Raw genomic sequence first — 144179 nt, forward strand, 5'->3', positions numbered from 1 at the left:
GATTTATAAAAATTTGGTGAGCCGAATCTGAGTAACATGGTGAATTCGGTTAGTTCCCAATAGGCCGCAGTAGTTATAAGTGGACTGTTCGCGATATAGAAAAATTTTCACGAATGGAATCAAAATTTCTAGGCGAATTCAGTGAGTTCCCAATGGGACATGCTTGTATGAGTTTGATTTTCAATATCGAGCAACATTTTAAGGAACGGAATCCAAGTATCATGGTGAATTGAGTAGGTTCAAAATAGGATTCGCATGTAATAAGCTTGTTATTCAAGATAGAGCAACGTTTTAACGAACTGAAACACTGTTTCTTTGTGAATTCAGTTTGTTGCTAGTAGCCTGCTCTTGTAATATGTGTACTTCTAAAGATTTATAAAAATTTGGTGAGCCGAATCTGAGTAACATGGTGAATTCGGTTAGTTCCCAATAGGCCGCAGTAGTAATAAGTGGACTGTTCGGGATATAGAAAAATTTTCACGAATGGAATCAAAATTTCTAGTCGAATTCAGTGAGTTCCCAATGGGACATGCTTGTATGAGTTTGCTCTTCACTATCGAGCAACATTTTAAGGAACGGAATCCAAGTAACATGGTGAATTGAGTAGGTTTCCAGTAGGATTCGCATGTAGTAAGCTTGTTATTCAAGATAGAGCAACGTTTTAACGAACTGAAACACTGTTTCTTTGTGAATTCAGTTAGTTCCTAGTAGCCTGCTCTTGTAATATGTGTACTTTTAAAGATTTATAAAAATTTGGTGAGCCGAATCTGAGTAACAGGGTGAATTCGGTTAGTTCCCAATAGGCCGCAGTAGTAATAAGTGGACTGTTCGGGATATAGAAAAATTTTCAAGAATGGAATCAAAATTTCTAGGCGAATTCAGTGAGTTCCCAATGGGACATGCTTGTATGAGTTTGCTCTTCACTATCGAGCAACATTTTAAGGAACGGAATCCAAGTAACATGGTGAATTGAGTAGTTTCCCAGTAGGATTCGCATGTAATAAGCTTGTTATTCAAGATAGAGCAACGATTTAACGAACTGAAACACTGTTTCATTGTGAATTCAGTTAGTTCCTAGTAGCCTGCTCTTGTAATATGTGTACTTTTAAAGATTTATAAAAATTTGGTGAGCCGAATCTCAGTAACATGGTGAATTCGGTTAGTTCCCAATAGGCCGCAGTAGTAATAAGTGGACTGTTCGGGATATAGAAAAATTTTCACGAATGGAATCAAAATTTCTAGGCGAATTCAGTGAGTTCCCAATGGGACATGCTTGTATGAGTTTGCTTTTCAATATCGAGCAACATTTTCAGGAACAGAATCCAAGTATCATGGTGAATTGAGTAGGTGCAAAATAGGATTCGCATGTAATAAGCTTGTTATTCAAGATAGAGCAACGTTTTAACGAACTGAAACACTGTTTCTTTGTGAATTCAGTTAGTTCCTAGTAGCCTGCTCTTGTAATATGTGTACTATTAAAGATTTATAAAAATTTGGTGAGCCGAATCTGAGTAACATGGTGAATTCGGTTAGTTCCCAATAGGCCGCAGTAGTAATAAGTGGACTGTTCGGGATATAGAAAAATTTTCACGAATGGAATCAAAATTTCTAGGCGAATTCAGTGAGTTCCCAATGGGACATGCTTGTATGAGTTTGCTCTTGACTATCGAGCAACATTTTAAGGAACGGAATCCAAGTAACATGGTGAATTGAGTAGGTTCCCAGTAGGATTCGTATGTAATAAGCTTGTTATTCAAGATAGAGCAACGTTTTAACGAACTGAAACACTGTTTCTTTGTGAATTCAGTTAGTTCCTAGTAGCCTGCTCTTGTAATATGTGTACTTTTAAAGATTTATAAAAATTTGGTGAGCCGAATCTGAGTAACATGGTGAATTCGGTTAGTTCCCAATAGGCCGCAGTAGTAATAAGTGGACTGTTCGGGATATAGAAAAATTTTCACGAATGGAATCAAAATTTCTAGGCGAATTCAGTGAGTTCCCAATGGGACATGCTTGTATGAGTTTGCTTTTCAATACCGACCAACATTTTAAGGAACGGAATCCAAATAACATGGTGAATTGAGTAGGTTCCCAATAGGATTCGCATGTAATAAGCTTGTTATTCAAGATAGAGCAACGTTTTAACGAACTGAAACACTGTTTCTTTGTGAATTCAGTTTGTTCCTAGTAGCCTGCTCTTCTAATATGTGTACTTCTAAAGATTTATAAAAATTTGGTGAGCCGAATCTGAGTAACATGGTGAATTCGGTTAGTTCCCAATAGGCCGCATGAGTAATAAGTGGACTGTTCGGGATATAGAAAAATTTTCAAGAATGGAATCAAAATTTCTAGGCGAATTCAGTGAGTTCCCAATGGGACATGCTTGTATGAGTTTGCTCTTCACTATCGAGCAACATTTTAAGGAACGGAATCCAAGTAACATGGTGAATTGAGTAGTTTCCCAGTAGGATTCGCATGTAATAAGCTTGTTATTCAAGATAGAGCAACGATTTAACGAACTGAAACACTGTTTCTTTGTGAATTCAGTTAGTTCCTAGTAGCCTGCTCTTGTAATATGTGTACTTTTAAAGATTTATAAAAATTTGGTGAGCCGAATCTTAGTAACATGGTGAATTCGGTTAGTTCCCAATAGGCCGCAGTAGTAATAAGTGGACTGTTCGGGATATAGAAAAATTTTCACGAATGGAATCAAAATTTCTAGGCGAATTCAGTGAGTTCCCAATGGGACATGCTTGTATGAGTTTGCTCTTGACTATCGAGCAACATTTTAAGGAACGGAATCCAAGTAACATGGTGAATTGAGTAGGTTCCCAGTAGGATTCGTATGTAATAAGCTTGTTATTCAAGATAGAGCAACGTTTTAACGAACTGAAACACTGTTTCTTTGTGAATTCAGTTAGTTCCTAGTAGCCTGCTCTTGTAATATGTGTACTTTTAAAGATTTATAAAAATTTGGGGAGCCGAATCTGAGTAACATGGTGAATTCGGTTAGTTCCCAATAGGCCGCAGTAGTAATGAGTGGACTGTTCGGGATATAGAAAAATTTTCACGAATGGAATCAAAATTTCTAGGCGAATTCAGTGAGTTCCCAATGGGACATGCTTGTATGAGTTTGCTTTTCAATACCGAGCAACATTTTAAGGAACGGAATCCAAATAACATGGTGAATTGAGTAGGTTCCCAATAGGATTCGCATGTAATAAGCTTGTTATTCAAGATAGAGCAACGTTTTAACGAACTGAAACACTGTTTCTTTGTGAATTCAGTTTGTTCCTAGTAGCCTGCTCTTGTAATATGTGTACTTCTAAAGATTTATAAAAATTTGGTGAGCCGAATCTGAGTAACATGGTGAATTCGGTTAGTTCCCAATAGGCCGCAGTAGTAATAAGTGGACTGTTCGGGATATAGAAAAATTTTCACGAATGGAATCAAAATTTCTAGGCGAATTCAGTAGGTTCCCAATGGGACATGCTTGTATGAGTTTGCTCTTGACTATCGAGCAACATTTTAAGGAACGGAATCCAAGTAACATGGTGAATTGAGTAGGTTCCCAGTAGGATTCGTATGTAATAAGCTTGTTATTCAAGATAGAGCAACGTTTTAACGAACTGAAACACTGTTTCTTTGTGAATTCAGTTAGTTCCTAGTAGCCTGCTCTTGTAATATGTGTACTTTTAAAGATTTATAAAAATTTGGTGAGCCGAATCTGAGTAACATGGTGAATTCGGTTAGTTCCCAATAGGCCGCAGTAGTAATAAGTGGACTGTTCGGGATATAGAAAAATTTTCACGAATGGAATCAAAATTTCTAGGCGAATTCAGTGAGTTCCCAATGGGACATGCTTGTATGAGTTTGCTTTTCAATACCGAGCAACATTTTAAGGAACGGAATCCAAATAACATGGTGAATTGAGTAGGTTCCCAATAGGATTCGCATGTAATAAGCTTGTTATTCAAGATAGAGCAACGTTTTAACGAACTGAAACACTGTTTCTTTGTGAATTCAGTTTGTTCCTAGTAGCCTGCTCTTCTAATTTGTGTACTTCTAAAGATTTATAAAAATTTGGTGAGCCGAATCCTAGTAACAGGGTGAATTCGGTTAGTTCCCAATAGGCCGCAGTAGTAATAAGTGGACTGTTCGGGATATAGAAAAATTTTCAAGAATGGAATCAAAATTTCTAGGCGAATTCAGTGAGTTCCCAATGGGACATGCTTGTATGAGTTTGCTCTTCACTATCGAGCAACATTTTAAGGAACGGAATCCAAGTAACATGGTGAATTGAGTAGTTTCCCAGTAGGATTCGCATGTAATAAGCTTGTTATTCAAGATAGAGCAACGATTTAACGAACTGAAACACTGTTTCTTTGTGAATTCAGTTTGTTCCTAGTAGCCTGCTCTTGTAATATGTGTACTTTTAAAGATTTATAAAAATTTGGTGAGCCGAATCTGAGTAACATGGTGAATTCGGTTAGTTCCCAATAGGCCGCAGTAGTAATAAGTGGACTGTTCGGGATATAGAAAAATTTTCACGAATGGAATCAAAATTTCTAGGCGAATTCAGTGAGTTCCCAATGGGACATGCTTGTATGAGTTTGCTCTTGACTATCGAGCAACATTTTAAGGAACGGAATCCAAGTAACATGGTGAATTGAGTAGGTTCCCAGTAGGATTCGTATGTAATAAGCTTGTTATTCAAGATAGAGCAACGTTTTAACGAACTGAAACACTGTTTCTTTGTGAATTCAGTTAGTTCCTAGTAGCCTGCTCTTGTAATATGTGTACTTTTAAAGATTTATAAAAATTTGGTGAGCCGAATCTGAGTAACATGGTGAATTCGGTTAGTTCCCAATAGGCCGCAGTAGTAATAAGTGGACTGTTCGGGATATAGAAAAATTTTCACGAATGGAATCAAAATTTCTAGGCGAATTCAGTGAGTTCCCAATGGGACATGCTTGTATGAGTTTGCTTTTCAATATCGAGCAACATTTTAAGGAACGGAATCCAAATAACATGGTGAATTGAGTAGGTTCCCAATAGGATTCGCATGTAATAAGCTTGTTATTCAAGATAGAGCAACGTTTTAACGAACTGAAACACTGTTTCTTTGTGAATTCAGTTTGTTCCTAGTAGCCTGCTCTTGTAATATGTGTACTTCTAAAGATTTATAAAAATTTGGTGAGCCGGATCTGAGTAACATGGTGAATTCGGTTAGTTCCCAATAGGCCGCAGTAGTAATAAGTGGACTGTTCGGGATATAGAAAAATTTTCACGAATGGAATCAAAATTTCTAGGCGAATTCAGTGAGTTCCCAATGGGACATGCTTGTATGAGTTTGCTTTTCAATACCGACCAACATTTTAAGGAACGGAATCCAAGTAACATGGTGAATTGAGTAGGTTCCCAGTAGGATTCGTATGTAATAAGCTTGTTATTCAAGATAGAGCAACGTTTTAACGAACTGAAACACTGTTTCTTTGTGAATTCAGTTAGTTCCTAGTAGCCTGCTCTTGTAATATGTGTAGTTTTAAAGATTTATAAAAATTTGGTGAGCCGAATCTGAGTAACATGGTGAATTCGGTTAGTTCCCAATAGGCCGCAGTAGTAATAAGTGGACTGTTCGGGATATAGAAAAATTTTCACGAATGGAATCAAAATTTCTAGGCGAACTCAGTGAGTTCCCAATGGGACATGCTTGTATGAGTTTGCTTTTCAATATCGAGCAACATTTTAAGGAACGGATCCAAATAACATGGTGAATTGAGTAGGTTCCCAATAGGATTCGCATGTAATAAGCTTGTTATTCAAGATAGAGCAACGTTTTAACGAACTGAAACACTGTTTCTTTGTGAATTCAGTTTATTCCTAGTAGCCTGCTCTTGTAATATGTGTACTTCTAAAGATTTATAAAAATTTGGTGAGCCGAATCTGAGTAACATGGTGAACTCGTTAAGTTCCCAATAGGCCGCAGTAGTAATAAGTGGACTGTTCGGGATATAGAAAAATTTTCACGAATGGAATCAAAATTTCTAGGCGAATTCAGTGAGTTCCCAATGAGACATGCTTGTATGAGTTTGCTCTTCACTATCGAGCAACATTTTAAGGAACGGAATCCAAGTAACATGGTGAATTGAGTAGTTTCCCAGTAGGATTCGCATGTAATAAGCTTGTTATTCAAGATAGAGCAACGATTTAACGAACTGAAACACTGTTTCTTTGTGAATTCAGTTAGTTCCTAGTAGCCTGCTCTTGTAATATGTGTACTTTTAAAGATTTATAAAAATTTGGTGAGCCGAATCTTAGTAACATGGTGAATTCGGTTAGTTCCCAATAGGCCGCAGTAGTAATAAGTGGACTGATCGGGATATAGAAAAATTTTCACGAATGGAATCAAAATTTCTAGGCGAATTCAGTGAGTTCCCAATGGGACATGCTTGTATGAGTTTGCTCTTGACTATCGAGCAACATTTTAAGGAACGGAATCCAAGTAACATGGTGAATTGAGTAGGTTCCCAGTAGGATTCGTATGTAATAAGCTTGTTATTCAAGATAGAGCAACGTTTTAACGAACTGAAACACTGTTTCTTTGTGAATTCAGTTAGTTCCTAGTAGCCTGCTTTTGTAATATGTGTACTTTTAAAGATTTATAAAAATTTGGTGAGCCGAATCTGAGTAACATGGTGAATTCGGTTAGTTCCCAATAGGCCGCAGTAGTAATAAGTGGACTGTTCGGGATATAGAAAAATTTTCACGAATGGAATCAAAATTTCTAGGCGAATTCAGTGAGTTCCCAATGGGACATGCTTGTATGAGTTTGCTTTTCAATATCGAGCAACATTTTAAGGAACGGAATCCAAATAACATGGTGAATTGAGTAGGTACCCAATAGGATTCGCATGTAATAAGCTTGTTATTCAAGATAGAGCAACGTTTTAACGAACTGAAACACTGTTTCTTTGTGAATTCAGTTTGTTCCTAGTAGCCTGCTCTTGTAATATGTGTACTTTTAAAGATTTATAAAAATTTGGTGAGCCGAATCTGAGTAACAGGGTGAAGTCGGTTTGTTCCCAATAGGCCGCAGTAGTAATAAGTGGACTGTTCGGTATATAGAAAAATTTTCACGAATGGAATCAAAATTTCTAGGCGAATTCAGTGAGTTCCCAATGGGACATGCTTGTATGAGTTTGCTCTTCACTATCGAGCAACATTTTAAGGAACGGAATCCAAGTAACATGGTGAATTGAGTAGTTTCCCAGTAGGATTCACATGTAATAAGCTTGTTATTCAAGATAGAGCAACGATTTAACGAACTGAAACACTGTTTCTTTGTGAATTCAGTTAGTTCCTAGTAGCCTGCTCTTGTAATATGTGTACTTTTAAAGATTAATAAAAATTTGGTGAGCCGAATCTTAGTAACATGGTGAATTCGGTTAGTTCCCAATAGGCCGCAGTAGTAATAAGTGGACTGATCGGGATATAGAAAAATTTTCACGAATGGAATCAAAATTTCTAGGCGAATTCAGTGAGTTCCCAATGGGACATGCTTGTATGAGTTTGCTCTTGACTATCGAGCAACATTTTAAGGAACGGAATCCAAGTAACATGGTGAATTGAGTAGGTTCCCAGTAGGATTCGTATGTAATAAGCTTGTTATTCAAGATAGAGCAACGTTTTAACGAACTGAAACACTGTTTCTTTGTGAATTCAGTTAGTTCCTAGTAGCCTGCTCTTGTAATATGTGTACTTTTAAAGATTTATAAAAATTTGGTGAGCCGAATCTGAGTAACATGGTGAATTCGGTTAGTTCCCAATAGGCCGCAGTAGTAATAAGTGGACTGTTCGGGATATAGAAAAATTTTGACGAATGGAATCAAAATTTCTAGGCGAATTCAGTGAGTTCCCAATGGGACATGCTTGTATGAGTTTGCTTTTCAATATCGAGCAACATTTTAAGGAAGGGAATCCAAGTATCCTGGTGAATTGAGTAGGTTCCCAATAGGATTCGCATGTAATAACCTGGTTATTCAAGATAGAGCAACGTTTTAACGAACTGAAACACTGTTTCTTTGTGAATTCAGTTAGTTCCTAGTAGCCTGCTCTTGTAATATGTGTACTTTTAAAGATTTATAAAAATTTGGTGAGCCGAATCTGAGTAACATGGTGAATTCGGTTTGTTCCCAATAGGCCGCAGTAGTAATAAGTGGACTGTTCGGGATATAGAAAAATTTTCACGAATGGAATCAAAATTTCTAGGCTAATTCAGTGAGTTCCCAATGGGACATGCTTGTATGAGTTTGCTCTTCACTATCGAGCAACATTTTAAGGAACGGAATCCAAGTAACATGGTGAATTGAGTAGTTTCCCAGTACGATTCGCATGTAATAAGCTTGTTATTCAAGATAGAGCAACGATTTAACGAACTGAAACACTGTTTCTTTGTGAATTCAGTTAGTTCCTAGTAGCCTGCTCTTGTAATATGTGTACTTTTAAAGATTCATAAAAATTTGGTGAGCCGAATCTAAGTAACATGGTGAATTCGGTTAGTTCCCAATAGGCCGCAGTAGTAATAAGTGGACTGTTCGGGATATAGAAAAATTTTCACGAATGGAATCAAAATTTCTAGGCGAATTCAGTGAGTTCCCAATGGGACATGCTTGTATGAGTTTGCTTTTCAATATCGAGCAACATTTTAAGGAAGGGAATCCAAGTATCATGGTGAATTGAGTAGGTTCCCAATAGGATTCGCATGTAATAAGCTGGTTATTCAAGATAGAGCAACATTTTAACGAACTGAAACACTGTTTCTTTGTGAATTCAGTTAGTTCCTAGTAGCCTGCTCTTGTAATATGTGTACTTTTAAAGATTTATAAAAATTTGGTGAGCCGAATCTGAGTAACATGGTGAATTCGGTTTGTTCCCAATAGGCCGCAGTAGTAATAAGTGGACTGTTCGGGATATAGAAAAATTTTCACGAATGGAATCAAAATTTCTAGGCGAATTCAGTGAGTTCCCAATGGGACATGCTTGTATGAGTATGCTTTTCAATATCGAGCAACATTTTAAGGAACGGAATCCAAATAACATGGTGAATTGAGTAGGTTCCCAATAGGATTCGCATGTAATAAGCTTGTTATTCAAGATAGAGCAACGTTTTAACGAACTGAAACACTGTTTCTTTGTGAATTCAGTTAGTTCCTAGTAGCCTGCTCTTGTAATATGTGTACTTTTAAAGATTTATAAAAATTTGGTGAGCCGAATCTGAGTAACATGGTGAATTCGGTTAGTTCCCAATAGGCCGCAGTAGTTATAAGTGGACTGTTCGCGATATAGAAAAATTTTCACGAATGGAATCAAAATTTCTAGGCGAATTCAGTGAGTTCCCAATGGGACATGCTTGTATGAGTTTGCTTTTCAATATCGAGCAACATTTTAAGGAACGGAATCCAAGTATCATGGTGAATTGAGTAGGTTCAAAATAGGATTCGCATGTAATAAGCTTGTTATTCAAGATAGAGCAACGTTTTAACGAACTGAAACACTGTTTCTTTGTGAATTCAGTTTGTTCCTAGTAGCCTGCTCTTGTAATATGTGTACTTCTAAAGATTTATAAAAATTTGGTGAGCCGAATCTGAGTAACATGGTGAATTCGGTTAGTTCCCAATAGGCCGCAGTAGTAATAAGTGGACTGTTCGGGATATAGAAAAATTTTCACGAATGGAATCAAAATTTCTAGGCGAATTCAGTGAGTTCCCAATGGGACATGCTTGTATGAGTTTGCTTTTCAATATCGAGCAACATTTTAATGAAGGGAATCCAAGTATCATGGTGAATTGAGTAGGTTCCCAATAGGATTCGCATGTAATAAGCTTGTTATTCAAGATAGAGCAACGTTTTAACGAACCGAAACACTGTTTCTTTGTGAATTCAGTTAGTTCCTAGTAGTCTGCTCTTGTAATATGTGTACTTTTAAAGATTTATAAAAATTTGGTGAGCCGAATCTGAGTAACATGGCGAATTCGGTTTGTTCCCAATAGGCCGCAGTAGTAATAAGTGGACTGTTCGGGATATAGAAAAATTTTCACGAATGGAATCAAAATTTCTAGGCGAATTCAGTTAGTTCCCAATGGGACATGCTTGTATGAGTTTGCTTTTCAATATCGAGCAACATTTTAAGGAACGGAATCCAAATAACATGGTGAATTGAGTAGGTTCCCAATAGGATTCGCATGTAATAAGCTTGTTATTCAAGATAGAGCAACGTTTTAACGAACTGAAACACTGTTTCTTTGTGAATTCAGTTAGTTCCTAGTAGCCTGCTCTTGTAATATGTGTACTTTTAAAGATTTATAAAAATTTGGTGAGCCGAATCTGAGTAACATGGTGAATTCGGTTAGCTCCCAATAGGCCGCAGTAGTTATAAGTGGACTGTTCGCGATATAGAAAAATTTTCACGAATGGAATCAAAATTTCTAGGCGAATTCAGTGAGTTCCCAATGGGACATGCTTGTATGAGTTTGCTCTTCACTATCGAGTAACATTTAAGGAACGGAATCCAAGTATCATGGTGAATTGAGTAGTTTCCCAGTAGGATTCGCATGTAATAAGCTTGTTATTCAAGATAGAGCAACGATTTAACGAACTGAAACACTGTTTCTTTGTGAATTCAGTTAGTTCCTAGTAGCCTGCTCTTGTAATATGTGTACTTTTAATGATTTATAAAAATTTGGTGAGCCGAATCTTAGTAACATGGTGAATTCGGTTAGTTCCCAATAGGCCGCAGTAGTAATAAGTGGACTGTTTGGGATATAGAAAAATTTTCACGAATGGAATCAAAATTTCTAGGCGAATTCAGTGAGTTCCCAATAGGACATGCTTGTATGAGTTTGCTTTTCAATATCGAGCAACATTTTAAGGAAGGGAATCCAAGTATCATGGTGAATTGAGTAGGTTCCCAATAGGATTCGTATGTAATAAGCTGGTTATTCAAGATAGAGCAACGTTTTAACGAACTGAAACACTGTTTCTTTGTGAATTCAGTTAGTTCCTAGTAGCCTGCTCTTGTAATATGTGTACTTTTAAAGATTTATAAAAATTTGGTGAGCCGAATCTGAGTAACATGGTGAATTCGGTTTGTTCCCGATAGGCCGCAGTAGTAATAAGTGGACTGTTCGGGATATAGAAAAATTTTCACGAATGGAATCAAAATTTCTAGGCGAATTCAGTGAGTTCCCAATGGGACATGCTTGTATGAGTTTGCTTTTCAATATCGAGCAACATTTTAAGGAACGGAATCCAAATAACATGGTGAATTGAGTAGGTTCCCAATAGGATTCGCATGTAATAAGCTTGTTATTCAAGATAGAGCAACGTTTTAACGAACTGAAACACTGTTTCTTTGTGAATTCAGTTAGTTCCTAGTAGCCTGCTCTTGTAATATGTGTACTTTTAAAGATTTATAAAAATTTGGTGAGCCGAATCTGAGTAACATGGTGAATTCGGTTAGTTCCCAATAGGCCGCAGTCGTTATAAGTGGACTGTTCGCGATATAGAAAAATTTTCACGAATGGAATCAAAATTTCTAGGCGAATTCAGTGAGTTCCCAATGGGACATGCTTGTATGAGTTTGCTTTTCAATATCGAGCAACATTTTAAGGAACGGAATCCAAGTATCATGGTGAATAGAGTAGGTTCAAAATAGGATTCGCATGTAATAAGCTTGTTATTCAAGATAGAGCAACGTTTTAACGAACTGAAACACTGTTTCTTTGTGAATTCAGTTTGTTCCTAGTAGCCTGTTCTTGTAATATGTGTACTTTTAAAGATTTATAAAAATTTGGTGAGCCGAATCTGAGTAACATGGTGAATTCGGTTAGTTCCCAATAGGCCGCAGTAGTAATAAGTGGACTGATCGGGATATAGAAAAATTTTCACGAATGGAATCAAAATTTCTAGGCGAATTCAGTGAGTTCCCAATGGGACATGCTTGTATGAGTTTGCTCTTGACTATCGAGCAACATTTTAAGGAACGGAATCCAAGTAACATGGTGAATTGAGTAGGTTCCCAGTAGGATTCGTATGTAATAAGCTTGTTATTCAAGATAGAGCAACGTTTTAACGAACTGAAACACTGTTTCTTTGTGAATTCAGTTAGTTCCTAGTAGCCTGCTCTTGTAATATGTGTACTTTTAAAGATTTATAAAAATTTGGTGAGCCGAATCTGAGTAACATGGTGAATTCGGTTAGTTCCCAATAGGCCGCAGTAGTAATAAGTGGACTGTTCGGGATATAGAAAAATTTTCACGAATGGAATCAAAATTTCTAGGCGAATTCAGTGAGTTCCCAATGGGACATGCTTGTTTGAGTTTGCTTTTCAATATCGAGCAACATTTTAAGGAACGGAATCCAAATAACATGGTGAATTGAGTAGGTTCAAAATAGGATTCGCATGTAATAAGCTTGTTATTCAAGATAGAGCAACGTTTTAACGAACTGAAACACTGTTTCTTTGTGAATTCAGTTTGTTCCTAGTAGCCTGCTCTTGTAATATGTGTACTTCTAAGGATTTATAAAAATTTGGTGAGCCGAATCTGAGTAACAGGGTGAATTCGGTTAGTTCCCAATAGGCCGCAGTAGTAATAAGTGGACTGTTCGGGATATAGAAAAATTTTCACGAATGGAATCAAAATTTCTAGGCGAATTCAGTGAGTTCCCAATGGGACATGCTTGTATGAGTTTGCTCTTCACTATCGAGCAACATTTTAAGGAACGGAATCCAAGTAACATGGTGAATTGAGTAGTTTCCCAGTACGATTCGCATGTAATAAGCTTGTTATTCAAGATAGAGCAACGATTTAACGAACTGAAACACTGTTTCTTTGTGAATTCAGTTAGTTCCTAGTAGCCTGCTCTTGTAATATGTGTACTTTTAAAGATTTATAAAAATTTGGTGAGCCGAATCTTAGTAACATGGTGAATTCGGTTAGTTCCCAATAGGCCGCAGTAGTAATAAGTGGACTGTTCGGGATATAGAAAAATTTTCACGAATGGAATCAAAATTTCTAGGCGAATTCAGTGAGTTCCCAATGGGACATGCTTGTATGAGTTTGCTTTTCAATATCGAGCAACATTTTAAGGAAGGGAATCCAAGTATCATGGTGAATTGAGTAGGTTCCCAATAGGATTCGCATGTAATAAGCTGGTTATTCAAGATAGAGCAACGTTTTAACGAACTGAAACACTGTTTCTTTGTGAATTCAGTTAGTTCCTAGTAGCCTGCTCTTGTAATATGTGTACTTTTAAAGATTTATAAAAATTTGGTGAGCCGATCTGAGTAACATGGTGAATTCGGTTTGTTCCCAATAGGCCGCAGTAGTAATAAGTGGACTGTTCGGGATATAGAAAAATTTTCACGAATGGAATCAAAATTTCTAGGCGAATTCAGTGAGTTCCCAATGGGACATGCTTGTATGAGTTTGCTTTTCAATATCGAGCAACATTTTAAGGAACGGAATCCAAATAACATGGTGAATTGAGTAGGTTCCCAATAGGATTCGCATGTAATAAGCTTGTTATTCAAGATAGAGCAACGTTTTAACGAACTGAAACTCTGTTTCTTTGTGAATTCAGTTAGTTCCTAGTAGCCTGCTCTTGTAATATGTGTACTTTTAAAGATTTATAAAAATTTGGTGAGCCGAATCTGAGTAACATGGTGAATTCGGTAGTTCCCAATAGGCCGCAGTAGTTATAAGTGGACTGTTCGCGATATAGAAAAATTTTCACGAATGGAATCAAAATTTCTAGGCGAATTCAGTGAGTTCCCAATGGGACATGCTTGTATGAGTTTGCTTTTCAATATCGAGCAACATTTTAAGGAACGGAATCCAAGTATCATGGTGAATTGAGTAGGTTCAAAATAGGATTCGCATGTAATAAGCATGTTATTCAAGATAGAGCAACGTTTTAACGAACTGAAACACTGTTTCTTTGTGAATTCAGTTTGTTCCTAGTAGCCTGCTCTTGTAATATGTGTACTTCTAAAGATTTATAAAAATTTGGTGAGCCGAATCTGAGTAACATGGTGAATTCGGTTAGTTCCCAATAGGCCGCAGTAGTAATAAGTGGACTGTTCGGGATATAGAAAAATTTTCACGAATGGAATCAAAATTTCTAGGCGAATTCAGTGAGTTCCCAATGGGACATGCTTGTATGAGTTTGCTTTTCAATATCGAGCAACATTTTAAGGAAGGGAATCCAAGTATCATGGTGAATTGAGTAGGTTCCCAATAGGATTCGCATGTAATAAGCTGGTTACTCAAGATAGAGCAACGTTTTAACGAACTGAAACACTGTTTCTTTGTGAATTCAGTTAGTTCCTAGTAGTCTGCTCTTGTAATATGTGTACTTTTAAAGATTTATAAAAATTTGGTGAGCCGAATCTGAGTAACATGGTGAATTCGGTTTGTTCCCAATAGGCCGCAGTAGTAATAAGTGGACTGTTCGGGATATAGAAAAATTTTCACGAATGGAATCAAAATTTCTAGGCGAATTCAGTTAGTTCCCAATGGGACATGCTTGTATGAGTTTGCTTTTCAATATCGAGCAACATTTTAAGGAACGGAATCCAAATAACATGGTGAATTGAGTAGGTTCCCAATAGGATTCGCATGTAATAAGCTTGTTATTCAAGATAGAGCAACGTTTTAACGAACTGAAACACTGTTTCTTTGTGAATTCAGTTAGTTCCTAGTAGCCTGCTCTTGTAATATGTGTACTTTTAAAGATTTATAAAAATTTGGTGAGCCGAATCTGAGTAACATGGTGAATTCGGTTTGTTCCCAATAGGCCGCAGTAGTTATAAGTGGACTGTTCGCGATATAGAAAAATTTTCACGAATGGAATCAAAATTTCTAGGCGAATTCAGTGAGTTCCCAATGGGACATGCTTGTATGAATTTGCTCTTCACTATCGAGTAACATTTTAAGGAACGGAATCCAAGTAACATGGTGAATTGAGTAGTTTCCCAGTAGGATTCGCATGTAATAAGCTTGTTATTCAAGATAGAGCAACGATTTAACGAACTGAAACACTGTTTCTTTGTGAATTCAGTTAGTTCCTAGTAGCCTGCTCTTGTAATATGTGTACTTTTAATGATTTATAAAAATTTGGTGAGCCGAATCTGAGTAACATGGTGAATTCGGTTAGTTCCCAATAGGCCGCAGTAGTAATAAGTGGACTGTTTGGGATATAGAAAAATTTTCACGAATGGAATCAAAATTTCTAGGCGAATTCAGTGAGTTCCCAATAGGACATGCTTGTATGAGTTTGCTTTTCAATATCGAGCAACATTTTAAGGAAGGGAATCCAAGTATCATGGTGAATTGAGTAGGTTCCCAATAGGATTCGCATGTAATAAGCTGGTTATTCAAGATAGAGCAACGTTTTAACGAACTGAAACACTGTTTCTTTGTGAATTCAGTTAGTTCCTAGTAGCCTGCTCTTGTAATATGTGTACTTTTAAAGATTTATAAAAATTTGGTGAGCCGAATCTGAGTAACATGGTGAATTCGGTTTGTTCCCGATAGGCCGCAGTAGTAATAAGTGGACTGTTCGGGATATAGAAAAATTTTCACGAATGGAATCAAAATTTCTAGGCGAATTCAGTGAGTTCCCAATGGGACATGCTTGTATGAGTTTGCTCTTGACTATCGAGCAACATTTTAAGGAACGGAATCCAAGTAACATGGTGAATTGAGTAGGTTCCCAGTAGGATTCGTATGTAATAAGCTTGTTATTCAAGATAGAGCAACGTTTTAACGAACTGAAACACTGTTTCTTTGTGAATTCAGTTAGTTCCTAGTAGCCTGCTCTTGTAATATGTGTACTTTTAAAGATTTATAAAAATTTGGTGAGCCGAATCTGAGTAACATGGTGAATTCGGTTAGTTCCCAATAGGCCGCAGTAGTAATAAGTGGACTGTTCGGGATATAGAAAAATTTTCACGAATGGAATCAAAATTTCTAGGCGAATTCAGTGAGTTCCCAATGGGACATGCTTGTATGAGTTTGCTTTTCAATATCGAGCAACATTTTAAGGAACGGAATCCAAATAACATGGTGAATTGAGTAGGTTCCCAATAGGATTCGCATGTAATAAGCTTGTTATTCAAGATAGAGCAACGTTTTAACGAACTGAAACACTGTTTCTTTGTGAATTCAGTTTGTTCCTAGTAGCCTGCTCTTGTAATATGTGTACTTCTAAAGATTTATAAAAATTTGGTGAGCCGAATCTGAGTAACATGGTGAATTCGGTTAGTTCCCAATAGGCCGCAGTAGTAATAAGTGGACTGTTCGGGATATAGAAAAATTTTCAAGAATGGAATCAAAATTTCTAGGCGAATTCAGTGAGTTCCCAATGGGACATGCTTGTATGAGTTTGCTCTTCACTATCGAGCAACATTTTAAGGAACGGAATCCAAGTAACATGGTGAATTGAGTAGTTTCCCAGTAGGATTCGCATGTAATAAGCTTGTTATTCAAGATAGAGCAACGATTTAACGAACTGAAACACTGTTTCTTTGTGAATTCAGTTTGTTCCTAGTAGCCTGCTCTTGTAATATGTGTACTTCTAAAGATTTATAAAAATTTGGTGAGCCGAATCTGAGTAACATGGTGAATTCGGTTAGTTCCCAATAGGCCGCAGTAGTAATAAGTGGACTGTTCGGGATATAGAAAAATTTTCACGAATGGAATCAAAATTTCTAGGCGAATTCAGTGAGTTCCCAATGGGACATGCTTGTATGAGTTTGCTTTTCAATATCGAGCAACATTTTAAGGAACGGAATCCAAATAACATGGTGAATTGAGTAGGTTCCCAATAGGATTCGCATGTAATAAGCTTGTTATTCAAGATAGAGCAACGTTTTAACGAACTGAAACACTGTTTCTTTGTGAATTCAGTTTGTTCCTAGTAGCCTGCTCTTGTAATATGTGTACTTCTAAAGATTTATAAAAATTTGGTGAGCCGAATCTGAGTAACATGGTGAATTCGGTTAGTTCCCAATAGGCCGCAGTAGTAATAAGTGGACTGTTCGGGATATAGAAAAATTTTCAAGAATGGAATCAAAATTTCTAGGCGAATTCAGTGAGTTCCCAATGGGACATGCTTGTATGAGTTTGCTCTTCACTATCGAGCAACATTTTAAGGAACGGAATCCAAGTAACATGGTGAATTGAGTAGTTTCCCAGTAGGATTCGCATGTAATAAGCTTGTTATTCAAGATAGAGCAACGATTTAACGAACTGAAACACTGTTTCTTTGTGAATTCAGTTTGTTCCTAGTAGCCTGCTCTTGTAATATGTGTACTTCTAAAGATTTATAAAAATTTGGTGAGCCGAATCTGAGTAACATGGTGAATTCGGTTAGTTCCCAATAGGCCGCAGTAGTAATAAGTGGACTGTTCGGGATATAGAAAAATTTTCACGAATGGAATCAAAATTTCTAGGCGAATTCAGTGAGTTCCCAATGGGAAATGCTTGTATGAGTTTGCTTTTCAATATCGAGCAACATTTTAATGAAGGGAATCCAAGTATCATGGTGAATTGAGTAGGTTCCCAATAGGATTCGCATGTAATAAGCTTGTTATTCAAGATAGAGCAACGTTTTAACGAACTGAAACACTGTTTCTTTGTGAATTCAGTTAGTTCCTAGTAGTCTGCTCTTGTAATATGTGTACTTTTAAAGATTTATAAAAATTTGTTGAGCCGAATCTGAGTAACATTGTGAATTCGGTTTGTTCCCATTAGGCCGCAGTAGTAATAAGTGGACTGTTCGGGATATAGAAAAATTTTCACGAATGGAATCAAAATTTCTAGGCGAATTCAGTTAGTTCCCAATGGGACATGCTTGTATGAGTTTGCTTTTCAATATCGAGCAACATTTTAAGGAACGGAATCCAAATAACATGGTGAATTGAGTAAGTTCCCAATAGGATTCGCATGTAATAAGCTTGTTATTCAAGATAGAGCAACGTTTTAACGAACTGAAACACTGTTTCTTTGTGAATTCAGTTAGTTCCTAGTAGCCTGCTCTTGTAATATGTGTACTTTTAAAGATTTATAAAAATTTGGTGAGCCGAATCTGAGTAACATGGTGAATTCGGTTAGTTCCCAATAGGCCGCAGTAGTTATAAGTGGACTGTTCGCGATATAGAAAAATTTTCACGAATGGAATCAAAATTTCTAGGCGAATTCAGTGAGTTCCCAATAGGACATGCTTGTATGAGTTTGCTTTTCAATATCGAGCAACATTTTCAGGAACGGAATCCAAGTATCATGGTGAATTGAGTAGGTTCAAAATAGGATTCGCATGTAATAAGCTTGTTATTCAAGATAGAGCAACGTTTTAACGAACTGAAACATTGTTTCTTTGTGAATTCAGTTTGTTCCTAGTAGCCTGCTCTTATAATATGTGTACTTGTAAAGATTTATAAAAATTTGGTGAGCCGAATCTTAGTAACATGGTGAATTCGGTTAGTTCCCAATAGGCCGCAGTAGTAATAAGTGGACTGTTCGGGATGTAGAAAAATTTTCACGAATGGAATCAAAATTTCTAGGCGAATTCAGTGAGTTCCCAATGGGACATGCTTGTATGAGTTTGCTTTTCAATATCGAGCAACATTTTAATGAAGGGAATCCAAGTATCATGGTGAATTGAGTAGGTTCCCAATAGGATTCGCATGTAATAAGCTTGTTATTCAAGATAGAGCAACGTTTTAACGAACTGAAACACTGTTTCTTTGTGAATTCAGTTAGTTCCTAGTAGTCTGCTCTTGTAATATGTGTACTTTTAAAGATTTATAAAAATTTGGTGAGCCGAATCTGAGTAACATGGTGAATTCGGTTAGTTCCCAATAGGCCCCAGTAGTAATATGTGGACTGTTCGGGATATAGAAAAATTTTCACGAATGGAGTCAAAATTTCTAGGCGAATTCAGTGAGTTCCCAATGGGACATGCTTGTATGAGTTTGCTTTTCAATATCGAGCAACATTTTAAGGAACGGAATCCAAATAACATGGTGAATTGAGTAGGTTCCCTATAGGATTTGCATGTAATAAGCTTGTTATTCAAGATAGAGCAACGTTTTAACGAACTGAAACACTGTTTCTTTGTGAATTCAGTTTGTTCCTAGTAGCCTGATCTTGTAATATGTGTACTTCTAAAGATTTATAAAAATTTGGTGAGCCGAATCTGAGTAACAGGGTGAATTCGGTTAGTTCCCAATAGGCCGCAGTAGTAATAAGTGGACTGTTCGGGATATAGAAAAATTTTCACGAATGGAATCAAAATTTCTAGGCGAATTCAGTGAGTTCCCAATGGGACATGCTTGTATGAGTTTTCTCTTCACTATCGAGCAACATTTTAAGGAACGGAATCCAAGTAACATGGTGAATTGAGTAGTTTCCCAGTAGGATTCGCATGTAATAAGCTTGTTATTCAAGATAGAGCAACGATTTAACGAACTGAAACACTGTTTCTTTGTGAATTCAGTTAGTTCCTAGTAGCCTGCTCTTGTAATATGTGTAGTTTTAAAGATTTATAAAAATTTGGTGAGCCGAATCTTAGTAACATGGAAAATTCGGTTAGTTCCCAATAGGCCGCAGTAGTAATAAGTGGACTGTTCGGGATATAGAAAAATTTTCACGAATGGAATCAAAATTTCTAGGCGAATTCAGTGAGTTCCCAATGGGACATGCTTGTATGAGTTTGCTTTTCAATATCTAGCAACATTTTAAGGAAAGAAATCCAAGTATCATGGTGAATTGAGTAGGTTCCCAATAGGATTCGCATGTAATAAGCAGGTTATTCAAGATAGAGCAACGTTTTAACGAACTGAAACACTGTTTCTTTGTGAATTCAGTTAGTTCCTAGTAGCCTGCTCTTGTAATATGTGTACTTTTAAAGATTTATAAAAATTTGGTGAGCCGAATCTGAGTAACATGGTGAATTCGGTTTGTTCCCAATAGGCCGCAGTAGTAATAAGTGGACTGTTCGGGATATAGAAAAATTTTCACGAATGGAATCAAAATTTCTAGGCGAATTCAGTGAGTTCCCAATGGGACATGCTTGTATGAGTTTGCTTTTCAATATCGAGCAACATATTAAGGAACGGAATCCAAATAACATGGTGAATTGAGTAGGTTCCCAATAGGATTCGCATGTAATAAGCTTGTTATTCAAGATAGAGCAACGTTTTAACGAACTGAAACACTGTTTCTTTGTGAATTCAGTTAGTTCCTAGTAGCCTGCTCTTGTAATATGTGTACTTTTAAAGATTTATAAAAATTTGGTGAGCCGAATCTGAGTAACATGGTGAATTCGGTTAGTTCCCAATAGGCCGCAGTCGTTATAAGTGGACTGTTCGCGATATAGAAAAATTTTCACGAATGGAATCAAAATTTCTAGGCGAATTCAGTGAGTTCCCAATGGGACATGCTTGTATGAGTTTGCTTTTCAATATCGAGCAACATTTTAAGGAACGGAATCCAAGTATCATGGTGAATTGAGTAGGTTCAAAATAGGATTCGCATGTAATAAGCTTGTTATTCAAGATAGAGCAACGTTTTAACGAACTGAAACACTGTTTCTTTGTGAATTCAGTTAGTTCCTAGTAGCCTGCTCTTGTAATATGTGTACTTCTAAAGATTTATAAAAATTTGGTGAGCCGAATCTGAGTAACATGGTGAATTCGGTTAGTTCCCAATAGGCCGCAGTAGTAATAAGTGGACTGTTCGGGATATAGAAAAATTTTCACGAATGGAATCAAAATTTCTAGGCGAATTCAGTGAGTTCCCAATGGGACATGCTTGTATGAGTTTGCTTTTCAATATCGAGCAACATTTTAATGAAGGGAATCCAAGTATCATGGTGAATTGAGTAGGTTCCCAATAGGATTCGCATGTAATAAGCTTGTTATTCAAGATAGAGCAACGTTTTAACGAACTGAAACACTGTTTCTTTGTGAATTCAGTTAGTTCCTAGTAGTCTGCTCTTGTAATATGTGTACTTTTAAAGATTTATAAAAATTTGGTGAGCCGAATCTGAGTAACATGGTGAATTCGGTTTGTTCCCAATAGGCCGCAGTAGTAATAAGTGGACTGTTCGGGATATAGAAAAATTTTCACGAATGGAATCAAAATTTCTAGGCGAATTCAGTTAGTTCCCAATGGGACATGCTTGTATGAGTTTGCTTTTCAATATCGAGCAACATTTTAAGGAACGGAATCCAAATAACATGGTGAATTGAGTAGGTTCCCAATAGGATTCGCATGTAATAAGCTTGTTATTCAAGATAGAGCAACGTTTTAACGAACTGAAACACTGTTTCTTTGTGAATTCAGTTAGTTCCTAGTAGCCTGCTCTTGTAATATGTGTACTTTTAAAGATTTATAAAAATTTGGTGAGCCGAATCTGAGTAACATGGTGAATTCGGTTAGTTCCCAATAGGCCGCAGTAGTTATAAGTGGACTGTTCGCGATATAGAAAAATTTTCACGAATGGAATCAAAATTTCTAGGCGAATTCAGTGAGTTCCCAATGGGACATGCTTGTATGAGTTTGCTTTTCAATATCGAGCAACATTTTAAGGAACGGAATCCAAGTATCATGGTGAATTGAGTAGGTTCAAAATAGGATTCGCATGTAATAAGCTTGTTATTCAAGATAGAGCAACGTTTTAACGAACTGAAACACTGTTTCTTTGTGAATTCAGTTTGTTGCTAGTAGCCTGCTCTTGTAATATGTGTACTTCTAAAGATTTATAAAAATTTGGTGAGCCGAATCTGAGTAACATGGTGAATTCGGTTAGTTCCCAATAGGCCGCAGTAGTAATAAGTGGACTGTTCGGGATATAGAAAAATTTTCACGAATGGAATCAAAATTTCTAGGCGAATTCAGTGAGTTCCCAATGGGACATGCTTCTATGAGTTTGCTCTTCACTATCGAGCAACATTTTAATGAAGGGAATCCAAGTAACATGGTGAATTGAGTAGGTTCCCAATAGGATTCGCATGTAATAAGCTTGTTATTCAAGATAGAGCAACGTTTTAACGAACTGAAACACTGTTTCTTTGTGAATTCAGTTAGTTCCTAGTAGTCTGCTCTTGTAATATGTGTACTTTTAAAGATTTATAAAAATTTGGTGAGCCGAATCTGAGTAACATGGTGAATTCGGTTAGTTCCCAATAGGCCGCAGTAGTAATATGTGGACTGTTCGGATATAGAAAAATTTTCACGAATGGAATCAAAATTTCTAGGCGAATTCAGTGAGTTCCCAATGGGACATGCTTGTATGAGTTTGCTTTTCAATATCGAGCAACATTTTAAGGAACGGAATCCAAATAACATGGTGAATTGAGTAGGTTCCCTATAGGATTCGCATGTAATAAGCTTGTTATTCAAGATAGAGCAACGTTTTAACGAACTGAAACACTGTTTCTTTGTGAATTCAGTTTGTTCCTAGTAGCCTGCTCTTGTAATATGTGTACTTCTAAAGATTTATAAAAATTTGGTGAGCCGAATCTGAGTAACAGGGTGAATTCGGTTAGTTCCCAATAGGCCGCAGTAGTAATAAGTGGACTGTTCGGGATATAGAAAAATTTTCACGAATGGAATCAAAATTTCTAGGCGAATTCAGTGAGTTCCCAATGGGACATGCTTGTATGAGTTTGCTCTTGACTATCGAGCAACATTTTAAGGAACGGAATCCAAGTAACATGGTGAATTGAGTAGGTTCCCAGTAGGATTCGTATGTAATAAGCTTGTTATTCAAGATAGAGCAACGTTTTAACGAACTGAAACACTGTTTCTTTGTGAATTCAGTTAGTTCCTAGTAGCCTGCTCTTGTAATATGTGTACTTTTAAAGATTTATAAAAATTTGGTGAGCCGAATCTGAGTAACATGGTGAATTCGGTTAGTTCCCAATAGGCCGCAGTAGTAATAAGTGGACTGTTCGGGATATAGAAAAATTTTCACGAATGGAATCAAAATTTCTAGGCGAATTCAGTGAGTTCCCAATGGGACATGCTTGTATGAGTTTGCTTTTCAATATCGAGCAACATTTTAAGGAACGGAATCCAAATAACATGGTGAATTGAGTAGGTTCCCAGTAGGATTCGCATGTAATAAGCTTGTTATTCAAGATAGAGCAACGTTTTAACGAACTGAAACACTGTTTCTTTGTGAATTCAGTTTGTTCCTAGTAGCCTGCTCTTGTAATATGTGTACTTCTAAAGATTTATAAAAATTTGGTGAGCCGAATCTGAGTAACATGGTGAATTCGGTTAGTTCCCAATAGGCCGCAGTAGTAATAAGTGGACTGTTCGGGATATAGAAAAATTTTCACGAATGGAATCAAAATTTCTAGGCGAATTCAGTGAGTTCCCAATGGGACATGCTTGTATGAGTTTGCTCTTGACTATCGAGCAACATTTTAAGGAACGGAATCCAAGTAACATGGTGAATTGAGTAGGTTCCCAGTAGGATTCGTATGTAATAAGCTTGTTATTCAAGATAGAGCAACGTTTTAACGAACTGAAACACTGTTTCTTTGTGAATTCAGTTAGTTCCTAGTAGCCTGCTCTTGTAATATGTGTACTTTTAAAGATTTATAAAAATTTGGTGAGCCGAATCTGAGTAACATGGTGAATTCGGTTAGTTCCCAATAGGCCGCAGTAGTAATAAGTGGACTGTTCGGGAATAGAAAAATTTTCACGAATGGAATCAAAATTTCTAGGCGAATTCAGTGAGTTCCCAATGGGACATGCTTGTATGAGTTTGCTTTTCAATATCGAGCAACATTTTAAGGAACGGAATCCAAATAACGTGGTGAATTGAGTAGGTACCCAATAGGATTCGCATGTAATAAGCTTGTTATTCAAGATAGAGCAACGTTTTAACGAACTGAAACACTGTTTCTTTGTGAATTCAGTTTGTTCCTAGTAGCCTGCTCTTGTAATATGTGTACTTCTAAAGATTTATAAAAATTTGGTGAGCCGAATCTGAGTAACATGGTGAATTCGGTTAGTTCCCAATAGGCCGCAGTAGTAATAAGTGGACTGTTCGGGATATAGAAAAATTTTCACGAATGGAATCAAAATTTCTAGGCGAATTCAGTGAGTTCCCAATGGGACATGCTTGTATGAGTTTGCTCTTCACTATCGAGCAACATTTTAAGGAACGGAATCCAAGTAACATGGTGAATTGAGTAGGTTCCCAGTAGGATTCGTATGTAATAAGCTTGTTATTCAAGATAGAGCAACGTTTTAACGAACTGAAACACTGTTTCTTTGTGAATTCAGTTAGTTCCTAGTAGCCTGCTCTTGTAATATGTGTACTTTTAAAGATTTATAAAAATTTGGTGAGCCGAATCTGAGTAACATGGTGAATTCGGTTAGTTCCCAATAGGCCGCAGTAGTAATAAGTGGACTGTTCGGGAATAGAAAAATTTTCACGAATGGAATCAAAATTTCTAGGCGAATTCAGTGAGTTCCCAATGGGACATGCTTGTATGAGTTTGCTTTTCAATATCGAGCAACATTTTAAGGAACGGAATCCAAATAACATGGTGAATTGAGTAGGTACCCAATAGGATTCGCATGTAATAAGCTTGTTATTCAAGATAGAGCAACGTTTTAACGAACTGAAACACTGTTTCTTTGTGAATTCAGTTTGTTCCTAGTAGCCTGCTCTTGTAATATGTGTACTTTTAAAGATTTATAAAAATTTGTTGAGCCGAATCTGAGTAACAGGGTGAATTCGGTTTGTTCCCAATAGGCCGCAGAAGTAATAAGTGGACTGTTCGGTATATAGAAAAATTTTCACGAATGGAATCAAAATTTCTAGGCGAATTCAGTGAGTTCCCAATGGGACATGCTTGTATGAGTTTGCTCTTCACTATCGAGCAACATTTTAAGGAACGGAATCCAAGTAACATGGTGAATTGAGTAGTTTCCCAGTAGGATTCGTATGTAATAAGCTTGTTATTCAAGATAGAGCAACGTTTTAACGAACTGAAACACTGTTTCTTTGTGAATTCAGTTAGTTCCTAGTAGCCTGCTCTTGTAATATGTGTACTTTTAAAGATTTATAAAAATTTCGTGAGCCGAATCTTAGTAACATGGTGAATTCGGTTAGTTCCCAATAGGCCGCAGTAGTAATAAGTGGACTGTTCGGGATATAGAAAAATTTTCACGAATGGAATCAAAATTTCTAGGCGAATTCAGTGAGTTCCCAATGGGACATGCTTGTATGAGTTTGCTCTTGACTATCGAGCAACATTTTAAGGAACGGAATCCAAGTAACATGGTGAATTGAGTAGGTTCCCAGTAGGATTCGTATGTAATAAGCTTGTTATTCAAGATAGAGCAACGTTTTAACGAACTGAAACACTGTTTCTTTGTGAATTCAGTTAGTTCCTAGTAGCCTGCTCTTGTAATATGTGTACTTTTAAAGATTTATAAAAATTTGGTGAGCCGAATCTGAGTAACATGGTGAATTCGGTTAGTTCCCAATAGGCCGCAGTAGTAATAAGTGGACTGTTCGGGATATAGAAAAATTTTCACGAATGGAATCAAAATTTCTAGGCGAATTCAGTGAGTTCCCAATGGGACATGCTTGTATGAGTTTGCTTTTCAATATCGAGCAACATTTTAAGGAACGGAATCCAAATAACATGGTGAATTGAGTAGGTTCCCAGTAGGATTCGCATGTAATAAGCTTGTTATTCAAGATAGAGCAACGTTTTAACGAACTGAAACACTGTTTCTTTGTGAATTCAGTTTGTTCCTAGTAGCCTGCTCTTGTAATATGTGTACTTCTAAAGATTTATAAAAATTTGGTGAGCCGAATCTGAGTAACATGGTGAATTCGGTTAGTTCCCAATAGGCCGCAGTAGTAATAAGTGGACTGTTCGGGATATAGAAAAATTTTCACGAATGGAATCAAAATTTCTAGGCGAATTCAGTGAGTTCCCAATGGGACATGCTTGTATGAGTTTGCTCTTGACTATCGAGCAACATTTTAAGGAACGGAATCCAAGTAACATGGTGAATTGAGTAGGTTCCCAGTAGGATTCGTATGTAATAAGCTTGTTATTCAAGATAGAGCAACGTTTTAACGAACTGAAACACTGTTTCTTTGTGAATTCAGTTAGTTCCTAGTAGCCTGCTCTTGTAATATGTGTACTTTTAAAGATTTATAAAAATTTGGTGAGCCGAATCTGAGTAACATGGTGAATTCGGTTAGTTCCCAATAGGCCGCAGTAGTAATAAGTGGACTGTTCGGGAATAGAAAAATTTTCACGAATGGAATCAAAATTTCTAGGCGAATTCAGTGAGTTCCCAATGGGACATGCTTGTATGAGTTTGCTTTTCAATATCGAGCAACATTTTAAGGAACGGAATCCAAATAACGTGGTGAATTGAGTAGGTACCCAATAGGATTCGCATGTAATAAGCTTGTTATTCAAGATAGAGCAACGTTTTAACGAACTGAAACACTGTTTCTTTGTGAATTCAGTTTGTTCCTAGTAGCCTGCTCTTGTAATATGTGTACTTCTAAAGATTTATAAAAATTTGTTGAGCCGAATCTGAGTAACATGGTGAATTCGGTTAGTTCCCAATAGGCCGCAGTAGTAATAAGTGGACTGTTCGGGATATAGAAAAATTTTCACGAATGGAATCAAAATTGCTAGGCGAATTCAGTGAGTTCCCAATGGGACATGCTTGTATGAGTTTGCTCTTGACTATCGAGCAACATTTTAAGGAACGGAATCCAAGTAACATGGTGAATTGAGTAGGTTCCCAGTAGGATTCGTATGTAATAAGCTTGTTATTCAAGATAGAGCAACGTTTTAACGAACTGAAACACTGTTTCTTTGTGAATTCAGTTAGTTCCTAGTAGCCTGCTCTTGTAATATGTGTACTTTTAAAGATTTATAAAAATTTGGTGAGCCGAATCTGAGTAACATGGTGAATTCGGTTAGTTCCCAATAGGCCGCAGTAGTAATAAGTGGACTGTTCGGGATATAGAAAAATTTTCACGAATGGAATCAAAATTTCTAGGCGAATTCAGTGAGTTCCCAATGGGACATGCTTGTATGAGTTTGCTTTTCAATACCGAGCAACATTTTAAGGCACGGAATCCAAATAACATGGTGAATTGAGTAGGTTCCCAATAGGATTCGCATGTAATAAGCTTGTTATTCAAGATAGAGCAACGTTTTAACGAACTGAAACACTGTTTCTTTGTGAATTCAGTTTGTTCCTAGTAGCCTGCTCTTCTAATATGTGTACTTCTAAAGATTTATAAAAATTTGGTGAGCCGAATCTGAGTAACAGGGTGAATTCGGTTAGTTCCCAATAGGCCGCAGTAGTAATAAGTGGACTGTTCGGGATATAGAAAAATTTTCAAGAATGGAATCAAAATTTCTAGGCGAATTCAGTGAGTTCCCAATGGGACATGCTTGTATGAGTTTGCTCTTCACTATCGAGCAACATTTTAAGGAACGGAATCCAAGTAACATGGTGAATTGAGTAGTTTCCCAGTAGGATTCGCATGTAATAAGCTTGTTATTCAAGATAGAGCAACGATTTAACGAAATGAAACACTGTTTCTTTGTGAATTCAGTTAGTTCCTAGTAGCCTGCTCTTGTAATATGTGTACTTTTAAAGATTTATAAAAATTTGGTGAGCCGAATCTTAGTAACATGGTGAATTCGGTTAGTTCCCAATAGGCCGCAGTAGTAATAAGTGGACTGTTCGGGATATAGAAAAATTTTCACGAATGGAATCAAAATTTCTAGGCGAATTCAGTGAGTTCCCAATGGGACATGCTTGTATGAGTTTGCTCTTGACTATCGAGCAACATTTTAAGGAACGGAATCCAAGTAACATGTTGAATTGGGTAGGTTCCCAGTAGGATTCGTATGTAATAAGCTTGTTATTCAAGATAGAGCAACGTTTTAACGAACTGAAACACTGTTTCTTTGTGAATTCAGTTAGTTCCTAGTAGCCTGCTCTTGTAATATGTGTACTTTTGAAGATTTATAAAAATTTGGGGAGCCGAATCTGAGTAACATGGTGAATTCGGTTAGTTCCCAATAGGCCGCAGTAGTAATAAGTGGACTGTTCGGGATATAGAAAAATTTTCACGAATGGAATCAAAATTTCTAGGCGAATTCAGTGAGTTCCCAATGGGACATGCTTGTATGAGTTTGCTTTTCAATATCGAGCAACATTTTAAGGAACGGAATCCAAATAACATGGTGAATTGAGTAGGTTCCCAATAGGATTCGCATGTAATAAGCTTGTTATTCAAGATAGAGCAACGTTTTAACGAACTGAAACACTGTTTCTTTGTGAATTCAGTTTGTTCCTAGTAGCCTGCTCTTGTAATATGTGTACTTCTAAAGATTTATAAAAATTTGGTGAGCCGAATCTGAGTAACATGGTGAATTCGGTTAGTTCCCAATAGGCCGCAGTAGTAATAAGTGGACTGTTCGGGATATAGAAAAATTTTCACGAATGGAATCAAAATTTCTAGGCGAATTCAGTGAGTTCCCAATGGGACATGCTTGTATGAGTTTGCTTTTCAATACCGAGCAACATTTTAAGGAACGGAATCCAAGTAACATGGTGAATTGAGTAGGTTCCCAGTAGGATTCGTATGTAATAAGCTTGTTATTCAAGATAGAGCAACGTTTTAACGAACTGAAACACTGTTTCTTTGTGAATTCAGTTAGTTCCTAGTAGCCTGCTCTTGTAATATGTGTACTTTTAAAGATTTATAAAAATTTGGTGAGCCGAATCTTAGTAACATGGTGAATTCGGTTAGTTCCCAATAGGCCGCAGTAGTAATAAGTGGACTGTTCGGGATATAGAAAAATTTTCACGAATGGAATCAAAATTTCTAGGCGAATTCAGTGAGTTCCCAATGGGACATGCTTGTATGAGTTTGCTCTTGACTATCGAGCAACATTTTAAGGAACGGAATCCAAGTAACATGGTGAATTGAGTAGGTTCCCAGTAGGATTCGTATGTAATAAGCTTGTTATTCAAGATAGAGCAACGTTTTAACGAACTGAAACACTGTTTCTTTGTGAATTCAGTTAGTTCCTAGTAGCCTGCTCTTGTAATATGTGTACTTTTAAAGATTTATAAAAATTTGGTGAGCCGAATCTGAGTAACATGGTGAATTCGGTTAGTTCCCAATAGGCCGCAGTAGTAATAAGTGGACTGTTCGGGATATAGAAAAATTTTCACGAATGGAATCAAAATTTCTAGGCGAATTCAGTGAGTTCCCAATGGGACATGCTTGTATGAGTTTGCTTTTCAATATCGAGCAACATTTTAAGGAACGGAATCCAAATAACATGGTGAATTGAGTAGGTTCCCAGTAGGATTCGCATGTAATAAGCTTGTTATTCAAGATAGAGCAACGTTTTAACGAACTGAAACACTGTTTCTTTGTGAATTCAGTTTGTTCCTAGTAGCCTGCTCTTGTAATATGTGTACTTCTAAAGATTTATAAAAATTTGGTGAGCCGAATCTGAGTAACATGGTGAATTCGGTTAGTTCCCAATAGGCCGCAGTAGTAATAAGTGGACTGTTCGGGATATAGAAAAATTTTCACGAATGGAATCAAAATTTCTAGGCGAATTCAGTGAGTTCCCAATGGGACATGCTTGTATGAGTCTGCTTTTCAATATAGAGCAACATTTTGTGGAACGGAATCTAAGTATCATGGTGAATTCAGTAGGTTCCCAATAGGATTCGCATGTAATAAGCTTGTTATTCAAGATAGAGCAACGTTTTAACGAACTGAAACACTGTTTCTCTGTGAATTCAGTTAGTTCCTAGTAGCCTGCTCTTGTAATATGTGTACTTTTAAAGATTTATAAAAATTTGGTGAGCCGAATCTGAGTAACATGGTGAATTCGTTTAGTTCCCAATAGGCCGCAGTAGTAATAAGTGGACTGTTCGGGATATAGAAAAATTTTCACGAATGGAATCAAAATTTCTAGGCGAACTCAGTGAGTTCCCAATGGGACATGCTTGTATGAGTTTGCTTTTCAATATCGAGCAACATTTTAAGGAACGGAATCCAAATAACGTGGTGAATTGAGTAGGTACCCAATAGGATTCGCATGTAATAAGCTTGTTATTCAAGATAGAGCAACGTTTTAACGAACTGAAACACTGTTTCTTTGTGAATTCAGTTTGTTCCTAGTAGCCTGCTCTTTTAATATGTGTACTTCTAAAGATTTATAAAAATTTGGTGAGCCGAATCTGAGTAACATGGTGAATTCGGTTAGTTCCCAATAGGCCGCAGTAGTAATAAGTGGACTGTTCGGGATATAGAAAAATTTTCACGAATGGAATCAATATTTCTAGGCGAATTCAGTGAGTTCCCAATGGGACATGCTTGTATGAGTTTGCTTTTCAATATCGAGCAACATTTTAAGGAACGGAATCCAAATAACATGGTGAATTGAGTAGGTTCCCAATAGGATTCGCATGTAATAAGCTTGTTATTCAAGATAGAGCAACGTTTTAACGAACTGAAACACTGTTTCTTTGTGAATTCAGTTAGTTCCTAGTAGCCTGCTCTTGTAATATGTGTACTTTTAAAGATTTATAAAAATTTGGTGAGCCGAATCTTAGTAACATGGTGAATTCGGTTAGTTCCCAATAGGCCGCAGTAGTAATAAGTGGACTGTTCGGGATATAGAAAAATTTTCACGAATGGAATCAAAATTTCTAGGCGAATTCAGTGAGTTCCCAATGGGACATGCTTGTATGAGTTTGCTCTTGACTATCGAGCAACATTTTAAGGAACGGAATCAAAGTAACATGGTGAATTGAGTAGGTTCCCAGTAGGATTCGTATGTAATAAGCTTGTTATTCAAGATAGAGCAACGTTTTAACGAACTGAAACACTGTTTCTTTGTGAATTCAGTTAGTTCCTAGTAGCCTGCTCTTGTAATATGTGTACTTTTAAAGATTTATAAAAATTTGGTGAGCCGAATCTGAGTAACATGGTGAATTCGGTTAGTTCCCAATAGGCCGCAGTAGTAATAAGTGGACTGTTCGGGATATAGAAAAATTTTCACGAATGGAATCAAAATTTCTAGGCGAATTCAGTGAGTTCCCAATGGGACAGGCTTGTATGAGTTTGCTTTTCAATATCGAGCAACATTTTAAGGAACGGAATCCAAATAACATGGTGAATTGAGTAGGTTCCCAGTAGGATTCGCATGTAATAAGCTTGTTATTCAAGATAGAGCAACGTTTTAACGAACTGAAACACTGTTTCTTTGTGAATTCAGTTTGTTCCTAGTAGCCTGCTCTTGTAATATGTGTACTTCTAAAGATTTATAAAAATTTGGTGAGCCGAATCTGAGTAACATGGTGAATTCGGTTAGTTCCCAATAGGCCGCAGTAGTAATAAGTGGACTGTTCGGGATATAGAAAAATTTTCACGAATGGAATCAAAATTTCTAGGCGAATTCAGTGAGTTCCCAATGGGACATGCTTGTATGAGTCTGCTTTTCAATATAGAGCAACATTTTGTGGAACGGAATCTAAGTATCATGGTGAATTCAGTAGGTTCCCAATAGGATTCGCATGTAATAAGCTTGTTATTCAAGATAGAGCAACGTTTTAACGAACTGAAACACTGTTTCTCTGTGAATTCAGTTAGTTCCTAGTAGCCTGCTCTTGTAATATGTGTACTTTTAAAGATTTATAAAAATTTGGTGAGCCGAATCTGAGTAACATGGTGAATTCGTTTAGTTCCCAATAGGCCGCAGTAGTAATAAGTGGACTGTTCGGGATATAGAAAAATTTTCACGAATGGAATCAAAATTTCTAGGCGAACTCAGTGAGTTCCCAATGGGACATGCTTGTATGAGTTTGCTTTTCAATATCGAGCAACATTTTAAGGAACGGAATCCAAATAACGTGGTGAATTGAGTAGGTACCCAATAGGATTCGCATGTAATAAGCTTGTTATTCAAGATAGAGCAACGTTTTAACGAACTGAAACACTGTTTCTTTGTGAATTCAGTTTGTTCCTAGTAGCCTGCTCTTTTAATATGTGTACTTCTAAAGATTTATAAAAATTTGGTGAGCCGAATCTGAGTAACATGGTGAATTCGGTTAGTTCCCAATAGGCCGCAGTAGTAATAAGTGGACTGTTCGGGATATAGAAAAATTTTCACGAATGGAATCAATATTTCTAGGCGAATTCAGTGAGTTCCCAATGGGACATGCTTGTATGAGTTTGCTCTTCACTATCGAGCAACATTTTAAGGAACGGAATCCAAGTAACATGGTGAATTGAGTAGGTTCCCAGTAGGATTCGTATGTAATAAGCTTGTTATTCAAGATGAGCAACGTTTTAACGAACTGAAACACTGTTTCTTTGTGAATTCAGTTAGTTCCTAGTAGCCTGCTCTTGTAATATGTGTACTTTTAAAGATTTATAAAAATTTGGTGAGCCGAATCTGAGTAACATGGTGAATTCGGTTAGTTCCCAATAGGCCGCAGTAGTAATAAGTGGACTGTTCGGGAATAGAAAAATTTTCACGAATGGAATCAAAATTTCTAGGCGAATTCAGTGAGTTCCCAATGGGACATGCTTGTATGAGTTTGCTTTTCAATATCGAGCAACATTTTAAGGAACGGAATCCAAATAACATGGTGAATTGAGTAGGTACCCAATAGGATTCGCATGTAATAAGCTTGTTATTCAAGATAGAGCAACGTTTTAACGAACTGAAACACTGTTTCTTTGTGAATTCAGTTTGTTCCTAGTAGCCTGCTCTTGTAATATGTGTACTTTTAAAGATTTATAAAAATTTGGTGAGCCGAATCTGAGTAACAGGGTGAATTCGGTTTGTTCCCAATAGGCCGCAGTAGTAATAAGTGGACTGTTCGGTATATAAAAAAATTTTCACGAATGGAATCAAAATTTCTAGGCGAATTCAGTGAGTTCCCAATGGGACATGCTTGTATGAGTTTGCTCTTCACTATCGAGCAACATTTCAAGGAACGGAATCCAAGTAACATGGTGAATTGATTAGTTTCCCAGTAGGATTCGCATGTAATAAGCTTGTTATTCAAGATAGAGCAACGATTTAACGAACTGAAACACTGTTTCTTTGTGAATTCAGTTAGTTCCTAGTAGCCTGCTCTTGTAATATGTGTACTTTTAAAGATTTATAAAAATTTGGTGAGCCGAATCTTAGTAACATGGTGAATTCGGTTAGTTCCCAATAGGCCGCAGTAGTAATAAGTGGACTGATCGGGATATAGAAAAATTTTCACGAATGGAATCAAAATTTCTAGGCGAATTCAGTGAGTTTCCAATGGGACATGCTTGTATGAGTTTGCTCTTGACTATCGAGCAACATTTTAAGGAACGGAATCCAAGTAACATGGTGAATTGAGTAGGTTCCCAGTAGGATTCGTATGTAATAAGCTTGTTATTCAAGATAGAGCAACGTTTTAACGAACTGAAACACTGTTTCTTTGTGAATTCAGTTAGTTCCTAGTAGCCTGCTCTTGTAATATGTGTACTTTTAAAGATTTATAAAAATTTGGTGAGCCGAATCTGAGTAACATGGTGAATTCGGTTAGTTCCCAATAGGCCGCAGTAGTAATAAGTGGACTGTTCGGGATATAGAAAAATTTTCACGAATGGAATCAAAATTTCTAGGCGAATTCAGTGAGTTCCCAATGGGACATGCTTGTATGAGTCTGCTTTTCAATATAGAGCAACATTTTGTGGAACGGAATCTAAGTATCATGGTGAATTCAGTAGGTTCCCAATAGGATTCGCATGTAATAAGCTTGTTATTCAAGATAGAGCAACGTTTTAACGAACTGAAACACTGTTTCTCTGTGAATTCAGTTAGTTCCTAGTAGCCTGCTCTTGTAATATGTGTACTTTTAAAGATTTATAAAAATTTGGTGAGCCGAATCTGAGTAACATGGTGAATTCGTTTAGTTCCCAATAGGCCGCAGTAGTAATAAGTGGACTGTTCGGGATATAGAAAAATTTTCACGAATGGAATCAAAATTTCTAGGCGAACTCAGTGAGTTCCCAATGGGACATGCTTGTATGAGTTTGCTTTTCAATATCGAGCAACATTTTAAGGAACGGAATCCAAATAACGTGGTGAATTGAGTAGGTACCCAATAGGATTCGCATGTAATAAGCTTGTTATTCAAGATAGAGCAACGTTTTAACGAACTGAAACACTGTTTCTTTGTGAATTCAGTTTGTTCCTAGTAGCCTGCTCTTTTAATATGTGTACTTCTAAAGATTTATAAAAATTTGGTGAGCCGAATCTGAGTAACATGGTGAATTCGGTTAGTTCCCAATAGGCCGCAGTAGTAATAAGTGGACTGTTCGGGATATAGAAAAATTTTCACGAATGGAATCAAAATTTCTAGGCGAATTCAGTGAGTTCCCAATGGGACATGCTTGTATGAGTTTGCTCTTCACTATCGAGCAACATTTTAAGGAACGGAATCCAAGTAACATGGTGAATTGAGTAGGTTCCCAGTAGGATTCGTATGTAATAAGCTTGTTATTCAAGATGAGCAACGTTTTAACGAACTGAAACACTGTTTCTTTGTGAATTCAGTTAGTTCCTAGTAGCCTGCTCTTGTAATATGTGTACTTTTAAAGATTTATAAAAATTTGGTGAGCCGAATCTGAGTAACATGGTGAATTCGGTTAGTTCCCAATAGGCCGCAGTAGTAATAAGTGGACTGTTCGGGAATAGTAAAATTTTCACGAATGGAATCAAAATTTCTAGGCGAATTCAGTGAGTTCCCAGTGGGACATGCTTGTATGAGTTTGCTTTTCAATATCGAGCAACATTTTAAGGAACGGAATCCAAATAACATGGTGAATTGAGTAGGTACCCAATAGGATTCGCATGTAATAAGCTTGTTATTCAAGATAGAGCAACGTTTTAACGAACTGAAACACTGTTTCTTTGTGAATTCAGTTTGTTCCTAGTAGCCTGCTCTTGTAATATGTGTACTTTTAAAGATTTATAAAAATTTGGTGAGCCGAATCTGAGTAACAGGGTGAATTCGGTTTGTTCCCAATAGGCCGCAGTAGTAATAAGTGGACTGTTCGGTATATAAAAAAATTTTCACGAATGGAATCAAAATTTCTAGGCGAATTCAGTGAGTTCCCAATGGGACATGCTTGTATGAGTTTGCTCTTCACTATCGAGCAACATTTTAAGGAACGGAATCCAAGTAACATGGTGAATTGAGTAGTTTCCCAGTAGGATTCGCATGTAATAAGCTTGTTATTCAAGATAGAGCAACGATTTAACGAACTGAAACACTGTTTCTTTGTGAATTCAGTTAGTTCCTAGTAGCCTGCTCTTGTAATATGTGTACTTTTAAAGATTTATAAAAATTTGGTGAGCCGAATCTTAGTAACATGGTGAATTCGGTTAGTTCCCAATAGGCCGCAGTAGTAATAAGTGGACTGATCGGGATATAGAAAAATTTTCACGAATGGAATCAAAATTTCTAGGCGAATTCAGTGAGTTCCCAATGGGACATGCTTGTATGAGTTTGCTTTTCAATATCGAGCAACATTTTAAGGAACGGAATCCAAGTAACATGGTGAATTGAGTAGGTTCCCAGTAGGATTCGTATGTTTTAAGCTTGTTATTCAAGATAGAGCAACGTTTTAACGAACTGAAACACTGTTTCTTTGTGAATTCAGTTTGTTCCTAGTAGCCTGCTCTTGTAATATGTGTACTTCTAAGGATTTATAAAAATTTGGTGAGCCGAATCTGAGTAACAGGGTGAATTCGGTTAGTTCCCAATAGGCCGCAGTAGTAATAAGTGGACTGTTCGGGATATAGAAAAATTTTCACGAATGGAATCAAAATTTCTAGGCGAATTCAGTGAGTTCCCAATGGGACATGCTTGTATGAGTTTGCTTTTCAATATCGAGCAACATTTTAAGGAACGGAATCCAAATAACATGGTGAATTGAGTAGGTTCCCAATAGGATTCGCATGTAATAAGCTTGTTATTCAAGATAGAGCAACGTTTTAACGAACTGAAACACTGTTTCTTTGTGAATTCAGTTAGTTCCTAGTAGCCTGCTCTTGTAATATGTGTACTTTTGAAGATTTATAAAAATTTGGGGAGCCGAATCTGAGTAACATGGTGAATTCGGTTAGTTCCCAATAGGCCGCAGTAGTAATAAGTGGACTGTTCGGGATATAGAAAAATTTTCACGAATGGAATCAAAATTTCTAGGCGAATTCAGTGAGTTCCCAATGGGACATGCTTGTATGAGTTTGCTTTTCAATATCGAGCAACATTTTAAGGAACGGAATCCAAATAACATGGTGAATTGAGTAGGTTCCCAATAGGATTCGCATGTAATAAGCTTGTTATTCAAGATAGAGCAACGTTTTAACGAACTGAAACACTGTTTCTTTGTGAATTCAGTTTGTTCCTAGTAGCCTGCTCTTGTAATATGTGTACTTCTAAAGATTTATAAAAATTTGGTGAGCCGAATCTGAGTAACATGGTGAATTCGGTTAGTTCCCAATAGGCCGCAGTAGTAATAAGTGGACTGTTCGGGATATAGAAAAATTTTCACGAATGGAATCAAAATTTCTAGGCGAATTCAGTGAGTTCCCAATGGGACATGCTTGTATGAGTTTGCTTTTCAATACCGAGCAACATTTTAAGGAACGGAATCCAAGTAACATGGTGAATTGAGTAGGTTCCCAGTAGGATTCGTATGTAATAAGCTTGTTATTCAAGATAGAGCAACGTTTTAACGAACTGAAACACTGTTTCTTTGTGAATTCAGTTAGTTCCTAGTAGCCTGCTCTTGTAATATGTGTACTTTTAAAGATTTATAAAAATTTGGTGAGCCGAATCTTAGTAACATGGTGAATTCGGTTAGTTCCCAATAGGCCGCAGTAGTAATAAGTGGACTGTTCGGGATATAGAAAAATTTTCACGAATGGAATCAAAATTTCTAGGCGAATTCAGTGAGTTCCCAATGGGACATGCTTGTATGAGTTTGCTCTTGACTATCGAGCAACATTTTAAGGAACGGAATCCAAGTAACATGGTGAATTGAGTAGGTTCCCAGTAGGATTCGTATGTAATAAGCTTGTTATTCAAGATAGAGCAACGTTTTAACGAACTGAAACACTGTTTCTTTGTGAATTCAGTTAGTTCCTAGTAGCCTGCTCTTGTAATATGTGTACTTTTAAAGATTTATAAAAATTTGGTGAGCCGAATCTGAGTAACATGGTGAATTCGGTTAGTTCCCAATAGGCCGCAGTAGTAATAAGTGGACTGTTCGGGATATAGAAAAATTTTCACGAATGGAATCAAAATTTCTAGGCGAATTCAGTGAGTTCCCAATGGGACATGCTTGTATGAGTTTGCTTTTCAATATCGAGCAACATTTTAAGGAACGGAATCCAAATAACATGGTGAATTGAGTAGGTTCCTAGTAGGATTCGCATGTAATAAGCTTGTTATTCAAGATAGAGCAACGTTTTAACGAACTGAAACACTGTTTCTTTGTGAATTCAGTTTGTTCCTAGTAGCCTGCTCTTGTAATATGTGTACTTCTAAAGATTTATAAAAATTTGGTGAGCCGAATCTGAGTAACATGGTGAATTCGGTTAGTTCCCAATAGGCCGCAGTAGTAATAAGTGGACTGTTCGGGATATAGAAAAATTTTCACGAATGGAATCAAAATTTCTAGGCGAATTCAGTGAGTTCCCAATGGGACATGCTTGTATGAGTCTGCTTTTCAATATAGAGCAACATTTTGTGGAACGGAATCTAAGTATCATGGTGAATTCAGTAGGTTCCCAATAGGATTCGCATGTAATAAGCTTGTTATTCAAGATAGAGCAACGTTTTAACGAACTGAAACACTGTTTCTCTGTGAATTCAGTTAGTTCCTAGTAGCCTGCTCTTGTAATATGTGTACTTTTAAAGATTTATAAAAATTTGGTGAGCCGAATCTGAGTAACATGGTGAATTCGTTTAGTTCCCAATAGGCCGCAGTAGTAATAAGTGGACTGTTCGGGATATAGAAAAATTTTCACGAATGGAATCAAAATTTCTAGGCGAACTCAGTGAGTTCCCAATGGGACATGCTTGTATGAGTTTGCTTTTCAATATCGAGCAACATTTTAAGGAACGGAATCCAAATAACGTGGTGAATTGAGTAGGTACCCAATAGGATTCGCATGTAATAAGCTTGTTATTCAAGATAGAGCAACGTTTTAACGAACTGAAACACTGTTTCTTTGTGAATTCAGTTTGTTCCTAGTAGCCTGCTCTTTTAATATGTGTACTTCTAAAGATTTATAAAAATTTGGTGAGCCGAATCTGAGTAACATGGTGAATTCGGTTAGTTCCCAATAGGCCGCAGTAGTAATAAGTGGACTGTTCGGGATATAGAAAAATTTTCACGAATGGAATCAATATTTCTAGGCGAATTCAGTGAGTTCCCAATGGGACATGCTTGTATGAGTTTGCTCTTCACTATCGAGCAACATTTTAAGGAACGGAATCCAAGTAACATGGTGAATTGAGTAGGTTCCCAGTAGGATTCGTATGTAATAAGCTTGTTATTCAAGATGAGCAACGTTTTAACGAACTGAAACACTGTTTCTTTGTGAATTCAGTTAGTTCCTAGTAGCCTGCTCTTGTAATATGTGTACTTTTAAAGATTTATAAAAATTTGGTGAGCCGAATCTGAGTAACATGGTGAATTCGGTTAGTTCCCAATAGGCCGCAGTAGTAATAAGTGGACTGTTCGGGAATAGAAAAATTTTCACGAATGGAATCAAAATTTCTAGGCGAATTCAGTGAGTTCCCAATGGGACATGCTTGTATGAGTTTGCTTTTCAATATCGAGCAACATTTTAAGGAACGGAATCCAAATAACATGGTGAATTGAGTAGGTACCCAATAGGATTCGCATGTAATAAGCTTGTTATTCAAGATAGAGCAACGTTTTAACGAACTGAAACACTGTTTCTTTGTGAATTCAGTTTGTTCCTAGTAGCCTGCTCTTGTAATATGTGTACTTTTAAAGATTTATAAAAATTTGGTGAGCCGAATCTGAGTAACAGGGTGAATTCGGTTTGTTCCCAATAGGCCGCAGTAGTAATAAGTGGACTGTTCGGTATATAAAAAAATTTTCACGAATGGAATCAAAATTTCTAGGCGAATTCAGTGAGTTCCCAATGGGACATGCTTGTATGAGTTTGCTCTTCACTATCGAGCAACATTTTAAGGAACGGAATCCAAGTAACATGGTGAATTGATTAGTTTCCCAGTAGGATTCGCATGTAATAAGCTTGTTATTCAAGATAGAGCAACGATTTAACGAACTGAAACACTGTTTCTTTGTGAATTCAGTTAGTTCCTAGTAGCCTGCTCTTGTAATATGTGTACTTTTAAAGATTTATAAAAATTTGGTGAGCCGAATCTTAGTAACATGGTGAATTCGGTTAGTTCCCAATAGGCCGCAGTAGTAATAAGTGGACTGATCGGGATATAGAAAAATTTTCACGAATGGAATCAAAATTTCTAGGCGAATTCAGTGAGTTCCCAATGGGACATGCTTGTATGAGTTTGCTCTTGACTATCGAGCAACATTTTAAGGAACGGAATCCAAGTAACATGGTGAATTGAGTAGGTTCCCAGTAGGATTCGTATGTAATAAGCTTGTTATTCAAGATAGAGCAACGTTTTAACGAACTGAAACACTGTTTCTTTGTGAATTCAGTTAGTTCCTAGTAGCCTGCTCTTGTAATATGTGTACTTTTAAAGATTTATAAAAATTTGGTGAGCCGAATCTGAGTAACATGGTGAATTCGGTTAGTTCCCAATAGGCCGCAGTAGTAATAAGTGGACTGTTCGGGATATAGAAAAATTTTCACGAATGGAATCAAAATTTCTAGGCGAATTCAGTGAGTTCCCAATGGGACATGCTTGTATGAGTCTGCTTTTCAATATAGAGCAACATTTTGTGGAACGGAATCTAAGTATCATGGTGAATTCAGTAGGTTCCCAATAGGATTCGCATGTAATAAGCTTGTTATTCAAGATAGAGCAACGTTTTAACGAACTGAAACACTGTTTCTCTGTGAATTCAGTTAGTTCCTAGTAGCCTGCTCTTGTAATATGTGTACTTTTAAAGATTTATAAAAATTTGGTGAGCCGAATCTGAGTAACATGGTGAATTCGTTTAGTTCCCAATAGGCCGCAGTAGTAATAAGTGGACTGTTCGGGATATAGAAAAATTTTCACGAATGGAATCAAAATTTCTAGGCGAACTCAGTGAGTTCCCAATGGGACATGCTTGTATGAGTTTGCTTTTCAATATCGAGCAACATTTTAAGGAACGGAATCCAAATAACGTGGTGAATTGAGTAGGTACCCAATAGGATTCGCATGTAATAAGCTTGTTATTCAAGATAGAGCAACGTTTTAACGAACTGAAACACTGTTTCTTTGTGAATTCAGTTTGTTCCTAGTAGCCTGCTCTTTTAATATGTGTACTTCTAAAGATTTATAAAAATTTGGTGAGCCGAATCTGAGTAACATGGTGAATTCGGTTAGTTCCCAATAGGCCGCAGTAGTAATAAGTGGACTGTTCGGGATATAGAAAAATTTTCACGAATGGAATCAATATTTCTAGGCGAATTCAGTGAGTTCCCAATGGGACATGCTTGTATGAGTTTGCTCTTCACTATCGAGCAACATTTTAAGGAACGGAATCCAAGTAACATGGTGAATTGAGTAGGTTCCCAGTAGGATTCGTATGTAATAAGCTTGTTATTCAAGATGAGCAACGTTTTAACGAACTGAAACACTGTTTCTTTGTGAATTCAGTTAGTTCCTAGTAGCCTGCTCTTGTAATATGTGTACTTTTAAAGATTTATAAAAATTTGGTGAGCCGAATCTGAGTAACATGGTGAATTCGGTTAGTTCCCAATAGGCCGCAGTAGTAATAAGTGGACTGTTCGGGAATAGAAAAATTTTCACGAATGGAATCAAAATTTCTAGGCGAATTCAGTGAGTTCCCAATGGGACATGCTTGTATGAGTTTGCTTTTCAATATCGAGCAACATTTTAAGGAACGGAATCCAAATAACATGGTGAATTGAGTAGGTACCCAATAGGATTCGCATGTAATAAGCTTGTTATTCAAGATAGAGCAACGTTTTAACGAACTGAAACACTGTTTCTTTGTGAATTCAGTTTGTTCCTAGTAGCCTGCTCTTGTAATATGTGTACTTTTAAAGATTTATAAAAATTTGGTGAGCCGAATCTGAGTAACAGGGTGAATTCGGTTTGTTCCCAATAGGCCGCAGTAGTAATAAGTGGACTGTTCGGTATATAAAAAAATTTTCACGAATGGAATCAAAATTTCTAGGCGAATTCAGTGAGTTCCCAATGGGACATGCTTGTATGAGTTTGCTCTTCACTATCGAGCAACATTTTAAGGAACGGAATCCAAGTAACATGGTGAATTGAGTAGTTTCCCAGTAGGATTCGCATGTAATAAGCTTGTTATTCAAGATAGAGCAACGATTTAACGAACTGAAACACTGTTTCTTTGTGAATTCAGTTAGTTCCTAGTAGCCTGCTCTTGTAATATGTGTACTTTTAAAGATTTATAAAAATTTGGTGAGCCGAATCTTAGTAACATGGTGAATTCGGTTAGTTCCCAATAGGCCGCAGTAGTAATAAGTGGACTGATCGGGATATAGAAAAATTTTCACGAATGGAATCAAAATTTCTAGGCGAATTCAGTGAGTTCCCAATGGGACATGCTTGTATGAGTTTGCTCTTGACTATCGAGCAACATTTTAAGGAACGGAATCCAAGTAACATGGTGAATTGAGTAGGTTCCCAGTAGGATTCGTATGTTTTAAGCTTGTTATTCAAGATAGAGCAACGTTTTAACGAACTGAAACACTGTTTCTTTGTGAATTCAGTTTGTTCCTAGTAGCCTGCTCTTGTAATATGTGTACTTCTAAGGATTTATAAAAATTTGGTGAGCCGAATCTGAGTAACAGGGTGAATTCGGTTAGTTCCCAATAGGCCGCAGTAGTAATAAGTGGACTGTTCGGGATATAGAAAAATTTTCACGAATGGAATCAAAATTTCTAGGCGAATTCAGTGAGTTCCCAATGGGACATGCTTGTATGAGTTTGCTTTTCAATATCGAGCAACATTTTAAGGAACGGAATCCAAATAACATGGTGAATTGAGTAGGTTCCCAATAGGATTCGCATGTAATAAGCTTGTTATTCAAGATAGAGCAACGTTTTAACGAACTGAAACACTGTTTCTTTGTAAATTCAGTTAGTTCCTAGTAGCCTGCTCTTGTAATATGTGTACTTTTAAAGATTTATAAAAATTTGGTGAGCCGAATCTGAGTAACATGGTGAATTCGGTTAGTTCCCAGTAGGCCGCAGTAGTTATAAGTGGACTGTTCGGGATATAGAAAAATTTTCACGAATGGAATCAAAATTTCTAGGCGAATTCAGTGAGTTCCCAATGGGACATGCTTGTATGAGTTTGCTTTTCAATATCGAGCAACATTTTAAGGAACGGAATCCAAATAACATGGTGAATTGAGTAGGTTCCCAATAGGATTCGCATGTAATAAGCTTGTTATTCAAGATAGAGCAACGTTTTAACGAACTGAAACACTGTTTCTTTGTGAATTCAGTTTGTTCCTAGTAGCCTGCTCTTGTAATATGTGTACTTCTAAAGATTTATAAAAATTTGGTGAGCCGAATCTGAGTAACATGGTGAATTCGGTTAGTTCCCAATAGGCCGCAGTAGTAATAAGTGGACTGTTCGGGATATAGAAAAATTTTCACGAATGGAATCAAAATTTCTAGGCGAATTCAGTGAGTTCCCAATGGGACATGCTTGTATGAGTTTGCTTTTCAATACCGAGCAACATTTTAAGGAACGGAATCCAAGTAACATGGTGAATTGAGTAGGTTCCCAGTAGGATTCGTATGTAATAAGCTTGTTATTCAAGATAGAGCAACGTTTTAACGAACTGAAACACTGTTTCTTTGTGAATTCAGTTAGTTCCTAGTAGCCTGCTCTTGTAATATGTGTACTTTTAAAGATTTATAAAAATTTGGTGAGCCGAATCTTAGTAACATGGTGAATTCGGTTAGTTCCCAATAGGCCGCAGTAGTAATAAGTGGACTGTTCGGGATATAGAAAAATTTTCACGAATGGAATCAAAATTTCTAGGCGAATTCAGTGAGTTCCCAATGGGACATGCTTGTATGAGTTTGCTCTTGACTATCGAGCAACATTTTAAGGAACGGAATCCAAGTAACATGGTGAATTGAGTAGGTTCCCAGTAGGATTCGTATGTAATAAGCTTGTTATTCAAGATAGAGCAACGTTTTAACGAACTGAAACACTGTTTCTTTGTGAATTCAGTTAGTTCCTAGTAGCCTGCTCTTGTAATATGTGTACTTTTAAAGATTTATAAAAATTTGGTGAGCCGAATCTGAGTAACATGGTGAATTCGGTTAGTTCCCAATAGGCCGCAGTAGTAATAAGTGGACTGTTCGGGATATAGAAAAATTTTCACGAATGGAATCAAAATTTCTAGGCGAATTCAGTGAGTTCCCAATGGGACATGCTTGTATGAGTTTGCTTTTCAATATCGAGCAACATTTTAAGGAACGGAATCCAAATAACATGGTGAATTGAGTAGGTTCCCAGTAGGATTCGCATGTAATAAGCTTGTTATTCAAGATAGAGCAACGTTTTAACGAACTGAAACACTGTTTCTTTGTGAATTCAGTTAGTTCCTAGTAGCCTGCTCTTGTAATATGTGTACTTTTAAAGATTTATAAAAATTTGGTGAGCCGAATCTTAGTAACATGGTGAATTCGGTTAGTTCCCAATAGGCCGCAGTAGTAATAAGTGGACTGTTCGGGATATAGAAAAATTTTCACGAATGGAATCAAAATTTCTAGGCGAATTCAGTGAGTTCCCAATGGGACATGCTTGTATGAGTCTGCTTTTCAATATAGAGCAACATTTTGTGGAACGGAATCTAAGTATCATGGTGAATTCAGTAGGTTCCCAATAGGATTCGCATGTAATAAGCTTGTTATTCAAGATAGAGCAACGTTTTAACGAACTGAAACACTGTTTCTCTGTGAATTCAGTTAGTTCCTAGTAGCCTGCTCTTGTAATATGTGTACTTTTAAAGATTTATAAAAATTTGGTGAGCCGAATCTGAGTAACATGGTGAATTCGTTTAGTTCCCAATAGGCCGCAGTAGTAATAAGTGGACTGTTCGGGATATAGAAAAATTTTCACGAATGGAATCAAAATTTCTAGGCGAACTCAGTGAGTTCCCAATGGGACATGCTTGTATGAGTTTGCTTTTCAATATCGAGCAACATTTTAAGGAACGGAATCCAAATAACGTGGTGAATTGAGTAGGTACCCAATAGGATTCGCATGTAATAAGCTTGTTATTCAAGATAGAGCAACGTTTTAACGAACTGAAACACTGTTTCTTTGTGAATTCAGTTTGTTCCTAGTAGCCTGCTCTTTTAATATGTGTACTTCTAAAGATTTATAAAAATTTGGTGAGCCGAATCTGAGTAACATGGTGAATTCGGTTAGTTCCCAATAGGCCGCAGTAGTAATAAGTGGACTGTTCGGGATATAGAAAAATTTTCACGAATGGAATCAATATTTCTAGGCGAATTCAGTGAGTTCCCAATGGGACATGCTTGTATGAGTTTGCTCTTCACTATCGAGCAACATTTTAAGGAACGGAATCCAAGTAACATGGTGAATTGAGTAGGTTCCCAGTAGGATTCGTATGTAATAAGCTTGTTATTCAAGATGAGCAACGTTTTAACGAACTGAAACACTGTTTCTTTGTGAATTCAGTTAGTTCCTAGTAGCCTGCTCTTGTAATATGTGTACTTTTAAAGATTTATAAAAATTTGGTGAGCCGAATCTGAGTAACATGGTGAATTCGGTTAGTTCCCAATAGGCCGCAGTAGTAATAAGTGGACTGTTCGGGAATAGAAAAATTTTCACGAATGGAATCAAAATTTCTAGGCGAATTCAGTGAGTTCCCAATGGGACATGCTTGTATGAGTTTGCTTTTCAATATCGAGCAACATTTTAAGGAACGGAATCCAAATAACATGGTGAATTGAGTAGGTACCCAATAGGATTCGCATGTAATAAGCTTGTTATTCAAGATAGAGCAACGTTTTAACGAACTGAAACACTGTTTCTTTGTGAATTCAGTTTGTTCCTAGTAGCCTGCTCTTGTAATATGTGTACTTTTAAAGATTTATAAAAATTTGGTGAGCCGAATCTGAGTAACAGGGTGAATTCGGTTTGTTCCCAATAGGCCGCAGTAGTAATAAGTGGACTGTTCGGTATATAAAAAAATTTTCACGAATGGAATCAAAATTTCTAGGCGAATTCAGTGAGTTCCCAATGGGACATGCTTGTATGAGTTTGCTCTTCACTATCGAGCAACATTTTAAGGAACGGAATCCAAGTAACATGGTGAATTGATTAGTTTCCCAGTAGGATTCGCATGTAATAAGCTTGTTATTCAAGATAGAGCAACGATTTAACGAACTGAAACACTGTTTCTTTGTGAATTCAGTTAGTTCCTAGTAGCCTGCTCTTGTAATATGTGTACTTTTAAAGATTTATAAAAATTTGGTGAGCCGAATCTTAGTAACATGGTGAATTCGGTTAGTTCCCAATAGGCCGCAGTAGTAATAAGTGGACTGATCGGGATATAGAAAAATTTTCACGAATGGAATCAAAATTTCTAGGCGAATTCAGTGAGTTCCCAATGGGACATGCTTGTATGAGTTTGCTCTTGACTATCGAGCAACATTTTAAGGAACGGAATCCAAGTAACATGGTGAATTGAGTAGGTTCCCAGTAGGATTCGTATGTAATAAGCTTGTTATTCAAGATAGAGCAACGTTTTAACGAACTGAAACACTGTTTCTTTGTGAATTCAGTTAGTTCCTAGTAGCCTGCTCTTGTAATATGTGTACTTTTAAAGATTTATAAAAATTTGGTGAGCCGAATCTGAGTAACATGGTGAATTCGGTTAGTTCCCAATAGGCCGCAGTAGTAATAAGTGGACTGTTCGGGATATAGAAAAATTTTCACGAATGGAATCAAAATTTCTAGGCGAATTCAGTGAGTTCCCAATGGGACATGCTTGTATGAGTCTGCTTTTCAATATAGAGCAACATTTTGTGGAACGGAATCTAAGTATCATGGTGAATTCAGTAGGTTCCCAATAGGATTCGCATGTAATAAGCTTGTTATTCAAGATAGAGCAACGTTTTAACGAACTGAAACACTGTTTCTCTGTGAATTCAGTTAGTTCCTAGTAGCCTGCTCTTGTAATATGTGTACTTTTAAAGATTTATAAAAATTTGGTGAGCCGAATCTGAGTAACATGGTGAATTCGTTTAGTTCCCAATAGGCCGCAGTAGTAATAAGTGGACTGTTCGGGATATAGAAAAATTTTCACGAATGGAATCAAAATTTCTAGGCGAACTCAGTGAGTTCCCAATGGGACATGCTTGTATGAGTTTGCTTTTCAATATCGAGCAACATTTTAAGGAACGGAATCCAAATAACGTGGTGAATTGAGTAGGTACCCAATAGGATTCGCATGTAATAAGCTTGTTATTCAAGATAGAGCAACGTTTTAACGAACTGAAACACTGTTTCTTTGTGAATTCAGTTTGTTCCTAGTAGCCTGCTCTTTTAATATGTGTACTTCTAAAGATTTATAAAAATTTGGTGAGCCGAATCTGAGTAACATGGTGAATTCGGTTAGTTCCCAATAGGCCGCAGTAGTAATAAGTGGACTGTTCGGGATATAGAAAAATTTTCACGAATGGAATCAATATTTCTAGGCGAATTCAGTGAGTTCCCAATGGGACATGCTTGTATGAGTTTGCTCTTCACTATCGAGCAACATTTTAAGGAACGGAATCCAAGTAACATGGTGAATTGAGTAGGTTCCCAGTAGGATTCGTATGTAATAAGCTTGTTATTCAAGATGAGCAACGTTTTAACGAACTGAAACACTGTTTCTTTGTGAATTCAGTTAGTTCCTAGTAGCCTGCTCTTGTAATATGTGTACTTTTAAAGATTTATAAAAATTTGGTGAGCCGAATCTGAGTAACATGGTGAATTCGGTTAGTTCCCAATAGGCCGCAGTAGTAATAAGTGGACTGTTCGGGAATAGAAAAATTTTCACGAATGGAATCAAAATTTCTAGGCGAATTCAGTGAGTTCCCAATGGGACATGCTTGTATGAGTTTGCTTTTCAATATCGAGCAACATTTTAAGGAACGGAATCCAAATAACATGGTGAATTGAGTAGGTACCCAATAGGATTCGCATGTAATAAGCTTGTTATTCAAGATAGAGCAACGTTTTAACGAACTGAAACACTGTTTCTTTGTGAATTCAGTTTGTTCCTAGTAGCCTGCTCTTGTAATATGTGTACTTTTAAAGATTTATAAAAATTTGGTGAGCCGAATCTGAGTAACAGGGTGAATTCGGTTTGTTCCCAATAGGCCGCAGTAGTAATAAGTGGACTGTTCGGTATATAAAAAAATTTTCACGAATGGAATCAAAATTTCTAGGCGAATTCAGTGAGTTCCCAATGGGACATGCTTGTATGAGTTTGCTCTTCACTATCGAGCAACATTTTAAGGAACGGAATCCAAGTAACATGGTGAATTGAGTAGTTTCCCAGTAGGATTCGCATGTAATAAGCTTGTTATTCAAGATAGAGCAACGATTTAACGAACTGAAACACTGTTTCTTTGTGAATTCAGTTAGTTCCTAGTAGCCTGCTCTTGTAATATGTGTACTTTTAAAGATTTATAAAAATTTGGTGAGCCGAATCTTAGTAACATGGTGAATTCGGTTAGTTCCCAATAGGCCGCAGTAGTAATAAGTGGACTGATCGGGATATAGAAAAATTTTCACGAATGGAATCAAAATTTCTAGGCGAATTCAGTGAGTTCCCAATGGGACATGCTTGTATGAGTTTGCTCTTGACTATCGAGCAACATTTTAAGGAACGGAATCCAAGTAACATGGTGAATTGAGTAGGTTCCCAGTAGGATTCGTATGTTTTAAGCTTGTTATTCAAGATAGAGATACGTTTTAACGAACTGAAACACTGTTTCTTTGTGAATTCAGTTTGTTCCTAGTAGCCTGCTCTTGTAATATGTGTACTTCTAAGGATTTATAAAAATTTGGTGAGCCGAATCTGAGTAACAGGGTGAATTCGGTTAGTTCCCAATAGGCCGCAGTAGTAATAAGTGGACTGTTCGGGATATAGAAAAATTTTCACGAATGGAATCAAAATTTCTAGGCGAATTCAGTGAGTTCCCATTGGGACATGCTTGTATGAGTTTGCTTTTCAATATCGAGCAACATTTTAAGGAACGGAATCCAAATAACATGGTGAATTGAGTAGGTTCCCAATAGGATTCGCATGTAATAAGCTTGTTATTCAAGATAGAGCAACGTTTTAACGAACTGAAACACTGTTTCTTTGTAAATTCAGTTAGTTCCTAGTAGCCTGCTCTTGTAATATGTGTACTTTTAAAGATTTATAAAAATTTGGTGAGCCGAATCTGAGTAACATGGTGAATTCGGTTAGTTCCCAGTAGGCCGCAGTAGTTATAAGTGGACTGTTCGGGATATAGAAAAATTTTCACGAATGGAATCAAAATTTCTAGGCGAATTCAGTGAGTTCCCAATGGGACATGCTTGTATGAGTTTGCTTTTCAATATCGAGCAACATTTTAAGGAACGGAATCCAAATAACATGGTGAATTGAGTAGGTTCCCAATAGGATTCGCATGTAATAAGCTTGTTATTCAAGATAGAGCAACGTTTTAACGAACTGAAACACTGTTTCTTTGTGAATTCAGTTTGTTCCTAGTAGCCTGCTCTTGTAATATGTGTACTTCTAAAGATTTATAAAAATTTGGTGAGCCGAATCTGAGTAACATGGTGAATTCGGTTAGTTCCCAATAGGCCGCAGTAGTAATAAGTGGACTGTTCGGGATATAGAAAAATTTTCACGAATGGAATCAAAATTTCTAGGCGAATTCAGTGAGTTCCCAATGGGACATGCTTGTATGAGTTTGCTTTTCAATACCGAGCAACATTTTAAGGAACGGAATCCAAGTAACATGGTGAATTGAGTAGGTTCCCAGTAGGATTCGTATGTAATAAGCTTGTTATTCAAGATAGAGCAACGTTTTAACGAACTGAAACACTGTTTCTTTGTGAATTCAGTTAGTTCCTAGTAGCCTGCTCTTGTAATATGTGTACTTTTAAAGATTTATAAAAATTTGGTGAGCCGAATCTTAGTAACATGGTGAATTCGGTTAGTTCCCAATAGGCCGCAGTAGTAATAAGTGGACTGTTCGGGATATAGAAAAATTTTCACGAATGGAATCAAAATTTCTAGGCGAATTCAGTGAGTTCCCAATGGGACATGCTTGTATGAGTTTGCTCTTGACTATCGAGCAACATTTTAAGGAACGGAATCCAAGTAACATGGTGAATTGAGTAGGTTCCCAGTAGGATTCGTATGTAATAAGCTTGTTATTCAAGATAGAGCAACGTTTTAACGAACTGAAACACTGTTTCTTTGTGAATTCAGTTAGTTCCTAGTAGCCTGCTCTTGTAATATGTGTACTTTTAAAGATTTATAAAAATTTGGTGAGCCGAATCTGAGTAACATGGTGAATTCGGTTAGTTCCCAATAGGCCGCAGTAGTAATAAGTGGACTGTTCGGGATATAGAAAAATTTTCACGAATGGAATCAAAATTTCTAGGCGAATTCAGTGAGTTCCCAATGGGACATGCTTGTATGAGTTTGCTTTTCAATATCGAGCAACATTTTAAGGAACGGAATCCAAATAACATGGTGAATTGAGTAGGTTCCCAGTAGGATTCGCATGTAATAAGCTTGTTATTCAAGATAGAGCAACGTTTTAACGAACTGAAACACTGTTTCTTTGTGAATTCAGTTTGTTCCTAGTAGCCTGCTCTTGTAATATGTGTACTTCTAAAGATTTATAAAAATTTGGTGAGCCGAATCTGAGTAACATGGTGAATTCGGTTAGTTCCCAATAGGCCGCAGTAGTAATAAGTGGACTGTTCGGGATATAGAAAAATTTTCACGAATGGAATCAAAATTTCTAGGCGAATTCAGTGAGTTCCCAATGGGACATGCTTGTATGAGTTTGCTCTTGACTATCGAGCAACATTTTAAGGAACGGAATCCAAGTAACATGGTGAATTGAGTAGGTTCCCAGTAGGATTCGTATGTAATAAGCTTGTTATTCAAGATAGAGCAACGTTTTAACGAACTGAAACACTGTTTCTTTGTGAATTCAGTTAGTTCCTAGTAGCCTGCTCTTGTAATATGTGTACTTTTAAAGATTTATAAAAATTTGGTGAGCCGAATCTGAGTAACATGGTGAATTCGTTTAGTTCCCAATAGGCCGCAGTAGTAATAAGTGGACTGTTCGGGATATAGAAAAATTTTCACGAATGGAATCAAAATTTCTAGGCGAATTCAGTGAGTTCCCAATGGGACATGCTTGTATGAGTCTGCTTTTCAATATAGAGCAACATTTTGTGGAACGGAATCTAAGTATCATGGTGAATTCAGTAGGTTCCCAATAGGATTCGCATGTAATAAGCTTGTTATTCAAGATAGAGCAACGTTTTAACGAACTGAAACACTGTTTCTCTGTGAATTCAGTTAGTTCCTAGTAGCCTGCTCTTGTAATATGTGTACTTTTAAAGATTTATAAAAATTTGGTGAGCCGAATCTGAGTAACATGGTGAATTCGTTTAGTTCCCAATAGGCCGCAGTAGTAATAAGTGGACTGTTCGGGATATAGAAAAATTTTCACGAATGGAATCAAAATTTCTAGGCGAACTCAGTGAGTTCCCAATGGGACATGCTTGTATGAGTTTGCTTTTCAATATCGAGCAACATTTTAAGGAACGGAATCCAAATAACGTGGTGAATTGAGTAGGTACCCAATAGGATTCGCATGTAATAAGCTTGTTATTCAAGATAGAGCAACGTTTTAACGAACTGAAACACTGTTTCTTTGTGAATTCAGTTTGTTCCTAGTAGCCTGCTCTTTTAATATGTGTACTTCTAAAGATTTATAAAAATTTGGTGAGCCGAATCTGAGTAACATGGTGAATTCGGTTAGTTCCCAATAGGCCGCAGTAGTAATAAGTGGACTGTTCGGGATATAGAAAAATTTTCACGAATGGAATCAATATTTCTAGGCGAATTCAGTGAGTTCCCAATGGGACATGCTTGTATGAGTTTGCTCTTCACTATCGAGCAACATTTTAAGGAACGGAATCCAAGTAACATGGTGAATTGAGTAGGTTCCCAGTAGGATTCGTATGTAATAAGCTTGTTATTCAAGATGAGCAACGTTTTAACGAACTGAAACACTGTTTCTTTGTGAATTCAGTTAGTTCCTAGTAGCCTGCTCTTGTAATATGTGTACTTTTAAAGATTTATAAAAATTTGGTGAGCCGAATCTGAGTAACATGGTGAATTCGGTTAGTTCCCAATAGGCCGCAGTAGTAATAAGTGGACTGTTCGGGAATAGAAAAATTTTCACGAATGGAATCAAAATTTCTAGGCGAATTCAGTGAGTTCCCAATGGGACATGCTTGTATGAGTTTGCTTTTCAATATCGAGCAACATTTTAAGGAACGGAATCCAAATAACATGGTGAATTGAGTAGGTACCCAATAGGATTCGCATGTAATAAGCTTGTTATTCAAGATAGAGCAACGTTTTAACGAACTGAAACACTGTTTCTTTGTGAATTCAGTTTGTTCCTAGTAGCCTGCTCTTGTAATATGTGTACTTTTAAAGATTTATAAAAATTTGGTGAGCCGAATCTGAGTAACAGGGTGAATTCGGTTTGTTCCCAATAGGCCGCAGTAGTAATAAGTGGACTGTTCGGTATATAAAAAAATTTTCACGAATGGAATCAAAATTTCTAGGCGAATTCAGTGAGTTCCCAATGGGACATGCTTGTATGAGTTTGCTCTTCACTATCGAGCAACATTTTAAGGAACGGAATCCAAGTAACATGGTGAATTGAGTAGTTTCCCAGTAGGATTCGCATGTAATAAGCTTGTTATTCAAGATAGAGCAACGATTTAACGAACTGAAACACTGTTTCTTTGTGAATTCAGTTAGTTCCTAGTAGCCTGCTCTTGTAATATGTGTACTTTTAAAGATTTATAAAAATTTGGTGAGCCGAATCTTAGTAACATGGTGAATTCGGTTAGTTCCCAATAGGCCGCAGTAGTAATAAGTGGACTGATCGGGATATAGAAAAATTTTCACGAATGGAATCAAAATTTCTAGGCGAATTCAGTGAGTTCCCAATGGGACATGCTTGTATGAGTTTGCTCTTGACTATCGAGCAACATTTTAAGGAACGGAATCCAAGTAACATGGTGAATTGAGTAGGTTCCCAGTAGGATTCGTATGTTTTAAGCTTGTTATTCAAGATAGAGCAACGTTTTAACGAACTGAAACACTGTTTCTTTGTGAATTCAGTTTGTTCCTAGTAGCCTGCTCTTGTAATATGTGTACTTCTAAGGATTTATAAAAATTTGGTGAGCCGAATCTGAGTAACAGGGTGAATTCGGTTAGTTCCCAATAGGCCGCAGTAGTAATAAGTGGACTGTTCGGGATATAGAAAAATTTTCACGAATGGAATCAAAATTTCTAGGCGAATTCAGTGAGTTCCCAATGGGACATGCTTGTATGAGTTTGCTTTTCAATATCGAGCAACATTTTAAGGAACGGAATCCAAATAACATGGTGAATTGAGTAGGTTCCCAATAGGATTCGCATGTAATAAGCTTGTTATTCAAGATAGAGCAACGTTTTAACGAACTGAAACACTGTTTCTTTGTAAATTCAGTTAGTTCCTAGTAGCCTGCTCTTGTAATATGTGTACTTTTAAAGATTTATAAAAATTTGGTGAGCCGAATCTGAGTAACATGGTGAATTCGGTTAGTTCCCAGTAGGCCGCAGTAGTTATAAGTGGACTGTTCGGGATATAGAAAAATTTTCACGAATGGAATCAAAATTTCTAGGCGAATTCAGTGAGTTCCCAATGGGACATGCTTGTATGAGTTTGCTTTTCAATATCGAGCAACATTTTAAGGAACGGAATCCAAATAACATGGTGAATTGAGTAGGTTCCCAATAGGATTCGCATGTAATAAGCTTGTTATTCAAGATAGAGCAACGTTTTAACGAACTGAAACACTGTTTCTTTGTGAATTCAGTTTGTTCCTAGTAGCCTGCTCTTGTAATATGTGTACTTCTAAAGATTTATAAAAATTTGGTGAGCCGAATCTGAGTAACATGGTGAATTCGGTTAGTTCCCAATAGGCCGCAGTAGTAATAAGTGGACTGTTCGGGATATAGAAAAATTTTCACGAATGGAATCAAAATTTCTAGGCGAATTCAGTGAGTTCCCAATGGGACATGCTTGTATGAGTTTGCTTTTCAATACCGAGCAACATTTTAAGGAACGGAATCCAAGTAACATGGTGAATTGAGTAGGTTCCCAGTAGGATTCGTATGTAATAAGCTTGTTATTCAAGATAGAGCAACGTTTTAACGAACTGAAACACTGTTTCTTTGTGAATTCAGTTAGTTCCTAGTAGCCTGCTCTTGTAATATGTGTACTTTTAAAGATTTATAAAAATTTGGTGAGCCGAATCTTAGTAACATGGTGAATTCGGTTAGTTCCCAATAGGCCGCAGTAGTAATAAGTGGACTGTTCGGGATATAGAAAAATTTTCACGAATGGAATCAAAATTTCTAGGCGAATTCAGTGAGTTCCCAATGGGACATGCTTGTATGAGTTTGCTCTTGACTATCGAGCAACATTTTAAGGAACGGAATCCAAGTAACATGGTGAATTGAGTAGGTTCCCAGTAGGATTCGTATGTAATAAGCTTGTTATTCAAGATAGAGCAACGTTTTAACGAACTGAAACACTGTTTCTTTGTGAATTCAGTTAGTTCCTAGTAGCCTGCTCTTGTAATATGTGTACTTTTAAAGATTTATAAAAATTTGGTGAGCCGAATCTGAGTAACATGGTGAATTCGGTTAGTTCCCAATAGGCCGCAGTAGTAATAAGTGGACTGTTCGGGATATAGAAAAATTTTCACGAATGGAATCAAAATTTCTAGGCGAATTCAGTGAGTTCCCAATGGGAGATGCTTGTATGAGTTTGCTTTTCAATATCGAGCAACATTTTATGGAACGGAATCCAAATAACATGGTGAATTGAGTAGGTTCCCAGTAGGATTCGCATGTAATAAGCTTGTTATTCAAGATAGAGCAACGTTTTAACGAACTGAAACACTGTTTCTTTGTGAATTCAGTTTGTTCCTAGTAGCCTGCTCTTGTAATATGTGTACTTCTAAAGATTTATAAAAATTTGGTGAGCCGAATCTGAGTAACATGGTGAATTCGGTTAGTTCCCAATAGGCCGCAGTAGTAATAAGTGGACTGTTCGGGATATAGAAAAATTTTCACGAATGGAATCAAAATTTCTAGGCGAATTCAGTGAGTTCCCAATGGGACATGCTTGTATGAGTTTGCTCTTGACTATCGAGCAACATTTTAAGGAACGGAATCCAAGTAACATGGTGAATTGAGTAGGTTCCCAGTAGGATTCGTATGTAATAAGCTTGTTATTCAAGATAGAGCAACGTTTTAACGAACTGAAACACTGTTTCTTTGTGAATTCAGTTAGTTCCTAGTAGCCTGCTCTTGTAATATGTGTACTTTTAAAGATTTATAAAAATTTGGTGAGCCGAATCTGAGTAACATGGTGAATTCGTTTAGTTCCCAATAGGCCGCAGTAGTAATAAGTGGACTGTTCGGGATATAGAAAAATTTTCACGAATGGAATCAAAATTTCTAGGCGAACTCAGTGAGTTCCCAATGGGACATGCTTGTATGAGTTTGCTTTTCAATATCGAGCAACATTTTAAGGAACGGAATCCAAATAACGTGGTGAATTGAGTAGGTACCCAATAGGATTCGCATGTAATAAGCTTGTTATTCAAGATAGAGCAACGTTTTAACGAACTGAAACACTGTTTCTTTGTGAATTCAGTTTGTTCCTAGTAGCCTGCTCTTTTAATATGTGTACTTCTAAAGATTTATAAAAATTTGGTGAGCCGAATCTGAGTAACATGGTGAATTCGGTTAGTTCCCAATAGGCCGCAGTAGTAATAAGTGGACTGTTCGGGATATAGAAAAATTTTCACGAATGGAATCAATATTTCTAGGCGAATTCAGTGAGTTCCCAATGGGACATGCTTGTATGAGTTTGCTCTTCACTATCGAGCAACATTTTAAGGAACGGAATCCAAGTAACATGGTGAATTGAGTAGGTTCCCAGTAGGATTCGTATGTAATAAGCTTGTTATTCAAGATAGAGCAACGTTTTAACGAACTGAAACACTGTTTCTTTGTGAATTCAGTTAGTTCCTAGTAGCCTGCTCTTGTAATATGTGTACTTTTAAAGATTTATAAAAATTTGGTGAGCCGAATCTGAGTAACATGGTGAATTCGGTTAGTTCCCAATAGGCCGCAGTAGTAATAAGTGGACTGTTCGGGAATAGAAAAATTTTCACGAATGGAATCAAAATTTCTAGGCGAATTCAGTGAGTTCCCAATGGGACATGCTTGTATGAGTTTGCTTTTCAATATCGAGCAACATTTTAAGGAACGGAATCCAAATAACATGGTGAATTGAGTAGGTACCCAATAGGATTCGCATGTAATAAGCTTGTTATTCAAGATAGAGCAACGTTTTAACGAACTGAAACACTGTTTCTTTGTGAATTCAGTTTGTTCCTAGTAGCCTGCTCTTGTAATATGTGTACTTTTAAAGATTTATAAAAATTTGGTGAGCCGAATCTGAGTAACAGGGTGAATTCGGTTTGTTCCCAATAGGCCGCAGTAGTAATAAGTGGACTGTTCGGTATATAAAAAAATTTTCACGAATGGAATCAAAATTTCTAGGCGAATTCAGTGAGTTCCCAATGGGACATGCTTGTATGAGTTTGCTCTTCACTATCGAGCAACATTTTAAGGAACGGAATCCAAGTAACATGGTGAATTGAGTAGTTTCCCAGTAGGATTCGCATGTAATAAGCTTGTTATTCAAGATAGAGCAACGATTTAACGAACTGAAACACTGTTTCTTTGTGAATTCAGTTAGTTCCTAGTAGCCTGCTCTTGTAATATGTGTACTTTTAAAGATTTATAAAAATTTGGTGAGCCGAATCTTAGTAACATGGTGAATTCGGTTAGTTCCCAATAGGCCGCAGTAGTAATAAGTGGACTGATCGGGATATAGAAAAATTTTCACGAATGGAATCAAAATTTCTAGGCGAATTCAGTGAGTTCCCAATGGGACATGCTTGTATGAGTTTGCTCTTGACTATCGAGCAACATTTTAAGGAACGGAATCCAAGTAACATGGTGAATTGAGTAGGTTCCCAGTAGGATTCGTATGTAATAAGCTTGTTATTCAAGATAGAGCAACGTTTTAACGAACTGAAACACTGTTTCTTTGTGAATTCAGTTAGTTCCTAGTAGCCTGCTCTTGTAATATGTGTACTTTTAAAGATTTATAAAAATTTGGTGAGCCGAATCTGAGTAACATGGTGAATTCGTTTAGTTCCCAATAGGCCGCAGTAGTAATAAGTGGACTGTTCGGGATATAGAAAAATTTTCACGAATGGAATCAAAATTTCTAGGCGAACTCAGTGAGTTCCCAATGGGACATGCTTGTATGAGTTTGCTTTTCAATATCGAGCAACATTTTAAGGAACGGAATCGAAATAACATGGTGAATTGAGTAGGTTCCCAATAGGATTCGCATGTAATAAGCTTGTTATTCAAGATAGAGCAACGTTTTAACGAACTGAAACACTGTTTCTTTGTGAATTCAGTTTATTCCTAGTAGCCTGCTCTTGTAATATGTGTACTTCTAAAGATTTATAAAAATTTGGTGAGCCGAATCTGAGTAACATGGTGAATTCGGTTAGTTCCCAATAGGCCGCAGTAGTAATAAGTGGACTGTTCGGGATATAGAAAAATTTTCACGAATGGAATCAAAATTTCTAGGCGAATTCAGTGAGTTCCCAATGGGACATGCTTGTATGAGTTTGCTCTTGACTATCGAGCAACATTTTAAGGAACGGAATCCAAGTAACATGGTGAATTGAGTAGGTTCCCAGTAGGATTCGTATGTAATAAGCTTGTTATTCAAGATAGAGCAACGTTTTAACGAACTGAAACACTGTTTCTTTGTGAATTCAGTTAGTTCCTAGTAGCCTGCTCTTGTAATATGTGTACTTTTAAAGATTTATAAAAATTTGGTGAGCCGAATCTGAGTAACATGGTGAATTCGGTTAGTTCCCAATAGGCCGCAGTAGTAATAAGTGGACTGTTCGGGAATAGAAAAATTTTCACGAATGGAATCAAAATTTCTAGGCGAATTCAGTGAGTTCCCAATGGGACATGCTTGTATGAGTTTGCTTTTCAATATCGAGCAACATTTTAAGGAACGGAATCCAAATAACATGGTGAAATGAGTAGGTACCCAATAGGATTCGCATGTAATAAGCTTGTTATTCAAGATAGAGCAACGTTTTAACGAACTGAAACACTGTTTCTTTGTGAATTCAGTTTGTTCCTAGTAGCCTGCTCTTGTAATATGTGTACTTTTAAAGATTTATAAAAATTTGGTGAGCCGAATCTGAGTAACAGGGTGAATTCGGTTTGTTCCCAATAGGCCGCAGTAGTAATAAGTGGACTGTTCGGTATATAGAAAAATTTTCACGAATGGAATCAAAATTTCTAGGCGAATTCAGTGAGTTCCCAATGAGACATGCTTGTATGAGTTTGCTCTTCACTATCGAGCAACATTTTAAGGAACGGAATCCAAGTAACATGGTGAATTGAGTAGTTTCCCAGTAGGATTCGCATGTAATAAGCTTGTTATTCAAGATAGAGCAACGATTTAACGAACTGAAACACTGTTTCTTTGTGAATTCAGTTAGTTCCTAGTAGCCTGCTCTTGTAATATGTGTACTTTTAAAGATTTATAAAAATTTGGTGAGCCGAATCTTAGTAACATGGTGAATTCGGTTAGTTCCCAATAGGCCGCAGTAGTAATAAGTGGACTGTTCGGGATATAGAAAAATTTTCACGAATGGAATCAAAATTTCTAGGCGAATTCAGTGAGTTCCCAATGGGACATGCTTGTATGAGTTTGCTCTTGACTATCGAGCAACATTTTAAGGAACGGAATCCAAGTAACATGGTGAATTGTGTAGGTTCCCAGTAGGATTCGTATGTAATAAGCTTGTTATTCAAGATAGAGCAACGTTTTAACGAACTGAAACACTGTTTCTTTGTGAATTCAGTTAGTTCCTAGTAGCCTGCTCTTGTAATATGTGTACTTTTAAAGATTTATAAAAATTTGGTGAGCCGAATCTGAGTAACATGGTGAATTCGGTTAGTTCCCAATAGGCCGCAGTAGTAATAAGTGGACTGTTCGGGATATAGAAAAATTTTCACGAATGGAATCAAAATTTCTAGGCGAATTCAGTGAGTTCCCAATGGGACATGCTTGTATGAGTTTGCTTTTCAATATCGAGCAACATTTTAAGGAACGGAATCCAAATAACATGGTGAATTGAGTAGGTTCAAAATAGGATTCGCATGTAATAAGCTTGTTATTCAAGATAGAGCAACGTTTTAACGAACTGAAACACTGTTTCTTTGTGAATTCAGTTTGTTCCTAGTAGCCTGCTCTTGTAATATGTGTACTTCTAAGGATTTATAAAAATTTTGTGAGCCGAATCTGAGTAACATGGTGAATTCGGTTAGTTCCCAATAGGCCGCAGTAGTAATAAGTGGACTGTTCGGGATATAGAAAAATTTTCACGAATGGAATCAAAATTTCTAGGCGAATTCAGTGAGTTCCCAATGGGACATGCTTGTATGAGTTTGCTCTTGACTATCGAGCAACATTTTAAGGAACGGAATCCAAGTAACATGGTGAATTGAGTAGGTTCCCAGTAGGATTCGTATGTAATAAGCTTGTTATTCAAGATAGAGCAACGTTTTAACGAACTGAAACACTGTTTCTTTGTGAATTCAGTTAGTTCCTAGTAGCCTGCTCTTGTAATATGTGTACTTTTAAAGATTTATAAAAATTTGGTGAGCCGAATCTGAGTAACATGGTGAATTCGGTTAGTTCCCAATAGGCCGCAGTAGTAATAAGTGGACTGTTCGGGAATAGAAAAATTTTCACGAATGGAATCAAAATTTCTAGGCGAATTCAGTGAGTTCCCAATGGGACATGCTTGTATGAGTTTGCTTTTCAATATCGAGCAACATTTTAAGGAACGGAATCCAAATAACATGGTGAATTGAGTAGGTACCCAATAGGATTCGCATGTAATAAGCTTGTTATTCAAGATAGAGCAACGTTTTAACGAACTGAAACACTGTTTCTTTGTGAATTCAGTTTGTTCCTAGTAGCCTGCTCTTGTAATATGTGTACTTTTAAAGATTTATAAAAATTTGGTGAGCCGAATCTGAGTAACAGGGTGAATTCGGTTTGTTCCCAATAGGCCGCAGTAGTAATAAGTGGACTGTTCGGTATATAGAAAAATTTTCACGAATGGAATCAAAATTTCTAGGCGAATTCAGTGAGTTCCCAATGAGACATGCTTGTATGAGTTTGCTCTTCACTATCGAGCAACATTTTAAGGAACGGAATCCAAGTAACATGGTGAATTGAGTAGTTTCCCAGTAGGATTCGCATGTAATAAGCTTGTTATTCAAGATAGAGCAACGATTTAACGAACTGAAACACTGTTTCTTTGTGAATTCAGTTAGTTCCTAGTAGCCTGCTCTTGTAATATGTGTACTTTTAAAGATTTATAAAAATTTGGTGAGCCGAATCTTAGTAACATGGTGAATTCGGTTAGTTCCCAATAGGCCGCAGTAGTAATAAGTAGACTGTTCGGGATATAGAAAAATTTTCACGAATGGAATCAAAATTTCTAGGCGAATTCAGTGAGTTCCCAATGGGACATGCTTGTATGAGTTTGCTCTTGACTATCGAGCAACATTTTAAGGAACGGAATCCAAGTAACATGGTGAATTGTGTAGGTTCCCAGTAGGATTCGTATGTAATAAGCTTGTTATTCAAGATAGAGCAACGTTTTAACGAACTGAAACACTGTTTCTTTGTGAATTCAGTTAGTTCCTAGTAGCCTGCTCTTGTAATATGTGTACTTTTAAAGATTTATAAAAATTTGGTGAGCCGAATCTGAGTAACATGGTGAATTCGGTTAGTTCCCAATAGGCCGCAGTAGTAATAAGTGGACTGTTCGGGATATAGAAAAATTTTCACGAATGGAATCAAAATTTCTAGGCGAATTCAGTGAGTTCCCAATGGGACATGCTTGTATGAGTTTGCTCTTGACTATCGAGCAACATTTTAAGGAACGGAATCCAAGTAACATGGTGAATTGAGTAGGTTCCCAGTAGGATTCGTATGTAATAAGCTTGTTATTCAAGATAGAGCAACGTTTTAACGAACTGAAACACTGTTTCTTTGTGAATTCAGTTAGTTCCTAGTAGCCTGCTCTTGTAATATGTGTACTTTTAAAGATTTATAAAAATTTGGTGAGCCGAATCTGAGTAACTTGGTGAATTCGGTTAGTTCCCAATAGGCCGCAGTAGTAATAAGTGGACTGTTCGGGAATAGAAAAATTTTCACGAATGGAATCAAAATTTCTAGGCGAATTCAGTGAGTTCCCAATGGGACATGCTTGTATGAGTTTGCTTTTCAATATCGAGCAACATTTTAAGGAACGGAATCCAAATAACATGGTGAAATGAGTAGGTACCCAATAGGATTCGCATGTAATAAGCTTGTTATTCAAGATAGAGCAACGTTTTAACGAACTGAAACACTGTTTCTTTGTGAATTCAGTTTGTTCCTAGTAGCCTGCTCTTGTAATATGTGTACTTTTAAAGATTTATAAAAATTTGGTGAGCCGAATCTGAGTAACAGGGTGAATTCGGTTTGTTCCCAATAGGCCGCAGTAGTAATAAGTGGACTGTTCGGTATATAGAAAAATTTTCACGAATGGAATCAAAATTTCTAGGCGAATTCAGTGAGTTCCCAATGAGACATGCTTGTATGAGTTTGCTCTTCACTATCGAGCAACATTTTAAGGAACGGAATCCAAGTAACATGGTGAATTGAGTAGTTTCCCAGTAGGATTCGCATGTAATAAGCTTGTTATTCAAGATAGAGCAACGATTTAACGAACTGAAACACTGTTTCTTTGTGAATTCAGTTAGTTCCTAGTAGCCTGCTCTTGTAATATGTGTACTTTTAAAGATTTATAAAAATTTGGTGAGCCGAATCTGAGTAACATGGTGAATTCGGTTAGTTCCCAATAGGCCGCAGTAGTAATAAGTGGACTGTTCGGGATATAGAAAAATTTTCACGAATGGAATCAAAATTTCTAGGCGAATTCAGTGAGTTCCCAATGGGACATGCTTGTATGAGTTTGCTTTTCAATATCGAGCAACATTTTAAGGAACGGAATCCAAATAACATGGTGAATTGAGTAGGTTCAAAATAGGATTCGCATGTAATAAGCTTGTTATTCAAGATAGAGCAACGTTTTAACGAACTGAAACACTGTTTCTTTGTGAATTCAGTTTGTTCCTAGTAGCCTGCTCTTGTAATATGTGTACTTCTAAGGATTTATAAAAATTTTGTGAGCCGAATCTGAGTAACATGGTGAATTCGGTTAGTTCCCAATAGGCCGCAGTAGTAATAAGTGGACTGTTCGGGATATAGAAAAATTTTCACGAATGGAATCAAAATTTCTAGGCGAATTCAGTGAGTTCCCAATGGGACATGCTTGTATGAGTTTGCTCTTGACTATCGAGCAACATTTTAAGGAACGGAATCCAAGTAACATGGTGAATTGAGTAGGTTCCCAGTAGGATTCGTATGTAATAAGCTTGTTATTCAAGATAGAGCAACGTTTTAACGAACTGAAACACTGTTTCTTTGTGAATTCAGTTAGTTCCTAGTAGCCTGCTCTTGTAATATGTGTACTTTTAAAGATTTATAAAAATTTGGTGAGCCGAATCTGAGTAACATGGTGAATTCGGTTAGTTCCCAATAGGCCGCAGTAGTAATAAGTGGACTGTTCGGGAATAGAAAAATTTTCACGAATGGAATCAAAATTTCTAGGCGAATTCAGTGAGTTCCCAATGGGACATGCTTGTATGAGTTTGCTTTTCAATATCGAGCAACATTTTAAGGAACGGAATCCAAATAACATGGTGAATTGAGTAGGTACCCAATAGGATTCGCATGTAATAAGCTTGTTATTCAAGATAGAGCAACGTTTTAACGAACTGAAACACTGTTTCTTTGTGAATTCAGTTTGTTCCTAGTAGCCTGCTCTTGTAATATGTGTACTTTTAAAGATTTATAAAAATTTGGTGAGCCGAATCTGAGTAACAGGGTGAATTCGGTTTGTTCCCAATAGGCCGCAGTAGTAATAAGTGGACTGTTCGGTATATAGAAAAATTTTCACGAATGGAATCAAAATTTCTAGGCGAATTCAGTGAGTTCCCAATGAGACATGCTTGTATGAGTTTGCTCTTCACTATCGAGCAACATTTTAAGGAACGGAATCCAAGTAACATGGTGAATTGAGTAGTTTCCCAGTAGGATTCGCATGTAATAAGCTTGTTATTCAAGATAGAGCAACGATTTAACGAACTGAAACACTGTTTCTTTGTGAATTCAGTTAGTTCCTAGTAGCCTGCTCTTGTAATATGTGTACTTTTAAAGATTTATAAAAATTTGGTGAGCCGAATCTTAGTAACATGGTGAATTCGGTTAGTTCCCAATAGGCCGCAGTAGTAATAAGTAGACTGTTCGGGATATAGAAAAATTTTCACGAATGGAATCAAAATTTCTAGGCGAATTCAGTGAGTTCCCAATGGGACATGCTTGTATGAGTTTGCTCTTGACTATCGAGCAACATTTTAAGGAACGGAATCCAAGTAACATGGTGAATTGTGTAGGTTCCCAGTAGGATTCGTATGTAATAAGCTTGTTATTCAAGATAGAGCAACGTTTTAGCGAACTGAAACACTGTTTCTTTGTGAATTCAGTTAGTTCCTAGTAGCCTGCTCTTGTAATATGTGTACTTTTAAAGATTTATAAAAATTTGGTGAGCCGAATCTGAGTAACATGGTGAATTCGGTTAGTTCCCAATAGGCCGCAGTAGTAATAAGTGGACTGTTCGGGATATAGAAAAATTTTCACGAATGGAATCAAAATTTCTAGGCGAATTCAGTGAGTTCCCAATGGGACATGCTTGTATGAGTTTGCTCTTGACTATCGAGCAACATTTTAAGGAACGGAATCCAAGTAACATGGTGAATTGAGTAGGTTCCCAGTAGGATTCGTATGTAATAAGCTTGTTATTCAAGATAGAGCAACGTTTTAACGAACTGAAACACTGTTTCTTTGTGAATTCAGTTAGTTCCTAGTAGCCTGCTCTTGTAATATGTGTACTTTTAAAGATTTATAAAAATTTGGTGAGCCGAATCTGAGTAACTTGGTGAATTCGGTTAGTTCCCAATAGGCCGCAGTAGTAATAAGTGGACTGTTCGGGAATAGAAAAATTTTCACGAATGGAATCAAAATTTCTAGGCGAATTCAGTGAGTTCCCAATGGGACATGCTTGTATGAGTTTGCTTTTCAATATCGAGCAACATTTTAAGGAACGGAATCCAAATAACATGGTGAAATGAGTAGGTACCCAATAGGATTCGCATGTAATAAGCTTGTTATTCAAGATAGAGCAACGTTTTAACGAACTGAAACACTGTTTCTTTGTGAATTCAGTTTGTTCCTAGTAGCCTGCTCTTGTAATATGTGTACTTTTAAAGATTTATAAAAATTTGGTGAGCCGAATCTGAGTAACAGGGTGAATTCGGTTTGTTCCCAATAGGCCGCAGTAGTAATAAGTGGACTGTTCGGTATATAGAAAAATTTTCACGAATGGAATCAAAATTTCTAGGCGAATTCAGTGAGTTCCCAATGAGACATGCTTGTATGAGTTTGCTCTTCACTATCGAGCAACATTTTAAGGAACGGAATCCAAGTAACATGGTGAATTGAGTAGTTTCCCAGTAGGATTCGCATGTAATAAGCTTGTTATTCAAGATAGAGCAACGATTTAACGAACTGAAACACTGTTTCTTTGTGAATTCAGTTAGTTCCTAGTAGCCTGCTCTTGTAATATGTGTACTTTTAAAGATTTATAAAAATTTGGTGAGCCGAATCTTAGTAACATGGTGAATTCGGTTAGTTCCCAATAGGCCGCAGTAGTAATAAGTGGACTGTTCGGGATATAGAAAAATTTTCACGAATGGAATCAAAATTTCTAGGCGAATTCAGTGAGTTCCCAATGGGACATGCTTGTATGAGTTTGCTCTTGACTATCGAGCAACATTTTAAGGAACGGAATCCAAGTAACATGGTGAATTGTGTAGGTTCCCAGTAGGATTCGTATGTAATAAGCTTGTTATTCAAGATAGAGCAACGTTTTAACGAACTGAAACACTGTTTCTTTGTGAATTCAGTTAGTTCCTAGTAGCCTGCTCTTGTAATATGTGTACTTTTAAAGATTTATAAAAATTTGGTGAGCCGAATCTGAGTAACATGGTGAATTCGGTTAGTTCCCAATAGGCCGCAGTAGTAATAAGTGGACTGTTCGGGATATAGAAAAATTTTCACGAATGGAATCAAAATTTCTAGGCGAATTCAGTGAGTTCCCAATGGGACATGCTTGTATGAGTTTGCTTTTCAATATCGAGCAACATTTTAAGGAACGGAATCCAAATAACATGGTGAATTGAGTAGGTTCAAAATAGGATTCGCATGTAATAAGCTTGTTATTCAAGATAGAGCAACGTTTTAACGAACTGAAACACTGTTTCTTTGTGAATTCAGTTTGTTCCTAGTAGCCTGCTCTTGTAATATGTGTACTTCTAAGGATTTATAAAAATTTTGTGAGCCGAATCTGAGTAACATGGTGAATTCGGTTAGTTCCCAATAGGCCGCAGTAGTAATAAGTGGACTGTTCGGGATATAGAAAAATTTTCACGAATGGAATCAAAATTTCTAGGCGAATTCAGTGAGTTCCCAATGGGACATGCTTGTATGAGTTTGCTCTTGACTATCGAGCAACATTTTAAGGAACGGAATCCAAGTAACATGGTGAATTGAGTAGGTTCCCAGTAGGATTCGTATGTAATAAGCTTGTTATTCAAGATAGAGCAACGTTTTAACGAACTGAAACACTGTTTCTTTGTGAATTCAGTTAGTTCCTAGTAGCCTGCTCTTGTAATATGTGTACTTTTAAAGATTTATAAAAATTTGGTGAGCCGAATCTGAGTAACATGGTGAATTCGGTTAGTTCCCAATAGGCCGCAGTAGTAATAAGTGGACTGTTCGGGAATAGAAAAATTTTCACGAATGGAATCAAAATTTCTAGGCGAATTCAGTGAGTTCCCAATGGGACATGCTTGTATGAGTTTGCTTTTCAATATCGAGCAACATTTTAAGGAACGGAATCCAAATAACATGGTGAATTGAGTAGGTACCCAATAGGATTCGCATGTAATAAGCTTGTTATTCAAGATAGAGCAACGTTTTAACGAACTGAAACACTGTTTCTTTGTGAATTCAGTTTGTTCCTAGTAGCCTGCTCTTGTAATATGTGTACTTTTAAAGATTTATAAAAATTTGGTGAGCCGAATCTGAGTAACAGGGTGAATTCGGTTTGTTCCCAATAGGCCGCAGTAGTAATAAGTGGACTGTTCGGTATATAGAAAAATTTTCACGAATGGAATCAAAATTTCTAGGCGAATTCAGTGAGTTCCCAATGAGACATGCTTGTATGAGTTTGCTCTTCACTATCGAGCAACATTTTAAGGAACGGAATCCAAGTAACATGGTGAATTGAGTAGTTTCCCAGTAGGATTCGCATGTAATAAGCTTGTTATTCAAGATAGAGCAACGATTTAACGAACTGAAACACTGTTTCTTTGTGAATTCAGTTAGTTCCTAGTAGCCTGCTCTTGTAATATGTGTACTTTTAAAGATTTATAAAAATTTGGTGAGCCGAATCTTAGTAACATGGTGAATTCGGTTAGTTCCCAATAGGCCGCAGTAGTAATAAGTAGACTGTTCGGGATATAGAAAAATTTTCACGAATGGAATCAAAATTTCTAGGCGAATTCAGTGAGTTCCCAATGGGACATGCTTGTATGAGTTTGCTCTTGACTATCGAGCAACATTTTAAGGAACGGAATCCAAGTAACATGGTGAATTGTGTAGGTTCCCAGTAGGATTCGTATGTAATAAGCTTGTTATTCAAGATAGAGCAACGTTTTAACGAACTGAAACACTGTTTCTTTGTGAATTCAGTTAGTTCCTAGTAGCCTGCTCTTGTAATATGTGTACTTTTAAAGATTTATAAAAATTTGGTGAGCCGAATCTGAGTAACATGGTGAATTCGGTTAGTTCCCAATAGGCCGCAGTAGTAATAAGTGGACTGTTCGGGATATAGAAAAATTTTCACGAATGGAATCAAAATTTCTAGGCGAATTCAGTGAGTTCCCAATGGGACATGCTTGTATGAGTTTGCTTTTCAATATCGAGCAACATTTTAAGGAACGGAATCCAAATAACATGGTGAATTGAGTAGGTTCAAAATAGGATTCGCATGTAATAAGCTTGTTATTCAAGATAGAGCAACGTTTTAACGAACTGAAACACTGTTTCTTTGTGAATTCAGTTTGTTCCTAGTAGCCTGCTCTTGTAATATGTGTACTTCTAAGGATTTATAAAAATTTGGTGAGCCGAATCTGAGTAACAGGGTGAATTCGGTTAGTTCCCAATAGGCCGCAGTAGTAATAAGTGGACTGTTCGGGATATAGAAAAATTTTCACGAATGGAATCAAAATTTCTAGGCGAATTCAGTGAGTTCCCAATGGGACATGCTTGTATGAGTTTGCTCTTCACTATCGAGCAACATTTTAAGGAACGGAATCCAAGTAACATGGTGAATTGAGTAGTTTCCCAGTACGATTCGCATGTAATAAGCTTGTTATTCAAGATAGAGCAACGATTTAACGAACTGAAACACTGTTTCTTTGTGAATTCAGTTAGTTCCTAGTAGCCTGCTCTTGTAATATGTGTACTTTTAAAGATTTATAAAAATTTGGTGAGCCGAATCTTAGTAACATGGTGAATTCGGTTAGTTCCCAATAGGACGCAGTAGTAATAAGTGGACTGTTCGGGATATAGAAAAATTTTCACGAATGGAATCAAAATTTCTAGGCGAATTCAGTGAGTTCCCAATGGGACATGCTTGTATGAGTTTGCTTTTCAATATCGAGCAACATTTTAAGGAAGGGAATCCAAGTATCATGGTGAATTGAGTAGGTTCCCAATAGGATTCGCATGTAATAAGCTGGTTATTCAAGATAGAGCAACGTTTTAACGAACTGAAACACTGTTTCTTTGTGAATTCAGTTAGTTCCTAGTAGCCTGCTCTTGTAATATGTGTACTTTTAAAGATTTATAAAAATTTGGTGAGCCGAATCTGAGTAACATGGTGAATTCGGTTTGTTCCCAATAGGCCGCAGTAGTAATAAGTGGACTGTTCGGGATATAGAAAAATTTTCACGAATGGAATCAAAATTTCTAGGCGAATTCAGTGAGTTCCCAATGGGACATGCTTGTATGAGTTTGCTTTTCAATATCGAGCAACATTTTAAGGAACGGAATCCAAATAACATGGTGAATTGAGTAGGTTCCCAATAGGATTCGCATGTAATAAGCTTGTTATTCAAGATAGAGCAACGTTTTAACGAACTGAAACACTGTTTCTTTGTGAATTCAGTTAGTTCCTAGTAGCCTGCTCTTGTAATATGTGTACTTTTAAAGATTTATAAAAATTTGGTGAGCCGAATCTGAGTAACATGGTGAATTCGGTTAGTTCCCAATAGGCCGCAGTAGTTATAAGTGGACTGTTCGCGATATAGAAAAATTTTCACGAATGGAATCAAAATTTCTAGGCGAATTCAGTGAGTTCCCAATGGGACATGCTTGTATGAGTTTGCTTTTCAATATCGAGCAACATTTTAAGGAACGGAATCCAAGTATCATGGTGAATTGAGTAGGTTCAAAATAGGATTCGCATGTAATAAGCTTGTTATTCAAGATAGAGCAACGTTTTAACGAACTGAAACACTGTTTCTTTGTGAATTCAGTTTGTTCCTAGTAGCCTGCTCTTGTAATATGTGTACTTCTAAAGATTTATAAAAATTTGGTGAGCCGAATCTGAGTAACATGGTGAATTCGGTTAGTTCCCAATAGGCCGCAGTAGTAATAAGTGGACAGTTCGGGATATAGAAAAATTTTCACGAATGGAATCAAAATTTCTAGGCGAATTCAGTGAGTTCCCAATGGGACATGCTTGTATGAGTTTGCTTTTCAATATCGAGCAACATTTTAATGAAGGGAATCCAAGTATCATGGTGAATTGAGTAGGTTCCCAATAGGATTCGCATGTAATAAGCTTGTTATTCAAGATAGAGCAACGTTTTAACGAACTGAAACACTGTTTCTTTGTGAATTCAGTTAGTTCCTAGTAGTCTGCTCTTGTAATATGTGTACTTTTAAAGATTTATAAAAATTTGGTGAGCCGAATCTGAGTAACATGGTGAATTCGGTTTGTTCCCAATAGGCCGCAGTAGTAATAAGTGGACTGTTCGGGATATAGAAAAATTTTCACGAATGGAATCAAAATTTCTAGGCGAATTCAGATAGTTCCCAATGGGACATGCTTGTATGAGTTTGCTTTTCAATATCGAGCAACATTTTAAGGAACGGAATCCAAATAACATGGTGAATTGAGTAGGTTCCCAATAGGATTCGCATGTAATAAGCTTGTTATTCAAGATAGAGCAACGTTTTAACGAACTGAAACACTGTTTCTTTGTGAATTCAGTTAGTTCCTAGTAGCCTGCTCTTGTAATATGTGTACTTTTAAAGATTTATAAAAATTTGGTGAGCCGAATCTGAGTAACAGGGTGAATTCGGTTAGTTCCCAATAGGCCGCAGTAGTTATAAGTGGACTGTTCGCGATATAGAAAAATTTTCACGAATGGAATCAAAATTTCTAGGCGAATTCAGTGAGTTCCCAATGGGACATGCTTGTATGAGTTTGCTCTTCACTATCGAGTAACATTTTAAGGAACGGAATCCAAGAAACATGGTGAATTGAGTAGTTTCCCAGTAGGATTCGCATGTAATAAGCTTGTTATTCAAGATAGAGCAACGATTTAACGAACTGAAACACTGTTTCTTTGTGAATTCAGTTAGTTCCTAGTAGCCTGCTCTTGTAATATGTGTACTTTTAATGATTTATAAAAATTTGGTGAGCCGAATCTTAGTAACATGGTGAATTCGGTTAGTTCCCAATAGGCCGCAGTAGTAATAAGTGGACTGTTCGGGATATAGAAAAATTTTCACGAATGGAATCAAAATTTCTAGGCGAATTCAGTGAGTTCCCAATGGGACATGCTTGTATGAGTTTGCTTTTCAATATCGAGCAACATTTTAAGGAAGGGAATCCAAGTATCATGGTGAATTGAGTAGGTTCCCAATAGGATTCGCATGTAATAAGCTGGTTATTCAAGATAGAGCAACGTTTTAACGAACTGAAACACTGTTTCTTTGTGAATTCAGTTTGTTCCTAGTAGCCTGCTCTTGTAATATGTGTACTTCTAAGGATTTATAAAAATTTTGTGAGCCGAATCTGAGTAACATGGTGAATTCGGTTAGTTCCCAATAGGCCGCAGTAGTAATAAGTGGACTGTTCGGGATATAGAAAAATTTTCACGAATGGAATCAAAATTTCTAGGCGAATTCAGTGAGTTCCCAATGGGACATGCTTGTATGAGTTTGCTTTTCAATATCGAGCAACATTTTAAGGAAGGGAATCCAAGTATCATGGTGAATTGAGTAGGTTCCCAATAGGATTCGCATGTAATAAGCTGGTTATTCAAGATAGAGCAACGTTTTAACGAACTGAAACACTGTTTCTTTGTGAATTCAGTTAGTTCCTAGTAGCCTGCTCTTGTAATATGTGTACTTTTAAAGATTTATAAAAATTTGGTGAGCCGAATCTGAGTAACATGGTGAATTCGGTTTGTTCCCGATAGGCCGCAGTAGTAATAAGTGGACTGTTCGGGATATAGAAAAATTTTCACGAATGGAATCAAAATTTCTAGGCGAATTCAGTGAGTTCCCAATGGGACATGCTTGTATGAGTTTGCTTTTCAATATCGAGCAACATTTTAAGGAACGGAATCCAAATAACATGGTGAATTGAGTAGGTTCCCAATAGGATTCGCATGTAATAAGCTTGTTATTCAAGATAGAGCAACGTTTTAACGAACTGAAACACTGTTTCTTTGTGAATTCAGTTAGTTCCTAGTAGCCTGCTCTTGTAATATGTGTACTTTTAAAGATTTATAAAAATTTGGTGAGCCGAATCTGAGTAACATGGTGAATTCGGTTAGTTCCCAATAGGCCGCAGTAGTTATAAGTGGACTGTTCGCGATATAGAAAAATTTTCACGAATGGAATCAAAATTTCTAGGCGAATTCAGTGAGTTCCCAATGGGACATGCTTGTATGAGTTTGCTTTTCAATATCGAGCAACATTTTAAGGAACGGAATCCAAGTACCATGGTGAATTGAGTAGGTTCAAAATAGGATTCGCATGTAATAAGCTTGTTATTCAAGATAGAGCAACGTTTTAACGAACTGAAACACTGTTTCTTTGTGAATTCAGTTTGTTCCTAGTAGCCTGCTCTTGTAATATGTGTACTTCTAAAGATTTATAAAAATTTGGTGAGCCGAATCGGAGTAACATGGTGAATTCGGTTAGTTCCCAATAGGCCGCAGTAGTAATAAGTGGACTGTTCGGGATATAGAAAAATTTTCACGAATGGAATCAAAATTTCTAGGCGAATTCAGTGAGTTCCCAATGAGACATGCTTGTATGAGTTTGCTCTTCACTATCGAGCAACATTTTAAGGAACGGAATCCAAGTAACATGGTGAATTGAGTAGTTTCCCAGTAGGATTCGCATGTAATAAGCTTGTTATTCAAGATAGAGCAACGATTTAACGAACTGAAACACTGTTTCTTTGTGAATTCAGTTAGTTCCTAGTAGCCTGCTCTTGTAATATGTGTACTTTTAAAGATTTATAAAAATTTGGTGAGCCGAATCTTAGTAACATGGTGAATTCGGTTAGTTCCCAATAGGCCGCAGTAGTAATAAGTGGACTGATCGGGATATAGAAAAATTTTCACGAATGGAATCACAATTTCTAGGCGAATTCAGTGAGTTCCCAATGGGACATGCTTGTATGAGTTTGCTCTTGACTATCGAGCAACATTTTAAGGAACGGAATCCAAGTAACATGGTGAATTGTGTAGGTTCCCAGTAGGATTCGTATGTAATAAGCTTGTTATTCAAGATAGAGCAACGTTTTAACGAACTGAAACACTGTTTCTTTGTGAATTCAGTTAGTTCCTAGTAGCCTGCTCTTGTAATATGTGTACTTTTAAAGATTTATAAAAATTTGGTGAGCCGAATCTGAGTAACATGGTGAATTCGGTTAGTTCCCAATAGGCCGCAGTAGTAATAAGTGGACTGTTCGGGATATAGAAAAATTTTCACGAATGGAATCAAAATTTCTAGGCGAATTCAGTGAGTTCCCAATGGGACATGCTTGTATGAGTTTGCTTTTCAATATCGAGCAACATTTTAAGGAACGGAATCCAAATAACATGGTGAATTGAGTAGGTTCAAAATAGGATTCGCATGTAATAAGCTTGTTATTCAAGATAGAGCAACGTTTTAACGAACTGAAACACTGTTTCTTTGTGAATTCAGTTTGTTCCTAGTAGCCTGCTCTTGTAATATGTGTACTTCTAAGGATTTATAAAAATTTGGTGAGCCGAATCTGAGTAACAGGGTGAATTCGGTTAGTTCCCAATAGGCCGCAGTAGTAATAAGTGGACTGTTCGGGATATAGAAAAATTTTCACGAATGGAATCAAAATTTCTAGGCGAATTCAGTGAGTTCCCAATGGGACATGCTTGTATGAGTTTGCTCTTCACTATCGAGCAACATTTTAAGGAACGGAATCCAAGTAACATGGTGAATTGAGTAGTTTCCCAGTACGATTCGCATGTAATAAGCTTGTTATTCAAGATAGAGCAACGATTTAACGAACTGAAACACTGTGTCTTTGTGAATTCAGTTAGTTCCTAGTAGCCTGCTCTTGTAATATGTGTACTTTTAAAGATTTATAAAAATTTGGTGAGCCGAATCTTAGTAACATGGTGAATTCGGTTAGTTCCCAATAGGCCGCAGTAGTAATAAGTGGACTGTTCGGGATATAGAAAAATTTTCACGAATGGAATCAAAATTTCTAGGCGAATTCAGTGAGTTCCCAATGGGACATGCTTGTATGAGTTTGCTTTTCAATATCGAGCAACATTTTAAGGAAGGGAATCCAAGTATCATGGTGAATTGAGTAGGTTCCCAATAGGATTCGCATGTAATAAGCTGGTTATTCAAGATAGAGGAACGTTTTAACGAACTGAAACACTGTTTCTTTGTGAATTCAGTTAGTTCCTAGTAGCCTGCTCTTGTAATATGTGTACTTTTAAAGATTTATAAAAATTTGGTGAGCCGAATCTGAGTAACATGGTGAATTCGGTTTGTTCCCAATAGGCCGCAGTAGTAATAAGTGGACTGTTCGGGATATAGAAAAATTTTCACGAATGGAATCAAAATTTCTAGGCGAATTCAGTGAGTTCCCAATGGGACATGCTTGTATGAGTTTGCTTTTCAATATCGAGCAACATTTTAAGGAACGGAATCCAAATAACATGGTGAATTGAGTAGGTTCCCAATAGGATTCGCATGTAATAAGCTTGTTATTCAAGATAGAGCAACGTTTTAACGAACTGAAACACTGTTTCTTTGTGAATTCAGTTAGTTCCTAGTAGCCTGCTCTTGTAATATGTGTACTTTTAAAGATTTATAAAAATTTGGTGAGCCGAATCTGAGTAACATGGTGAATTCGGTTAGTTCCCAATAGGCCGCAGTAGTTATAAGTGGACTGTTCACGATATAGAAAAATTTTCACGAATGGAATCAAAATTTCTAGGCGAATTCAGTGAGTTCCCAATGGGACATGCTTGTATGAGTTTGCTTTTCAATATCGAGCAACATTTTAAGGAACGGAATCCAAGTATCATGGTGAATTGAGTAGGTTCAAAATAGGATTCGCATGTAATAAGCTTGTTATTCAAGATAGAGCAACGTTTTAACGAACTGAAACACTGTTTCTTTGTGAATTCAGTTTGTTCCTAGTAGCCTGCTCTTGTAATATGTGTACTTCTAAATATTTATAAAAATTTGGTGAGCCGAATCTGAGTAACATGGTGAATTCGGTTAGTTCCCAATAGGCCGCAGTAGTAATAAGTGGACAGTTCGGGATATAGAAAAATTTTCACGAATGGAATCAAAATTTCTAGGCGAATTCAGTGAGTTCCCAATGGGACATGCTTGTATGAGTTTGCTTATCAATATCGAGCAACATTTTAATGAAGGGAATCCAAGTATCATGGTGAATTGAGTAGGTTCCCAATAGGATTCGCATGTAATAAGCTTGTTATTCAAGATAGAGCAACGTTTTAACGAACTGAAACACTGTTTCTTTGTGAATTCAGTTAGTTCCTAGTAGTCTGCTCTTGTAATATGTGTACTTTTAAAGATTTATAAAAATTTGGTGAGCCGAATCTGAGTAACATGGTGAATTCGGTTTGTTCCCAATAGGCCGCAGTAGTAATAAGTGGACTGTTCGGGATATAGAAAAATTTTCACGAATGGAATCAAAATTTCTAGGCGAATTCAGATAGTTCCCAATGGGACATGCTTGTATGAGTTTGCTTTTCAATATCGAGCAACATTTTAAGGAACGGAATCCAAATAACATGGTGAATTGAGTAGGTTCCCAATAGGATTCGCATGTAATAAGCTTGTTATTCAAGATAGAGCAACGTTTTAACGAACTGAAACACTGTTTCTTTGTGAATTCAGTTAGTTCCTAGTAGCCTGCTCTTGTAATATGTGTACTTTTAAAGATTTATAAAAATTTGGTGAGCCGAATCTGAGTAACAGGGTGAATTCGGTTAGTTCCCAATAGGCCGCAGTAGTTATAAGTGGACTGTTCGCGATATAGAAAAATTTTCACGAATGGAATCAAAATTTCTAGGCGAATTCAGTGAGTTCCCAATGGGACATGCTTGTATGAGTTTGCTCTTCACTATCGAGTAACATTTTAAGGAACGGAATCCAAGTAACATGGTGAATTGAGTAGTTTCCCAGTAGGATTCGCATGTAATAAGCTTGTTATTCAAGATAGAGCAACGATTTAACGAACTGAAACACTGTTTCTTTGTGAATTCAGTTAGTTCCTAGTAGCCTGCTCTTGTAATATGTGTACTTTTAATGATTTATAAAAATTTGGTGAGCCGAATCTTAGTAACATGGTGAATTCGGTTAGTTCCCAATAGGCCGCAGTAGTAATAAGTGGACTGTTCGGGATATAGAAAAATTTTCACGAATGGAATCAAAATTTCTAGGCGAATTCAGTGAGTTCCCAATGGGACATGCTTGTATGAGTTTGCTTTTCAATATCGAGCAACATTTTAAGGAAGGGAATCCAAGTATCATGGTGAATTGAGTAGGTTCCCAATAGGATTCGCATGTAATAAGCTGGTTATTCAAGATAGAGCAACGTTTTAACGAACTGAAACACTGTTTCTTTGTGAATTCAGTTAGTTCCTAGTAGCCTGCTCTTGTAATATGTGTACTTTTAAAGATTTATAAAAATTTGGTGAGCCGAATCTGAGTAACATGGTGAATTCGGTTTGTTCCCGATAGGCCGCAGTAGTAATAAGTGGACTGTTCGGGATATAGAAAAATTTTCACGAATGGAATCAAAATTTCTAGGCGAATTCAGTGAGTTCCCAATGGGACATGCTTGTATGAGTTTGCTTTTCAATATCGAGCAACATTTTAAGGAACGGAATCCAAATAACATGGTGAATTGAGTAGGTTCCCAATAGGATTCGCATGTAATAAGCTTGTTATTCAAGATAGAGCAACGTTTTAACGAACTGAAACACTGTTTCTTTGTGAATTCAGTTAGTTCCTAGTAGCCTGCTCTTGTAATATGTGTACTTTTAAAGATTTATAAAAATTTGGTGAGCCGAATCTGAGTAACATGGTGAATTCGGTTAGTTCCCAATAGGCCGCAGTAGTTATAAGTGGACTGTTCGCGATATAGAAAAATTTTCACGAATGGAATCAAAATTTCTAGGCGAATTCAGTGAGTTCCCAATGGGACATGCTTGTATGAGTTTGCTTTTCAATATCGAGCAACATTTTAAGGAACGGAATCCAAGTACCATGGTGAATTGAGTAGGTTCAAAATAGGATTCGCATGTAATAAGCTTGTTATTCAAGATAGAGCAACGTTTTAACGAACTGAAACACTGTTTCTTTGTGAATTCAGTTTGTTCCTAGTAGCCTGCTCTTGTAATATGTGTACTTCTAAAGATTTATAAAAATTTGGTGAGCCGAATCTGAGTAACATGGTGAATTCGGTTAGTTCCCAATAGGCCGCAGTAGTAATAAGTGGACTGTTCGGGATATAGAAAAATTTTCACGAATGGAATCAAAATTTCTAGGCGAATTCAGTGAGTTCCCAATGGGACATGCTTGTATGAGTTTGCTCTTGACTATCGAGCAACATTTTAAGGAACGGAATCCAAGTAACATGGTGAATTGAGTAGGTTCCCAGTAGGATCGTATGTAATAAGCTTGTTATTCAAGATAGAGCAACGTTTTAACGAACTGAAACACTGTTTCTTTGTGAATTCAGTTAGTTCCTAGTAGCCTGCTCTTGTAATATGTGTACTTTTAAAGATTTATAAAAATTTGGTGAGCCGAATCTGAGTAACATGGTGAATTCGGTTAGTTCCCAATAGGCCGCAGTAGTAATAAGTGGACTGTTCGGGATATAGAAAAATTTTCACGAATGGAATCAAAATTTCTAGGCGAATTCAGTGAGTTCCCAATGGGACATGCTTGTATGAGTTTGCTTTTCAATATCGAGCAACATTTTAAGGAACGGAATCCAAATAACATGGTGAATTGAGTAGGTTCCCAATAGGATTCGCATGTAATAAGCTTGTTATTCAAGATAGAGCAACGTTTTAACGAACTGAAACACTGTTTCTTTGTGAATTCAGTTTGTTCCTAGTAGCCTGCTCTTGTAATATGTGTACTTCTAAAGATTTATAAAAATTTGGTGAGCCGAATCTGAGTAACATGGTGAATTCGGTTAGTTCCCAATAGGCCGCAGTAGTAATAAGTGGACAGTTCGGGATATAGAAAAATTTTCACGAATGGAATCAAAATTTCTAGGCGAATTCAGTGAGTTCCCAATGGGACATGCTTGTATGAGTTTGCTTTTCAATATCGAGCAACATTTTAATGAAGGGAATCCAAGTATCATGGTGAATTGAGTAGGTTCCCAATAGGATTCGCATGTAATAAGCTTGTTATTCAAGATAGAGCAACGTTTTAACGAACTGAAACACTGTTTCTTTGTGAATTCAGTTAGTTCCTAGTAGTCTGCTCTTGTAATATGTGTACTTTTAAAGATTTATAAAAATTTGGTGAGCCGAATCTGAGTAACATGGTGAATTCGGTTTGTTCCCAATAGGCCGCAGTAGTAATAAGTGGACTGTTCGGGATATAGAAAAATTTTCACGAATGGAATCAAAATTTCTAGGCGAATTCAGATAGTTCCCAATGGGACATGCTTGTATGAGTTTGCTTTTCAATATCGAGCAACATTTTAAGGAACGGAATCCAAATAACATGGTGAATTGAGTAGGTTCCCAATAGGATTCGCATGTAATAAGCTTGTTATTCAAGATAGAGCAACGTTTTAACGAACTGAAACACTGTTTCTTTGTGAATTCAGTTAGTTCCTAGTAGCCTGCTCTTGTAATATGTGTACTTTTAAAGATTTATAAAAATTTGGTGAGCCGAATCTGAGTAACAGGGTGAATTCGGTTAGTTCCCAATAGGCCGCAGTAGTTATAAGTGGACTGTTCGCGATATAGAAAAATTTTCACGAATGGAATCAAAATTTCTAGGCGAATTCAGTGAGTTCCCAATGGGACATGCTTGTATGAGTTTGCTCTTCACTATCGAGTAACATTTTAAGGAACGGAATCCAAGTAACATGGTGAATTGAGTAGTTTCCCAGTAGGATTCGCATGTAATAAGCTTGTTATTCAAGATAGAGCAACGATTTAACGAACTGAAACACTGTTTCTTTGTGAATTCAGTTAGTTCCTAGTAGCCTGCTCTTGTAATATGTGTACTTTTAATGATTTATAAAAATTTGGTGAGCCGAATCTTAGTAACATGGTGAATTCGGTTAGTTCCCAATAGGCCGCAGTAGTAATAAGTGGACTGTTCGGGATATAGAAAAATTTTCACGAATGGAATCAAAATTTCTAGGCGAATTCAGTGAGTTCCCAATGGGACATGCTTGTATGAGTTTGCTTTTCAATATCGAGCAACATTTTAAGGAAGGGAATCCAAGTATCATGGTGAATTGAGTAGGTTCCCAATAGGATTCGCATGTAATAAGCTGGTTATTCAAGATAGAGCAACGTTTTAACGAACTGAAACACTGTTTCTTTGTGAATTCAGTTAGTTCCTAGTAGCCTGCTCTTGTAATATGTGTACTTTTAAAGATTTATAAAAATTTGGTGAGCCGAATCTGAGTAACATGGTGAATTCGGTTTGTTCCCGATAGGCCGCAGTAGTAATAAGTGGACTGTTCGGGATATAGAAAAATTTTCACGAATGGAATCAAAATTTCTAGGCGAATTCAGTGAGTTCCCAATGGGACATGCTTGTATGAGTTTGCTTTTCAATATCGAGCAACATTTTAAGGAACGGAATCCAAATAACATGGTGAATTGAGTAGGTTCCCAATAGGATTCGCATGTAATAAGCTTGTTATTCAAGATAGAGCAACGTTTTAACGAACTGAAACACTGTTTCTTTGTGAATTCAGTTAGTTCCTAGTAGCCTGCTCTTGTAATATGTGTACTTTTAAAGATTTATAAAAATTTGGTGAGCCGAATCTGAGTAACATGGTGAATTCGGTTAGTTCCCAATAGGCCGCAGTAGTTATAAGTGGACTGTTCGCGATATAGAAAAATTTTCACGAATGGAATCAAAATTTCTAGGCGAATTCAGTGAGTTCCCAATGGGACATGCTTGTATGAGTTTGCTTTTCAATATCGAGCAACATTTTAAGGAACGGAATCCAAGTACCATGGTGAATTGAGTAGGTTCAAAATAGGATTCGCATGTAATAAGCTTGTTATTCAAGATAGAGCAACGTTTTAACGAACTGAAACACTGTTTCTTTGTGAATTCAGTTTGTTCCTAGTAGCCTGCTCTTGTAATATGTGTACTTCTAAAGATTTATAAAAATTTGGTGAGCCGAATCTGAGTAACATGGTGAATTCGTTTAGTTCCCAATAGGCCGCAGTAGTAATAAGTGGACTGTTCGGGATATAGAAAAATTTTCACGAATGGAATCAAAATTTCTAGGCGAATTCAGTGAGTTCCCAATGGGACATGCTTGTATGAGTTTGCTCTTGACTATCGAGCAACATTTTAAGGAACGGAATCCAAGTAACATGGTGAATTGAGTAGGTTCCCAGTAGGATCGTATGTAATAAGCTTGTTATTCAAGATAGAGCAACGTTTTAACGAACTGAAACACTGTTTCTTTGTGAATTCAGTTAGTTCCTAGTAGCCTGCTCTTGTAATATGTGTACTTTTAAAGATTTATAAAAATTTGGTGAGCCGAATCTGAGTAACATGGTGAATTCGGTTAGTTCCCAATAGGCCGCAGTAGTAATAAGTGGACTGTTCGGGATATAGAAAAATTTTCACGAATGGAATCAAAATTTCTAGGCGAATTCAGTGAGTTCCCAATGGGACATGCTTGTATGAGTTTGCTTTTCAATATCGAGCAACATTTTAAGGAACGGAATCCAAATAACATGGTGAATTGAGTAGGTTCCCAATAGGATTCGCATGTAATAAGCTTGTTATTCAAGATAGAGCAACGTTTTAACGAACTGAAACACTGTTTCTTTGTGAATTCAGTTTGTTCCTAGTAGCCTGCTCTTGTAATATGTGTACTTCTAAAGATTTATAAAAATTTGGTGAGCCGAATCTGAGTAACATGGTGAATTCGGTTAGTTCCCAATAGGCCGCAGTAGTAATAAGTGGACTGTTCGGGATATAGAAAAATTTTCAAGAATGGAATCAAAATTTCTAGGCGAATTCAGTGAGTTCCCAATGGGACATGCTTGTATGAGTTTGCTCTTCACTATCGAGCAACATTTTAAGGAAGGGAATCCAAGTAACATGGTGAATTGAGTAGTTTCCCAGTAGGATTCGCATGTAATAAGCTTGTTATTCAAGATAGAGCAACGATTTAACGAACTGAAACACTGTTTCTTTGTGAATTCAGTTAGTTCCTAGTAGCCTGCTCTTGTAATATGTGTACTTTTAAAGATTTACAAAAATTTGGTGAGCCGAATCTGAGTAACATGGTGAATTCGGTAGTTCCCAATACGCCTCAGTAGTAATAAGTGGACTGTTCGGGATATAGAAAAATTTTCACGAATGGAATCTAAATTTCTAGGCGAATTCAGTGAGTTCCCAATGGGACATGCTTGTATGAGTTTGCTTTTCAATATCGAGCAACATTTTAAGGAACGGAATCCAAATAACATGGTGAATTGAGTAGGTTCCCAATAGGATTCGCATGTAATAAGCTTGTTATTCAAGATAGAGCAAAGTTTTAACGAACTGAAACACTGTTTCTTTGTGAATTCAGTTAGTTCCTAGTAGCCTGCTCTTGTAATATGTGTACTTTTAAAGATTTATAAAAATTTGGTGAGCCGAATCTGAGTAACATGGTGAATTCGGTTAGTTCCCAATAGGCCGCAGTAGTAATAAGTGGACTGTTCGGGATATTAAAAATTTTCACGAATGGAATCAAAATTTCTAGGCGAATTCAGTGAGTTCCCAATGGGACATGCTTGTATGAGTTTGCTTTTCAATACCGAGCAACATTTTAAGGAACGTAATCCAAGTATCATGGTGAATTGAGTAGGTTCCCAATAGGATTCGCATGTAATAAGCTTGTTATTCAAGATAGAGCAACGATTTAACGAACTGAAACACTGTTTCTTTGTGAATTCAGTTAGTTCCTAGTAGCCTGCTCTTGTAATATGTGTACTTTTAAAGATTTATAAAAATTTGGTGAGCCGAATCTGAGTAACATGGTGAATTCGGTTTGTTCCCAATAGGCCGCAGTAGTAATAAATGGACTGTTCGGGATATAGAAAAATTTTCACGAATGGAATCAAAATTTCTAGGCGAATTCAGTGAGTTCCCAATGGGACATGCTTGTATGAGTTTGCTTTTCAATATCGAGCAACATTTTAATAAACGGAATCCAAATAACATGGTGAATTGAGTAGGTTCCCAATAGGATTCGCATGTAATAAGCATGTTATTCAAGATAGAGCAACGTTTTAACGAACTGAAACACTGTTTCTTTGTGAATTCAGTTTGTTCCTAGTAGCCTGCTCTTGTAATATGTGTACTTCTAAGGATTTATAAAAATTTGGTGAGCCGAATCTGAGTAACAGGGTGAATTCGGTTAGTTCCCAATAGGCCGCAGTAGTAATAAGTGGACTGTTCGGGATATAGAAAAATTTTCACGAATGGAATCAAAATTTCTAGGCGAATTCAGTGAGTTCCCAATGGGACATGCTTGTATGAGTTTGCTCTTCACTATCGAGCAACATTTTAAGGAACGAAATCCAAGTAACATGGTGAATTTAGTAGTTTCCCAGTACGATTCGCATGTAATAAGCTTGTTATTCAAGATAGAGCAACGATTTAACGAACTGAAACACTGTTTCTTTGTGAATTCAGTTAGTTCCTAGTAGCCTGCTCTTGTAATATGTGTACTTTTAAAGATTTATAAAAATTTGGTGAGCCGAATCTTAGTAACATGGTGAATTCGGTTAGTTCCCAATAGGCCGCAGTAGTAATAAGAGGACTGTTCGGGATATAGAAAAATTTTCACGAATGGAATCAAAATTTCTAGGCGAATTCAGTGAGTTCCCAATGGGACATGCTTGTATGAGTTTGCTTTTCAATATCGAGCAACATTTTAAGGAAGGGAATCCAAGTATCATGGTGAATTGAGTAGGTTCCCAATAGGATTCGCATGTAATAAGCTGGTTATTCAAGATAGAGCAACGTTTTAACGAACTGAAACACTGTTTCTTTGTGAATTCAGTTAGTTCCTAGTAGCCTGCTCTTGTAATATGTGTACTTTTAAAGATTTATAAAAATTTGGTGAGCCGAATCTGAGTAACATGGTGAATTCGGTTTGTTCCCGATAGGCCGCAGTAGTAATAAGTGGACTGTTCGGGATATAGAAAAATTTTCACGAATGGAATCAAAATTTCTAGGCGAATTCAGTGAGTTCCCAATGGGACATGCTTGTATGAGTTTGCTTTTCAATATCAAGCAACATTTTAAGGAACGGAATCCAAATAACATGGTGAATTGAGTAGGTTCCCAATAGGATTCGCATGTAATAAGCTTGTTATTCAAGATAGAGCAACGTTTTAACGAACTGAAACACTGTTTCTTTGTGAATTCAGTTAGTTCCTAGTAGCCTGCTCTTGTAATATGTGTACTTTTAAAGATTTATAAAAATTTGGTGAGCCGAATCTGAGTAACATGGTGAATTCGGTTAGTTCCCAATAGGCCGCAGTAGTTATAAGTGGACTGTTCACGATATAGAAAAATTTTCACGAATGGAATCAAAATTTCTAGGCGAATTCAGTGAGTTCCCAATGGGACATGCTTGTATGAGTTTGCTTTTCATTATCGAGCAACATTTTAAGGAACGGAATCCAAGTATCATGGTGAATTGAGTAGGTTCAAAATAGGATTCGCATGTAATAAGCTTGTTATTCAAAATAGAGCAACGTTTTAACGAACTGAAACACTGTTTCTTTGTGAATTCAGTTTGTTCCTAGTAGCCTGCTCTTGTAATATGTGTACTTCTAAGGATTTATAAAAATTTGGTGAGCCGAATCTGAGTAACAGGGTGAATTCGGTTAGTTCCCAATAGGCCGCAGTAGTAATAAGTGGACTGTTCGGGATATAGAAAAATTTTCACGAATGGAATCAAAATTTCTAGGCGAATTCAGTGAGTTCCCAATGGGACATGCTTGTATGAGTTTGCTCTTCACTATCGAGCAACATTTTAAGGAACGGAATCCAAGTAACATGGTGAATTGAGTAGTTTCCCAGTACGATTCGCATGTAATAAGCTTGTTATTCAAGATAGAGCAACGATTTAACGAACTGAAACACTGTTTCTTTGTGAATTCAGTTAGTTCCTAGTAGCCTGCTCTTGTAATATGTGTACTTTTAAAGATTTATAAAAATTTGGTGAGCCGAATCTTAGTAACATGGTGAATTCGGTTAGTTCCCAATAGGCCGCAGTAGTAATAAGTGGACTGTTCGGGATATAGAAAAATTTTCACGAATGGAATCAAAATTTCTAGGCGAATTCAGTGAGTTCCCAATGGGACATGCTTGTATGAGTTTGCTTTTCAATATCGAGCAACATTTTAAGGAAGGGAATCCAAGTATCATGGTGAATTGAGTAGGTTCCCAATAGGATTCGCATGTAATAAGCTTGTTATTCAAGATAGAGCAACGTTTTAACGAACTGAAACACTGTTTCTTTGTGAATTCAGTTAGTTCCTAGTAGTCTGCTCTTGTAATATGTGTACTTTTAAAGATTTATAAAAATTTGGTGAGCCGAATCTGAGTAACATGGTGAATTCGGTTTGTTCCCAATAGGCCGCAGTAGTAATAAGTGGACTGTTCGGGATATAGAAAAATTTTCACGAATGGAATCAAAATTTCTAGGCGAATTCAGTGAGTTCCCAATGGGACATGCTTGTATGAGTTTGCTTTTCAATATCGAGCAACATTTTAAGGAACGGAATCCAAATAACATGGTGAATTGAGTAGGTTCCCAATAGGATTCGCATGTAATAAGCTTGTTATTCAAGATAGAGCAACGTTTTAACGAACTGAAACACTGTTTCTTTGTGAATTCAGTTAGTTCCTAGTAGCCTGCTCTTGTAATATGTGTACTTTTAAAGATTTATAAAAATTTGGTGAGCCGAATCTTAGTAACATGGTGAATTCAGTTAGTTCCCAATAGGCCGCAGTAGTAATAAGTGGACTGTTCGGGATATAGAAAAATTTTCACGAATGGAATCAAAATTTCTAGGCGAATTCAGTGAGTTCCCAATAGGACATGCTTGTATGAGTTTGCTTTTCAATATCGAGCAACATTTTAAGGAAGGGAATCCAAGTATCATGGTGAATTGAGTAGGTTCCCAATAGGATTCGCATGTAATAAGCTGGTTATTCAAGATAGAGCAACGTTTTAACGAACTGAAACACTGTTTCTTTGTGAATTCAGTTAGTTCCTAGTAGCCTGCTCTTGTAATATGTGTACTTTTAAAGATTTATAAAAATTTGGTGAGCCGAATCTGAGTAACATGGTGAATTCGGTTTGTTCCCGATAGGCCGCAGTAGTAATAAGTGGACTGTTCGGGATATAGAAAAATTTTCACGAATGGAATCAAAATTTCTAGGCGAATTCAGTGAGTTCCCAATGGGACATGCTTGTATGAGTTTGCTTTTCAATATCGAGCAACATTTTAAGGAAAGGAATCCAAATAACATGGTGAATTGAGTAGGTTCCCAATAGGATTCGCATGTAATAAGCTTGTTATTCAAGATAGAGCAACGTTTTAACGAACTGAAACACTGTTTCTTTGTGAATTCAGTTAGTTCCTAGTAGCCTGCTCTTGTAATATGTGTACTTTTAAAGATTTATAAAAATTTGGTGAGCCGAATCTGAGTAACATGGTGAATTCGGTTAGTTCCCAATAGGCCGCAGTAGTTATAAGTGGACTGTTCGCGATATAGAAAAATTTTCACGAATGGAATCAAAATTTCTAGGCGAATTCAGTGAGTTCCCAATGGGACATGCTTGTATGAGTTTGCTTTTCAATATCGAGCAACATTTTAAGGAACGGAATCCAAGTATCATGGTGAATTGAGTAGGTTCAAAATAGGATTCGCATGTAATAAGCTTGTTATTCAAGATAGAGCAACGTTTTAACGAACTGAAACACTGTTTCTTTGTGAATTCAGTTTGTTCCTAGTAGCCTGCTCTTGTAATATGTGTACTTCTAAAGATTTATAAAAATTTGGTGAGCCGAATCTGAGTAACATGGTGAATTCGGTTAGTTCCCAATAGGCCGCAGTAGTAATGAGTGGACAGTTCGGGATATAGAAAAATTTTCACGAATGGAATCAAAATTTCTAGGCGAATTCAGTGAGTTCCCAATGGGACATGCTTGTATGAGTTTGCTTTTCAATATCGAGCAACATTTTAATGAAGGGAATCCAAGTATCATGGTGAATTGAGTAGGTTCCCAATAGGATTCGCATGTAATAAGCTTGTTATTCAAGATAGAGCAACGTTTTAACGAACTGAAACACTGTTTCTTTGTGAATTCAGTTAGTTCCTAGTAGTCTGCTCTTGTAATATGTGTACTTTTAAAGATTTATAAAAATTTGGTGAGCCGAATCTGAGTAACATGGTGAATTCGGTTTGTTCCCAATAGGCCGCAGTAGTAATAAGTGGACTGTTCGGGATATAGAAAAATTTTCACGAATGGAATCAAAATTTCTAGGCGAATTCAGATAGTTCCCAATGGGACATGCTTGTATGAGTTTGCTTTTCAATATCGAGCAACATTTTAAGGAACGGAATCCAAATAACATGGTGAATTGAGTAGGTTCCCAATAGGATTCGCATGTAATAAGCTTGTTATTCAAGATAGAGCAACGTTTTAACGAACTGAAACACTGTTTCTTTGTGAATTCAGTTAGTTCCTAGTAGCCTGCTCTTGTAATATGTGTACTTTTAAAGATTTATAAAAATTTGGTGAGCCGAATCTGAGTAACATGGTGAATTCGGTTAGTTCCCAATAGGCCGCAGTAGTTATAAGTGGACTGTTCGCGATATAGAAAAATTTTCACGAATGGAATCAAAATTTCTTGGCGAATTCAGTGAGTTCCCAATGGGACATGCTTGTATGAGTTTGCTCTTCACTATCGAGTAACATTTTAAGGAACGGAATCCAAGTAACATGGTGAATTGAGTAGTTTCCCAGTAGGATTCGCATGTAATAAGCTTGTTATTCAAGATAGAGCAACGATTTAACGAACTGAAACACTGTTTCTTTGTGAATTCAGTTAGTTCCTAGTAGCCTGCTCTTGTAATATGTGTACTTTTAATGATTTATGAAAATTTGGTGAGCCGAATCTTAGTAACATGGTGAATTCGGTTAGTTCCCAATAGGCCGCAGTAGTAATAAGTGGACTGTTCGGGATATAGAAAAATTTTCACGAATGGAATCAAAATTTCTAGGCGAATTCAGTGAGTTCCCAATAGGACATGCTTGTATGAGTTTGCTTTTCAATATCGAGCAACATTTTAAGGAAGGGAATCCAAGTATCATGGTGAATTGAGTAGGTTCCCAATAGGATTCGCATGTAATAAGCTGGTTATTCAAGATAGAGCAACGTTTTAACGAACTGAAACACTGTTTCTTTGTGAATTCAGTTAGTTCCTAGTAGCCTGCTCTTGTAATATGTGTACTTTTAAAGATTTATAAAAATTTGGTGAGCCGAATCTGAGTAACATGGTGAATTCGGTTTGTTCCCGATAGGCCGCAGTAGTAATAAGTGGACTGTTCGGGATATAGAAAAATTTTCACGAATGGAATCAAAATTTCTAGGCGAATTCAGTGAGTTCCCAATGGGACATGCTTGTATGAGTTTGCTTTTCAATATCGAGCAACATTTTAAGGAACGGAATCCAAATAACATGGTGAATTGAGTAGGTTCCCAATAGGATTCGCATGTAATAAGCTTGTTATTCAAGATAGAGCAACGTTTTAACGAACTGAAACACTGTTTCTTTGTGAATTCAGTTAGTTCCTAGTAGCCTTCTCTTGTGATATGTGTACTTTTAAAGATTTATAAAAATTTGGTGAGCCGAATCTGAGTAACATGGTGAATTCGGTTAGTTCCCAATAGGCCGCAGTAGTTATAAGTGGACTGTTCGCGATATAGAAAAATTTTCACGAATGGAATCAAAATTTCTAGGCGAATTCAGTGAGTTCCCAATGGGACATGCTTGTATGAGTTTGCTTTTCAATATCGAGCAACATTTTAAGGAACGGAATCCAAGTATCATGGTGAATTGAGTAGGTTCAAAATAGGATTCGCATGTAATAAGCTTGTTATTCAAGATAGAGCAACGTTTTAACGAACTGAAACACTGTTTCTTTGTGAATTCAGTTTGTTCCTAGTAGCCTGCTCTTGTAATATGTGTACTTCTAAAGATTTATAAAAATTTGGTGAGCCGAATCTGAGTAACATGGTGAATTCGGTTAGTTCCCAAGAGGCCGCAGTAGTAATAAGTGGACAGTTCGGGATATAGAAAAATTTTCACGAATGGAATCAAAATTTCTAGGCGAATTCAGTGAGTTCCCAATGGGACATGCTTGTATGAGTTTGCTTTTCAATATCGAGCAACATTTTAATGAAGGGAATCCAAGTATCATGGTGAATTGTGTAGGTTCCCAATAGGATTCGCATGTAATAAGCTTGTTATTCAAGATAGAGCAACGTTTTAACGAACTGAAACACTGTTTCTTTGTGAATTCAGTTAGTTCCTAGTAGTCTGCTCTTGTAATATGTGTACTTTTAAAGATTTATAAAAATTTGGTGAGCCGAATCTGAGTAACATGGTGAATTCGGTTTGTTCCCAATAGGCCGCAGTAGTAATAAGTGGACTGTTCGGGATATAGAAAAATTTTCACGAATGGAATCAAAATTTCTAGGCGAATTCAGATAGTTCCCAATGGGACATGCTTGTATGAGTTTTCTTTTCAATATCGAGCAACATTTTAAGGAACGGAATCCAAATAACATGGTGAATTGAGTAGGTTCCCAATAGGATTCGCATGTAATAAGCTTGTTATTCAAGATAGAGCAACGTTTTAACGAACTGAAACACTGTTTCTTTGTGAATTCAGTTAGTTCCTAGTAGCCTGCTCTTGTAATATGTGTACTTTTAAAGATTTATAAAAATTTGGTGAGCCGAATCTGAGTAACATGGTGAATTCGGTTAGTTCCCAATAGGCCGCAGTAGTTATAAGTGGACTGTTCGCGATATAGAAAAATTTTCACGAATGGAATCAAAATTTCTAGGCGAATTCAGTGAGTTCCCAATGGGACATGCTTGTATGAGTTTGCTCTTCACTATCGAGTAACATTTTAAGGAACGGAATCCAAGTAACATGGTGAATTGAGTAGTTTCCCAGTAGGATTCGCATGTAATAAGCTTGTTATTCAAGATAGAGCAACGATTTAACGAACTGAAACACTGTTTCTTTGTGAATTCAGTTAGTTCCTAGTAGCCTGCTCTTGTAATATGTGTACTTTTAATGATTTATAAAAATTTGGTGAGCCGAATCTTAGTAACATGGTGAATTCGGTTAGTTCCCAATAGGCCGCAGTAGTAATAAGTGGACTGTTCGGGATATAGAAAAATTTTCACGAATGAAATCAAAATTTCTAGGCGAATTCAGTGAGTTCCCAATAGGACATGCTTGTATGAGTTTGCTTTTCAATATCGAGCAACATTTTAAGGAAGGGAATCCAAGTATCATGGTGAATTGAGCAGGTTCCCAATAGGATTCGCATGTAATAAGCTGGTTATTCAAGATAGAGCAACGTTTTAACTAACTGAAACACTGTTTCTTTGTGAATTCAGTTAGTTCCTAGTAGCCTGCTCTTGTAATATGTGTACTTTTAAAGATTTATAAAAATTTGGTGAGCCGAATCTGAGTAACATGGTGAATTCGGTTTGTTCCCGATAGGCCGCAGTAGTAATAAGTGGACTGTTCGGGATATAGAAAAATTTTCACGAATGGAATCAAAATTTCTAGGCGAATTCAGTGAGTTCCCAATGGGACATGCTTGTATGAGTTTGCTTTTCAATATCGAGCAACATTTTAAGGAACGGAATCCAAATAACATGGTGAATTGAGTAGGTTCCCAATAGGATTCGCATGTAATAAGCTTGTTATTCAAGATAGAGCAACGTTTTAACGAACTGAAACACTGTTTCTTTGTGAATTCAGTTAGTTCCTAGTAGCCTGCTCTTGTAATATGTGTACTTTTAAAGATTTATAAAAATTTGGTGAGCCGAATCTGAGTAACATGGTGAATTCGGTTAGTTCCCAATAGGCCGCAGTAGTTATAAGTGGACTGTTCGCGATATAGAAAAATTTTCACGAATGGAATCAAAATTTCTAGGCGAATTCAGTGAGTTCCCAATGGACATGCTTGTATGAGTTTGCTTTTCAATATCGAGCAACATTTTAAGGAACGGAATCCAAGTATCATGGTGAATTGAGTAGGTTCAAAATAGGATTCGCATGTAATAAGCTTGTTATTCAAGATAGAGCAACGTTTTAACGAACTGAAACACTGTTTCTTTGTGAATTCAGTTTGTTCCTAGTAGCCTGCTCTTGTAATATGTGTACTTCTAAAGATTTATAAAAATTTGGTGAGCCGAATCTGAGTAACATGGTGAATTCGGTTAGTTCCCAATAGGCCGCAGTAGTAATAAGTGGACTGTTCGGGATATAGAAAAATTTTCACGAATGGAATCAAAATTTCTAGGCGAATTCAGTGAGTTCCCAATGGGACATGCTTGTATGAGTTTGCTTTTCAATATCGAGCAACATTTTAATGAAGGGAATCCAAGTATCATGGTGAATTGAGTAGGTTCCCAATAGGATTCGCATGTAATAAGCTTGTTATTCAAGATAGAGCAACGTTTTAACGAACTGAAACACTGTTTCTTTGTGAATTCAGTTAGTTCCTAGTAGTCTGCACTTGTAATATGTGTACTTTTAAAGATTTATAAAAATTTGGTGAGCCGAATCTGAGTAACATCGTGAATTCGGTTTGACCCAATAGGCCGCAATAGTAATAAGTGGACTGTTCGGGATATAGAAAAATTTTCACGAATGGAATCAAAATGTCTAGGCGAATTCAGTTAGTTCCCAATGGGACATGCTTGTATGAGTTTGCTTTTCAATATCGAGCAACATTTTAAGGAACGGAATCCAAATAACATGGTGAATTGAGTAGGTTCCCAATAGGATTCGCATGTAATAAGCTTGTTATTCAAGATAGAGCAACGTTTTAACGAACTGAAACACTGTTTCTTTGTGAATTCAGTTAGTTCCTAGTAGCCTGCTCTTGTAATATGTGTACTTTTAAAGATTTATAAAAATTTGGTGAGCCGAATCTGAGTAACATGGTGAATTCGGTTAGTTCCCAATAGGCCGCAGTAGTTATAAGTGGACTGTTCGCGATATAGAAAAATTTTCACGAATGGAATCAAAATTTCTAGGCGAATTCAGTGAGTTCCCAATGGGACATGCTTGTATGAGTTTGCTTTTCAATATCGAGCAACATTTTAAGGAACGGAATCCAAGTACCATGGTGAATTGAGTAGGTTCAAAATAGGATTCGCATGTAATAAGCTTGTTATTCAAGATAGAGCAACGTTTTAACGAACTGAAACACTGTTTCTTTGTGAATTCAGTTTGTTCCTAGTAGCCTGCTCTTGTAATATGTGTACTTCTAAAGATTTATAAAAATTTGGTGAGCCGAATCTGAGTAACATGGTGAATTCGGTTAGTTCCCAATAGGCCGCAGTAGTAATAAGTGGACTGTTCGGGATATAGAAAAATTTTCACGAATGGAATCAAAATTTCTTGGCGAATTCAGTGAGTTCCCAATGGGACATGCTTGTATGAGTTTGCTCTTGACTATCGAGCAACATTTTAAGGAACGGAATCCAAGTAACATGGTGAATTGAATAGGTTCCCAGTAGGATCGTATGTAATAAGTTGTTATTCAAGATAGAGCAACGTTTTAACGAACTGAAACACTGTTTCTTTGTGAATTCAGTTAGTTCCTAGTAGCCTGCTCTTGTAATATGTGTACTTTTAAAGATTTATAAAAATTTGGTGAGCCGAATCTGAGTAACATGGTGAATTCGGTTAGTTCCCAATAGGCCGCAGTAGTAATAAGTGGACTGTTCGGGATATAGAAAAATTTTCACGAATGGAATCAAAATTTCTAGGCGAATTCAGTGAGTTCCCAATGGGACATGCTTGTATGAGTTTGCTTTTCAATATCGAGCAACATTTTAAGGAACGGAATCCAAATAACATGGTGAATTGAGTAGGTTCCCAATAGGATTCGCATGTAATAAGCTTGTTATTCAAGATAGAGCAAAGTTTTAACGAACTGAAACACTGTTTCTTTGTGAATTCAGTTTGTTCCTAGTAGCCTGCTCTTGTAATATGTGTACTTCTAAAGATTTATAAAAATTTGGTGAGCCGAATCTGAGTAACATGGTGAATTCGGTTAGTTCCCAATAGGCCGCAGTAGTAATAAGTGGACTGTTTGGGATATAGAAAAATTTTCAAGAATGGAATCAAAATTTCTAGGCGAATTCAGTGAGTTCCCAATGGGACATGCTTGTATGAGTTTGCTCTTCACTATCGAGCAACATTTTAAGGAAGGGAATCCAAGTAACATGGTGAATTGAGTAGTTTCCCAGTAGGATTCGCATGTAATAAGCTTGTTATTCAAGATAGAGCAACGATTTAACGAACTGAAACACTGTTTCTTTGTGAATTCAGTTAGTTCCTAGTAGCCTGCTCTTGTAATATGTGTACTTTTAAAGATTTACAAAAATTTGGTGAGCCGAATCTGAGTAACATGGTGAATTCGGTAGTTCCCAATACGCCGCAGTAGTAATAAGTGGACTGTTCGGGATATAGAAAAATTTTCACGAATGGAATCAAAATTTCTAGGCGAATTCAGTGAGTTCCCAATGGGACATGCTTGTATGAGTTTGCTTTTCAATATCGAGCAACATTTTAAGGAACGGAATCCAAATAACATGGTGAATTGAGTAGGTTCCCAATAGGATTCGCATGTAATAAGCTTGTTATTCAAGATAGAGCAACGTTTTAACGAACTGAAACACTGTTTCTTTGTGAATTCAGTTAGTTCCTAGTAGCCTGCTCTTGTAATATGTGTACTTTTAAAGATTTATAAAAATTTGGTGAGCCGAATCTGAGTAACATGGTGAATTCGGTTAGTTCCCAATAGGCCGCAGTAGTAATAAGTGGACTGTTCGGGATATTAAAAATTTTCACGAATGGAATCAAAATTTCTAGGCGAATTCAGTGAGTTCCCAATGGGACATGCTTGTATGAGTTTGCTTTTCAATACCGAGCAACATTTTAAGGAACGTAATCCAAGTATCATGGTGAATTGAGTAGGTTCCCAATAGGATTCGCATGTAATAAGCTTGTTATTCAAGATAGAGCAACGATTTAACGAACTGAAACACTGTTTCTTTGTGAATTCAGTTAGTTCCTAGTAGCCTGCTCTTGTAATATGTGTACTTTTAAAGATTTATAAAAATTTGGTGAGCCGAATCTGAGTAACATGGTGAATTCGGTTTGTTCCCAATAGGCCGCAGTAGTAATAAGTGGACTGTTCGGGATATAGAAAAATTTTCACGAATGGAATCAAAATTTCTAGGCGAATTCAGTGAGTTCCCAATGGGACATGCTTGTATGAGTTTGCTTTTCAATATCGAGCAACATTTTAATAAACGGAATCCAAATAACATGGTGAATTGAGTAGGTTCCCAATAGGATTCGCATGTAATAAGCTTGTTATTCAAGATAGAGCAACGTTTTAACGAACTGAAACACTGTTTCTTTGTGAATTCAGTTTGTTCCTAGTAGCCTGCTCTTGTAATATGTGTACTTCTAAGGATTTATAAAAATTTGGTGAGCCGAATCTGAGTAACAGGGTGAATTCGGTTAGTTCCCAATAGGCCGCAGTAGTAATAAGTGGACTGTTCGGGATATAGAAAAATTTTCACGAATGGAATCAAAATTTCTAGGCGAATTCAGTGAGTTCCCAATGGGACATGCTTGTATGAGTTTGCTCTTCACTATCGAGCAACATTTTAAGGAACGGAATCCAAGTAACATGGTGAATTGAGTAGTTTCCCAGTAGGATTCGCATGTAATAAGCTTGTTATTCAAGATAGAGCAACGATTTAACGAACTGAAACACTGTTTCTTTGTGAATTCAGTTAGTTCCTAGTAGCCTGCTCTTGTAATATGTGTACTTTTAAAGATTTATAAAAATTTGGTGAGCCGAATCTTAGTAACATGGTGAATTCGGTTAGTTCCCAATAGGCCGCAGTAGTAATAAGTGGACTGTTCGGGATATAGAAAAATTTTCACGAATGGAATCAAAATTTCTAGGCGAATTCAGTGAGTTCCCAATGGGACATGCTTGTATGAGTTTGCTTTTCAATATCGAGCAACATTTTAAGGAAGGGAATCCAAGTATCATGGTGAATTGAGTAGGTTCCCAATAGGATTCGCATGTAATAAGCTGGTTATTCAAGATAGAGCAACGTTTTAACGAACTGAAACACTGTTTCTTTGTGAATTCAGTTAGTTCCTAGTAGCCTGCTCTTGTAATATGTGTACTTTTAAAGATTTATAAAAATTTGGTGAGCCGAATCTGAGTAACATGGTGAATTCGGTTTGTTCCCGATAGGCCGCAGTAGTAATAAGTGGACTGTTCGGGATATAGAAAAATTTTCACGAATGGAATCAAAATTTCTAGGCGAATTCAGTGAGTTCCCAATGGGACATGCTTGTATGAGTTTGCTTTTCAATATCGAGCAACATTTTAAGGAACGGAATCCAAATAACATGGTGAATTGAGTAGGTTCCCAATAGGATTCGCATGTAATAAGCTTGTTATTCAAGATAGAGCAACGTTTTAACGAACTGAAACACTGTTTCTTTGTGAATTCAGTTAGTTCCTAGTAGCCTGCTCTTGTAATATGTGTACTTTTAAAGATTTATAAAAATTTGGTGAGCCGAATCTGAGTAACATGGTGAATTCGGTTAGTTCCCAATAGGCCGCAGTAGTTATAAGTGGACTGTTCGCGATATAGAAAAATTTTCACGAATGGAATCAAAATTTCTAGGCGAATTCAGTGAGTTCCCAATGGGACATGCTTGTATGAGTTTGCTTTTCAATATCGAGCAACATTTTAAGGAACGGAATCCAAGTATCATGGTGAATTGAGTAGGTTCAAAATAGGATTCGCATGTAATAAGCTTGTTATTCAAAATAGAGCAACGTTTTAACGAACTGAAACACTGTTTCTTTGTGAATTCAGTTTGTTCCTAGTAGCCTGCTCTTGTAATATGTGTACTTCTAAGGATTTATAAAAATTTGGTGAGCCGAATCTGAGTAACAGGGTGAATTCGGTTAGTTCCCAATAGGCCGCAGTAGTAATAAGTGGACTGTTCGGGATATAGAAAAATTTTCACGAATGGAATCAAAATTTCTAGGCGAATTCAGTGAGTTCCCAATGGGACATGCTTGTATGAGTTTGCTCTTCACTATCGATCAACATTTTAAGGAACGGAATCCAAGTAACATGGTGAATTGAGTAGTTTCCCAGTACGATTTGCATGTAATAAGCTTGTTATTCAAGATAGAGCAACGATTTAACGAACTGAAACACTGTTTCTTTGTGAATTCAGTTAGTTCCTAGTAGCCTGCTCTTGTAATATGTGTACTTTTAAAGATTTATAAAAATTTGGTGAGCCGAATCTGAGTAACATGGTGAATTCGGTTTGTTCCCGATAGGCCGCAGTAGTAATAAGTGGACTGTTCGGGATATAGAAAAATTTTCACGAATGGAATCAAAATTTCTAGGCGAATTCAGTGAGTTCCCAATGGGACATGCTTGTATGAGTTTGCTTTTCAATATCGAGCAACATTTTAAGGAACGGAATCCAAATAACATGGTGAATTGAGTAGGTTCCCAATAGGATTCGCATGTAATAAGCTTGTTATTCAAGATAGAGCAACGTTTTAACGAACTGAAACACTGTTTCTTTGTGAATTCAGTTAGTTCCTAGTAGCCTGCTCTTGTAATATGTGTACTTTTAAAGATTTATAAAAATTTGGTGAGCCGAATCTGAGTAACATGGTGAATTCGGTTAGTTCCCAATAGGCCGCAGTAGTTATAAGTGGACTGTTCGCGATATAGAAAAATTTTCACTAATGGAATCAAAATTTCTAGGCGAATTCAGTGAGTTCCCAATGGGACATGCTTGTATGAGTTTGCTTTTCAATATCGAGCAACATTTTAAGGAACGGAATCCAAGTATCATGGTGAATTGAGTAGGTTCAAAATAGGATTCGCATGTAATAAGCTTGTTATTCAAAATAGAGCAACGTTTTAACGAACTGAAACACTGTTTCTTTGTGAATTCAGTTTGTTCCTAGTAGCCTGCTCTTGTAATATGTGTACTTCTAAGGATTTATAAAAATTTGGTGAGCCGAATCTGAGTAACAGGGTGAATTCGGTTAGTTCCCAATAGGCCGCAGTAGTAATAAGTGGACTGTTCGGGATATAGAAAAATTTTCACGAATGGAATCAAAATTTCTAGGCGAATTCAGTGAGTTCCCAATGGGACATGCTTGTATGAGTTTGCTCTTCACTATCGATCAACATTTTAAGGAACGGAATCCAAGTAACATGGTGAATTGAGTAGTTTCCCAGTACGATTCGCATGTAATAAGCTTGTTATTCAAGATAGAGCAACGATTTAACGAACTGAAACACTGTTTCTTTGTGAATTCAGTTAGTTCCTAGTAGCCTGCTCTTGTAATATGTGTACTTTTAAAGATTTATAAAAATTTGGTGAGCCGAATCTTAGTAACATGGTGAATTCGGTTAGTTCCCAATAGGCCGCAGTAGTAATAAGTGGACTGTTCGGGATATAGAAAAATTTTCACGAATGGAATCAAAATTTCTAGGCGAATTCAGTGAGTTCCCAATGGGACATGCTTGTATGAGTTTGCTTTTCAATATCGAGCAACATTTTAAGGAAGGGAATCCAAGTATCATGGTGAATTGAGTAGGTTCCCAATAGGATTCGCATGTAATAAGCTGGTTATTCAAGATAGAGCAACGTTTTAACGAACTGAAACACTGTTTCTTTGTGAATTCAGTTAGTTCCTAGTAGCCTGCTCTTGTAATATGTGTACTTTTAAAGATTTATAAAAATTTGGTGAGCCGAATCTGAGTAACATGGTGAATTCGGTTTGTTCCCAATAGGCCGCAGTAGTAATAAGTGGACTGTTCGGGATATAGAAAAATTTTCACGAATGGAATCAAAATTTCTAGGCGAATTCAGTGAGTTCCCAATGGGACATGCTTGTATGAGTTTGCTTTTCAATATCGAGCAACATTTTAAGGAACGGAATCCAAATAACATGGTGAATTGAGTAGGTTCCCAATAGGATTCGCATGTAATAAGCTTGTTATTCAAGATAGAGCAACGTTTTAACGAACTGAAACACTGTTTCTTTGTGAATTCAGTTAGTTCCTAGTAGCCTGCTCTTGTAATATGTGTACTTTTAAAGATTTATAAAAATTTGGTGAGCCGAATCTGAGTAACATGGTGAATTCGGTTAGTTCCCAATAGGCCGCAGTAGTTATAAGTGGACTGTTCGCGATATAGAAAAATTTTCACGAATGGAATCAAAATTTCTAGGCGAATTCAGTGAGTTCCCAATGGGACATGCTTGTATGAGTTTGCTTTTCAATATCGAGCAACATTTTAAGGAACGGAATCCAAGTATCATGGTGAATTGAGTAGGTTCAAAATAGGATTCGCATGTAATAAGCTTGTTATTCAAGATAGAGCAACGTTTTAACGAACTGAAACACTGTTTCTTTGTGAATTCAGTTTGTTCCTAGTAGCCTGCTCTTGTAATATGTGTACTTCTAAAGATTTATAAAAATTTGGTGAGCCGAATCTGAGTAACATGGTGAATTCGGTTAGTTCCCAATAGGCCGCAGTAGTAATAAGTGGACAGTTCGGGATATAGAAAAATTTTCACGAATGGAATCAAAATTTCTAGGCGAATTCAGTGAGTTCCCAATGGGACATGCTTGTATGAGTTTGCTTTTCAATATCGAGCAACATTTTAATGAAGGGAATCCAAGTATCATGGTGAATTGAGTAGGTTCACAATAGGATTCGCATGTAATAAGCTTGTTATTCAAGATAGAGCAACGTTTTAACGAACTGAAACACTGTTTCTTTGTGAATTCAGTTAGTTCCTAGTAGTCTGCTCTTGTAATATGTGTACTTTTAAAGATTTATAAAAATTTGGTGAGCCGAATCTGAGTAACATGGTGAATTCGGTTTGTTCCCAATAGGCCGCAGTAGTAATAAGTGGACTGTTCGGGATATAGAAAAATTTTCACGAATGGAATCAAAATTTCTAGGCGAATTCAGATAGTTCCCAATGGGACATGCTTGTATGAGTTTGCTTTTCAATATCGAGCAACATTTTAAGGAACGGAATCCAAATAACATGGTGAATTGAGTAGGTTCCCAATAGGATTCGCATGTAATAAGCTTGTTATTCAAGATAGAGCAACGTTTTAACGAACTGAAACACTGTTTCTTTGTGAATTCAGTTAGTTCCTAGTAGCCTGCTCTTGTAATATGTGTACTTTTAAAGATTTATAAAAATTTGGTGAGCCGAATCTGAGTAACATGGTGAATTCGGTTAGTTCCCAATAGGCCGCAGTAGTTATAAGTGGACTGTTCGCGATATAGAAAAATTTTCACGAATGGAATCAAAATTTCTAGGCGAATTCAGTGAGTTCCCAATGGGACATGCTTGTATGAGTTTGCTTTTCAATATCGAGCAACATTTTAAGGAACGGAATCCAAGTATCATGGTGAATTGAGTAGGTTCAAAATAGGATTCGCATGTAATAAGCTTGTTATTCAAGATAGAGCAACGTTTTAACGAACTGAAACACTGTTTCTTTGTGAATTCAGTTTGTTCCTAGTAGCCTGCTCTTGTAATATGTGTACTTCTAAAGATTTATAAAAATTTGGTGAGCCGAATCTGAGTAACATGGTGAATTCGGTTAGTTCCCAATAGGCCGCAGTAGTAATGAGTGGACAGTTCGGGATATAGAAAAATTTTCACGAATGGAATCAAAATTTCTAGGCGAATTCAGTGAGTTCCCAATGGGACATGCTTGTATGAGTTTGCTTTTCAATATCGAGCAACATTTTAATGAAGGGAATCCAAGTATCATGGTGAATTGAGTAGGTTCCCAATAGGATTCGCATGTAATAAGCTTGTTATTCAAGATAGAGCAACGTTTTAACGAACTGAAACACTGTTTCTTTGTGAATTCAGTTAGTTCCTAGTAGTCTGCTCTTGTAATATGTGTACTTTTAAAGATTTATAAAAATTTGGTGAGCCGAATCTGAGTAACATGGTGAATTCGGTTTGTTCCCAATAGGCCGCAGTAGTAATAAGTGGACTGTTCGGGATATAGAAAAATTTTCACGAATGGAATCAAAATTTCTAGGCGAATTCAGATAGTTCCCAATGGGACATGCTTGTATGAGTTTGCTTTTCAATATCGAGCAACATTTTAAGGAACGGAATCCAAATAACATGGTGAATTGAGTAGGTTCCCAATAGGATTCGCATGTAATAAGCTTGTTATTCAAGATAGAGCAACGTTTTAACGAACTGAAACACTGTTTCTTTGTGAATTCAGTTAGTTCCTAGTAGCCTGCTCTTGTAATATGTGTACTTTTAAAGATTTATAAAAATTTGGTGAGCCGAATCTGAGTAACATGGTTTATTCGGTTAGTTCCCAATAGGCCGCAGTAGTTATAAGTGGACTGTTCGCGATATAGAAAAATTTTCACGAATGGAATCAAAATTTCTAGGCGAATTCAGTGAGTTCCCAATGGGACATGCTTGTATGAGTTTGCTCTTCACTATCGAGTAACATTTTAAGGAACGGAATCCAAGTAACATGGTGAATTGAGTAGTTTCCCAGTAGGATTCGCATGTAATAAGCTTGTTATTCAAGATAGAGCAACGATTTAACGAACTGAAACACTGTTTCTTTGTGAATTCAGTTAGTTCCTAGTAGCCTGCTCTTGTAATATGTGTACTTTTAATGATTTATAAAAATTTGGTGAGCCGAATCTTAGTAACATGGTGAATTCGGTTAGTTCCCAATAGGCCGCAGTAGTAATAAGTGGACTGTTCGGGATATAGAAAAATTTTCACGAATGGAATCAAAATTTCTAGGCGAATTCAGTGAGTTCCCAATAGGACATGCTTGTATGAGTTTGCTTTTCAATATCGAGCAACATTTTAAGGAAGGGAATCCAAGTATCATGGTGAATTGAGTAGGTTCCCAATAGGATTCGCATGTAATAAGCTGGTTATTCAAGATAGAGCAACGTTTTAACGAACTGAAACACTGTTTCTTTGTGAATTCAGTTAGTTCCTAGTAGCCTGCTCTTGTAATATGTGTACTTTTAAAGATTTATAAAAATTTGGTGAGCCGAATCTGAGTAACATGGTGAATTCGGTTTGTTCCCGATAGGCCGCAGTAGTAATAAGTGGACTGTTCGGGATATAGAAAAATTTTCACGAATGGAATCAAAATTTCTAGGCGAATTCAGTGAGTTCCCAATGGGACATGCTTGTATGAGTTTGCTTTTCAATATCGAGCAACATTTTAAGGAAAGGAATCCAAATAACATGGTGAATTGAGTAGGTTCCCAATAGGATTCGCATGTAATAAGCTTGTTATTCAAGATAGAGCAACGTTTTAACGAACTGAAACACTGTTTCTTTGTGAATTCAGTTAGTTCCTAGTAGCCTGCTCTTGTAATATGTGTACTTTTAAAGATTTATAAAAATTTGGTGAGCCGAATCTGAGTAACATGGTGAATTCGGTTAGTTCCCAATAGGCCGCAGTAGTTATAAGTGGACTGTTCGCGATATAGAAAAATTTTCACGAATGGAATCAAAATTTCTAGGCGAATTCAGATAGTTCCCAATGGGACATGCTTGTATGAGTTTGCTTTTCAATATCGAGCAACATTTTAAGGAACGGAATCCAAATAACATGGTGAATTGAGTAGGTTCCCAATAGGATTCGCATGTAATAAGCTTGTTATTCAAGATAGAGCAACGTTTTAACGAACTGAAACACTGTTTCTTTGTGAATTCAGTTAGTTCCTAGTAGCCTGCTCTTGTAATATGTGTACTTTTAAAGATTTATAAAAATTTGGTGAGCCGAATCTGAGTAACATGGTGAATTTGGTTAGTTCCCAATAGGCCGCAGTAGTTATAAGTGGACTGTTCGGGATATAGAAAAATTTTCACGAATGGAATCAAAATTTCTAGGCGAATTCAGTGAGTTCCCAATGGGACATGCTTGTATGAGTTTGCTCTTCACTATCGAGTAACATTTTAAGGAACGGAATCCAAGTAACATGGTGAATTGAGTAGTTTCCCAGTAGGATTCGCATGTAATAAGCTTGTTATTCAAGATAGAGCAACGATTTAACGAACTGAAACACTGTTTCTTTGTGAATTCAGTTAGTTCCTAGTAGCCTGCTCTTGTAATATGTGTACTTTTAATGATTTATAAAAATTTGGTGAGCCGAATCTTAGTAACATGGTGAATTCGGTTAGTTCCCAATAGGCCGCAGTAGTAATAAGTGGACTGTTCGGGATATAGAAAAATTTTCACGAATGGAATCAAAATTTCTAGGCGAATTCAGTGAGTTCCCAATAGGACATGCTTGTATGAGTTTGCTTTTCAATATCGAGCAACATTTTAAGGAAGGGAATCCAAGTATCATGGTGAATTGAGTAGGTTCCCAATAGGATTCGCATGTAATAAGCTGGTTATTCAAGATAGAGCAACGTTTTAACGAACTGAAACACTGTTTCTTTGTGAATTCAGTTAGTTCCTAGTAGCCTGCTCTTGTAATATGTGTACTTTTAAAGATTTATAAAAATTTGGTGAGCCGAATCTGAGTAACATGGTGAATTCGGTTTGTTCCCGATAGGCCGCAGTAGTAATAAGTGGACTGTTCGGGATATAGAAAAATTTTCACGAATGGAATCAAAATTTCTAGGCGAATTCAGTTAGTTCCCAATGGGACATGCTTGTATGAGTTTGCTTTTCAATATCGAGCAACATTTTAAGGAACGGAATCCAAATAACATGGTGAATTGAGTAGGTTCCCAATAGGATTCGCATGTAATAAGCTTGTTATTCAAGATAGAGCAACGTTTTAACGAACTGAAACACTGTTTCTTTGTGAATTCAGTTAGTTCCTAGTAGCCTGCTCTTGTAATATGTGTACTTTTAAAGATTTATAAAAATTTGGTGAGCCGAATCTGAGTAACATGGTGAATTCGGTTAGTTCCCAATAGGCCGCAGTAGTTATAAGTGGACTGTTCGCGATATAGAAAAATTTTCACGAATGGAATCAAAATTTCTAGGCGAATTCAGTGAGTTCCCAATGGGACATGCTTGTATGAGTTTGCTTTTCAATATCGAGCAACATTTTAAGGAACGGAATCCAAGTATCATGGTGAATTGAGTAGGTTCAAAATAGGATTCGCATGTAATAAGCTTGTTATTCAAGATAGAGCAACGTTTTAACGAACTGAAACACTGTTTCTTTGTGAATTCAGTTTGTTCCTAGTAGCCTGCTCTTGTAATATGTGTACTTCTAAAGATTTATAAAAATTTGGTGAGCCGAATCTGAGTAACATGGTGAATTCGGTTAGTTCCCAATAGGCCGCAGTAGTAATAAGTGGACTGTTCGGGATATAGAAAAATTTTCACGAATGGAATCAAAATTTCTAGGCGAATTCAGTGAGTTCCCAATGGGACATGCTTGTATGAGTTTGCTTTTCAATATCGAGCAACATTTTAATGAAGGGAATCCAAGTATCATGGTGAATTGAGTAGGTTCCCAATAGGATTCGCATGTAATAAGCTTGTTATTCAAGATAGAGCAACGTTTTAACGAACTGAAACACTGTTTCTTTGTGAATTCAGTTAGTTCCTAGTAGTCTGCACTTGTAATATGTGTACTTTTAAAGATTTATAAAAATTTGGTGAGCCGAATCTGAGTAACATCGTGAATTCGGTTTGTTCCCAATAGGCCGCAGTAGTAATAAGTGGACTGTTCGGGATATAGAAAAATTTTCACGAATGGAATCAAAATGTCTAGGCGAATTCAGTTAGTTCCCAATGGGACATGCTTGTATGAGTTTGCTTTTCAATATCGAGCAACATTTTAAGGAACGGAATCCAAATAACATGGTGAATTGAGTAGGTTCCCAATAGGATTCGCATGTAATAAGCTTGTTATTCAAGATAGAGCAACGTTTTAACGAACTGAAACACTGTTTCTTTGTGAATTCAGTTAGTTCCTAGTAGCCTGCTCTTGTAATATGTGTACTTTTAAAGATTTATAAAAATTTGGTGAGCCGAATCTGAGTAACATGGTGAATTCGGTTAGTTCCCAATAGGCCGCAGTAGTTATAAGTGGACTGTTCGCGATATAGAAAAATTTTCACGAATGGAATCAAAATTTCTAGGCGAATTCAGTGAGTTCCCAATGGGACATGCTTGTATGAGTTTGCTTTTCAATATCGAGCAACATTTTAAGGAACGGAATCCAAGTACCATGGTGAATTGAGTAGGTTCAAAATAGGATTCGCATGTAATAAGCTTGTTATTCAAGATAGAGCAACGTTTTAACGAACTGAAACACTGTTCCTTTGTGAATTCAGTTTGTTCCTAGTAGCCTGCTCTTGTAATATGTGTACTTCTAAAGATTTATAAAAATTTGGTGAGCCGAATCTGAGTAACATGGTGAATTCGGTTAGTTCCCAATAGGCCGCAGTAGTAATAAGTGGACTGTTCGGGATATAGAAAAATTTTCACGAATGGAATCAAAATTTCTAGGCGAATTCAGTGAGTTCCCAATGGGACATGCTTGTATGAGTTTGCTCTTGACTATCGAGCAACATTTTAAGGAACGGAATCCAAGTAACATGGTGAATTGAGTAGGTTCCCAGTAGGATCGTATGTAATAAGCTTGTTATTCAAGATAGAGCAACGTTTTAACGAACTGAAACACTGTTTCTTTGTGAATTCAGTTAGTTCCTAGTAGCCTGCTCTTGTAATATGTGTACTTTTAAAGATTTATAAAAATTTGGTGAGCCGAACTGAGTAACATTGTGAATTCGGTTAGTTCCCAATAGGCCGCAGTAGTAATAAGTGGACTGTTCGGGATATAGAAAAATTTTCACGAATGGAATCAAAATTTCTAGGCGAATTCAGTGAGTTCCCAATGGGACATGCTTGTATGAGTTTGCTTTTCAATATCGAGCAACATTTTAAGGAACGGAATCCAAATAACATGGTGAATTGAGTAGGTTCCCAATAGGATTCGCATGTAATAAGCTTGTTATTCAAGATAGAGCAACGTTTTAACGAACTGAAACACTGTTTCTTTGTGAATTCAGTTTGTTCCTAGTAGCCTGCTCTTGTAATATGTGTACTTCTAAAGATTTATAAAAATTTGGTGAGCCGAATCTGAGTAACATGGTGAATTCGGTTAGTTCCCAATAGGCCGCAGTAGTAATAAGTGGACTGTTCGGGATATAGAAAAATTTTCAAGAATGGAATCAAAATTTCTAGGCGAATTCAGTGAGTTCCCAATGGGACATGCTTGTATGAGTTTGCTCTTCACTATCGAGCAACATTTTAAGGAACGGAATCCAAGTAACATGGTGAATTGAGTAGTTTCCCAGTAGGATTCGCATGTAATAAGCTTGTTATTCAAGATAGAGCAACGATTTAACGAACTGAAACACTGTTTCTTTGTGAATTCAGTTAGTTCCTAGTAGCCTGCTCTTGTAATATGTGTACTTTTAAAGATTTATAAAAATTTGGTGAGCCGAATCTGAGTAACATGGTGAATTCGGTAGTTCCCAATACGCCGCAGTAGTAATAAGTGGACTGTTCGGGATATAGAAAAATTTTCACGAATGGAATCAAAATTTCTAGGCGAATTCAGTGAGTTCCCAATGGGACATGCTTGTATGAGTTTGCTTTTCAATATGGAGCAACATTTTAAGGAACGGAATCCAAATAACATGGTGAATTGAGTAGGTTCCCAATAGGATTCGCATGTAATAAGCTTGTTATTCAAGATAGAGCAACGTTTTAACGAACTGAAACACTGTTTCTTTGTGAATTCAGTTAGTTCCTAGTAGCCTGCTCTTGTAATATGTGTACTTTTAAAGATTTATAAAAATTTGGTGAGCCGAATCTGAGTAACATGGTGAATTCGGTTAGTTCCCAATAGGCCGCAGTAGTAATAAGTGGACTGTTCGGGATATTAAAAATTTTCACGAATGGAATCAAAATTTCTAGGCGAATTCAGTGAGTTCCCAATGGGACATGCTTGTATGAGTTTGCTTTTCAATACCGAGCAACATTTTAAGGAACGTAATCCAAGTATCATGGTGAATTGAGTAGGTTCCCAATAGGATTCGCATGTAATAAGCTTGTTATTCAAGATAGAGCAACGTTTTAACGAACTGAACCACTGTTTCTTTGTGAATTCAGTTAGTTCCTAGTAGCCTGCTCTTGTAATATGTGTACTTTTAAAGATTTATAAAAATTTGGTGAGCCGAATCTGAGTAACATGGTGAATTCGGTTTGTTCCCAATAGGCCGCAGTAGTAATAAGTGGACTGTTCGGGATATAGAAAAATTTTCACGAATGGAATCAAAATTTCTAGGCGAATTCAGTGAGTTCCCAATGGGACATGCTTGTATGAGTTTGCTTTTCAATATCGAGCAACATTTTAATAAACGGAATCCAAATAACATGGTGAATTGAGTAGGTTCCCAATAGGATTCGCATGTAATAAGCTTGTTATTCAAGATAGAGCAACGTTTTAACGAACTGAAACACTGTTTCTTTGTGAATTCATTTTGTTCCTAGTAGCCTGCTCTTGTAATATGTGTACTTCTAAGGATTTATAAAAATTTGGTGAGCCGAATCTGAGTAACAGGGTGAATTCGGTTAGTTCCCAATAGGCCGCAGTAGTAATAAGTGGACTGTTCGGGATATAGAAAAATTTTCACGAATGGAATCAAAATTTCTAGGCGAATTCAGTGAGTTCCCAATGGGACATGCTTGTATGAGTTTGCTCTTCACTATCGAGCAACATTTTAAGGAACGGAATCCAAGTAACATGGTGAATTGAGTAGTTTCCCAGTACGATTCGCATGTAATAAGCTTGTTATTCAAGATAGAGCAACGATTTAACGAACTGAAACACTGTTTCTTTGTGAATTCAGTTAGTTCCTAGTAGCCTGCTCTTGTAATATGTGTACTTTTAAAGATTTATAAAAATTTGGTGAGCCGAATCTGAGTAACATGGTGAATTCGGTTTGTTCCCGATAGGCCGCAGTAGTAATAAGTGGACTGTTCGGGATATAGAAAAATTTTCACGAATGGAATCAAAATTTCTAGGCGAATTCAGTGAGTTCCCAATAGGACATGCTTGTATGAGTTTGCTTTTCAATATCGAGCAACATTTTAAGGAAGGGAATCCAAGTATCATGGTGAATTGAGTAGGTTCCCAATAGGATTCGCATGTAATAAGCTGGTTATTCAAGATAGAGCAACGTTTTAACGAACTGAAACACTGTTTCTTTGTGAATTCAGTTAGTTCCTAGTAGCCTGCTCTTGTAATATGTGTACTTTTAAAGATTTATAAAAATTTGGTGAGCCGAATCTGAGTAACATGGTGAATTCGGTTTGTTCCCAATAGGCCGCAGTAGTAATAAGTGGACTGTTCGGGATATAGAAAAATTTTCACGAATGGAATCAAAATTTCTAGGCGAATTCAGTGAGTTCCCAATGGGACATGCTTGTATGAGTTTGCTTTTCAATATCGAGCAACATTTTAAGGAACGGAATCCAAGTATCATGGTGAATTGAGTAGGTTCAAAATAGGATTCGCATGTAATAAGCTTGTTATTCAAGATAGAGCAACGTTTTAACGAACTGAAACACTGTTTCTTTGTGAATTCAGTTTGTTCCTAGTAGCCTGCTCTTGTAATATGTGTACTTCTAAAGATTTATAAAAATTTGGTGAGCCGAATCTGAGTAACATGGTGAATTCGGTTAGTTCCCAATAGGCCGCAGTAGTAATAAGTGGACTGTTCGGGATATAGAAAAATTTTCACGAATGGAATCAAAATTTCTAGGCGAATTCAGTGAGTTCCCAATGGGACATGCTTGTATGAGTTTGCTTTTCAATATCGAGCAACATTTTAATGAAGGGAATCCAAGTATCATGGTGAATTGAGTAGGTTCCCAATAGGATTCGCATGTAATAAGCTTGTTATTCAAGATAGAGCAACGTTTTAACGAACTGAAACACTGTTTCTTTGTGAATTCAGTTAGTTCCTAGTAGTCTGCACTTGTAATATGTGTACTTTTAAAGATTTATAAAAATTTGGTGAGCCGAATCTGAGTAACATCGTGAATTCGGTTTGTTCCCAATAGGCCGCAGTAGTAATAAGTGGACTGTTCGGGATATAGAAAAATTTTCACGAATGGAATCAAAATGTCTAGGCGAATTCAGTTAGTTCCCAATGGGACATGCTTGTATGAGTTTGCTTTTCAATATCGAGCAACATTTTAAGGAACGGAATCCAAATAACATGGTGAATTGAGTAGGTTCCCAATAGGATTCGCATGTAATAAGCTTGTTATTCAAGATAGAGCAACGTTTTAACGAACTGAAACACTGTTTCTTTGTGAATTCAGTTAGTTCCTAGTAGCCTGCTCTTGTAATATGTGTACTTTTAAAGATTTATAAAAATTTGGTGAGCCGAATCTGAGTAACATGGTGAATTCGGTTAGTTCCCAATAGGCCGCAGTAGTAATAAGTGGACTGTTCGGGATATAGAAAAATTTTCACGAATGGAATCAAAATTTCTAGGCGAATTCAGTGAGTTCCCAATAGGACATGCTTGTATGAGTTTGCTTTTCAATATCGAGCAACATTTTAAGGAAGGGAATCCAAGTATCATGGTGAATTGAGTAGGTTCCCAATAGGATTCGCATGTAGTAAGCTTGTTATTCAAGATAGAGCAACGTTTTAACGAACTGAAACACTGTTTCTTTGTGAATTCAGTTAGTTCCTAGTAGCCTGCTCTTGTAATATGTGTACTTTTAAAGATTTATAAAAATTTGGTGAGCCGAATCTGAGTAACATGGTGAATTCGGTTTGTTCCCGATAGGCCGCAGTAGTAATAAGTGGACTGTTCGGGATATAGAAAAATTTTCACGAATGGAATCAAAATTTCTAGGCGAATTCAGTGAGTTCCCAATGGGACATGCTTGTATGAGTTTGCTTTTCAATATCGAGCAACATTTTAAGGAACGGAATCCAAATAACATGGTGAATTGAGTAGGTTCCCAATAGGATTCGCATGTAATAAGCTTGTTATTCAAGATAGAGCAACGTTTTAACGAACTGAAACACTGTTTCTTTGTGAATTCAGTTAGTTCCTAGTAGCCTGCTCTTGTAATATGTGTACTTTTAAAGATTTATAAAAATTTGGTGAGCCGAATCTGAGTAACATGGTGAATTCGGTTAGTTCCCAATAGGCCGCAGTAGTTATAAGTGGACTGTTCGCGATATAGAAAAATTTTCACGAATGGAATCAAAATTTCTAGGCGAATTCAGTGAGTTCCCAATGGGACATGCTTGTATGAGTTTGCTCTTCACTATCGAGTAACATTTTAAGGAACGGAATCCAAGTAACATGGTGAATTGAGTAGTTTCCCAGTAGGATTCGCATGTAATAAGCTTGTTATTCAAGATAGAGCAACGATTTAACGAACTGAAACACTGTTTCTTTGTGAATTCAGTTAGTTCCTAGTAGCCTGCTCTTGTAATATGTGTACTTTTAATGATTTATAAAAATTTGGTGAGCCGAATCTTAGTAACATGGTGAATTCGGTTAGTTCCCAATAGGCCGCAGTAGTAATAAGTGGACTGTTCGGAATATAGAAAAATTTTCACGAATGGAATCAAAATTTCTAGGCGAATTCAGTGAGTTCCCAATAGGACATGCTTGTATGAGTTTGCTTTTCAATATCGAGCAACATTTTAAGGAAGGGAATCCAAGTATCATGGTGAATTGAGTAGGTTCCCAATAGGATTCGCATGTAGTAAGCTTGTTATTCAAGATAGAGCAACGTTTTAACGAACTGAAACACTGTTTCTTTGTGAATTCAGTTAGTTCCTAGTAGCCTGCTCTTGTAATATGTGTACTTTTAAAGATTTATAAAAATTTGGTGAGCCGAATCTGAGTAACATGGTGAATTCGGTTTGTTCCCGATAGGCCGCAGTAGTAATAAGTGGACTGTTCGGGATATAGAAAAATTTTCACGAATGGAATCAAAATTTCTAGGCGAATTCAGTGAGTTCCCAATGGGACATGCTTGTATGAGTTTGCTTTTCAATATCGAGCAACATTTTAAGGAACGGAATCCAAATAACATGGTGAATTGAGTAGGTTCCCAATAGGATTCGCATGTAATAAGCTTGTTATTCAAGATAGAGCAACGTTTTAACGAACTGAAACACTGTTTCTTTGTGAATTCAGTTAGTTCCTAGTAGCCTGCTCTTGTAATATGTGTACTTTTAAAGATTTATAAAAATTTGGTGAGCCGAATCTGAGTAACATGGTGAATTCGGTTAGTTCCCAATAGGCCGCAGTAGTTATAAGTGGACTGTTCGCGATATAGAAAAATTTTCACGAATGGAATCAAAATTTCTAGGCGAATTCAGTGAGTTCCCAATGGGACATGCTTGTATGAGTTTGCTCTTCACTATCGAGTAACATTTTAAGGAACGGAATCCAAGTAACATGGTGAATTGAGTAGTTTCCCAGTAGGATTCGCATGTAATAAGCTTGTTATTCAAGATAGAGCAACGATTTAACGAACTGAAACACTGTTTCTTTGTGAATTCAGTTAGTTCCTAGTAGCCTGCTCTTGTAATATGTGTACTTTTAATGATTTATAAAAATTTGGTGAGCCGAATCTTAGTAACATGGTGAATTCGGTTAGTTCCCAATAGGCCGCAGTAGTAATAAGTGGACTGTTCGGAATATAGAAAAATTTTCACGAATGGAATCAAAATTTCTAGGCGAATTCAGTGAGTTCCCAATAGGACATGCTTGTATGAGTTTGCTTTTCAATATCGAGCAACATTTTAAGGAAGGGAATCCAAGTATCATGGTGAATTGAGTAGGTTCCCAATAGGATTCGCATGTAATAAGCTTGTTATTCAAGATAGAGCAACGTTTTAACGAACTGAAACACTGTTTCTTTGTGAATTCAGTTAGTTCCTAGTAGCCTGCTCTTGTAATATGTGTACTTTTAAAGATTTATAAAAATTTGGTGAGCCGAATCTGAGTAACATGGTGAATTCGGTTTGTTCCCGATAGGCCGCAGTAGTAATAAGTGGACTGTTCGGGATATAGAAAAATTTTCACGAATGGAATCAAAATTTCTAGGCGAATTCAGTGAGTTCCCAATGGGACATGCTTGTATGAGTTTGCTTTTCAATATCGAGCAACATTTTAAGGAACGGAATCCAAATAACATGGTGAATTGAGTAGGTTCCCAATAGGATTCGCATGTAATAAGCTTGTTATTCAAGATAGAGCAACGTTGTAACGAACTGAAACACTGTTTCTTTGTGAATTCAGTTAGTTCCTAGTAGCCTGCTCTTGTAATATGTGTACTTTTAAAGATTTATAAAAATTTGGTGAGCCGAATCTGAGTAACATGGTGAATTCGGTTAGTTCCCAATAGGCCGCAGTAGTTATAAGTGGACTGTTCGGGATATAGAAAAATTTTCACGAATGGAATCAAAATTTCTAGGCGAATTCAGTGAGTTCCCAATGGGACATGCTTGTATGAGTTTGCTCTTCACTATCGAGTAACATTTTAAGGAACGGAATCCAAGTAACATGGTGAATTGAGTAGTTTCCCAGTAGGATTCGCATGTAATAAGCTTGTTATTCAAGATAGAGCAACGATTTAACGAACTGAAACACTGTTTCTTTGTGAATTCAGTTAGTTCCTAGTAGCCTGCTCTTGTAATATGTGTACTTTTAATGATTTATAAAAATTTGGTGAGCCGAATCTTAGTAACTTGGTGAATTCGGTTAGTTCCCAATAGGCCGCAGTAGTAATAAGTGGACTGTTCGGGATATAGAAAAATTTTCACGAATGGAATCAAAATTTCTAGGCGAATTCAGTGAGTTCCCAATAGGACATGCTTGTATGAGTTTGCTTTTCAATATCGAGCAACATTTTAAGGAAGGGAATCCAAGTATCATGGTGAATTGAGTAGGTTCCCAATAGGATTCGCATGTAATAAGCTTGTTATTCAAGATAGAGCAACGTTTTAACGAACTGAAACACTGTTTCTTTGTGAATTCAGTTAGTTCCTAGTAGCCTGCTCTTGTAATATGTGTACTTTTAAAGATTTATAAAAATTTGGTGAGCCGAATCTGAGTAACATGGTGAATTCAGTTTGTTCCCGATAGGCCGCAGTAGTAATAAGTGGACTGTTCGGGATATAGAAAAATTTTCACGAATGGAATCAAAATTTCTAGGCGAATTCAGTGAGTTCCCAATGGGACATGCTTGTATGAGTTTGCTTTTCAATATCGAGCAACATTTTAAGGAACGGAATCCAAATAACATGGTGAATTGAGTAGGTTCCCAATAGGATTCGCATGTAATAAGCTTGTTATTCAAGATAGAGCAACGTTTTAACGAACTGAAACACTGTTTCTTTGTGAATTCAGTTAGTTCCTAGTAGCCTGCTCTTGTAATATGTGTACTTTTAAAGATTTATAAAAATTTGGTGAGCCGAATCTGAGTAACATGGTGAATTCGGTTAGTTCCCAATAGGCCGCAGTAGTAATAAGTGGACTGTTCGGGATATAGAAAAATTTTCAAGAATGGAATCAAAATTTCTAGGCGAATTCAGTGAGTTCCCAATGGGACATGCTTGTATGAGTTTGCTCTTCACTATCGAGCAACATTTTAAGGAACGGAATCCAAGTAACATGGTGAATTGAGTAGTTTCCCAGTAGGATTCGCATGTAATAAGCTTGTTATTCAAGATAGAGCAACGATTTAACGAACTGAAACACTGTTTCTTTGTGAATTCAGTTAGTTCCTAGTAGCCTGCTCTTGTAATATGTGTACTTTTAAAGATTTATAAAAATTTGGTGAGCCGAATCTGAGTAACATGGTGAATTCGGTAGTTCCCAATACGCCGCAGTAGTAATAAGTGGACTGTTCGGGATATAGAAAAATTTTCACGAATGGAATCAAAATTTCTAGGCGAATTCAGTGAGTTCCCAATGGGACATGCTTGTATGAGTTTGCTTTTCAATATGGAGCAACATTTTAAGGAACGGAATCCAAATAACATGGTGAATTGAGTAGGTTCCCAATAGGATTCGCATGTAATAAGCTTGTTATTCAAGATAGAGCAACGTTTTAACGAACTGAAACACTGTTTCTTTGTGAATTCAGTTAGTTCCTAGTAGCCTGCTCTTGTAATATGTGTACTTTTAAAGATTTATAAAAATTTGGTGAGCCGAATCTGAGTAACATGGTGAATTCGGTTAGTTCCCAATAGGCCGCAGTAGTAATAAGTGGACTGTTCGGGATATTAAAAATTTTCACGAATGGAATCAAAATTTCTAGGCGAATTCAGTGAGTTACCAATGGGACATGCTTGTATGAGTTTGCTTTTCAATACCGAGCAACATTTTAAGGAACGTAATCCAAGTATCATGGTGAATTGAGTAGGTTCCCAATAGGATTCGCATGTAATAAGCTTGTTATTCAAGATAGAGCAACGTTTTAACGAACTGAACCACTGTTTCTTTGTGAATTCAGTTAGTTCCTAGTAGCCTGCTCTTGTAATATGTGTACTTTTAAAGATTTATAAAAATTTGGTGAGCCGAATCTGAGTAACATGGTGAATTCGGTTTGTTCCCAATAGGCCGCAGTAGTAATAAGTGGACTGTTCGGGATATAGAAAAATTTTCACGAATGGAATCAAAATTTCTAGGCGAATTCAGTGAGTTCCCAATGGGACATGCTTGTATGAGTTTGCTTTTCAATATCGAGCAACATTTTAATAAACGGAATCCAAATAACATGGTGAATTGAGTAGGTTCCCAATAGGATTCGCATGTAATAAGCTTGTTATTCAAGATAGAGCAACGTTTTAACGAACTGAAACACTGTTTCTTTGTGAATTCATTTTGTTCCTAGTAGCCTGCTCTTGTAATATGTGTACTTCTAAGGATTTATAAAAATTTGGTGAGCCGAATCTGAGTAACAGGGTGAATTCGGTTAGTTCCCAATAGGCCGCAGTAGTAATAAGTGGACTGTTCGGGATATAGAAAAATTTTCACGAATGGAATCAAAATTTCTAGGCGAATTCAGTGAGTTCCCAATGGGACATGCTTGTATGAGTTTGCTCTTCACTATCGAGCAACATTTTAAGGAACGGAATCCAAGTAACATGGTGAATTGAGTAGTTTCCCAGTACGATTCGCATGTAATAAGCTTGTTATTCAAGATAGAGCAACGATTTAACGAACTGAAACACTGTTTCTTTGTGAATTCAGTTAGTTCCTAGTAGCCTGCTCTTGTAATATGTGTACTTTTAAAGATTTATAAAAATTTGGTGAGCCGAATCTGAGTAACATGGTGAATTCGGTTTGTTCCCGATAGGCCGCAGTAGTAATAAGTGGACTGTTCGGGATATAGAAAAATTTTCACGAATGGAATCAAAATTTCTAGGCGAATTCAGTGAGTTCCCAATAGGACATGCTTGTATGAGTTTGCTTTTCAATATCGAGCAACATTTTAAGGAAGGGAATCCAAGTATCATGGTGAATTGAGTAGGTTCCCAATAGGATTCGCATGTAATAAGCTGGTTATTCAAGATAGAGCAACGTTTTAACGAACTGAAACACTGTTTCTTTGTGAATTCAGTTAGTTCCTAGTAGCCTGCTCTTGTAATATGTGTACTTTTAAAGATTTATAAAAATTTGGTGAGCCGAATCTGAGTAACATGGTGAATTCGGTTTGTTCCCGATAGGCCGCAGTAGTAATAAGTGGACTGTTCGGGATATAGAAAAATTTTCACGAATGGAATCAAAATTTCTAGGCGAATTCAGTGAGTTCCCAATGGGACATGGTTGTATGAGTTTGCTTTTCAATATCGAGCAACATTTTAAGGAACGGAATCCAAATAACATGGTGAATTGAGTAGGTTCCCAATAGGATTCGCATGTAATAAGCTTGTTATTCAAGATAGAGCAACGTTTTAACGAACTGAAACACTGTTTCTTTGTGAATTCAGTTAGTTCCTAGTAGCCTGCTCTTGTAATATGTGTACTTTTAAAGATTTATAAAAATTTGGTGAGCCGAATCTGAGTAACATGGTGAATTCGGTTAGTTCCCAATAGGCCGCAGTAGTTATAAGTGGACTGTTCGCGATATAGAAAAATTTTCACGAATGGAATCAAAATTTCTAGGCGAATTCAGTGAGTTCCCAATGGGACATGCTTGTATGAGTTTGCTTTTCAATATCGAGCAACATTTTAAGGAACGGAATCCAAGTATCATGGTGAATTGAGTAGGTTCAAAATAGGATTCGCATGTAATAAGCTTGTTATTCAAGATAGAGCAACGTTTTAACGAACTGAAACACTGTTTCTTTGTGAATTCAGTTTGTTCCTAGTAGCCTGCTCTTGTAATATGTGTACTTCTAAAGATTTATAAAAATTTGGTGAGCCGAATCTGAGTAACATGGTGAATTCGGTTAGTTCCCAATAGGCCGCAGTAGTAATAAGTGGACTGTTCGGGATATAGAAAAATTTTCACGAATGGAATCAAAATTTCTAGGCGAATTCAGTGAGTTCCCAATGGGACATGCTTGTATGAGTTTGCTTTTCAATATCGAGCAACATTTTAATGAAGGGAATCCAAGTATCATGGTGAATTGAGTAGGTTCCCAATAGGATTCGCATGTAATAAGCTTGTTATTCAAGATAGAGCAACGTTTTAACGAACTGAAACACTGTTTCTTTGTGAATTCAGTTAGTTCCTAGTAGTCTGCACTTGTAATATGTGTACTTTTAAAGATTTATAAAAATTTGGTGAGCCGAATCTGAGTAACATCGTGAATTCGGTTTGTTCCCAATAGGCCGCAGTAGTAATAAGTGGACTGTTCGGGATATAGAAAAATTTTCACGAATGGAATCAAAATGTCTAGGCGAATTCAGTTAGTTCCCAATGGGACATGCTTGTATGAGTTTGCTTTTCAATATCGAGCAACATTTTAAGGAACGGAATCCAAATAACATGGTGAATTGAGTAGGTTCCCAATAGGATTCGCATGTAATAAGCTTGTTATTCAAGATAGAGCAACGTTTTAACGAACTGAAACACTGTTTCTTTGTGAATTCAGTTAGTTCCTAGTAGCCTGCTCTTGTAATATGTGTACTTTTAAAGATTTATAAAAATTTGGTGAGCCGAATCTGAGTAACATGGTGAATTCGGTTAGTTCCCAATAGGCCGCAGTAGTAATAAGTGGACTGTTCGGGATATAGAAAAATTTTCACGAATGGAATCAAAATTTCTAGGCGAATTCAGTGAGTTCCCAATAGGACATGCTTGTATGAGTTTGCTTTTCAATATCGAGCAACATTTTAAGGAAGGGAATCCAAGTATCATGGTGAATTGAGTAGGTTCCCAATAGGATTCGCATGTAGTAAGCTTGTTATTCAAGATAGAGCAACGTTTTAACGAACTGAAACACTGTTTCTTTGTGAATTCAGTTAGTTCCTAGTAGCCTGCTCTTGTAATATGTGTACTTTTAAAGATTTATAAAAATTTGGTGAGCCGAATCTGAGTAACATGGTGAATTCGGTTTGTTCCCGATAGGCCGCAGTAGTAATAAGTGGACTGTTCGGGATATAGAAAAATTTTCACGAATGGAATCAAAATTTCTAGGCGAATTCAGTGAGTTCCCAATGGGACATGCTTGTATGAGTTTGCTTTTCAATATCGAGCAACATTTTAAGGAACGGAATCCAAATAACATGGTGAATTGAGTAGGTTCCCAATAGGATTCGCATGTAATAAGCTTGTTATTCAAGATAGAGCAACGTTTTAACGAACTGAAACACTGTTTCTTTGTGAATTCAGTTAGTTCCTAGTAGCCTGCTCTTGTAATATGTGTACTTTTAAAGATTTATAAAAATTTGGTGAGCCGAATCTGAGTAACATGGTGAATTCGGTTTGTTCCCGATAGGCCGCAGTAGTAATAAGTGGACTGTTCGGGATATAGAAAAATTTTCACGAATGGAATCAAAATTTCTAGGCGAATTCAGTGAGTTCCCAATGGGACATGCTTGTATGAGTTTGCTTTTCAATATCGAGCAACATTTTAAGGAACGGAATCCAAATAACATGGTGAATTGAGTAGGTTCCCAATAGGATTCGCATGTAATAAGCTTGTTATTCAAGATAGAGCAACGTTTTAACGAACTGAAACACTGTTTCTTTGTGAATTCAGTTAGTTCCTAGTAGCCTGCTCTTGTAATATGTGTACTTTTAAAGATTTATAAAAATTTGGTGAGCCGAATCTGAGTAACATGGTGAATTCGGTTAGTTCCCAATAGGCCGCAGTAGTTATAAGTGGACTGTTCGGGATATAGAAAAATTTTCACGAATGGAATCAAAATTTCTAGGCGAATTCAGTGAGTTCCCTTGGGACATGCTTGTATGAGTTTGCTCTTCACTATCGAGTAACATTTTAAGGAACGGAATCCAAGTAACATGGTGAATTGAGTAGTTTCCCAGTAGGATTCGCATGTAATAAGCTTGTTATTCAAGATAGAGCAACGATTTAACGAACTGAAACACTGTTTCTTTGTGAATTCAGTTAGTTCCTAGTAGCCTGCTCTTGTAATATGTGTACTTTTAATGATTTATAAAAATTTGGTGAGCCGAATCTTAGTAACTTGGTGAATTCGGTTAGTTCCCAATAGGCCGCAGTAGTAATAAGTGGACTGTTCGGGATATAGAAAAATTTTCACGAATGGAATCAAAATTTCTAGGCGAATTCAGTGAGTTCCCAATAGGACATGCTTGTATGAGTTTGCTTTTCAATATCGAGCAACATTTTAAGGAAGGGAATCCAAGTATCATGGTGAATTGAGTAGGTTCCCAATAGGATTCGCATGTAATAAGCTTGTTATTCAAGATAGAGCAACGTTTTAACGAACTGAAACACTGTTTCTTTGTAAATTCAGTTAGTTCCTAGTAGCCTGCTCTTGTAATATGTGTACTTTTAAAGATTTATAAAAATTTGGTGAGCCGAATCTGAGTAACATGGTGAATTCGGTTTGTTCCCGATAGGCCGCAGTAGTAATAAGTGGACTGTTCGGGATATAGAAAAATTTTCACGAATGGAATCAAAATTTCTAGGCGAATTCAGTGAGTTCCCAATGGGACATGCTTGTATGAGTTTGCTTTTCAATATCGAGCAACATTTTAAGGAACGGAATCCAAATAACATGGTGAATTGAGTAGGTTCCCAATAGGATTCGCATGTAATAAGCTTGTTATTCAAGATAGAGCAACGTTTTAACGAACTGAAACACTGTTTCTTTGTGAATTCAGTTAGTTCCTAGTAGCCTGCTCTTGTAATATGTGTACTTTTAAAGATTTATAAAAATTTGGTGAGCCGAATCTGAGTAACATGGTGAATTCGGTTAGTTCCCAATAGGCCGCAGTAGTTATAAGTGGACTGTTCGCGATATAGAAAAATTTTCACGAATGGAATCAAAATTTCTAGGCGAATTCAGTGAGTTCCCAATGGGACATGCTTGTATGAGTTTGCTTTTCAATATCGAGCAACATTTTAAGGAACGGAATCCAAGTATCATGGTGAATTGAGTAGGTTCAAAATAGGATTCGCATGTAATAAGCTTGTTATTCAAGATAGAGCAACGTTTTAACGAACTGAAACACTGTTTCTTTGTGAATTCAGTTTGTTCCTAGTAGCCTGCTCTTGTAATATGTGTACTTCTAAAGATTTATAAAAATTTGGTGAGCCGAATCTGAGTAACATGGTGAATTCGGTTAGTTCCCAATAGGCCGCAGTAGTAATAAATGGACTGTTCGGGATATAGAAAAATTTTCACGAATGGAATCAAAATTTCTAGGCGAATTCAGTGAGTTCCCAATGGGACATGCTTGTATGAGTTTGCTTTTCAATATCGAGCAACATTTTAATGAAGGGAATCCAAGTATCATGGTGAATTGAGTAGGTTCCCAATAGGATTCGCATGTAATAAGCTTGTTATTCAAGATAGAGCAACGTTTTAACGAACTGAAACACTGTTTCTTTGTGAATTCAGTTAGTTCCTAGTAGTCTGCACTTGTAATATGTGTACTTTTAAAGATTTATAAAAATTTGGTGAGCCGAATCTGAGTAACATCGTGAATTCGGTTTGTTCCCAATAGGCCGCAGTAGTAATAAGTGGACTGTTCGGGATATAGAAAAATTTTCACGAATGGAATCAAAATGTCTAGGCGAATTCAGTTAGTTCCCAATGGGACATGCTTGTATGAGTTTGCTTTTCAATATCGAGCAACATTTTAAGGAACGGAATCCAAATAACATGGTGAATTGGGTAGGTTCCCAATAGGATTCGCATGTAATAAGCTTGTTATTCAAGATAGAGCAACGTTTTAACGAACTGAAACACTGTTTCTTTGTGACATCAGTTAGTTCCTAGTAGCCTGCTCTTGTAATATGTGTACTTTTAAAGATTTATAAAAATTTGGTGAGCCGAATCTGAGTAACATGGTGAATTCGGTTAGTTCCCAATAGGCCGCAGTAGTTATAAGTGGACTGTTCGCGATATAGAAAAATTTTCACGAATGGAATCAAAATTTCTAGGCGAATTCAGTGAGTTCCCAATGGGACATGCTTGTATGAGTTTGCTTTTCAATATCGAGCAACATTTTAAGGAACGGAATCCAAGTATCATGGTGAATTGAGTAGGTTCAAAATAGGATTCGCATGTAATAAGCTTGTTATTCAAAATAGAGCAACGTTTTAACGAACTGAAACACTGTTTCTTTGTGAATTCAGTTTGTTCCTAGTAGCCTGCTCTTGTAATATGTGTACTTCTAAAGATTTATAAAAATTTGGTGAGCCGAATCTGAGTAACATGGTGAATTCGGTTAGTTCCCAATAGGCCGCAGTAGTAATAAGTGGACTGTTCGGGATATAGAAAAATTTTCACGAATGGAATCAAAATTTCTAGGCGAATTCAGTGAGTTCCCAATGGGACATGCTTGTATGAGTTTGCTTTTCAATATCGAGCAACATTTTAATGAAGGGAATCCAAGTATCATGGTGAATTGAGTAGGTTCCCAATAGGATTCGCATGTAATAAGCTTGTTATTCAAGATAGAGCAACGTTTTAACGAACTGAAACACTGTTTCTTTGTGAATTCAGTTAGTTCCTAGTAGTCTGCTCTTGTAATATGTGTACTTTTAAAGATTTATAAAAATTTGGTGAGCCGAATCTGAGTAACATGGTGAATTCGGTTTGTTCCCAATAGGCCGCAGTAGTAATAAGTGGACTGTTCGGGATATAGAAAAATTTTCACGAATGGAATCAAAATTTCTAGGCGAATTCAGTTAGTTCCCAATGGGACATGCTTGTATGAGTTTGCTTTTCAATATCGAGCAACATTTTAAGGAACGGAATCCAAATAACATGGTGAATTGAGTAGGTTCCCAATAGGATTCGCATGTAATAAGCTTGTTATTCAAGATAGAGCAACGTTTTAACGAACTGAAACACTGTTTCTTTGTGAATTCAGTTAGTTCCTAGTAGCCTGCTCTTGTAATATGTGTACTTTTAAAGATTTATAAAAATTTGGTGAGCCGAATCTGAGTAACATGGTGAATTCGGTTAGTTCCCAATAGGCCGCAGTAGTTATAAGTGGACTGTTCGCGATATAGAAAAATTTTCACGAATGGAATCAAAATTTCTAGGCGAATTCAGTGAGTTCCCAATGGGACATGCTTGTATGAGTTTGCTCTTCACTATCGAGTAACATTTTAAGGAACGGAATCCAAGTAACATGGTGAATTGAGTAGTTTCCCAGTAGGATTCGCATGTAATAAGCTTGTTATTCAAGATAGAGCAACGATTTAACGAACTGAAACACTGTTTCTTTGTGAATTCAGTTAGTTCCTAGTAGCCTGCTCTTGTAATATGTGTACTTTTAATGATTTATAAAAATTTGGTGAGCCGAATCTTAGTAACATGGTGAATTCGGTTAGTTCCCAATAGGCCGCAGTAGTAATAAGTGGACTGTTCGGGATATAGAAAAATTTTCACGAATGGAATCAAAATTTCTAGGCGAATTCAGTGAGTTCCCAATGGGACATGCTTGTATGAGTTTGCTTTTCAATATCGAGCAACATTTTAATGAAGGGAATCCAAGTATCATGGTGAATTGAGTAGGTTCCCAATAGGATTCGCATGTAATAAGCTTGTTATTCAAGATAGAGCAACGTTTTAACGAACTGAAACACTGTTTCTTTGTGAATTCAGTTAGTTCCTAGTAGTCTGCACTTGTAATATGTGTACTTTTAAAGATTTATAAAAATTTGGTGAGCCGAATCTGAGTAACATCGTGAATTCGGTTTGTTCCCAATAGGCCGCAGTAGTAATAAGTGGACAGTTCGGGATATAGAAAAATTTTCACGAATGGAATCAAAATGTCTAGGCGAATTCAGTTAGTTCCCAATGGGACATGCTTGTATGAGTTTGCTTTTCAATATCGAGCAACATTTTAAGGAACGGAATCCAAATAACATGGTGAATTGGGTAGGTTCCCAATAGGATTCGCATGTAATAAGCTTGTTATTCAAGATAGAGCAACGTTTTAACGAACTGAAACACTGTTTCTTTGTGAATTCAGTTAGTTCCTAGTAGCCTGCTCTTGTAATATGTGTACTTTTAAAGATTTATAAAAATTTGGTGAGCCGAATCTGAGTAACATGGTGAATTCGGTTAGTTCCCAATAGGCCGCAGTAGTTATAAGTGGACTGTTCGCGATATAGAAAAATTTTCACGAATGGAATCAAAATTTCTAGGCGAATTCAGTGAGTTCCCAATGGGACATGCTTGTATGAGTTTGCTTTTCAATATCGAGCAACATTTTAAGGAACGGAATCCAAGTACCATGGTGAATTGAGTAGGTTCAAAATAGGATTCGCATGTAATAAGCTTGTTATTCAAGATAGAGCAACGTTTTAACGAACTGAAACACTGTTTCTTTGTGAATTCAGTTTGTTCCTAGTAGCCTGCTCTTGTAATATGTGTACTTCTAAAGATTTATAAATTTGGTGAGCCGAATCTGAGTAACATGGTGAATTCGGTTAGTTCCGAATAGGCCGCAGTAGTAATAAGTGGACTGTTCGGGATATAGAAAAATTTTCACGAATGGAATCAAAATTTCTAGGCGAATTCAGTGAGTTCCCAATGGGACATGCTTGTATGAGTTTGCTCTTGACTATCGAGCAACATTTTAAGGAACGGAATCCAAGTAACATGGTGAATTGAGTAGGTTCCCAGTAGGATTCGTATGTAATAAGCTTGTTATTCAAGATAGAGCAACGTTTTAACGAACTGAAACACTGTTTCTTTGTGAATTCAGTTAGTTCCTAGTAGCCTGCTCTTGTAATATGTGTACTTTTAAAGATTTATAAAAATTTGGTGAGCCGAATCTGAGTAACATGGTGAATTCGGTTAGTTCCCAATAGGCCGCAGTAGTAATAAGTGGACTGTTCGGGATATAGAAAAATTTTCACGAATGGAATCAAAATTTCTAGGCGAATTCAGTGAGTTCCCAATGGGACATGCTTGTATGAGTTTGCTTTTCAATATCGAGCAACATTTTAAGGAACGGAATCCAAATAACATGGTGAATTGAGTAGGTTCCCAATAGGATTCGCATGTAATAAGCTTGTTATTCAAGATAGAGCAACGTTTTAACGAACTGAAACACTGTTTCTTTGTGAATTCAGTTTGTTCCTAGTAGCCTGCTCTTGTAATATGTGTACTTCTAAAGATTTATAAAAATTTGGTGAGCCGAATCTGAGTAACATAGTGAATTCGGTTAGTTCCCAATAGGCCGCAGTAGTAATAAGTGGACTGTTCGGGATATAGAAAAATTTTCAAGAATGGAATCAAAATTTCTAGGCGAATTCAGTGAGTTCCCAATGGGACATGCTTGTATGAGTTTGCTCTTGACTATCGAGCAACATTTTAAGGAACGGAATCCAAGTAACATGGTGAATTGAGTAGTTTCCCAATAGGATTCGCATGTAATAAGCTTGTTATTCAAGATAGAGCAACGTTTTAACGAACTGAAACACTGTTTCTTTGTGAATTCAGTTAGTTCCTAGTAGCCTGCTCTTGTAATATGTGTACTTTTAAAGATTTATAAAAATTTGGTGAGCCGAATCTGAGTAACATGGTGAATTCGGTTAGTTCCCAATAGGCCGCAGTAGTTATAAGTGGACTGTTCGCGATATAGAAAAATTTTCACGAATGGAATCAAAATTTCTAGGCGAATTCAGTGAGTTCCCAATGGGACATGCTTGTATGAGTTTGCTTTTCAATATCGAGCAACATTTTAAGGAACGGAATCCAAGTATCATGGTGAATTGAGTAGGTTCAAAATAGGATTCGCATGTAATAAGCTTGTTATTCAAGATAGAGCAACGTTTTAACGAACTGAAACACTGTTTCTTTGTGAATTCAGTTTGTTCCTAGTAGCCTGCTCTTGTAATATGTGTACTTTTAAAGATTTATAAAAATTTGGTGATCGAATCTGAGTAACATGGTGAATTCGGTTAGTTCCCAATAGGCCGCAGTAGTAATAAGTGGACTGTTCGGGATATAGAAAAATTTTCACGAATGGAATCAAAATTTCTAGGCGAATTCAGTGAGTTCCCAATGGGACATGCTTGTATGAGTTTGCTTTTCAATATCGAGCAACATTTTAATGAAGGGAATCCAAGTATCATGGTGAATTGAGTAGGTTCCCAATAGGATTCGCATGTAATAAGCTTGTTATTCAAGATAGAGCAACGTTTTAACGAACTGAAACACTGTTTCTTTGTGAATTCAGTTAGTTCCTAGTAGTCTGCACTTGTAATATGTGTACTTTTAAAGATTTATAAAAATTTGGTGAGCCGAATCTGAGTAACATCGTGAATTCGGTTTGTTCCCAATAGGCCGCAGTAGTAATAAGTGGACAGTTCGGGATATAGAAAAATTTTCACGAATGGAATCAAAATGTCTAGGCGAATTCAGTTAGTTCCCAATGGGACATGCTTGTATGAGTTTGCTTTTCAATATCGAGCAACATTTTAAGGAACGGAATCCAAATAACATGGTGAATTGGGTAGGTTCCCAATAGGATTCGCATGTAATAAGCTTGTTATTCAAGATAGAGCAACGTTTTAACGAACTGAAACACTGTTTCTTTGTGAATTCAGTTAGTTCCTAGTAGCCTGCTCTTGTAATATGTGTACTTTTAAAGATTTATAAAAATTTGGTGAGCCGAATCTGAGTAACATGGTGAATTCGGTTAGTTCCCAATAGGCCGCAGTAGTTATAAGTGGACTGTTCGCGATATAGAAAAATTTTCACGAATGGAATCAAAATTTCTAGGCGAATTCAGTGAGTTCCCAATGGGACATGCTTGTATGAGTTTGCTTTTCAATATCGAGCAACATTTTAAGGAACGGAATCCAAGTTCCATGGTGAATTGAGTAGGTTCAAAATAGGATTCGCATGTAATAAGCTTGTTATTCAAGATAGAGCAACGTTTTAACGAACTGAAACACTGTTTCTTTGTGAATTCAGTTTGTTCCTAGTAGCCTGCTCTTGTAATATGTGTACTTCTAAAGATTTATAAATTTGGTGAGCCGAATCTGAGTAACATGGTGAATTCGGTTAGTTCCGAATAGGCCGCAGTAGTAATAAGTGGACTGTTCGGGATATAGAAAAATTTTCACGAATGGAATCAAAATTTCTAGGCGAATTCAGTGAGTTCCCAATGGGACATGCTTGTATGAGTTTGCTCTTGACTATCGAGCAACATTTTAAGGAACGGAATCCAAGTAACATGGTGAATTGAGTAGGTTCCCAGTAGGATTCGTATGTAATAAGCTTGTTATTCAAGATAGAGCAACGTTTTAACGAACTGAAACACTGTTTCTTTGTGAATTCAGTTAGTTCCTAGTAGCCTGCTCTTGTAATATGTGTACTTTTAAAGATTTATAAAAATTTGGTGAGCCGAATCTGAGTAACATGGTGAATTCGGTTAGTTCCCAATAGGCCGCAGTAGTAATAAGTGGACTGTTCGGGATATAGAAAAATTTTCACGAATGGAATCAAAATTTCTAGGCGAATTCAGTGAGTTCCCAATGGGACATGCTTGTATGAGTTTGCTTTTCAATATCGAGCAACATTTTAAGGAACGGAATCCAAATAACATGGTGAATTGAGTAGGTTCCCAATAGGATTCGCATGTAATAAGCTTGTTATTCAAGATAGAGCAACGTTTTAACGAACTGAAACACTGTTTCTTTGTGAATTCAGTTTGTTCCTAGTAGCCTGCTCTTGTAATATGTGTACTTCTAAAGATTTATAAAAATTTGGTGAGCCGAATCTGAGTAACATAGTGAATTCGGTTAGTTCCCAATAGGCCGCAGTAGTAATAAGTGGACTGTTCGGGATATAGAAAAATTTTCAAGAATGGAATCAAAATTTCTAGGCGAATTCAGTGAGTTCCCAATGGGACATGCTTGTATGAGTTTGCTCTTGACTATCGAGCAACATTTTAAGGAACGGAATCCAAGTAACATGGTGAATTGAGTAGTTTCCCAATAGGATTCGCATGTAATAAGCTTGTTATTCAAGATAGAGCAACGTTTTAACGAACTGAAACACTGTTTCTTTGTGAATTCAGTTAGTTCCTAGTAGTCTGCACTTGTAATATGTGTACTTTTAAAGATTTATAAAAATTTGGTGAGCCGAATCTGAGTAACATCGTGAATTCGGTTTGTTCCCAATAGGCCGCAGTAGTAATAAGTGGACTGTTCGGGATATAGAAAAATTTTCACGAATGGAATCAAAATTTCTAGGCGAATTCAGTGAGTTCCCAATGGGACATGCTTGTATGAGTTTGCTTTTCAATATCGAGCAACATTTTAAGGAACGGAATCCAAATAACATGGTGAATTGAGTAGGTTCCCAATAGGATTCGCATGTAATAAGCTTGTTATTCAAGATAGAGCAACGTTTTAACGAACTGAAACACTGTTTCTTTGTGAATTCAGTTTGTTCCTAGTAGCCTGCTCTTGTAATATGTGTACTTCTAAAGATTTATAAAAATTTGGTGAGCCGAATCTGAGTAACATAGTGAATTCGGTTAGTTCCCAATAGGCCGCAGTAGTAATAAGTGGACTGTTCGGGATATAGAAAAATTTTCAAGAATGGAATCAAAATTTCTAGGCGAATTCAGTGAGTTCCCAATGGGACATGCTTGTATGAGTTTGCTCTTGACTATCGAGCAACATTTTAAGGAACGGAATCCAAGTAACATGGTGAATTGAGTAGTTTCCCAGTAGGATTCGCATGTAATAAGCTTGTTATTCAAGATAGAGCAACGATTTAACGAACTGAAACACTGTTTCTTTGTGAATTCAGTTAGTTCCTAGTAGCCTGCCCTTGTAATATGTTTACTTTTAAAGATTTACAAAAATTTGGTGAGCCGAATCTGAGTAACATGGTGAATTCGGTTAGTTCCCAATAGGCCGCAGTAGTAATAAGTGGACTGTTCGGGATATAGAAAAATTTTCACGAATGGAATCAAAATTTCTAGGCGAATTCAGTGAGTTCCCAATGGGACATGCTTGTATGAGTTTGCTTTTCAATATCGAGCAACATTTTAAGGAACGGAATCCAAATAACATGGTGAATTGAGTAGGTTCCCAATAGGATTCGCATGTAATAAGCTTGTTATTCAAGATAGAGCAACGTTTTAACGAACTGAAACACTGTTTCTTTGTGAATTCAGTTAGTTCCTAGTAGCCTGCTCTTGTAATATGTGTACTTTTAAAGATTTATAAAAATTTTGTGAGCCGAATCTGAGTAACATGGTGAATTCGGTTAGTTCCCAATAGGCCGCAGTAGTAATAAGTGGACTGTTCGGGATATAGAAAAATTTTCACGAATGGAATCAAAATTTCTAGGCGAATTCAGTGAGTTCCCAATGGTACATGCTTGTATGAGTTTGCTTTTCAATATCGAGCAACATTTTAAGGAACGTAATCCAAGTATCATGGTGAATTGAGTAGGTTCCCAATAGGATTCGCATGTAATAAGCTTGTTATTCAAGATAGAGCAACGTTTTAACGAACTGAAACATTGTTTCTTTGTGAATTCAGTTAGTTCCTAGTAGCCTGCTCTTGTAATATGTGTACTTTTAAAGATTTATAAAAATTTGGTGAGCCGAATCTGAGTAACATGGTGAATTCGGTTTGTTCCCAATAGGCCGCAGTAGTAATAAGTGGACTGTTCGGGATATAGAAAAATTTTCACGAATGGAATCAAAATTTCTAGGCGAATTCAGTGAGTTCCCAATGGGACATGCTTGTATGAGTTTGCTTTTCAATATCGAGCAACATTTTAATAAACGGAATCCAAATAACATGGTGAATTGAGTAGGTTCCCAATAGGATTCGCATGTAATAAGCTTGTTATTCAAGATAGAGCAACGTTTTAACGAACTGAAACACTGTTTCTTTGTGAATTCAGTTTGTTCCTAGTAGCCTGCTCTTGTAATATGTGTACTTTTAAAGATTTATAAAAATTTGGTGAGCCGAATCTGAGTAACATCGTGAATTCGGTTTGTTCCCAATAGGCCGCAGTAGTAATAAGTGGACTGTTCGGGATATAGAAAAATTTTCACGAATGGAATCAAAATGTCTAGGCGAATTCAGTTAGTTCCCAATGGGACATGCTTGTATGAGTTTGCTTTTCAATATCGAGCAACATTTTAAGGAACGGAATCCAAATAACATGGTGAATTGAGTAGGTTCCCAATAGGATTCGCATGTAATAAGCTTGTTATTCAAGATAGAGCAACGTTTTAACGAACTGAAACACTGTTTCTTTGTGAATTCAGTTAGTTCCTAGTAGCCTGCTCTTGTAATATGTGTACTTTTAAAGATTTATAAAAATTTGGTGAGCCGAATCTGAGTAACATGGTGAATTCGGTTAGTTCCCAATAGCCCGCAGTAGTTATAAGTGGACTGTTCGCGATATAGAAAAATTTTCACGACTGGAATCAAAATTTCTAGGCGAATTCAGTGAGTTCCCAATGGGACATGCTTGTATGAGTTTGCTTTTCAATATCGAGCAACATTTTAAGGAACGGAATCCAAGTACCATGGTGAATTGAGTAGGTTCAAAATAGGATTCGCATGTAATAAGCTTGTTATTCAAGATAGAGCAACGTTTTAACCAACTGAAACACTGTTTCTTTGTGAATTCAGTTTGTTCCTAGTAGCCTGCTCTTGTAATATGTGTACTTCTAAAGATTTATAAAAATTTGGTGAGCCGAATCTGAGTAACATGGTGAATTCGGTTAGTTCCCAATAGGCCGCAGTAGTAATAAGTGGACTGTTCGGGATATAGAAAAATTTTCACGAATGGAATCAAAATTTCTAGGCGAATTCAGTGAGTTCCCAATGGGACATGCTTGTATGAGTTTGCTCTTGACTATCGAGCAACATTTTAAGGAACGGAATCCAAGTAACATGGTGAATTGAGTAGGTTCCCAGTAGGATTCGTATGTAATAAGCTTGTTATTCAAGATAGAGCAACGTTTTAACGAACTGAAACACTGTTTCTTTGTGAATTCAGTTAGTTCCTAGTAGCCTGCTCTTGTAATATGTGTACTTTTAAAGATTTATAAAAATTTGGTGAGCCGAATCTGAGTAACATGGTGAATTCGGTTAGTTCCCAATAGGCCGCAGTAGTAATAAGTGGACTGTTCGGGATATAGAAAAATTTTCACGAATGGAATCAAAATTTCTAGGCGAATTCAGTGAGTTCCCAATGGGACATGCTTGTATGAGTTTGCTTTTCAATATCGAGCAACATTTTAAGGAACGGAATCCAAATAACATGGTGAATTGAGTAGGTTCCCAATAGGATTCGCATGTAATAAGCTTGTTATTCAAGATAGAGCAACGTTTTAACGAACTGAAACACTGTTTCTTTGTGAATTCAGTTTGTTCCTAGTAGCCTGCTCTTGTAATATGTGTACTTCTAAAGATTTATAAAAATTTGGTGAGCCGAATCTGAGTAACATGGTGAATTCGGTTAGTTCCCAATAGGCCGCAGTAGTAATAAGTGGACTGTTCGGGATATAGAAAAATTTTCAAGAATGGAATCAAAATTTCTAGGCGAATTCAGTGAGTTCCCAATGGGACATGCTTGTATGAGTTTGCTCTTCACTATCGAGCAACATTTTAAGGAACGGAATCCAAGTAACATGGTGAATTGAGTAGTTTCCCAGTAGGATTCGCATGTAATAAGCTTGTTATTCAAGATAGAGCAACGATTTAACAAACTGAAACACTGTTTCTTTGTGAATTCAGTTAGTTCCTAGTAGCCTGCTCTTGTAATATGTTTACTTTTAAAGATTTACAAAAATTTGGTGAGCCGAATCTGAGTAACATGGTGAATTCGGTTAGTTCCCAATAGGCCGCAGTAGTAATAAGTGGACTGTTCGGGATATAGAAAAATTTTCACGAATGGAATCAAAATTTCTAGGCGAATTCAGTGAGTTCCCAATGGGACATGCTTGTATGAGTTTGCTTTTCAATATCGAGCAACATTTTAAGGAACGGAATCCAAATAACATGGTGAATTGAGTAGGTTCCCAATAGGATTCGCATGTAATAAGCTTGTTATTCAAGATAGAGCAACGTTTTAACGAACTGAAACACTGTTTCTTTGTGAATTCAGTTAGTTCCTAGTAGCCTGCTCTTGTAATATGTGTACTTTTAAAGATTTATAAAAATTTGGTGAGCCGAATCTGAGTAACATGGTGAATTCGGTTAGTTCCCAATAGGCCGCAGTAGTAATAAGTGGACTGTTCGGGATATAGAAAAATTTTCACGAATGGAATCAAAATTTCTAGGCGAATTCAGTGAGTTCCCAATGGGACATGCTTGTATGAGTTTGCTTTTCAATATCGAGCAACATTTTAAGGAACGTAATCCAAGTATCATGGTGAATTGAGTAGGTTCCCAATAGGATTCGCATGTAATAAGCTTGTTATTCAAGATAGAGCAACGTTTTAACGAACTGAAACATTGTTTCTTTGTGAATTCAGTTAGTGCCTAGTAGCCTGCTCTTGTAATATGTGTACTTTTAAAGATTTATAAAAATTTGGTGAGCCGAATCTGAGTAACATGGTAAATTCGGTTTGTTCCCAATAGGCCGCAGTAGTAATAAGTGGACTGTTCGGGATATATAAAAATTTTCACGAATGGAATCAAAATTTCTAGGCGAATTCAGTGAGTTCCCAATGGGACATGCTTGTATGAGTTTGCTTTTCAATATCGAGCACCATTTTAATAAACGGAATCCAAATAACATGGTGAATTGAGTAGGTTCCCAATAGGATTCGCATGTAATAAGCTTGTTATTCAAGATAGAGCAACGTTTAACGAACTGAAACACTGTTTCTTTGTGAATTCAGTTTGTTCCTAGTAGCCTGCTCTTGTAATATGTGTACTTCTAAAGATTTATAAAAATTTGGTGAGCCGAATCTGAGTAACATCGTGAATTCGGTTTGTTCCCAATCGCCGCAGTAGTAATAAGTGGACTGTTCGGGATATAGAAAAATTTTCACGAATGGAATCAAAATGTCTAGGCGAATTCAGTTAGTTCCCAATGGGACATGCTTGTATGAGTTTGCTTTTCAATATCGAGCAACATTTTAAGGAACGGAATCCAAATAACATGGTGAATTGAGTAGGTTCCCAATAGGATTCGCATGTAATAAGCTTGTTATTCAAGATAGAGCAACGTTTTAACGAACTGAAACACTGTTTCTTTGTGAATTCAGTTAGTTCCTAGTAGCCTGCTCTTGTAATATGTGTACTTTTAAAGATTTATAAAAATTTGGTGAGCCGAATCTGAGTAACATGGTGAATTCGGTTAGTTCCCAATAGGCCGCAGTAGTTATAAGTGGACTGTTCGCGATATAGAAAAATTTTCACGAATGGAATCAAAATTTCTAGGCGAATTCAGTGAGTTCCCAATGGGACATGCTTGTATGAGTTTGCTTTTCAATATCGAGCAACATTTTAAGGAACGGAATCCAAGTACCATGGTGAATTGAGTAGGTTCAAAATAGGATTCGCATGTAATAAGCTTGTTATTCAAGATAGAGCAACGTTTTAACCAACTGAAACACTGTTTCTTTGTGAATTCAGTTTGTTCCTAGTAGCCTGCTCTTGTAATATGTGTACTTCTAAAGATTTATAAAAATTTGGTGAGCCGAATCTGAGTAACATGGTGAATTCGGTTAGTTCCCAATAGGCCGCAGTAGCAATAAGTGGACTGTTCGGGATATAGAAAAATTTTCACGAATGGAATCAAAATTTCTAGGCGAATTCAGTGAGTTCCCAATGGGACATGCTTGTATGAGTTTGCTCTTGACTATCGAGCAACATTTTAAGGAACGGAATCCAAGTAACATGGTGAATTGAGTAGGTTCCCAGTAGGATTCGTATGTAATAAGCTTGTTATTCAAGATAGAGCAACGTTTTAACGAACTGAAACACTGTTTCTTTGTGAATTCAGTTAGTTCCTAGTAGCCTGCTCTTGTAATATGTGTACTTTTAAAGATTTATAAAAATTTGGTGAGCCGAATCTGAGTAACATGGTGAATTCGGTTAGTTCCCAATAGGCCGCAGTAGTAATAAGTGGACTGTTCGGGATATAGAAAAATTTTCACGAATGGAATCAAAATTTCTAGGCGAATTCAGTGAGTTCCCAATGGGACATGCTTGTATGAGTTTGCTTTTCAATATCGAGCAACATTTTAAGGAACGGAATCCAAATAACATGGTGAATTGAGTAGGTTCCCAATAGGATTCGCATGTAATAAGCTTGTTATTCAAGATAGAGCAACGTTTTAACGAACTGAAACACTGTTTCTTTGTGAATTCAGTTTGTTCCTAGTAGCCTGCTCTTGTAATATGTGTACTTCTAAAGATTTATAAAAATTTGGTGAGCCGAATCTGAGTAACATGGTGAATTCGGTTAGTTCCCAATAGGCCGCAGTAGTAATAAGTGGACTGTTCGGGATATAGAAAAATTTTCAAGAATGGAATCAAAATTTCTAGGCGAATTCAGTGAGTTCCCAATGGGACATGCTTGTATGAGTTTGCTCTTCACTATCGAGCAACATTTTAAGGAACGGAATCCAAGTAACATGGTGAATTGAGTAGTTTCCCAGTAGGATTCGCATGTAATAAGCTTGTTATTCAAGATAGAGCAACGATTTAACGAACTGAAACACTGTTTCTTTGTGAATTCAGTTAGTTCCTAGTAGCCTGCTCTTGTAATATGTGTACTTTTAAAGATTTACAAAAATTTGGTGAGCCGAATCTGAGTAACATGGTGAATTCGGTTAGTTCCCAATAGGCCGCAGTAGTAATAAGTGGACTGTTCGGGATATAGAAAAATTTTCACGAATGGAATCAAAATTTCTAGGCGAATTCAGTGAGTTCCCAATGGGACATGCTTGTATGAGTTTGCTTTTCAATATCGAGCAACATTTTAAGGAACGGAATCCAAATAACATGGTGAATTGAGTAGGTTCCCAATAGGATTCGCATGTAATAAGCTTGTTATTCAAGATAGAGCAACGTTTTAACGAACTGAAACACTGTTTCTTTGTGAATTCAGTTAGTTCCTAGTAGCCTGCTCTTGTAATATGTGTACTTTTAAAGATTTATAAAAATTTGGTGAGCCGAATCTGAGTAACATGGTGAATACGGTTAGTTCCCAATAGGCCGCAGTAGTAATAAGTGGACTGTTCGGGATATAGAAAAATTTTCACGAATGGAATCAAAATTTCTAGGCGAATTCAGTGAGTTCCCAATGGGACATGCTTGTATGAGTTTGCTTTTCAATATCGAGCAACATTTTAAGGAACGTAATCCAAGTATCATGGTGAATTGAGTAGGTTCCCAATAGGATTCGCATGTAATAAGCTTGTTATTCAAGATAGAGCAACGTTTTAACGAACTGAAACACTGTTTCTTTGTGAATTCAGTTAGTTCCTAGTAGCCTGCTCTTGTAATATGTGTACTTTTAAAGATTTATAAAAATTTGGTGAGCCGAATCTGAGTAACATGGTGAATTCGGTTTGTTCCCAATAGGCCGCAGTAGTAATAAGTGGACTGTTCGGGATATAGAAAAATTTTCACTAATGGATTCAAAATTTCTAGGCGAATTCAGTGAGTTCCCAATGGGACATGCTTGTATGAGTTTGCTCTTCACGATCGAGCAACATTTTAAGGAACGGAATCCAAGTAACATGGTGAATTGAGTAGGTTCCCAGTAGGATTCGCATGTAATAAGCTTGTTATTCAAGATAGAGCAACGTTTTAACGAACTGAAACACTGTTTCTTTGTGAATTCAGTTAGTTCCTAGTAGCCTGCTCTTGTAATATGTGTACTTTAAAAGATTTATAAAAATTTGGTGAGCCGAATCTGAGTAACATGGTGAATTCGGTTAGTTCCCAATAGGCCGCAGTAGTAATAAGTGGACTGTTCGGGATATAGAAAAATTTTCACGAATGGAATCAAAATTTCTAGGCGAATTCAGTGAGTTCCCAATGGGACATGCTTGTATGAGTTTGCTTTTCAATATCGAGCAACATTTTAAGGAACGGAATCCAAGTATCATGGTGAATTGTGTAGGTTCCCAATAGGATTCGCATGTAATAAGCTTGTTATTCAAGATAGAGCAACGTTTTAACGAACTGAAACACTGTTTCTTTGTGAATTCAGTTTGTTCCTAGTAGCCTGCTCTTGTAATATGTGTACTTCTAAAGATTTATAAAAATTTGGTGAGCCGAATCTGAGTAACATGGTGAATTCGGTTAGTTCCCAATAGGCCGCAGTAGTAATAAGTGGACTGTTCGGGATATAGAAAAATTTTCACGAATGGAATCAAAATTTCTAGGCGAATTCAGTGAGTTCCCAATGGGACATGCTTGTATGAGTTTGCTCTTCACTATCGAGCAACATGTTAAGGAATGGAATCCAAGTAACATGGTGAATTGAGTAGTTTCCCAGTAGGATTCGCATGTAATAAGCTTGTTATTCAAGATAGAGCAACGATTTAACGAACTGAAACACTGTGTCTTTGTGAATTCAGTTTGTTCCTAGTAGCCTGCTCTTGTAATATGTGTACTTTTAAAGATTTATAAAAATTTGGTGAGCCGAATCTTAGTAACATGGTGAATTCGGTTAGTTCCCAATAGGCCGCAGTAGTAATAAGTGGACTGTTCGGGATATAGAAAAATTTTCACGAATGGAATCAAAATTTCTAGGCGAATTCAGTGAGTTCCCAATGGGACATGCTTGTATGAGTTTGCTTTTCAATATCGAGCAACATTTTAAGGAACGGAATCCAAGTATCATGGTGAATTGAGTAGGTTCAAAATAGGATTCGCATGTAATAAGCTTGTTATTCAAGATAGAGCAACGTTTTAACGAACTGAAACAGTGTTTCTTTGTGAATTCAGTTAGTTCCTAGTAGCCTGCTCTTGTAATATGTGTACTTCTAAAGATTTATAAAAATTTGGTGAGCCGAATCTGAGTAACATGGTGAATTCGGTTAGTTCCCAATAGGCCGCAGTAGTAATAAGTGGACTGTTCGGGATATAGAAAAATTTTCACGAATGGAATCAAAATTTCTAGGCGAATTCAGTGAGTTCCCAATGGGACATGCTTGTATGAGTTTGCTCTTCACTATCGAGCAACATTTTAAGGAACGGAATCCAAGTAACATGGTGAATTGAGTAGGTTCCAGGTAGGATTCACATGTAATAAGCTTGTTATTCAAGATAGAGCAACGTTTTAACGAACTGAAACACTGTTTGTTTGTGAATTCAGTTAGTTCCTAGTAGCCTGCTCTTGTAATATGTGTACTTTTAAAGATTTATAAAAATTTGGTGAGCCGAACTGAGTAACATGGTGAATTCGGTTAGTTCCCAATAGGCCGCAGTAGTAATAAGTGGACTGTTCGGGATATAGAAAAATTTTCAAGAATGGAATCAAAATTTCTAGGCGAATTCAGTGAGTTCCCAATGGGACATGCTTGTATGAGTTTGCTTTTCAATATCGAGGAACATTTTAAGGAACGGAATCCAAATAACATGGTGAATTGAGTAGGTTCCCTATAGGATTCGCATGTAATAAGCTTGTTATTCAAGATAGAGCAACGTTTTAACGAACTGAAACACTGTCTCTTTGTGAATTCAGTTAGTTCCTAGTAGCCTGCTCTTGTAATATGTGTACTTTTAAAGATTTATAAAAATTTGGTGAGCCGAATCTGAGTAACATGGTGAATTCGGGTAGTTCCCAATAGGCCGCAGTAGTTATAAGTGGACTGTTCGCGATTTAGAAAAATTTTCACGAATGGAATCAAAATTTCTAGGCGAATTCAGTGAGTTCCCAATGGGACATGCTTGTATGAGTTTGCTTTTCAATATCGAGCAACATTTTAAGGAACAGAATCCAAGTATCATGGTGAATTGAGTAGGTTCAAAATAGCATTCGCATGTAATAAGCTTGTTATTCAAGATAGAGCAACGTTTTAACGAACTGAAACACTGTTTCTTTGTGAATTCAGTTTGTTCCTAGTAGCCTGCTCTTGTAATATGTGTACTTCTAAAGATTTATAAAAATTTGGTGAGCCGAATCTGAGTAACATGGTGAATTCGGTTAGTTCCCAATAGGCCGCAGTAGTAATAAGTGGACTGTTCGGGATATAGAAAAATTTTCACGAATGGAATCAAAATTTCTAGGCGAATTCAGTGAGTTCCCAATGGGACATGCTTGTATGAGTTTGCTCTTCACTATCGAGCAACATTTTAAGGAAGGGAATCCAAGTAACATGGTGAATTGAGTAGGTTCCCAGTAGGATTCGCATGTAATAAGCTTGTTATTCAAGACAGAGCAAAGTTTTAACCAACTGAAACACTGTTTCTTTGTGAATTCAGTTAGTTCCTAGTAGCCTGCTCTTGTAATATGTGTACTTTTAAAGATTTATAAAAATTTGGTGAGCCGAATCTGAGTAACATGGTGAATTCGGTTAGTTCCGAATAGTCCGCATTAGTAATAAGTGGACTGTTCGGGATATAGAAAAATTTTCACGAATGGAATCAAAATTTCTAGGGGAATTCAGTGAGTTCCTAATGGGACATGCTTGTATGAGTTTGCTTTTCAATATCGAGCAACATTTTAAGGAACGGAATCCAAATAACATGGTGAATTGAGTAGGTTCCCAATAGGATTCGCATGTAATAAGCTTGTTATTCAAGATAGAGCAACGTTTTAACGAACTGAAACACTGTTTCTTTGTGAATTCAGTTAGTTCCTAGTAGCCTGCTCTTGTAATAGGTGTACTTTTAAAGATTTATAAAAATTTGGTGAGCCGAATCTGAGTAACATGGTGAATTCGGTTAGTTCCCAATAGGCCGCAGTAGTAATGAGTGGACTGTTCGGGATATAGAAAAATTTTCACGAATGGAGTCAAAATTTCTAGGCGAATTCAGTGAGTTCCCAATGGGACATGCTTGTATGAGTTTGCTTTTCAATATCGAGCAACATTTTAAGGAACGGAATCCAAATAACATGGTGAATTGAGTAGGTTCCCTATAGGATTCGCATGTAATAAGCTTGTTATTCAAGATAGAGCAACGTTGTAACGAACTGAAACACTGTTTCTTTGTGAATTCAGTTAGTTCCTAGTAGCCTGCTCTTGTAATATGTGTACTATTAAAGATTTATAAAAATTTGGTGAGCCGAATCTGAGTAACATGGTGAATTCGGTTAGTTCCCAATAGGCCGCAGTAGTAATAAGTGGACTGTTCGGGATATAGAAAAATTTTCACGAATGGAATCAAAATATCTAGGCTAATTCAGTGAGTTCCCAATGGGACATGCTTGTATGAGTTTGCTCTTCACTATCGAGCAACATTTTAAGGAACGGAATCCAAGTCACATGGTGAATTGTGTAGGTTCCCAGTAGGATTCACATGTAATAAGCTTGTTATTCAAGATAGAGCAACGTTTTAACGAACTGAAACACTGTTTCTTTGTGAATTCAGTTAGTTCCTAGTAGCCTGCTCTTGTAATATGTGTACTTCTAAAGATTTATAAAAATTTGGTGAGCCGAATCTGAGTAACATGGTGAATTCGGTTAGTTCCCAATAGGCCGCAGTAGTATTAAGTGGACTGTTCGGAATATAGAAAAATTTTCACGAATGGAATCAAAATTTCTAGGCGAATTCAGTGAGTTCCCAATGGGACATGCTTGTATGAGTTTGCTTTTCAATATCGAGCAACATTTTAAGGAACGGAATCCAAATAACATGGTGAATTGAGTAGGTTCCCAATAGGATTCGCATGTAATAAGCTTGTTATTCAAGATAGAGCAACGTTGTAACGAATTGAAACACTGTTTCTTTGTGAATTCAGTTAGTTCCTAGTAGCCTGCTCTTGTAATATGTGTACTATTAAAGATTTATAAAAATTTGGTTAGCGGAATCTGAGTAACATGGTGAATTCGGTTAGTTCCCAATAGGCCGCAGTAGTAATAAGTGGACTGTTCGGGATATAGAAAAATTTTCACGAATGGAATCAAAATTTCTAGGCGAATTCAGTGAGTTCCCAATGGGACATGCTTGTATGAGTTTGCTCTTCACTATCGAGCAACATTTTAAGGAACGGAATCCAAGTAACATGGTGAATTGTGTAGGTTCCCAGTAGGATTCGCATGTAATAAGCTTGTTATTCAAGATAGAGCAACGTTTTAACGAACTGAAACACTGTTTCTTTGTGAATTCAGTTAGTTCCTAGTAGCCTGCTCTTGTAATATGTGTACTTTTAAAGATTTATAAAAATTTGGTGAGCCGAATCTGAGTAACATGGTGAACTCGGTTAGTTCCCAATAGGCCGCAGTAGTAATAAGAGGACTGTTCGGGATATAGAAAAATTTTCACGAATGGAATCAAAATTTCTAGGCGAATTCAGTGAGTTCCCAATGGGACATGCTTGTATGAGTTTGCTTTTCAATATCGAGCAACATTTTAAGGAACGGAATCCAAATAACATGGTGAATTGAGTAGGTTCCCAATAGGATTCGCATGTAATAAGCTTGTTATTCAAGATAGAGCAACGTTTTAACGAACTGAAACACTGTTTCTTTGTGAATTCAGTTAGTTCCTAGTAGCCTGCTCTTGTAATATGTGTACTCTTAAAGATTTATAAAAATTTGGTGAGCCGAATCTGAGTAACATGGTGAATTCGGTTTGTTCCCAATAGGCCGCAGTAGTAATAAGTGGACTGTTCGGGATATAGAAAAATTTTCACGAATGGAATCAAAATTTCTAGGCGAATTCAGTGAGTTCCCAATGGGACATGCTTGTATGAGTTTGCTTTTCATTATCGTGCAACATTTTCAGGAACGGAATCCATGTATCATGGTGAATTGAGTAGGTGCAAAATAGGATTCGCATGTAATAAGCTTGTTATTCAAGATAGAGCAACGTTTTAACGAACTGAAACACTGTTTCTTTGTGAATTCAGTTAGTTCCTAGTAGCCTGCTCTTGTAATATATGTACTTTTAAAGATTTATAAAAATTTGGCGAGCCGAATCTGAGTAAGATGGTGAATTCGGTTAGTTCCCAATAGGCCGCAGTAGTAATAAGTGGACTGTTCGGTATATAGAAAAATTTTCACGAATGGAATCAAAATTTCTAGGCGAATTCAGTGAGTTCCCAATGGGACATGCTTGTATGAGTTTGCTTTTCAATATCGAGCAACATTTTAAGGAACGGAATCCAAGTAACATGGTGAATTGAGTAGGTTCCCAGTAGGATTCGCATGTAATAAGCTTGTTATTCAAGATAGAGCAACGTTTTAACGAACTGAAACACTGTTTCTTTGTGAATTCAGTTAGTTCCTAGTAGCCTGCTCTTGTAATATGTGTACTATTAAAGATTTATAAAAATTTGGTGAGCCGAATCTGAGTAACATGGTGAATTCGGTTAGTTCCCAATAGGCCGCAGTAGTAATAAGTGGACTGTTCGGGATATAGAAAAATTTTCACGAATGGAATCAAAATTTCTAGGCGAATTCAGTGAGTTCCCAATGGGACATGCTTGTATGAGTTTGCTTTTCAATATCGAGCAACATTTTAAGGAACGGAATCCAAGTATCATGGTGAATTGAGTAGGTTCAAAATATGATTCGCATGTAATAAGCTTGTTATTCAAGATAGAGCAACATTTTAACGAACTGAAACACTGTTTCTTTGTGAATTCAGTTTGCTCCTAGTAGCCTGTTCTTGTAATATGTGTACTTCTAAAGATTTATAAAAATTTGGTGAGCCTAATCTGAGTAACATGGTGAATTCGGTTAGTTCCCAGTAGGCCGCAGTAGTAATAAGTGGACTGTTCGGGATATAGAAAAATTTTCACGAATGGAATCAAAATTTCTAGGCGAATTCAGTGAGTTCCCAATGGGACATGCTTGTATGAGTTTGCTCTTCACTATCGAGCAACATTTTAAGGAACGGAATCCAAGTAACATGGTGAATTGAGTAGGTTCCCAGTAGGATTCGCATGTAATAAGCTTGTTATTCAAGATAGAGCAACGTTTTAACGAACTGAAACACTGTTTCTTTGTGAATTCAGTTAGTTCCTAGTAGCCTGCTCTTGTAATATGTGTACTTTTAAAGATTTATAAAAATTTGGTGAGCCGAATCTGAGTAACATGGTGAATTCGGTTAGTTCCCAATAGGCCGCAGTAGTAATAAGTGGACTGTTCGGGATATAGAAAAATTTTCACGAATGGAATCAAAATTTCTAGGCGAATTCAGTGAGTTCCCAATGGGACATGCTTGTATGAGTTTGCTTTTCAATATCGAGCAACATTTTAAGGAACGGAATCCAAGTATCATGGTGAATTGAGTAGGTTCCCAATAGGATTCGCATGTAATAAGCTTGTTATTCAAGATAGAGCAACCTTTTAACGAACTGAAACACTATTTCTTTGTGAATTCAGTTAGTTCTAGTAGCCTGCTCTTGTAATATGTGTACTTCTAAAGATTTATAAAAATTTGGTGAGCCGAATCTGAGTAACATGGTGAATTCGGTTAGTTCCCAATAGGCCGCAGTAGTAATAAGTGGACTGTTCGGGATATAGAAAAATTTTCACGAATGGAATCAAAATTTCTAGGCGAATTCAGTGAGTTCCCAATGGGACATGCTTGTATGAGTTTGCTCTTCACTATCGAGCAACATTTTAAGGAACAGAATCCAAGTAACATGGTGAATTGAGTAGGTTCCCAGTAGGATTCGCATGTAATAAGCTTGTTATTCAAGATAGAGCAACGTTTTAACGAACTGAAACACTGTTTCTTTGTGAATTCAGTTAGTTCCTAGTAGCCTGCTCTTGTAATATGTGTACTTTTAAAGATTTATAAAAATTTGGTGAGCCGAATCTTAGTAACATGGTGAATTCGGTTAGTTCCCAATAGGCCGCAGTAGTAATAAGTGGACTGTTCGGGATATAGAAAAATTTTCACGAATTGAATCAAAATTTCTAGGCGAATTCAGTGAGTTCCCAATGGGACATGCTTGTATGAGTTTGCTTTTCAATATCGAGCAACATTTTAAGGAACGGAATCCAAATAACATGGTGAATTGAGTAGGTTCCCAATAGGATTCGCATGTAATAAGCTTGTTATTCAAGATAGAGCAACGTTTTAACGAACTGAAACACTGTTTCTTTGTGAATTCAGTTAGTTCCTAGTAGCCTGCTCTTGTAATATGTGTACTTTTAAAGATTTATAAAAATTTGGTGAGCCGAACTGAGTAACATTGTGAATTCGGTTAGTTCGCAATAGGCCGCAGTAGTAATAAGTGGACTGTTCGGGATATAGAAAAATTTTCACGAATGGAATCAAAATTTCTAGGCGAATTCAGTGAGTTCCCAGTGGGACATGCTTGTATGAGAATGCTTTTCATTATCGAGCAACATTTTAAGGAACGGAATCCAAGTATCATGGTGAATTGAGTAGGTTCCCAATAGGATTCGCATGTAATAAGCTTGTTATTCAAGATAGAGCAACGTTTTAACGAACTGAAACACTGTTTCTTTGTGAATTCAGTTAGTTCCTAGTAGCCTGCTCTTGTATTATGTGTACTTTTAAAGATTTATAAAAATTTGCTGAGCCGAATCTGAGTAACATGGTGAATTCGGTTAGTTCCCAATAGGCCGCAGTTGTAATAAGTGGACTGTTCGGGATATAGAAAAATTTTCACGAATGGAATCAAAATTTCTAGGCGAATTCAGTGAGTTCCCAATGGGACATGCTTGTATGAGTTTGCTATTCAATATCGAGCAACATTTTAAGGAACGGAATCCAAGTATCATGGTGAATTGAGTAGGTTCCCAATAGGATTCGCATCTAATAAGCTTGTTATTCAAGATAGAGCAACCTTTTAACGAACTGAAACACTGTTTCTTTGTGAATTCAGTTGGTTCCTAGTAGCCTGCTCTTGTAATATGTGTACTTTTAAAGATTTATAAAAATTTGGTGAGCCGAATCTGAGTAACATGGTGAATTCGGTTAGTTCCCAATAGGCCGCAGTAGTAATAAGTGGAGTGTTCGGGATATAGAAAAATTTTCACGAATGGAATCAAAATTTCTAGGCGAATTCAGTGAGTTCCCAATGGGACATGCTTGTATGAGTTTGCTCTTCACTATCGAGCAACATTTTAAGGAACGGAATCCAAGTAACATGGTGAATTGAGTAGGTTCCCAGTAGGATTCACATGTAATAAGCTTGTTATTCAAGATAGAGCAACGTTTTAACGAACTGAAACACTGTTTCTTTGTGAATTCAGTTAGTTCCTAGTAGCCTGCTCTTGTAATATGTGTACTTTTAAAGATTTATAAAAATTTGGTGAGCCGAATCTGAGTAACATGGTGAATTCGGTTAGTTCCCAATAGGCCGCAGTAGTAATGAGTGGACTGTTCGGGATATAGAAAAATTTTCACGAATGGAATCAAAATTTCTAGGCGAATTCAGTAAGTTCCCAATGGGACATGCTTGTATGAGTTTGCTTTTCAATATCGAGCAACATTTTAAGGAACGGAATCCAAGTAACATGGTGAATTGAGTAGGTTCCCAATAGGATTCGCATGTAATAAGCTTGTTATTCAAGATAGAGCAACGTTTTAACGAACTGAAACACTGTTTCTTTGTGAATTCAGTTAGTTCCTAGTAGCCTGCTCTTGTAATATGTGTACTTTTAAAGATTTATAAAAATTTGGTGAGCCGAATCTGAGTAACATGGTGAATTCGGTTTGTTCCCAATAGGCCGCAGTAGTAATAAGTGGACTGTTCGGGATATAGAAAAATTTTCACGAATGGAATCAAAATTTCTAGGCGAATTCAGTGAGTTCCCAATGGGACATGCTTGTATGAGTTTGCTCTTCACTATCGAGCAACATTTTAAGGAACGGAATCCAAGTAACATGGTGAATTGAGTAGGTTCCCAGTAGGATTCGCATGTAATAAGCTTGTTATTCAAGATAGAACAACGTTTTAACGAACTGAAACACTGTTTCTTTGTGAATTCAGTTAGTTCCTAGTTGCCTGCTCTTGTAATATGTGTACTTTTAAAGATTTATAAAAATTTGGTGAGCCGAATCTGAGTAACATGGTGAATTCGGTTTGTTCCCAATAGGCCGCAGTAGTAATAAGTGGACTGTTCGGGATATAGAAAAATTTTCACGAATGGAATCAAAATTTCTAGGCGAATTCAGTGAGTTCCCAATGGGACATGCTTGTATGAGTTTGCTTTTCATTATCGAGCAACATTTTCAGGAACGGAATCCATGTATCATGGTGAATTGAGTAGGTGCAAAATAGGATTCGCATGTAATAAGCTTGTTATTCAAGATAGAGCAACGTTTTAACGAACTGAAACACTGTTTCTTTGTGAATTCAGTTAGTTCCTAGTAGCCTGCTCTTGTAATATATGTACTTTTAAAGATTTATAAAAATTTGGCGAGCCGAATCTGAGTAAGATGGTGAATTCGGTTAGTTCCCAATAGGCCGCAGTAGTAATAAGTGGACTGTTCGGTATATAGAAAAATTTTCACGAATGGAATCAAAATTTCTAGGCGAATTCAGTGAGTTCCCAATGGGACATGCTTGTATGAGTTTGCTTTTCAATATCGAGCAACATTTTAAGGAACGGAATCCAAGTAACATGGTGAATTGAGTAGGTTCCCAGTAGGATTCGCATGTAATAAGCTTGTTATTCAAGATAGAGCAACGTTTTAACGAACTGAAACACTGTTTCTTTGTGAATTCAGTTAGTTCCTAGAAGCCTGCTCTTGTAATATGTGTACTATTAAAGATTTATAAAAATTTGGTGAGCCGAATCTGAGTAACATGGTGAATTCGGTTAGTTCCCAATAGGCCGCAGTAGTAATAAGTGGACTGTTCGGGATATAGAAAAATTTTCACGAATGGAATCAAAATTTCTAGGCGAATTCAGTGAGTTCCCAATGGGACATGCTTGTATGAGTTTGCTATTCAATATCGAGCAACATTTTAAGGAACGGAATCCAAGTATCATGGTGAATTGAGTAGGTTCAAAATATGATTCGCATGTAATAAGCTTGTTATTCAAGATAGAGCAACGTTTTAACGAACTGAAACACTGTTTCTTTGTGAATTCAGTTAGTTCCTAGTAGCCTGCTCTTGTAATATGTGTACTTTTAAAGATTTATAAAAATTTGGTGAGCCGAATCTTAGTAACATGGTGAATTCGGTTAGTTCCCAATAGGCCGCAGTAGTAATAAGTGGACTGTTCGGGATATAGAAAAATTTTCACGAATTGAATCAAAATTTCTAGGCGAATTCAGTGAGTTCCCAATGGGACATGCTTGTATGAGTTTGCTTTTCAATATCGAGCAACATTTTAAGGAACGGAATCCAAATAACATGGTGAATTGAGTAGGTTCCCAATAGGATTCGCATGTAATAAGCTTGTTATTCAAGATAGAGCAACGTTTTAACGAACTGAAACACTGTTTCTTTGTGAATTCAGTTAGTTCCTAGTAGCCTGCTCTTGTAATATGTGTACTTTTAAAGATTTATAAAAATTTGGTGAGCCGAACTGAGTAACATTGTGAATTCGGTTAGTTCGCAATAGGCCGCAGTAGTAATAAGTGGACTGTTCGGGATATAGAAAAATTTTCACGAATGGAATCAAAATTTCTAGGCGAATTCAGTGAGTTCCCAGTGGGACATGCTTGTATGAGAATGCTTTTCATTATCGAGCAACATTTTAAGGAACGGAATCCAAGTATCATGGTGAATTGAGTAGGTTCCCAATAGGATTCGCATGTAATAAGCTTGTTATTCAAGATAGAGCAACGTTTTAACGAACTGAAACACTGTTTCTTTGTGAATTCAGTTAGTTCCTAGTAGACTGCTCTTGTATTATGTGTACTTTTAAAGATTTATAAAAATTTGCTGAGCCGAATCTGAGTAACATGGTGAATTCGGTTAGTTCCCAATAGGCCGCAGTTGTAATAAGTGGACTGTTCGGGATATAGAAAAATTTTCACGAATGGAATCAAAATTTCTAGGCGAATTCAGTGAGTTCCCAATGGGACATGCTTGTATGAGTTTGCTATTCAATATCGAGCAACATTTTAAGGAACGGAATCCAAGTATCATGGTGAATTGAGTAGGTTCCCAATAGGATTCGCATCTAATAAGCTTGTTATTCAAGATAGAGCAACCTTTTAACGAACTGAAACACTGTTTCTTTGTGAATTCAGTTGGTTCCTAGTAGCCTGCTCTTGTAATATGTGTACTTTTAAAGATTTATAAAAATTTGGTGAGCCGAATCTGAGTAACATGGTGAATTCGGTTAGTTCCCAATAGGCCGCAGTAGTAATGAGTGGACTGTTCGGGATATAGAAAAATTTTCACGAATGGAATCAAAATTTCTAGGCGAATTCAGTAAGTTCCCAATGGGACATGCTTGTATGAGTTTGCTTTTCAATATCGAGCAACATTTTAAGGAACGGAATCCAAGTAACATGGTGAATTGAGTAGGTTCCCAATAGGATTCGCATGTAATAAGCTTGTTATTCAAGATAGAGCAACGTTTTAACGAACTGAAACACTGTTTCTTTGTGAATTCAGTTAGTTCCTAGTAGCCTGCTCTTGTAATATGTGTACTTTTAAAGATTTATAAAAATTTGGTGAGCCGAATCTGAGTAACATGGTGAATTCGGTTTGTTCCCAATAGGCCGCAGTAGTAATAAGTGGACTGTTCGGGATATAGAAAAATTTTCACGAATGGAATCAAAATTTCTAGGCGAATTCAGTGAGTTCCCAATGGGACATGCTTGTATGAGTTTGCTCTTCACTATCGAGCAACATTTTAAGGAACGGAATCCAAGTAACATGGTGAATTGAGTAGGTTCCCAGTAGGATTCGCATGTAATAAGCTTGTTATTCAAGATAGAGCAACGTTTTAACGAACTGAAAC

The sequence above is a fragment of the Rattus norvegicus genome, chromosome 11 (genome assembly GCF_021556685.1).
Source record: "Rattus norvegicus strain SHRSP/BbbUtx chromosome 11, alternate assembly SHRSP_T2T, whole genome shotgun sequence".
NCBI classification, from domain to species: Eukaryota; Metazoa; Chordata; class Mammalia; order Rodentia; family Muridae; genus Rattus; species Rattus norvegicus.